General features: G+C 43.6%; 1 protein-coding gene across 1 annotated transcript; it reads right to left on the reverse strand.

The window, feature by feature from the left end:
- Nucleotides 1-1,359: 1,359 nt before the first annotated feature.
- Nucleotides 1,360-98,051, reverse strand: dlgap2a (discs, large homolog-associated protein 2a). The gene is made up of 14 exons (XM_080870195.1): nucleotides 98,022-98,051; nucleotides 97,894-97,926; nucleotides 54,289-55,433; nucleotides 43,385-43,599; nucleotides 34,718-34,786; nucleotides 33,523-33,682; nucleotides 32,668-32,884; nucleotides 25,864-25,923; nucleotides 18,240-18,625; nucleotides 9,602-9,690; nucleotides 9,006-9,445; nucleotides 8,838-8,929; nucleotides 5,545-5,697; nucleotides 1,360-5,433 (listed from the first exon to the last, which is right to left on the reverse strand). Exons 3-14 carry the CDS (start codon nucleotides 55,363-55,365, stop codon nucleotides 5,227-5,229), a joined length of 3,165 nt encoding a protein of 1,054 aa, XP_080726321.1. The 5' UTR covers nucleotides 55,366-55,433; nucleotides 97,894-97,926; nucleotides 98,022-98,051; the 3' UTR covers nucleotides 1,360-5,226.
- Nucleotides 98,052-144,179: the final 46,128 nt, after the last annotated feature.

The raw sequence follows: 144,179 nt of genomic DNA on the forward strand, positions 1-144,179 counted from the left end.
ATGTGGGTTGCTTTAAAGAATGGTGTTCAAGGGTAAGCTGAACACATGGGCACTGTCGACTCGCATCAAGAAGCACCTGTGTGATGTTGCGTTTTCTCTCCAAAGGCGTGCATGGGGTCAGGTTAATTGCTGGTTCTAAATTGGCTGTAGGTGTGACCGTGAGCTTGAAGGGTTGTCATCCTCTGCGCGCAAGCCCAGCGACAGACTGACAACCTTTCCACGGTGGACCCTGTGACAGCTGGGGTAGGCCTCGGCTCCCCCGTGACCCTGAATTGGATAAGATTGATTTATAGTAAGCTGACGCACGCTGATCGCTTTTGTTAGATGTGAAAAAACAAAAGCCAGTTCATTCAGTTATTCTTTTATATAAATGCCAGTTCTTTGGTGAACCTCCTGACACACTATGAACATCGGAAAGTAAGTGTACCAATTTCTTTGACTGATGATTCAGAGCTACACTTCATCTTTATTTCACTGCTATTTTCGTTAGCGGGCCACAGATCTAAAATGCATGAAATGTCAAGAGCAGTTTGATGAATTCGTTTAGCTCCCCTCCGGTGAGAGAAAATCCCTCCGCTGGAAGTACAGTTACTGTTAGGAAAGGCATCAGAAAGCTGTAATTCTGGCATACCCACTCCAGTGGATTAAATGCAGTGTAATGTATAATGTCTAAGTTTACGTGAATACTTTTGCTGTGATGATCACAACAGCAGCGAGTTACTGTTCAAAGTAAAAAGGACCACAAAGACAAACTTGTCTCAAACTTTTTCTCAAAAAATTTAATTGCAGAATTATTTACACTGAGTGAACTAAGCAATGATCAACGAGTCAAATAGGCAAAATCTCCCAACAGCTCTGAAAGAATGGAGGAAAATGCATATGGTATAATAATAATACAAAATAAATTAACGATAAGGTAACTTGCACTGAAAGAACGCGCCTTGAGAGATGCACGTGTGGCAGACTTAAATAAATACATAACAAATGTACATCAGTGTGACAGTGTCATAATTCTTAAAAACAAGAATAAATAAGCCTACATTCAAAATCAGTTTTTTTTTTTGCATGCCATCATATCAGCTTAGAAAGGAACCATAACAAAGTGAGAATAACAGCAAAACATGAGCAAGTGCAGAAAATAGTTGTTTCAATGAAGCATATATTTTATATTTATATATCTATATATATATTTCTTTACAAATAATGAATATTTGGCATTATATTCATCCTTCCTATAGATATGATATACAAGAGATGAAAATAGTTTTAGCTAAACAACTACCTTTTTTCATTTTGTCTAGTAATTATAGAGTTGTTTCACATTCCAACTTCTAGGAAGTGTTGTATCAGTGTGTTTCTTTCCATGGCACGATTACCAAAAAGTCCCCTTGAAATAGTTCACGTCATGGGTTCTAGAGTTTAAAGCGCAAATACAGTCGTACCAGAAGTGAGGCCACAGAATGTGTAGATACAAGCTCAAACCGCATGTTTGGAGATGGGTCGGCGACGGCAGTCATGGTTTGATTATGTAAAACTAATGTGCAGTAAGAACTTTACAGTTTGCTGGATAAGTCAAAGACATTGCACTTGCAGTTGGCCGCTGCCCTCCTGGCACTGAATACAGCATTGTTGAAATTTTGTACGCTCGGGGTTCACACGAGGTTTCAGCGGGCCACCTAAAGGAAAGCGCTGCAACTGCATCCTCAAAAGAAGACTCCCTTGGCGCTCACAGTATCGGATTCATGCTGCGCGTCATCCAGAAGGATTCAGCGCAGAATAAGCGCTACAGTCGGCTTCAAGGGAATACAAGATCGCTCTGTGAAAAAGAGTTCATGTGAGAATGCGTTTACACCTCAAAAGAAACGGTGTCATCGATGGAAAACGATTTTCACTGGGAGACAAAACCCAGCCGTCAGAGCAGCGAGGTTTGTCTGTGGGGGGATGAGGGAGGGATGATTTCTGCACAGTTCTTATCTCTAAATGCATCTGTAAATTTACTCACACTCGTCTCCTTATTGCCCTTTTCCATCTCCCCTGGTTCCTTCAAGGTCCGACTAGAAAAAAAGGCCTCCTGGCAAATTATGCGATGCGTCTTAAAGGTGCAAATGAAATGCTTGAAACTGAATCAGGTGGCGGTTATACTACGTTTTTCACGGCCCTGCTCGAGATACGTAAGGGAGAAACTCCTCAGTCGTTTCAGCCTCAGCCCAGCAGAAACATGTAGTGCTGATGCTTAAGTTCTACAGTGCAGGCCACAATTCAGCAATACATTTATCAACACAAGCTTTGAAGGGCCTTAGAGGCAGTTTGCTTGATCTCACCAAGGACCCAAAATCTTACATAAGCTGCTTTGCTTAGTCAAAGAGAGGCTAAAAATGACCCGGCGCAGCAGCGAGCGATCCTCACATGAACAGCCTTCCAGCTACAGAACAGCACACAGCACCAGCAGTTTGGGCCTCAGCGCCGAGCTCTCGTCTCCTCTAAGCCAGCATATGTCAACCCGAGTCTGTCTCTCTGCCGTCTGTCTGCCACTGTGGCAACAGCAGGGGAACGTCCCCGCTCTGCCAACTGCCTGGCATCGCACACCCAGACGCTTTCCAGATACCCACTGTCTCACTATTAAAGCTCCCTGCCTCTGCAATGAAAAACCCAACAGAATTCGAGCTCGCCGTGTTTTCTTGTTTCATTATTGAAACGCTGTCACTCCATCGCAGACTTTGGTTACCTGGTCATTCTGTAATGTGTTGTCTGAGGTTTGCTACAAGAAGTTTGGCAGATGAGGAATGTGTCATACATGGTAGCTTGAAAACAAGTGTGAATCCCACGTATGCTCGGAGTTTGTCTTCAAGGATGCGTATGGTTCAAAAAATACTGCGTTTACTCAAAAGTACAATTCGCAGGAGCAAAAAGTAAATCAAGGTATCTAAAATACAATTTATCAAACAGCTGATGGCACGGCGATGGCGTGTAGATCTGTGTGGGGGTGCGGCGGGCGATGGAGGTCAGGCCACAGCTGGGTAGTAATAGGAAAATGACGCGCAGACCTTAGATTGACTTAGAGTCAGCATTGTGCTACAAAAACAAGATCCACGCTCACACATCAGCAACAGACACACACACACACACACACTATTCAAATCCAGGGACTTTGTTTTTTTACTGCTATCATATGATTCATATCCCTGAACCCACCCATAATGAAGCCAGGCACTCGGGCACAATTAGTCATAAAAATAGATTTTTAAAGTGATGTACCGTTCAGTGGACAGCGCATTATTTCGACTTGATTATTTGTCTAGTACTGTACTGATTAAATAAAAAGCAGCACCATTTAGTGGGTTGATTATCCCAAAGGTTTTACTAATAGACTTCAGTCTTTAGGTCAATGATTTGACAGCGACATCAGCAACACAGTGGAGCGAACGTCGAAATCACCGGCACCAAAGTTTCATAATTAAGCAGCAGAATTTTAGCGTTTTGCTCAGAATGAATTTATGAGGAACACAATCACGGACCAGGATTGGATCAAACCAGCTATTCCTTCACTGATTACAATAGTTTTACTGGTGTGTATTGCGCCCGTACAGATTGACAGCAAACTATTTTGAGTCGTGGACCCCTGGAGGTCCCCGAACCACACTTTGAAAACCCCAGACCTCTGTAACAGTTGCATATATAGATGTAGGTGATCTTTAGCTTTTGTTTGTGTGGAATTTAGGATTGTGCAAATCTCCATTCACTACTTAAAATTGGCATCGGTGTGCACAGCCCGTTCTTTCTGTTCAGCAGGGCTCTTGCAGAGTTTTAGCTATTTGAGACTTGCTGCTTGCATCCCTCTGGAAAAGCCTTTGCCCCAATTTCATTTCATTATTCCCCATCTTTTCCTAAAGGGTGTCAGCCACAGGGAGACTTCAAACTACACTGAACTTTTCAAGAAATGGGAAAAATTACAAAGTACTTCATAGATTAAAGAAGCGCGTATGCAGATATTTTGTTTATGTTTTGACATTTTTCTCTCCATCACTCCTCATTAACTGTGGCTGAGGGTGCAACTTGAAAGGGCCTGACAGAAGCATGGTGGATGAAAAGACGGCCGTGCGGCGTAGAGTGTGTGCGCGATCAAAATGACTGCATGTGTGCAACAAATCCAGAGGAGTCAAGAGCAAAAGAAAGGGCGGAAAACAGTGGAGACGCAGTGGGGAAACACGATGAATATTCATCCCACTCACAATTCAAAAATACAACAGTACTATTGTGAACTGGGGTATGTACATTTCCCTTGGAAATACAGAGAACTGTAATAAGTGCATAAGTGCATTTGTCTACACATTTCAATCTAAGGAGTTACAGACACTTTCATACTGGTTTCTACTGCATTGACATGATGAACGTGTTGGCACAAGACTTGCATGTTTTCAGCTTCAAGTAAATGTCGATATCTGAAAGTTGGCAACGTGAGATATATAGGAAAGATGTTTGAAATGTGCGCGTTGATGAGCTGATGTCATTCTTCCACCAATCCAGCCCATGAAGAATGTTTGACTACAACCAGATTGGGTAGAAAGCTGCATTTTTCAACACTGACCAGTCCAGAGCTTATTTAGGGCTGCCTGAATAACCTTGGATGTGTAACCAGTGCCACATGCACACAGTTGAGGTATTTCAAGCATTGGCACTTTGCAAAGACTTGAACTTACAACAATTTAGTGATACTTAGCTTCTTATTCCCCAAAAGAAAAGAAATCATAAGGTAATTTTCAAATGATCAAAAAGTATCGAAGGGCTACTAACTTTAACCGTTTTTGAACAACTTGAAATAAATAAATCTCTCATTTACTCTTTTAGCTCAAAGGCCTGGTTGCTGGTAGGTTCTCAAAGCTGCACTTTTTAAATGGCACTTTGCAAATGCTGAAAAACTACAGATGTATCCATCCAGGACACTGGATGAGAGAGCTTGTAGGTCGGGTGTCATGAGAGTGAGCTAAGGAGAAACCCAAGCGACTCATGTCAGACATACATTTCTGCTAACACTCGCTCTGGATGCAGGAGTATAGCCTTGGCGCATCCTACAGTCCGCTGGGGTTTTGGCGATGGGCACTGAGGATGGCTATCAGATCAGACGACAGATGGATAAAGGAAGAGTAGAGAGATTAGCAGTCTAGAAAAAGGCTAGTTTTAAAGTTTTGTTTGAAATAGGGAGACACGTTAGCCCCTGACCCGATCCTCTCAAAGTCTAGTCTGAGCCTCTGGAATATAGATCTCGATGCTGTCCGCTCGCTCCGAGGCTGAGTTTTGCCGGAAAGAGGCCGCCCGCTTGGCTGCCATGAGCCGTCGGCGGGCTTCCTGCCGGTGCCGATCTGGGAGGTCCAGGGATTTCTCCCTCGTCATTGCACTCTTCTGTCGAATTGTCTTCTTTGGTACGGGAGCTGGTGCCTTTAGAAAGAAGAGAGAAAGATTAAAATGCAATTTTGCGATTTATTAGAAAATCCTTTTTGTTTGCTCCACATTTTTTTAAGAATCAGTCTGCAAGCAGTGAGTCCTCACCTTCTTCTCTGGGCTATCCACAGGCCTCCAGTTGTTGTTCTTGATCTGCTGCAGCTGGTCAAATTTTATGGTGACGTCATCGATGGAGAGCTGCAGCAGGTCCCAGAACCCAGCCAGGTCCTGAGAGGTGGGTCGCGGCATGGCACTGGGGTCCTACGCAGCACGGGCACAAGAGGAAAGATCAAATACTCTTAAGAGTGTTCAAATGGTGAGGTAGATACTATAATGTAACACCGCACATGTGGGCCACCCTGCTTACTGCACTTCAGCTCCAGTCCACTAGATGTCCTCGTCATATTCAAAACTAGTGATTGAAACGAGGGGCAACAGCTTGTGTTGGAGAGCGGTCCCGTCATTCGTTCATGAATGGGGCCTGAAATACTAAGCCGACTTTGTCGGTGCAGACCTATTCATCACTTGATATCTGAAATGAAAGGAACATCTGACTGAAAGGTGCCTCATTGTCTCAGTAACTGCTGCAGGTTAATGAGTCATGGGTTTGAGTTTACCGTGTGCTGGTCCCTCTTTCTTTCATTAAATTAGCTTCTTCCTTCTTCCAAGCTGAATATTCTTGCGAAGGCTTTTCATGATAAGGAAGCACAACCTGCGTACGCCTGAACAGAATTTCTGAGCTGATTTTATGTGTTGATCGCCACCAACGAGGACCCGGGTACACAGGTTTGTGCTCTAGGACAATAACGTCTAAAAAACATGATCATGAGAGGCTCTTAAACTGATGCAGGGAGAAAAAAGATTGATGGTCTTGAGGTAAATGTGTGCATATTATTAACCTTTGTTCATTACAAATTCTAATTTAATTGCAAATTTCTTTATTCCCAAATCCAACGCAGAAATGCGATTAGAAACAGGCTCTCTTAGGAGGCTTTGTTTGATTTCAGGGCTTGATGGTGTGGAGCACAACACTGTCACAGCTCAGGCTGCAGCACACCCTGCACTGTATTCAGGATTTTGTTTTTATTCATATATTTCCATCCATGTTTTACTTTATAACTTCAACTATTTCAGCTCCATGGTTTCATAAACTTTGCACCGACCAAACATCTGTGCTGTGACTCGACAACCAGAGATGGTCAAGCTCTAAAACATTATGACATTTGAAGCGTGCAGCAGAGTAGATGTAGTTTTTTATATGATGGGGGCTTGTTATTTAAGTTTTGAAGTTCCCAACTCATTTGGTTTCTTGTGCATTAAGTAATCAGATAATTATTTTTAGCCAAACAAACAGCAAGGAGTCGCTAAAAGGATCTCAAAAATATCATCTTTGGCCCCAAGTGTAGAAATTCATTAACCAATTAAAATGTTATTTCTTCAGCTCTTTCCTAAAGTTGTATCTGTTGCAACATCACACACAGATATTAAACTTACAGTATTGCTAATCATACTTTGCTTACTGTGACTCCATAGGGGTTACATTCGGCTTTGATATTTGTACAGTATTATGAGATTAGCATAATTCTCCTTCATAAAGCAAGCCATTTGAAAAAAACAAAAACCCTAAGATTTCAAACATGAGTGTCCACCATGTGAGGAATGCCAGAAACAGAATTCACTCCTGTTATCTCTAATTACTGAGAGATGGACTCAGAACTCCATCAGCTTTATTCTGACCTCTGTGCCTGTGATGTTCGCCAAACTCCAAAGTCTCAAGGCTTCAAATATTCAGAGCTGGCAGATTTGGAAGGAGTCGGTGAGTTTTAAGCTTCGGCTGTGCCTGTGTGTGCTTCAAATCCTGGAAATTCTCCCAGAGAAGCACTCTGTGCACACCGTTCGTTTTAATTCAGGCTTCCTAAATGTTGATTGAGACGTTAAAGAAAAGCAGGCTCCTAAAACAAGATGAGACATCCTTTTAAGTTTCTCATTTGTGGACATTTCACAAACCAAGGCGGTGTATGAAATATTGTTTCATATGGATTTATGGCATGGTCAAGGTTGCTGGTTTGTTGAGTAAACATTCATAACACCGTCTCCTTCAGGAGGAAATAGTACCTGGCCTCTACCTACCTACCTACCTACCTACCTACCTATCTAACTGTATGCCAGGTGTGAGGGAGACATCAACTCACAGAAGGTAAGACAGTTGCAGAGAAGCCAGCTGAATAGTAGGAATAAGATACAAACCATCAATGCATATGCCCTACCGGTCATCAGATAAACAGCTGGAATAATAAGATGCCCACAAGAGGAGGAGATGTCACAAATGTCAAGACATGAAACCCCTCATTCAGCATGGAGGTTTTCACCCAAAGTCCAACATCCAGACACTCCATGAGCTACAGAAAGTGGGAGGGCATGGATCACTGAGTGTCAGAGCCACAATACAGTATGAAACTTGGAGCACTCACAAGGGCTGCTCCATGAGAGCCTCAGGCAGCTAAAGACAGACGGTGATGCGGAACAGGAGGTGGAAGTGTATTGGATGACCAAGCCCCTGCATGGGATATATCTGCACCATCTACCTACATCTGTACCATCGACAGACAGGGGAAGCGGCTGACTAAAGAAATCCTACCAGTGGCTAGAAAAGGCCAGCTCAAAGGACAGCACAGAGGCTTGGATCACGTCAGCAAAGGAACGGGCCCCGAGATCCAGAACCATGGAGGCAGGAGCTACCACAGCCAATAGGACGCAAGTTACAGACTGTGCAAAGGTTCCCTGGAGACGATCCAGGACATAGCAGGATGCAAGCCATACACTTAGAGGCAAAACCAGTGGCTGTGATAGTGCTGAGGAACATCTGTGCCACACACACTGCTGGTGTCTCAGATCCATTTCAATAGGAGCCTGGTTCTACCATTACTTCCTCTGTTCCAGGATAAAGCTGCATCACACACACACACACGCATGTATTGTTTTATTTCAGAATGCTCAGGTCACATATAAATGCGCCGAATAGCTATTGATTCTCAATGTTGCACTTTTCCACAATCAATGACATTTTCAGGCAGTTGGATTCAGTTTGTTAGCACCAGCTAAAGTATTAAACGTGTATTGAAGGTTGAAGAACAAAGTGTGGAACTGTTTCTAATGACAAAAGTTCATTCTACAGCACGATCAATATTTTGAGTCTAACACCTTTGTGCCAGATGTAGCTGTGTCATTCTAATTTCTCTCTCTCTTACCTTCAAGCACAGATGTGGTAGGCTGGATCACATGCAGTGTGGATGGTCATGTTATTTGTGTGCTGCAGTTAATGTCACCTACATGTGAGTTATGATGTAAACAGCAGTTTTATTTGTTCTTTACCTACAGACTTTAATAAAATCACGTCTTACCAGGTTTTGCTGACACAGCCAGTAGAATTGCTGGAATTTCTGAGACATGAGCAGCTGAGCACTTCCCACTGCACTTCGGATTTTCCCTAGAACTGAATGACACGCAGCATATCAAACAGAGCACATGCAAACTGTTAATTCTGCTCAAAGGATCAGAGATTCACTCACTCTCCTCTGACAGGTCATTCTCTTCAGCTTCTGCCTCCATCTCCTTACACCAGCCCTCCATCCTCTTTGTTTCATTGTGGAGCAACTGCATGAACCAGCTCCCGTCCCTCCGCAGGGAAGGGGACGCCCTCCCCGACTCGCCCGGCGAAGCCGCGTTCTCCCGCGGGGAGGGGGGTTCTAGCTGCCAGGTTGTTTCGCTGGTGGTCTCCCGGGGACTGGGGGGTTCAGCAGGGGTACGATAATCCTCCCGGTAGCTGAAGAGCCCCTGGGTGCGCACGGTCCGCACTGCCCCGTACTGGGTAGGTGTGCTGGGCTCTGAGTGACGCTGGAATCCCCCACCAAACTGCAGGCCTTTGTCCTCCATGGTGGGAAAGCCCTCCAACTCCAGGTCGGCCTGCACAGCTGCAGTCACGCTGTTGGAGCGTTTGAACCTTCCCTGTCTGACGGGCGAAGAGATTAAAGGCACGGGTGAATGTACACATGCCAAAATGACGAATAATGGCACTGACAGTGGGGCTATTTTCTGCGATACCGAGATCAAACATCAAACCCTGATGTTTTGTAATGATGTGAAAATCCCAAAGCCATTATCTTACCCTTTCTTTTCATCCTCTACCTGGATCCCAACAGAATGGTACTCCCGTGAGCCTTTGCTTTCAGATTCAGAGTCCGTGGCTGCTTCCACCTAATGTGAAGAAAAGATACAAACAGTGCTTCTCATTATGTGAGCTGCAATTCCCCAGTGTTTCTGTGTTTATTGGGTTGGGACTGGACAGAGCAACTTAACGGTGCACAGCGTGTCAGAAAGTAAACATTGTATGATTTATGGAGGCTGCGAACGGAAAAAGACTGAGGTGGTTTTTAGGTTTGAGCAGAAATTAGGCTAAAGAATGAAGCACAGTGTGCTATAGGGTACATTCTACAACGTAAAATGTCCAATAAAGCATTTGTAGTTGCCCAAAAGGAAGCATTAGATTTAATAATGGCACCACACAGCGCCAGCTAAATGTTTGAGAACAACTCGTTCGATGCTTTGCTGTGCAACTATGCAATAAGCATAGCAGCTTCAAATTAGCCACCTTTGCACTCACGCTGCAAGAGCTCAACACAAACACCTCTGAGTTTAGGTCGGGTCAACGTGAAGGCGCTCCATTAGCATGTTTGCCGGACACCCTTACAGAATGTGGACGTGTGCTTCGGGTCATCTTCCTGTTGGAAAACAAATGATGGTCCCACCAACTGGAACCAGATGGGAAGCTGAGCCGCTGTGAATGTTGTGGCTGTTCTACATAAATGGCCAACAGTGTCACCAGCAACATTATCACACCTCCTCTGCCATGCTTCTCAGTGGGAAACACACTTCTCTCACCATCCGTTCATTCTCTCTGCATATCACAAAGATGTGGACCCAGAAATCTCAAATCTGGACTCGTGGGAGCAAAGCCCAGATTTCTGCTGGTCTGCTTCCTTGCCTTTCATGACCCGAGCAGTCTGCTTTGTGTTTGTGTTCCTCTGTGGGCTCAAATTGTGGTCATAAATATTTTGTACTTGTAAATAAGGATTTGTATGTGTAAAAAGAATTTGTGTGTGTAAAAGAGATTTGTGTGTGGACTTAGCCAAAAAATACGTGTGAAACTCTGGACTCAAGTTTCAAGTACGAATTTTGACCCTGTTTTTCTTCCTTTCATCTGATTGGCCAATGTCACGTGAATCACAAATGTAACTATCCAATCAGAGAACAGATGGGTTTGGCTGTTGGAGGGGTGCTTTTTTGAACTGCAGGTCCTTGAAGGGTAATACAGTTTGAAGCTGGAGGATCTCTATGTAAATATCCGATAGCAGCTAGGTCCCCTAACTTTCAGTAGCTGTTGAAAGGATAAAGTTGTGCTATATCAGTGGTTAGAAATACCATTATTACTTTAGGATTAGTTTAACACAAAGTCAGGCCTGACCCGGGACCATGGCTGTGAGTCACAGGCATGAAGGTCCTTTCACATCAGACGCAGCATGTGATGCTAATGCTAACTGCTAACTAAAAGCCAAGGATCCAGAATTTGTTGCGCTGGCTGCTGAGCTCTGTGGGTTTTTGCAGCAGCTCTACCTGTACTAGATGCTAGTCCCTGTATTAAGCAGGTAAACCTGTGACACAAAAATCACCAAACTCGGACGACCACAGACTGTTTTTCTTCGTGGTGATGAAGGAAAACGCTGGGCTGGCATGTAAAAGGGCATTTATTCCCTTCAAGAACCTGAAGCCCCATAAAGCACCCCTCCAATAGCCAAACCCATCTGTTCTCTGATTGGATAGTTAAATTTGAGATTGACATGACATTGGCCAATCATATGAAAGGAAGAAAAACAGGGTCAAAATTCATACTTGTCACTTGAAACCTGAGTCCAGAGTTTCACACGTATTTTTTGGCTAAGTCCACACACAAATCTCTTGACAATGACAATAAATAATAAATACTAAATACTAAATACTATATAAACACAAATTCTTTTTACACATACAAATCCTTATTTACAAGTACAAAATATTTATGACCACAATTTGAGCCCATACTCCTCTGTGCTTTCTTTCTCACATTTCAGTCATAAAAGCTTGAGTCATGCAGGCTCCTCCAAACAGTTTATGTGGAGGTGTGTTTGCTACTTGAACTCTGAGAGGCAATAATTTGGGCTCTACGTTGAGTGCCACTGACTGCAGAGTGCAGAGCTACTGCGACTCTAGGACTTCCAGCATGTATGCCAGGTGAGGCTGTTTCACAGCGCCTGGTGTTTTTTGGGTTTTTCTGCACTGCAGGAAACAGTAAAATGTTCAGGTTAATGGACTCTAATTTCTGAACTTACTGATGCAATGTCATTTCTCTGTTCTTGGCCTGTGTTTTCTGTAGAGTGGCCATTGTGCCTCAGGATAAAGGGATGACTGCAGATAGCAGGAAATACATTCGAGGCACAACCGTTAGCTGTAGGTGATGACCTCATGAAGGTCATGAAGATAATTTAAATAGTGTGAAAAGCCATCATATATGTGTATAAAGATAAGGTTTCTTTTGAAGCATTTTTAGTCAGTTATGGTAGACTGGATGCTGTGGAACCATCCACAGTGATAGAAATGAGGACATTAGTTTTTACTATGGAGGAGGAGGACAGAGCGGCGGATGATAATGGCTCCTGCGTGGCTACAGTCGGTGGAGCCACATTTAATGACACCTCTTCAGTGTTGACCATTTTGCTCTGCTGTTCTTCCTCCATCCGTTCTTCTTTTTCTCTTCTAATTTCTTTCTCTCACTTGTCTCTCTTTGTCTAGTTTCCACAATGTCTTGCTGACTGACTGTGGCTATCTTTTTTTTTAAAATACTGACTGAATCCTGCTTTGTCATTTTTGTTATGTCAGTCATTTTTCTCCGGTGCTCACTGAGCTCTTTTTCTCTGTGACAGTACAAGCGGTGCTCTGCAAATATGATTTCATTGGTACGGTTGGTATAATTGGTTGTATCTTCAGAGAGACAGACCTTGCATTAACATCTGCTTTGAGTGATCCAAACACAAGCTGACAGCTCTAAGTATACCAGTTCACAGCTGGCAATAAAATGCATCTTGAGTGACCACTTATGATTGGATACGACTTCCCCCGCTCCTCATGCAAATAAAAAAATAGATCGTTTTCTGTTTGCAAAAAGCAGATTACAGCACTCACATCTGCCCTGCATACACATACCTCAGTGCATGACCAGACGCAGCTGCTGTGGCTCCTACAGCGCCCGCTTCAGTCCCTCTCCATGCTTGTATGTTCATGTGAAGTGCGTTTGCTCAGACTTGGTCCCTGATTGATCACATCATCGAGTTATCTGTTCCAGCCTATCAAAACTGTAAACCCCAGTTTCTTGTTTACTGCTTTTCCTTTGTCTACCTGGGCTTTCTTAATAATAATAATGGATTGGATTTTATATAGCGCTTTTCAAGGCACCCAGAGCGCTTTACGATGCCACTATTCATTCACTCTCACATTCACACACTGGTGGAGGCGAGCTACAGTTGTAGCCACAGCTGCCCTGGGGTAGACTGACAAAAGCGAGGCTGCCATATTGCGCCATCGGCCCCTCTGGCCACACACCTTACATCACACCTTACATCACCCTCCTCCAATCAGATGCTTGTCTGCCTGCACGTCTCAGCCACTCCTTCACCCACAGCCCACTCAGCACAATCATACCATCTTCCATCTTCTCTCCAGCGGCGGTTATCTACCCCTGCCAGCCAACGCTTATCATCTTCTTCATTACCACTCATCTATCCCCCGTATAGGACTGTCTTCCTGACCTCATTTTTCCCAACACCGACCCTTACCTGAAGTCATCTCCTAGTGAAATATGGATCCACTGTGTCGACACATAAGCTACACAAACATCTGATCTATCCTTCTTTATTTTTATTTGTCCGGTAAAGACTACGGGAAATGAAAGCCCAATCACAGCTGTGATTACTGGAGAGCTGAGTAAGTGGTTCTTTAATGAGGCCCAGGGCACATGTTGACCATATTTTGGACCGGATGACTTTGGATGTGTTCTGAGCGATCAGCTCTCTATTCTGTCGGGTGTATTTATAACCTGAGCGGTGCAGCTTTGATAAGAGCTGAGCGGAGCCTTATGTTCCCTGAGAGAAAGAGAGAGTGCTGTTCGTCCTTTGGTCACCTGGGTTTCCTCGCAGGGTTGTTTAGAGTCAGCTAATCATGGGTTAAATATTTCAGGAACACATTTACAGCATGCACAGGTCAGAAAAATGACTCGTGGCTGTGCCCTGGTTTTTTTAGCTGGTTCTACTTTGCATTTACCCACAAACTTCCCTCATCATTTACTGGGTGATTTTAAAATTAAAAAATGTTGATCCAGTCTTTGACAATATACCAAAATGTGTTTTTATACTGTGATTTTTTTAAAGGTTAGACAAGCAGGACTTAATGTGAGCATTGCGTCCTCCTCAGGATGAACTCTAACAACTCATGATCCTAGTATGTGAATTTGAAATACCTGCATAGTAAATAATGTTTGTCTGATATCAAAGCACTGTGCTATAGTGCACATAGCTGTAAAAAAACGAGTGCATTTCTCTGCCAATGATATCATTCCAGCCCTCAGGTGTTTCAAAGAGCGCCCAAAATGTCTATAAGAGGCCTTTTAAGCATCTGACATTCATAAATCTCCGACTCAGTGTAGTATTATGACTGTGAGAGTGAACCAAATGCATTGGTTGAGAATATCGGGCAGTTCTGTTGTTTGGAAATGTCAGCCCTACCTTTGTTGTGGAGTGGTCAGTATTAAAGCTCAGGAGTGACATTTTTGGTGAGCTATTTTGTATTCTGTCAGGCTGTTTGGAAGAAGCTATTAGCAGGGAGGAAATGTGCACGGAGCAGCCTGCTGAGGTGACCTCCATTACTCGCTTCGTGTTAGAGGCAGAGCCCAGTCCACCTCATGATAGAGTTTCATGTCTGTGATGGATGAGAGCTGAAAGAAGGCAAAACATCCAGGATGCCGTGCAGTTTGCGTCCAGCAGGCTCTTTAGGCTGGACATACTTTGGCACGTGCATGCAGAAATACAAGGGCGTGCATACATCATCACAGGCACAGAATCAGCATAGGTGTGGAAACTGAAAGCTGCACGGAGCGACTCAGCCTTTCATCCACAACACTCAAACACCACCTGGTGACTTCCTGGAGCCAATGAGTGCGTTTAAGGTTAAAAGCTTTGACTCCTTTTTTCATACGACCTCATTAAGGCTCCAATTAAAACTCTTGCTGTGAATAAATCAATCAGACTTTTGGAATGTAAGCATGTCTGAGTTCTAAAGTGGGAAAAGTGCAGCCCAGATGGCTCTAAAGTGGTCCCAATGGGAGGACCGGAGGAAGTCAAGTCAACACCGAGTCCACAAAGCCAATAATTAACATTTAAAAAATGTGCAGAAATGTTAAAAGTTGACCTCCTGTAGGAGAGGCAGGCTGAGAGGGTGAAATCAATGCAAAGGAAGGATAATCCAGGTTAATTACAGGACTGGGTGAAGCACGTGGATGACGAAGAGGTCAGCTGAATATAATAAATGAGTATTTGCATACTGTAGTTCAAAGACTTCTGGACTATGACACATTATCCAAAGTCATAATTAAAAATATGCTTTGGTGAACTGACACTAAGCTCAATTTCTTAAATTTGTACAACAGCAATTTTGCTTTTCGAATAAAAAATCCCTTAATTGTAAAATAACAGACTCCCTGGTATTACAGCTTAGTGTATTCAATAATATTTGAGTCTTTCCAGGAAAGGTTTCTGAGAACTTGTTAGAAATTATGGCTCTTATAAAATAAAGCTTTAATTCTCCAACATGAAGGTCCAAAGTGATGGGATGAAACCTTCTGCATCGCTGCTAGGGATACTTAAAGAAACCTGTCTGTCTCAGGCTATATACGGTATATTTCTCATGCTATGATTTACTCACCACAGAGGACCCATTCAAATTGTTCTCATGCAGTACAGTCAGAGTATAGGCAGGTAAATATAATGTTGTTAAAGATGAATGTGAGAATGAAGCATATAAGTCTTCTCAGACTGTAATGTTTTCAACCTAAACATTTATGATTAGATGAACGAGAAATTCTTCTTTCTGCTTATTTTATATTTGAGTCCAGAAGCTTAAATTACCTGCACTGGTAATTTAACTGGACTTTCCACACATCACTGGAGGCAATTTCAATGTCAGTATAATTCTCTGTTACACACACACACACACACACACACACACACACACACACACACACACACACACACACACACACACACACACACACACACACACTCCTGCATTTTCACCTTCACTTTCATCAAACACACAGCACTAACAGTGGACTCGTTCTCCCAGAGGGTTTGATCGCCACCTCACTGGTGATGGATGGGTCAGATCGCTCACGCACATGTGCTGAATGTGTTGCTTTGCATTTTTCTGAAGTGTTGCAATGAGATTTGGATGTTTCACTTCTGTTTTCTTTAAATGAGCAGTTGGGTGGCCTGTTCATCTTTAGATGGCAGGCTTTGACCCTGGCTAACAGGAAACAGAAAGTGCCAGTACTGCAAATGTGTTGGAGATGAGGAGAGTAAGAATGTGAACAAGGATATCTGAACTTTGCTTGAGTAATTGGGTAAATCATTTCTGGAGCAAAGAGTGAGTAAACCAAGATGTTTACATGAGTCAGGGAAATGTAGCCTGGTTACTGTGAGACCTTCATTAACACTGAGCTCATTTCTCCTCCTAAAGCAACCATTTTTAATGCAAGGCTGGCATTTTACACACAAGATGGGAGCAGCTGAAAGCTGCTTTTAGCAATGCACTAATAACTGCAGATGGCTCAGATGTATATATATAACTGACAGACCCTGGCGTTTTTGCTCTGTCTGCTGTTTATAGTCTCCTGACATTATCACTATGCTTTTATCATTGCATCTGAAAGAATATATATAGAATATGTTAAAGGCTAAGAGCCAGTGCAGCCAATCAAAATCAACAGATAGATCAGAGTGGAATCGTGACTGGGTGGGAGGTCCGTTAAAGGATCACTGTGGGCTGAAGTGGAAGACCAGCACAGAGGCTGTGTACAGACAGGGGCTGAGCAGGCTCTACTCCCTAAGCAAGCTGAGATCCAGGAGATTTCCTGCCTCTCAGTTGTGGTGAGCACCGGGTACTTCACTGTGGTCTGCTGAGCATCAGAGCTGTGAATAAACTGATTAGGAAGGCTGACTTTATGACTGGAGAGGAGGTGGCTGAACAAACTGTTATCCTGACCATGCACCCTCTGGGCCGGTTACAGGACAGGCGGCAGAGCTCGTTCTCTCACAGATTCAGCTCGGCTACTACAACAGCTCTACAGTCACACACACATCTGTCTAACAGAGACTCGTCGGCTCTGCTACGTTTAACATTTTAACCCTGCACTCTTACAATACAAATGATATTTTTTACACACTGACACCACAAACAGGGTTGAGAGGTTGAGTTCAGTGACTTGATTTAGCCATTTAGCATGTGAGTCTGCGGGTTTTGACCCGTAGACCCAGATCAGTGCCGGCCTCCAGAAGCCGTTTGAGGAGCTCCAGCTTTTGTTGCTTCTGTCATGTGTTTTTGGGTTTGTTTGTTTTTACCAGTTTCAGTCTCTTATCATTAAAATCGCTAATTTTTGATGGCAGTAAGAAAACGTTGGAGGCAATTTAGACAGAACAGGGAAATTTGCCAAATGTTCTCCTGCAAATTCTCAAGTTTGGATGCGTGGAAGAATCTCCTGACTACCAAAGGATTACTGTTTGACTTCCCCGTAATAATATTTAACCCCAGCTCAAACCAGTTACCTCTTTTAATCTAATTTTGAAAGAAAACACTGCAGTTAGGATGCACTTAATTTCTTTATCAAAGAAAGATATTCAAACACAGGCAGAATGAAATCAAAAGGTTCAAATTTTATATATGAGCAGGTTTGAGTTTGCAAACAGTTTAGCAGGAACGACAGCCAGCAGAGTGGATATATGTACGTGCACATATTTGTGTGGAGGAAGAATAAACAGGAAAGATGCACTGATTAAGGTAGACAAGTACGTAATAATGAGATGAAAGCAGAAAACCAAAAACTCCCTACATGCAAACTTTAAAACTTTAATAGAACTGATATTCTGCTTTAAATGGCTACGAAGGCGGAGTGAACTGACTCCTCAATCTTTTAAGAGCATCAAAGCAGACACCTGCAAAGGAAGATCAGCGACAGCAGAACCTCGGCTACAGTCGGAGCACGAGTGAGACAAATCCAAAGTAAAATGACTCTGAAGCGGGAGGTGGAGGGAGAAAAAAGGCACAAAGGAAGCGAGAGGGAGAACAATTAGAAAGGGGACCGAGAGAGTCAGTGGGGTTAGACAGAAAGAGAGGCAGGTACAGTAAGAAGAGGAGTGAATGAACCGTGGAGTGAACTACCATTCACTAAAACCTGCTCCAGCATGAGTTGAATCTTAATTAACGGATTGCAGTAAGATGACTCACTCCTGCTATTTTTAGCCCCTGAAATGAGAACGCTGTTTCTCGGCTGAATGTATGTGTGGGAAACTATTCTTTGATGTTATATAACCACACACAGGTTTGAGCAGTGCGAGTTTTAGGACCAGTGAAATGGCATTTTAACCATGCACGCTCATTTGAAGACTGACCTGTATCCCTATAGATGATCGAGGTGTTTTCAAGTACTCCTCAGCCTTTGACACGAGGACGGCCTTATCGCAGGTGAGCACTGAGCTGTGAGAGTCTGTGGACGGGTGTCTTTTTCCAGCCATGACTCTGGCCGCCTCCATCGCTATAGTAACAGCTTTGGTGCTATCCAGGCTGTCGTTGGAATTGTAGAGGCCTCTGCCCGGGGTCAACCCCAAGCTGATGCCGTCGGACGCCCACATCCCACCATGAGGGTGCCTCCCCTCGTGGTGGGCGTCCTGGGTGGACTCGGTGCTACTCTGGGCCGTGATGGAGATGAGCGGTTTGGAGGTGGTGCGTGGCGGGACTGGAGGAGGGGTCTTCTTATAGCTAGGTGTGTAGGTGATGGCTAGAAAAGAGGCAAAAATGAACAAAGCCATTTTCAGAATATTAACATTTTAAATTTACATTAAATTCCCACTGTTCATACTATATGTTTATAGTATAGCAAAGATTTTATGATGCAAGGCAATGATGTAAAAAGATTTGATTTTATTTTGGGAAAAATATGTCAAGGTAACTATAAACTACAATGCACATGTTCATAATAGTGAAATAGTGACGGATGATTTTATTTGATTTTTTTTAATGTTATTCTAAGTTCAGTGTGGCCATAAGTCTGTTTTTAGTTTGGTCTGTTTTCTGTTCAGGTGTGTGTGTGCCTGTTTAGACATCATCGTGGGAACCAAAAATTGGAATGTTACTATACTTGTAGGACTTGTGAGGACGCACACATGATTGGGATTTTGGTGTCAGGGTTAAGGTTAGGTTCAGGCTAAGGGTTAGGCATTCATTTATGATGGTTAGGGTAAGCATCTAGGGAAAGCATTATGTCAATTAGATGTCCTCACTAAGATAGCAAAACCAGAATTTGTGTGTGTGTGTGTGTGTGTGTGTTTGTAATTCATAGAAATGATCCGTAAATAAAAGTTAATCATACATAAAATCCAGAAATAGAAAAAGAAACAAACTTGGATGTAATAGAAGCAGAAGGCCAGCATGATATTGATAAACACATGCAGATGGTTTGTATCTCACAGATTACTAAATGTGATTAAAAAAAATAAAAAATAAAAAATGTGCTTTTTTATACTACAGTGTATGCTTTTTCATACATAGTATACACAGTACCATAGGCAAAGTTGCCTCCATTTTTGTAATTTTTTTTAATCAATATTCAAGGACTCTATTTTTGGAGTGTATTTTACACATTAAAAGTGAACCTCTGTCCAAAAAATGCACTCAGTTTACTTCTCATTTACTGTAAGCATCATTTTCTCCCAGTAATTACGGTTAGGATATGTTTGTTTTTTTTATTCCAGTCCATTCTTCATTTGCTGCATTTAAATAACCTTTATCAGATTTGATGGTTTTGTTACATACTTTAAAAAAGTGTTTTGCTTTTCGTTTACAACTGTGGGGATTAAATTGTGTTAAAATGTACAAAACAGTGATGTCATGTTTTGAGACGAGGACCCAGGCACAGAGAGACTTGATGAATTTAAGAATCTTATGATTTAATAAAGAAATTTACAGACTTGCACAGAGATGGTAAAATTATGATGACTGATAACGGAGATGAAGACAACAGACGATGAGGACAGGGAGGAACAGGGGTTTAAATGCACCAAGGAGACACTCAGAGGGAACTCAGGACAACTGGAGACATTTAAGGATGCAGGGACTGACAGAGACGGGGAAGAAGTCTCATCGTGATGAATAAAGTTTATCTTGCCTGGCTGGGCAGCTGCTCAGCCCCCCAAAGCTCTGATCCTAGAATCGCCCCAGTGGGGCATTACATTTGGAAGAAGCTAGCTGCTAAAGAAACAGGTTGCGGGTGAATTAGAGGTGCAACAAATTGAACAAATGAAGCCTCACAGCTCTGCCCAGTAGCCTGAAGACAAGCAGAGAGAATAATGGCTTGTTGTCCACAGACCCATCCAGGGTGTACTACCCACCCGAAGCTGAGACTGAAAAATACTGGAAGAACATCCAGGAGAAAGAAGCGTCACTGGTGGATCTAAGAGCAGACGAGAGCAACCTCCCAGAACAAGAGCCAGTGAACGTCACAAAGACAGCCATCCAACCACAAGAATGAGCTGGACCAGTACCTGACATGATCCATGCCTGCTGACTGACGAAGCTCACAGCACTCCACGATCGCCTGGCAGCACAAATAAGGGTCACTGCTAACAGCAGGCTGGCTAACACAAGGCAGAACCATCCTGACCATAAAGGGTCACCATCGAACTACCTGCCTCTCCACTACGTGGAAGCTCCTCTCAGGTATTGTAGGAACTAAGCTGAGCAGGTACATGAGTCAACACATGAGCACAGGTCAGAAAGGCTGTATAACAGCAGAGGGCCACAGCACCAGCTCCTCAAATACCTCCAGAAGCAGTGCAATGTTAGGAAGCAGTGATCTGATACCCAGCTGGAGTAATAAACTCACCCAGTGCTGACAGGACTGCTGGGATTGGCTTCAGAAGAATTCAGGGACAACTGGGTTGTATTAAATTCAGTTAAACTGAATTGAATTCAGTTTTATTCATATGGCACCAAATCGCTACAACAGCCACCTCAGGGCACTTTATATTGTAAGGTAAAGACCCTACAATAACACCAGCCCTCATCACCACAGCCTCAGGTGTTCAGAGACTGGTTTTTACACATAAAGTAATAACACAGTAAAAAAAAAAAAGCCGTTGTGAAACGTGAGACTGATCTGACATGGATGAAAACCAGAGAAGTAATCAGGAGTACTCATGTGGAGGATTCTGCTAAAGGAAGGCTGACACGTCTCGTCTTCTTATTCTGCCCGTTTCACAACAGAAGGAAGGAGGATTACTTTCTTTCAAGTGCAAATGAGAATATGGACTTAATCCACAGAGAGATGGACTGGGGAATGGGTCACGAATGCCTTCTGGGCTTTGACATGTCTTTATTTTCAGAAAGCTCATCGTAGTTACAGGCCCGAGCATCTGAAGCACGAGCTGTGAGCCGGCCACCTCAGAGCCAAGAGCAGAAGGAAGATCGACGGCAGAGCGGAAGAACACCGAGTCACGCTGCGGGGCAAGTTATGGGTTATCGTTTTCCTCAACAAAGAGGCAAACTGAGCTGAACTCAGCGTTTCTTGTGTGCTTACATCACACAAAGCCACTTCTTTCAGTTCTAATGAGCTGCCCCGTCCACGCAGGCCCCCCAAACACTAATGTGTAGAATTAATAGCATTTCACAAGTACAGAGCAAACACAAACCTTTTTGTTTGCATTTATCTTAATAAAGAGAGAAATTTCTTGTAACCATCAAAGCCAGCGCTTCACCTGAAACCTACAACAACTTTTGGCCTCTTTCTCACCCCGACTGCAGCTGTGTATAAATAGCTACAGACGTCTGGTCTATGGAGAGTGTTCTGCTCCAGGGACTAAATGACTCACACTGACGGCCATTCACAGAATTAAGTCCTCGTGGATGAAGAGATGCGAACCCGAATAAAGACGGAAAATGGGAGAGAAGGAAAATGTAGAGGTAAGAGAGAAAGAGGGAGGGAGAGTAAATCATTGCAGATATAAAGAGGGATGAAAGAGGGTTTTGTGTGTGTGTGTCATAGAGAGCAAGGATAAATCAGGGAGTGCGGAGCGATCAAGGGAGGAAAGAGATGACCCATTGAAGGGGCATGATTCAGCAGGAGGACCAAAATAGAGCCATTATTAGCCAGCCAGTCGTGCAAAGGGGAGTCATAACTCTTGGTCCCATCTTGTCAGTGGCAGTATTACTCAGCATGTAGATGAAGTGAACACCAGAACATACGCACTGCTCGCTCACTCATTTCAGACAGAGTATTTAACACTATTATTATACATCATGTTCCAACGTATGAAGCTGTGGTGATGTAGTGCAAACTGCTCTCTGTGTACGTGAAGCCGAGTGATGTGATGCTCTGTGTTTAGAGGTTGGCGACGTGTCGGGGCGCACTTTGTGTTCTGTCTCCGAACTTTCTGTTTTTTATTCTTTGACTTCATCACGTTTTAAATGTTGTTTTGATTTGACTTTTATTATTACCTTTAACTCAGGGGTGTCAAACTTCAATTTGAACGTTTTTGTTAAAGATTAAATGACTGTTTTTATTCTAGTGGGGGAAAAACAAAAATGTGTGAATGTGTCACAGGGCAGAGGAATGAGCTACCAGAACCTTTTCTGTCTTTTTACACATTCAACATACACAGAAATGCGTTGTTGAAATCGCAGTTCTTTTAAAATATCTCAGGGATTGAATGTTCAGCTAAATGTCGTTACACTGACAGAAAGGGCAGTTTCAGCGATGGGCTGCATGTAGCTCACAGTATAAAGTGATTTTGACGTTCCTGTTTTAAATTACTGGTTCTTAGTGCTTTTTCTACTCGCCTTGAGCACTCAAAGCGCTTTTACAATATGCAATAAATTAGACGTGACTGTAGGGTCCTTTACAAACATCTGCATGTGATGAGCTGTGAGTGAAACCAGGAGGAAACCTCGTCCTTAGTCAAGAGAGCAGTTTCTGATGCTTCAAGAATGGGAACATGAGAGGCTTGAGAGGTGCAACAGACCCATTTTTAACACCGCGGTTGTTTTAAGAGAACATTTTGTGCAATTAGCAAAGCAGCAAGACTGCCAGCTGAAGCAGGACCATCAATCAGGAAACGCAGGGAACTGCCCCGTGCGGGGGCATCAAACCTGAAGGCCCGGGCTCACTGTGTGCTCTTTGTGTTTTTGTATGCAGTTTAATTAATTTAATTTAACCCTTTCAGGCATGAATTATGACAACCTCAATCAGGATCTTTCTCTTAAGTATTTTTATTCATCTTTAAAAATATGTATTTCTCAAAGAGTTTTTTACATGTCCACTTAGGTGGACAACATACATTTTGACAAACAAATCAATAATATAATATGTCTGTTGTGTTTATGTGCAAGTCTACCATCAACACTGACACAAATACAAGAAAACAACCTTTGAATCCACTGCAGTGACCACTATGTGTGAAAGGGTTAATTATTATTGTTAGCAGTGTTAATGTTAAGGACATTTTATTTTTGCTCTTAGGTTACATCAGTGGATCTGTAAAGAGAGCACACGTGGCTGAGGGGAAAATATGTGAGTGCCGAGGCAATCAGTAGTGCAGCGGTCCCTCGTTTATCACGGCGTTACGTTCTGAAACTAACCAGCGACAGGTGAAATCCACGAAGTAGCCAACTTTATTTTTTACAGTTATTATAGATGTTTACAGGCTGTAAAACCCGTCACTACACACTTTATACACTTTTCCCAGACAGGCACGAACATTTTCACACTTTTCTCTCTTGTTTAAACTCTCAAAGTTCAAACCTTCGTAGAAAAATAAGTCCAGGATTATAGAAGGAAACCAAAGGAGTGCAAAACGTTTCTTCAACATTGTTGTGTTTGTCGTGGAGAAAACTTACAAACCTACAGTACAGTCACACTTCTAGCATCGAAGATTTATTTGACAAACTGAACGCATTCTGTACTGTACAGAAGACACGCGGAGGAGACTGATTGACAATGGTCTACAGCCAATCAGGACGCGGATCAAAACAACAAAACAAAACAAAAAACATGGAAAATTGCACAAAAAAAGGCTGCGAAAGGTGAACCGCGTTATAGCGAGGGACCACTGTATCTGTGAGAGAACATCAGCTAAACATGTTCAGGTAGACCTGGCATCAAGTCTGGTATGGCTGTTTTTAGTGGGAACACAAAATCTTCCAAATGTTGCAACTAAACTAAGAAGGTTTAGTTGTGCTTAAATGTTGCATGCATGCATTAATTGGAACATGCATGGTGCAATAAATAAACTGTGACACAAACATGTAGAAACCTGGGAGGATGTAGTCCTCGAGCATACACGAGTACAAACGGACTATATTTGTTTGGGCCTAAATCTGCTGAACCTGTCCATCGCAGCGAGCAGACAAAGTGCAACGCAGAGTGCTCATTTCTAAAAAGTAATCGATGACAGAACCTTCAGAGGCGGCTAAATTTATTCAAAGTAAAAACCATTTTGTTTTCTCTACGCGCAGCAGCCAGGCTGATTAACGTGAGACACAAAGGCAGTGAGTCAACCACTCCATCTCTGTTAGGACCTCTCCATCTATCAGGCTGGCTGCATGCTAACATGGGCGTGGAGTTTGGAAGAGAGTTGAGTGACACGTTGTTAAGAGTCTTTCTCTCCGGCTGGATTTATAACTACGAAGGAAATGCAGCAGTTTGTTTTGCAGTAGGCTTTTAAGAATATGTAAATGATCTGAAGGGAGGCTGGAAGACGAAGAATGATGGTGGATTCCATTATTGGCACTATCACAAGCACTGCAGACAGAAACATTAAAGAAATGAATATAAGAATAACTCACTACAGATAAGAGAGAGCAGACAGGGTGAGTCATTACTCTGACGTACTCAACCACACCTGGAGGGTTTGTTAAAGTTTAAAAGCGTCCTGAGGAGCGTGATGGCTCATTGTGGACAAAAACATTGTTCCTGATAAATAAACCACACGAGTGGCTGCAGACAGTCATTTTATAACCCGTTCTTGATCTGTGGATCAGACGCTCTTCTGTACTTGATGGAAGCCACACTCTCGTGGTCGTATTTAATGGCTTCTGCAGTCAGAAACGGTGCCACCGCTCTGCATTAGCATCCAGAAGAAGAGCATCTGCAGGGCAACAGTTAGCTGCACGCCACTGTGTGTTCTTAGCCTCACGTGTCATGTGACACTTCATTAGGAAGATCGTTAAAACATACAGAACAACAGAGCTTTCAGAGGTGAGCGTGTCCATGTGTCTGTGTGACGTTTGAGAAACTGGTGCACTCATAAATATGCCAAGCAGCAGCAGCAGAGAAAGCACTCTCAACGATTAAGTCTGCCTCAATCAGAATATGCAGGTTTGTTTTAATGGGGCTGTAGTGAGGAAACTGTCCTCTAGTCAGAGCCATCCCAGTAAGCACCAGCCTGCTAGCCATAAGGGTCTGTATCAGCTAGATCAAACCCACTGACTCCCACTTGAGACTAAGGCTACAGAAGGTTTATCACCCATGTCCAGATCGCCCAGTTTAAGAGTCTGCTTTTTGCTAGGCTTGGCTCCAGACAAAATTAACCCCAGCCCATTACTCATGCTGCTAACAGCCAGCCAGTTTCCTGCCAGTTAATTTCCACTCAGTTTTCCAGTTCACCAGTGTAGAACCTCCAGAACCCAACAGTTCCCTGCCCGACCGTGTCCCCACGTCTTTGCGGTCCATTTTTCCATGGCTTTATTTGGCTCTTTGGTTTAACTTGTTCAAGTTGAATTAATTGACTTTGACAGGTAGCTACGGCTGTAGCCTCCTGTGGACCGAATGAAGTTTGTGATGCCATGAATGTGAGTTGGTGCAGATCCTCAACATTATTCTCAACAACAGAAACTATATATTTCTTTCTCCCTCTACTTTCTCTCCTTTTTTTAACAGTGTGCTGCAGGACAACTCGTGTTTCATTAAAACAATATGTCACTTTGAAACGGAGCAACAGAGAATGCCCCAGGTAGACAGTTTACCTGGGGTTTGTTGGGGTGTCCAATCAATGCTGCAGGTGGAGGGGAGGCAGAACTGGATCCCTGAAAACAAGGGAGCAATGGGATATTCAGAAGAGGGGGCGTATTTGCCCAAACACACAGTATAATGGATTAACAATACAAAAAGCCATACTTAGATTGGATCCAAGAACAAACTGCAGGATATGAGGATCATCTGGCACAGTGGGAGTTTGTGCTTTATGATCGCTCCTATTGCAGCAGGATGAGCGTCGTGATAGAGTACCATCATTATAATAGTGTAGAAGTGCCCGATTGTTCTCGTTAACACCAAGCAGTAAGCATCTTCTTTACTTCAACTCATTTTCTGATATTTGCTGGGTTATCAGTTATTTCCAGACTTTACTGAGGACACAGATCATGAGTGGGTCCACAGAACAACAATGATCATTTGTCTTTTATTTACGATGACAGCATGACCTCTACAGTTTATCACACTTTATCTTAAATCATAAAAAAATACTAATGCAAGAAAGTGAGGTTGTGATAACCCCGTCTAATGTAAAGTACCTGATGAAGTGAAAAATAATGATCGTATTTGTCACCGTTTGACTCGCTGTCAGAAAAGGTCTCAGCGCTTCCATCCAATTGAACCGACCTTCATCTTGATGAAATTTGAAAATGAAATGAGTCTACAGCAGGAAGCAGTCGAAGCCATTTTGTAAATTAAGATTGGGCAGATAACTTGAGGCCACTGGCTTTTTTTGGTTTGTAATAATATAACAGTAAATACCGTGTTGTGACACACTCAGGTCGGCCGGCGCGTTAGCCGAACACACCTGCATCATTCTGTCTGTTCCAGCAGGAAAAGCCTGGCTTTACGTGCAGTTGCACGCTGCATCCTACAGCACTTTATTTTTGGATTATATGCTACAAATAAAAATATTACCATTACAGTGCATAATAAATAGTGAGCTACTTCTAGTTACGATCTTTGCAAAGGTAAAGGAAGAGAGCCAGGAGAAGAAGAAAAGTGGAGCACTTTATGTCAGTAAAATGAATTCAACAGTAGAACCTAATTAACTTCCCTCCCCTTTGAAAACCTCTCACATTCATCTAATTTAGCAAACTTTAATAAAGTGCTGTGCGCACATTCGACTCAAAACAACAGACGAAAATCCTTTTCTGGCAGCTCACTGATGTTCTGCTGAAAGATCCTTTTTATTCCGTGCACTTTATCAGAGCGCAGACTTCAGTGGGCGACTCCACATAGAGCGCATTAATTGGACAGAGAGCGCAGATATATCTTCTGATTTTTGCCTGGCTGTTCGTTGCTGGTAACAGAATTCTGCGTCTTCGGTGGTACGTAGGCTCCTTTCATTGCACTGAATGTCGAAATGAAGCTATGAATAGAACCGAGTACCTACAGTGAAGCACTGCATATGAAACACAAGGAAATATGGAGGCCATCTGTCATGCACCATTACTACATTATTTTCATCAGTCAGTATCACACATGTGGAAATGCAGCACTACGGCGTGACACATACCTCTTTTCAGGAAGGAATACAATTCGGCATGTCATCACACTTATGTCCCAGTACATTCTCAGTCTTTGATTCCTGAGCGTTAGGATGATAACTTACAGTAAAAAATACATCATCACCTCTGAGCAAAGCCTGTTATTCCAGTGTCAGACAAATGTAATAATTTAGAGCGTCTCTGATGAATTCATCCGTACAGTCCAGAAAATGTGTGCATGTTTGATAGCAAACTGTATGTGTATGCAGGTAACGGTAGCTACATACTGTGACTCTACTGGTTTGCAATTTTAGTTGGGAATGATTGTAAATGTAGAATTATTTTCCAACAAAATGCAGCTGTATGCAAAAGTCTGCCCACACCTTATTTTACCTAATGATGATTGTTAATGAATCCAGACGGCTGAGACGTCAGTGATGTTAGCAGATGCAAACCTCTGCATGTGGCACATTTGATATTTTTTATTATTTTTAAGCCACTGAATTTAAAAAAGTTATTTTTTCTAACACCTGTGCACCGCTGAGGTTGCATTCACTGTAAAATATCAACAGAATAAACAATTTGCTCAAACTTTTGCAAACAGCTGTAACAGTAGAGGATCCCAGTTCCACTCAGCATTGTGCAAACATCATTTCTCATGTTCTTCTCTCTTTAAACCCGTCCATCCAACAGCTCACATAGTAAACAGTATCTCTTTATATAGTTATATGATAACTGCCAATATTTACTTCACCCCACTTTAGAGTGACAATGCAAGTAGAGCTCAAAATAGGTCAAAAAAAGGAAAGTTGCCATAATCATTGCAAAGACGGCTGTGACCTTGTACACTCTGGACTGTTTCTACAGTCTATTAGTGAGCTCTTAAAAGAGTCTCTTAAAATAAATGTGTACAGCATTTGTTATGCAGGATCATCCATTGATTTGAACCAGCACTCTGAGGATGAGGAGTCCTTTCCTGGGAGATGATTCACATCAGAGATGACAACTGCTTCAGAGAGCTTCGTACTGCTATCAGTGAATGTTTATGAAACATTATTGTTCAGTGCATTTATCACTGCAGGAGTTTATGACATTCTCGCACTGTGTTGCAGTCCATGAAATGCAGTTTTGCTGCTACCAATGCAGTCTTTTTCCATGGACGATGTAGAAGGAAGTTCTTGCTTGAATGCCAACAATCCCATGACATTTCGATGTGCACGTCGCTGTAAGTGCACTGGCAGCTACAAACCAAAAGCTATAAATATAATTTTCAGCTACATTTCGCCTGCTGAGAATGAGGTATGAGCTCACAGAGTGAGAGACACATATGTGATTTCTGCGCTGTTGTACTCGTATCTGCCACTCCACAGTTCTACACTCGCACTCCTGTACATCGAGTCTCGCCTGTGGCCCCTCTTCTGCCACCTGTACCACAAAAAGGCCTGCTCAGATGAAGCTGCTTCTGGACTGCCTGGGACATCCTCCTCCACAGGTCCCACAGTCATATGGGATACAGCCACACACTCCAGTATCTCTGCTGTAACATCATCTGACTCCATGGATAGCAGGTCCTCTGAGGTTATCTCTTGGAGATCTGGGCCTGATGATAGAACAGGTTCTGAGGCTGGACTTGTGGGTCCAAAGTCTAGTTCCAGTGATGTATCAGGAGATACCGAACTAGGAGGGGATATTGTGACAGTGACCTGTGGTAGGATGTCATGTAATCCCGAGGCTACGTCCTGAGACATGTGATACTCCGTAGCTGGGTCCAAACAGACAAACTCTGTTGATTCTGAAGGATCCAAAGGGCCCATTGCAGCAGGGTCAACAGATGGTAGAGGTGAACTTGAACTGTCTGACTGGTACATGGGTGGGTCTAAATCCTCTACATTTGATAAAGAGTCAACACTAATGTCAAAAGGCTCTGGTTCAGGATCCATAAACACTGAGTCCAGATCATCTTGATCCAGGGAAGTCAGCATGACCAAGTCAAAATGGACCAGATCAGCGTGATATATAGTGGTGGTGTCCAGTGGTTCTGGAAGAGGTGGCCAGTCTGAGTCTTGAGACTCTTGAGATTCAGGGTTTGGTGGAGTTTCTACAGAGCTGGAAGCAAAAGTTGAGACGGATGTTTTCTCCTCATCAGGGAGGTCGGAAGGATGATCGGGAAAGGTGATAATGGGATCTGGATCTGTGACACTGCCGGGTGGACTCGCAGGATCGTCCGAGTCAAGATACTCTGACACAACAATAGAAGGACATGTTATGCCGCTATCCAAATCAGACAGTGTAACAGGATCAAACTGAGGAGTTGGTGCATCACAGACTGAGGTTGAGCCTTGACTAATGGATACGGGCGATTCTGATGGTTGAAGTTCTTCTTGTGTTGGGTCTGAGGAATCTGTATTTTCCAGTGCTGAATATGTTGAGGACGCAGCAGTAGGATCTTGAGGGCCTGAATCTGGTTTGTCCACAGTGACAACATCTGGAGACTCTGAATCTGACATGATGTCATAATCCTGTTCATCTGGTGGTGACACTGTAACTACAGGGACTGGGTATGGCAGCTGTATCGTATCCTTGTGAATTTGCTTGGAGTCTGGGGGGTTTGTGTTATCTGTGAAAGATGGTTCAGATTGGGGTAGGGAATTATTACGTGGACCTACATCTGTTTGTTGTGGAGTGATTACCATTTTCTGTTCAGGTGTTGATGAACCCTGAGGACTCTCAGGGGCTGTTTCTAAAGAAAGTGGCGCTGTACCGTGGGTGGTGAGTGTTGGCTCATTAGTGGCCATGTCAGAGGAGCTTAGAACTGCACCGTCGACTGCAAGCTCCGATTCAGCTCTGGTGAGCACAGCAGTAACATCAAGTGTCTCTGGCTTGACTGCTCGAACAGAGACAGGAAGTATTGGATCCAAAGAAAGTGGTATGGCACTTTCTACGTACATTGACTGTGGAGAGGCAAGAATGCTCGGGTCCATCGAGAGCTGTTTTGGCAGGCCTCGGCGGGCCCCTTTCTTTTCGTCTTTTTCTTCTGGACAATTAACAGCTGCATCTGCAGTGCTCTGCCTGACCAAGACTTTGCTGCGGGCCTGGGTCCCCACCGATACCTTGGATATTTGGGGCTTTTTCTCTCTAGCCCCCCCAGCGCCTCTATCTGCAGTGGAGGTTCCAAATCTTCCTGCCCCGGGCCCGGGTCCAGGCCCCGATCCCGCTCCAGGCCATGCCCTTGTTCCTGTCCCTGTACTAGGTCCAGCTCCTGCACCCAAGCCTGCCCCAGCTCCAGCGGCCATGTTGCCTCCCTGGGGAGACCATGTGTTATAATGCTGCGTGAAAGTGTTGAAATTACTGTTGAAAGCACGAAGTTCTTTACAGAGGTCCCTCCTGAGTTCAGCTAGCTCTCGACGCATGGCCGAGACCTCTTCCTTCCACTGCATGCTGATAGCGGCAGCCAGTGTAGCCGACTCTTTGATACTGGCCTGGATGGCCTTTGGTGATGGCCGTTCTGGAGCACTAGCTCCAGTGGATCTGAAGAGGCTCGGAGAAACAGGTGGTCCAGACAAGGGTTTGGCTGTAGCCCCCGTGTTGTCTTGGTGGTAAAGCCTGTCTCTTCTGATGGGGCAGCCTAGATCATCATGAGTCAGAGGGACTGTGTCTGCCAAATCCTCATGTATTCTGTCCTGGTCAGGTAAACAAGAGTCTTCCTGCACATAATTTCTGTCTGGAAGACAAATGTAGATATATATATCTGTAATATGGCCAAAGGTGTGAGCAGCTGGAGAGAATGTGCTTTTTATTGTCACAATGCAGTAACATCAAGTCATGCACTGAATGCCATGAGTCAAAATAAGATAATAGCTGAAATGTACAGCAGTGATTATTGTGCCAATCTCCTCGTGTGACTCCCACAGATGTATAGCAACAATATGTCATATTAGCATTTAGACAGCACTCCCATTTTGACTCATTTATGCTGATGGTTTACACTGCCTTCTCATCCTTAATTTCTAGCATGCATTCTTCACATCTTTTCAATGCACAAAGCTGAAACTCCTAGCTCCTGGAACACATCATAGAGAATGGACAATTTCGTCTAATCAGCGAGGTGTGCGAACAGTCCTTGCGTGCTCTTCGGCTTCCGTTTGAGGTAAGGAAATGTGAACTTTGTGCAGTGAAAAGAGGCAAAGATGAGCAAATATTCCAAAGCTTTTCTCATCAATCAGGAAGTACAGTATGAACCCTATTGAAAATGTCAAGTCCAGTTTGACTGACTAAATCGAGTTGCCCCATTTCCAAAACTGGGGCAAAATGCATTGCACCAAACTCTTAAGAGATCTTTGAGTTTACTGAGAAAGCAGTGTAAGCAAACATTTATAGGTATGAAGAATTGATCATAAGCACATCTCCAGATGTCCACACCTCTAACTCTCCCTATTATAGCCCATATAGTTGGATCATGAATCTACTGCGGGAGGAGGTGGAATCCACTTGGACTTCTTGTCCGAGCCGTTTCTCTTCTGTTCTTCCCACATTCTTCATCTGTACAAGGACGTATCCTTTCCTCTGTGAATCCAGCAATCAGGGAATTGTTGAAACCAGCAACAGCTTACAATTTGTTATAATGAATGCTCAGTATCAGAAGTAAATGCATGTTTCAGCTGAGTAATTTGCACGTATGATACATATGACTAACTAGTGCGACAGTTCGGTTACCGCTGTAGTCAGCTGATCTGAGTGTAGACACAACTGTCTGCAGCTCTGTAATATCATCTCGTTGTGCGTAAACGTGAGCTTGAGACAAAATAACTTGTGTGAATTAAACAGTCTGTGAGTGAAAAGCTGCTTTTGCAGCACCGTGTAAACTCGCTTCAAGTAAAAACTTCATGTGGTGTTTCCAGCGAGACGATAAAGCTGCGTGCTCACTGTCACCATGTGGCACAACAAAGAAATATATGCAGTGGAAAAAGCAGCAGGTGTCCTTATTCTGACCTGATTTTTATTTCAGACACTTTCCATTTGTGATTTTCAATAGGGTTCATAGCTTTACTCTTTGATGCATCCAGTGGATGAGCAGATGAAGCACTGTATCCAAAGTACGAACAGCTCACAACTGGTCACTACAAATGCCTCAGTAAAAATGAACACATACAAGAATGATTCATGCAAATATTCTGAAACTGTTTGACAGTATGAGTTGGCACTAATAGTCTTTATGTATCCATAACCACACATCCTTGTTAAAATAAAACGTATTAGTGTCACATGTCCACTAATATATTGTGCAGATTTATGTTTAACCATGGTTACCTGTGGTGGACCTGATGGTGGAGGTGACGGTGGAGGCCATGGGGGGAATGCAGTCGTCATCTTGGGAGTAGCCAGCCTGGATGGCTCGTAGGTAGCTGTGGCTCCGGGTTCGGAAGCAGCCGGGCAGGTCCAAAGCGTCCATGGCCTGGGATTCCACCTCGCTGAACACAGACTCGCACACAGACTCAAACTGGCCATTAATTTCTGTTTCACTCACCTGAGAGAAACAAAGCCATAAATAAGCTCCATCGATCGAGGGTAGTGAGGATACATATTTTTATCGGTTGGCTGTAAACCTCCACTTTTTCTCACTTTAAAATCATAAAGAAGCAGAGTCTGTGAGAAGGTTCGTGGAGTCAAGGTCGTACACTGTCAGAGAGTTCGTGACACATTTGTTGTTGGATTTGATGTGAATGCCTTTAAAACAGCAGAAACTGTTTAACCGTTATCTCTCCACTCTCATTTGGCAATATCAGGAATCAAAGATAAACATCTTGTTCGACTGGGATTAGGAATTAGAGGAAGTTTAGTTGAAATGCTGGGACTCCAAGCAAATCAATATCTCTCTTTTACTAAGGAGATGAATATCTCAGCAAGCCCCACTGGAATCCTTTAATTTGTCCAGATAAACAATGTGCAGTAAAGTGTTGAGACTAAATTTATGTCAGAAAAATTATGCCTGGGCTTTGAAAACAATACTCAGTGCCGTGACAATGAAACTGGGAGAATCGGCCTCTTTAAGTGGGATTTTAAATGAAATGACTTTATTAAATTTTCCTGGAAATTAAAGCCAACCCCTCTGGCTCCCTCGGGGATCCAGGAAAATCTGTGCAAACCTAAAGGATGCGCACTCACCTGGCTCACTTGGCTAACACAGCTAGCCTGACTGAGGGTGCTGACAGCCCGCATATAGCTCTGATTCCTGGAGCGAAACTTGGGTGAGTTGTAGTTGGTGGAGGGATCCAGGGCAATGCTTGGGTGCATGTCCCTGGTGGCTTGCAAGTGGTAGCTCTGACTGAACAGAGAGAGAGACAAAGAAAAGCAGGACAGGAGTGGGACTACAGCCATAAAGCAAATCAATTAAATATAATCTGACTGATAAACAAGCATTTTGTGTAACACGATGAAGAATTACTAAGCACAGCTGGCTGAGCTTGAGAGGGAGGCTGGATGACACCGTGGCTCTTAGGCTGTCTCTTCCTGTTCCCCCCCGCTACATTCATTCGTGTCCTTAGAAAGGCACTTTGATTTTTGTCGTGCTGAAACATCCAATCAGTGCTTGGAAATGAGGGAAATGCAAATCAGGGGCTAGTTAGTGAGCAAGCACTTTGGAGAGCACCCCAGTGTCAGCCAGGTCAATTAAACGTGCTCCCCCAGCAGTGCAGGAGAGGTGCTCAGAAACCCACGGCTGGTTAGGAATCTGCCGAAGAGAAAATGACTCGGAAGAAATGTGCTTTAAGTAAAATAAAGAATACTATGTGAGCCGCTTTTGGAATAGCAAAGTGAGGTTGGGTTCCCTTCGCCAGATCTATTTCTAATGACAGGCCGGGATGAGTAAGCAGTTTCTGGGCTTTTTATAGAGATAAACGCTGGTGTTTGGCAGCATGAAAATGCCAGTGTGATTAAAAGTCTCCCAATCCATCTTGTGATGCTGTAGCAAGGCCCTGCGTATTTGCAAAGTAATATCAACTTTCTGAACACTCAAAGACATGCTGGGGTAGAAACACCCAGCGATTAAGTGTAAATGTTGTGGTACAAGCACCACATATCTTATTTTTAGCACTATATTTAAAAAAAAACTCTAAAAGCACGCTGATGTAAAGAACAGCAGGAAAAATCAAATCTGCATTGTGTGCATCATTGCCTTGTGCTTTGGCAGTATGAGCAGATTGCCCCAGGTGACCTTTCATTGACTGGTCTTGAGTGTTTGCTCTGTAAGGCGTCCATATTGAATATGTCAGCAGGGCGGCGAGCCAGCTGGCTCTGACATCTGACCGCTGCAACGTGGCAGCAACAGAGAGGCAAGGGGAGGAGCTGAACCTGTATTCACCTCAAGTCTGCAGCAAAATTGGTGATGTAGTTACGCATGTCACTGTTGATTTTATCCAGGCGGTAAGAGCTGTGGGTAGAGAAGAAAACAGAGTTACTGGGTCCCACAAGGAGCTGTTGGATGGATGTGACATCACGGAATGTTTGCTTGGGAATTCTCACCAAAGCGCCGCAAACATTAGGGTGACACCGTATGACCGTCATGGCGTTTGTGTGATGAGGAAAGTGGGTGGATGCTACAGTTAGAGTCAGCTGGCAGGTTGAGACAATGTAACACGTTCACACAACGAATGGCAACATGAGGAGTGCGGTACGAGTTGGTCCACAGTCGGTGAAGAAAAAAAAGGATCTGATGATGAATGCTGAACACCACAGCTACAGTGAAGCATCAATCACACTCTCTTTCTCTGTGTGGCTAATTACATTTGGTTAATTGAGCTAAATGAGGACAAAAACACTTTAAACTTTAAAGCTTTTAGCTGACAAGATCAGATAGAAGTGCACCGGCTGATGCTTGAAATGTGCATGACTTCGCCCATCGCTGCCTGTAGAGCTGTCTATTATCAGCAGCAGAGTGAAGGGAGGCTGTTTTGAGAATGCGTCGGCCCTTTATCAAATCATGCCACAGCAAATTTCCTCTAATGTTTCTGATTGGTACTAATGCACTTCCATTGTTGGCCAATATCACAACAGGGGATGATGGGAATCTCACACTTCCTGCTTTTTACGCTGCCAGTGAAAGTGCTGTTAGTGGTTAAACAACGTGCATTTTAAGCCGAAACCATTTCATCCTGGAGCAAAAATTCAAATAATCATTTGATTTAAGGGAACATTAAAAGAACGGGGACAAAAATTGGGAAACATGCTTGGGCGTAGGTGTGTTTGATAAAGAGCAACGCCCTGCAGAGATCTTTACTGCAAATGTTTTCTAGGGTTTTGTCAGTGTGGTGCAAGAAAGCAGCAATCCTGAAATACCTTAAAGAGGTGAGAATGTGAACAGCAGAAAATTGAGTTTAATGCACCTGCAATCGCCGAACCAAGACGACTCACAGCTGTCTGTGATAAGCTCTCGTATATGCTGTTTAAGCCATGAGCGCCAGCATCCAGGAGGCTGCGGTCGTTGAGAACGAGACGCTATGTCGTGGAAGATTAAAAACGCTCATTTTGCTACAGTGCTTTTGTTATACTAGAAATAGAGGCACAAAAGTGAAGAGACGAAGCTCTGGAAACAGAAAAGCAGCATATCTATGCATGACACGTCCCACGCAGCCACGAATCAATGAATTGGAATTCCGCTCTTACCTTGAGATCTGAGGGAGAAACGCTCAAACACAATGCCATCTAAATGAGTAATTACAGTATGTTGAATCAAGAATTATCGAAAGCTTTGCCAGTGTTAACTCTGATTAATTATAGCAGCCGGGAGCCAAACAAATGCGAGTTTTTTTTGGAAAGTGCCGTAAATGCGCGTGATTGATCAGCTTGTGCGATCAAAGTCAAAGTGTCGTTTAAAGACAGGGTGGCGGCGACAGATGTCAAGTGGAGATGCGCGTGTGCGTGTGCACGCGTGTCAGCGCACCCCGTTATCAGATGTGACATATGATTACTGATTGACTCATTATGCTAATGACTCATAGTGAAGTTTGCCACATGCCATTCAGTTCATCATCATTAATACTTTCTTTAAATATCTTTGGCAGGTCTGACCACGGCACAAACAGCCATTCATATTCATTTCATCGCAGCTGTCAGCTTTACAGGACGCGTGCGGCCCGGGCAGGCGTGGGGCGAGCGGATGATCATCTAAAACAATCACCTATCTTCACTTCTCGGCTCCACCCGCTCAGCGAAGCAGCGATGCATTCTTTACTGGTGAGGCGAACAAAGAGGCGACCCCGTCAAACACGAGAGCCCGGAAGAGTGAGGCGAGGTGACACGACTCGACAGGCTGTTCTCGCTTTAACGTGATTTGCTTCAGGGACCTGGTGCTGTCAAATTTGTGTTTGGCCAATCTGTACGCCCCCAGAGGGACATCGAATTGGTACGAGTGCAGAGGAAATCCAACCTGCGCCACTTCTGTCTTAGATCCAATCTAATTCCATCCCACGAGGCCGTTGAACCACAACAGCCTCAGAGCTCTCACATCTTTGACATCATTTACAAACATGGAGCGCAGCGCTACGGTGACACAAGCTGAAAGTGATCAGACTTTGAAGCACCTCTTGAGATATTAACGTGCTCAGACAATTAAGAAGTATCACTGGTTTAAAATATCACCTGGTGGCTTAATTATGCAACCAAATTAAGTCTTCTTCAGGTCTAATTTCTTTTCAAATTATTGACTTAAAGTGTTCAAGTGTAAAAAGCATCTTTGTCAGTGCTGCATGCAGAGTATAGGCCAGTCAGAAAAACACTTTGAGGGCTGATTTATAAACCTCGGCGCGCTCTTTCATATACAAATAATACACAAAACTTTCAGTCATGACAGTGTTTAGATTAAAGCTGCAGGTCGATCCGTGTCTCCAAGCTGACCTTCTCACATGTTCTTGTGCCTGAAAAAACTTCAAGAGGATAATAAAAATAATAATAATATATAATAATAGTTCAGGTCTTTAAATGTTTCAGGCATCTGGTACTACGGGGTCTTTTGATGTCTGATCTCTGTAGATTTGAAAGTCTATGAAAAGCACAGTTTAGAAGTTCGGGGACTGATCTGATTTACTGCTTTACTGCCACTTTATTAGGTACACCTTGCTAGTACCATGATGGACCCTTTTTCTTTAATTCTTCGTGCTTCAACAGGTTGCTGGAAACATTCCTCTGAGATTTTGGTCCATGTTGGCACGACAGCATCACACAGCTGCACTTCCATGGTGTGACTCTTCTGTACCACCACAACCCAAAGAAGCCAGTCTGAGATGATCTGAGCTTCGTGACTCGGTGCGCGATCCTGCTGAAAGCATGTATCAAAATATCCGCCACTACACCACCAGCAACCTCCACCAGTGAAACCAGGCAGGATGGAGCCATGCTTTCATGGTCTTTACAACAGATTCTGACCATGCCATATAAATGTTGTAGTAGAAATCAGAATTTCGGCATCTTTTCTCTCTCCATCGCTCTTCTCCTCTATTTTTCTTCTCCTTCTGTTAACTGTCTTCCTAACCTCTCTTTCTTTCTCTTCCCTGTCCCCCGGTCCTGTCCTTTCTGATTGTAACAACTCAAAATGAAAAAAATAAAATAAAACCTGAAAAATAAATTATAATAATAAAGGTCAAATAAGATAAGACAATCAAGTGGACCAGTATAGCAAATGCTGTAATGTCTACTTGGGGAAATAAATCTGCTGGGCATTTTTCTTGGCCTTCAGGCAATAATTCTGATCCACGTCCAAATCATATCTGACAGATATTAAAACTTAAATATGTAAAAACACATTTTTATCCAACAGTTTTATTTATTTACTTTCATCACGTTTATATTTATGGTTCTTATTTGTTTGAAAAACAAAGTGAACTCGTAAACAAACACTGTGATTGTATTGTTCTGTACTCAAACCGTAATTCAATCATTCACAGTGTAGGAATTAGTATGTTAATGTAATTGAAAAACCTATGGCCATAACCCGAGGTTAATGGCATCATCAAAAACTAATTGGGGTCACGAGTTATCAAGCCTGGTGTCCAATCAATGACACAGGCTTGCAGGAGTGGGTCAGAGCTACTGTAACACACTCGGGCAATTTCAGTGTGCTCTTCACAAGGATGTGAAGTGCGAGTTGGCTTGGAGGAGAGAGATCTCTGAAACGTTGGCTACAATCTTCTCACTGAGGGTTTCAGTATTAAACAAGCTGTATATAGAGACAGTTTAAGGCTGGGGCTACGCGCCCCACATGTTGGGATAGCTAACGATAATTATTTTCACTATAGACAGATTTAATAAAAACAACACACAGCATTACATTAGCATGCAAATACCACTGACTGCTGATATACATCAACTAAGAAGTGGAATATTCGTGTATTTGTGGCAGTTTTGCCGTTGTTTGCTCACACTAAGAGTAAACTGAATTTGTCACGTGTTTTAAAGGTTAATATCAGGGTTTAGTGGCGGCAGGCTGATGCAGCAGGACAATAAACCTTGAACTAAAATTCCATCTTTTGAAGCGGAGCGGTCGGAGCCCTAACCTTAACCTGACGTAGATGTTGTGGAATTACCTCAGGAGAGCCGTTCGCACAAGATTAAAGCGCACTGCTGATTGGAGCATTTTCTGTCTGGACAAAATGTTTCCGTTACCTCACACATCTTTGCCATTTCTCTACTGCAACTTCACTTCCAGTATAACGCATGTACACCTGCTCATATAACCAGGCTCTTTTAGTGCCGCGCTAAATCAATGCCAAGCTGTTGGATGCCACATTATGATGTTCTCAGAGCGCGCGATCAGTGGAGTATTAGTACTCTTCAGTAATGACACCTTTGGGGACGTTCCTGGCATTTAAATGAATGCACCGACCAACCTTCTCCCGCAGACTAAATGCCATCAATGGACTGGGAGTCAGGCCCCACAGCCTGATCCATGAGTGTCAATACTTTTCTTTCAGCGGAGCCCAGCAGACTCGGTCTAACCGCTGAGAGGGCTATTATTCAGAAGAGCCTTGGAGGACAATAACTGCAACTGATAGCCCTTCCTGCTGTTGCATCTTCATAAATCATTCACTGTTTATGTCTATTTAAAACGGACGGTGATGAAAGCTTTGCAAGGTGTGACAAAAGTTGCATATCTCACTGATTACACAGAAAGAGCTTCTGAGGTAGATGTTAACATGGCCAGACTCCTCATATCAGCATGATCCTCGCTGATCACCAACCATAATATTTCATTTGTCAGTATATATCCTCTGGATCACATATCTGGCTTATTATGTAGTCATGAAAGAGAAGTATTTAACAGTAGAAGCTGGTTTCTGGATATCTGCTGACCTACTTCCTGTTCTGTTATCCTGCAGAGAGACGTCGCAAACACTTTGCCAGAAAAGCTCGCAATTAATCCTTCTGCTGTGCGTGTGTGTCTGTGTTTTCGCGACGGTCGGGTTAATAGTGGCGAGGTGCATTAATGGATTCCGTGGGTGTTGCCCATGGACGTTTCCACGCTTCTGTGGAAAAAAAACAAAACCGTGTGATGGAAAAGCCTTTTAAAAACCTGCCTGAAGAGCGAGAGTAGAAGAGCGAGGGACTCATCGGTGTGTGTGGGTCGTGCATCTTACTGTGACTTTCTGACAGTGCATACCACAAACTACGGGGCTGTCACCGGCCACACTGCACACTGAGGTCAGACGCAAGGTCATCTTTGCATAATGCCTCCAATTTATGTCATTATTTGCTTTTAGGCTTGTGCAGACCCGAAGCTGAGCAGACAGACAGTGTGATTTATGCAGAAGTCTCAGCAGCCCTGTGATGAATTTTTCCTACCCGCTCGTCCCCAAGTGGAACACATGGCGCGAAGGAGAAGCTGAACAGGATATACTTACATTATGCAGCAGAGGCAACATCAACCCTGAGCCACAGGGGTCGTAGTTCTGCCCAAATTTCAAATAAATTTAGCAGAAAAGGTGTATTTTTTGTTAAGTATTACAGCTCTATAAACAGGCTCCTCCTATTCAGGGTTTATGTCTTTATTTAGCAGGGTGCTGGACAGTAGTGCTCATCCACCTCATGTTTAAGGTGCAGATAAAACTGAAGATGAAAAGGTGAATGGGGCCGGTGCAGAAGCCCCACCCACCAGTCACTGGTTAACATACCTGCCCCCCAAGCCCCAGGGTAGTTCAGTATTAATCCTGTTACCTGGGTAAGTTTGATCTAAAAATAAGTGTGGTCAAACAAGACCTCATTTTTCCTGCAGCATCACCTGCTCTGAGTGGCTTCTTCAGAGTTTAGTCCACCTTCCACATTATCCCCAATTTTGCCTCCAAGGTTCTTTCTGTCGTCACCTGAACTGAAGAGCACTCGAAGTGATTTTAGTTAACAGGAGAGAAAACAAGTGAATTAAAAGTTAGGTTTAGAAGTAAATCTAAAATGTTTTTACTCTTAAATCAAAGTCTTACTGGAAACACATCACAATCATCGGCGTAGATCACAGAACTACCGCAGAGTATTTGCCTTTGATCTCGTCTGCACATTTTGCCCCAAAGTCTTGATAAAAGGAAAGAAACCATCGAACTGTCTGAAAATGAGAAAGTAAAATCGGGCTTTCTGCGACTGAAGTTGAGGCTGCGGGTCTTTAATGGATCCCGCTGCACTCGACTCAAACCTTGGCTGATAAATGCACTCGATATATGAGAACAGAGGCAGATAAAAACACTGTGCTTTGGAAAAGCAGGTCTGGGATACCCTTTAAATTGTCACATTATTAAAATACACTTGTGAACCTCAGCTATAATTACAGTTTTCACATTCTGCAGAGAGAAAAGAAAGATGGCTCCGCTGAGCGAGATGCAAAAGTGAATCTACTTTCTTTTATTGCCACCTTTTAGAAATGACTGAAAACGGGAATCTGCCAAACACAATGTCTTCATTTAGTGTCTGGAGTACTGTTAAAACACAATTTCAAAACATAAAAGGCAGTATAGTAAAATATGCAAAAAAGGAAACACTGGATAGAATATACAATTTAGTAATAGAAAGGATGTCGTGTGGTGCCTCTCATGTTTATCCAGAGCTGTGTTCAGGTGAACACCTCGTGAAGGACGAGGTGAGGCAAACAAAAACCGACAAATACCTCGAGTCTGTTGGTAACACAACCTAAGACTAAACGTTTAAGGACACAAACAGCACTCTTTAGTACAGGTGTCCCCAACTCCAGGCCAGTTTTTAGATGTGTCCTTGATCCAACACAGCTGATTCAAATGACCTCCTCAACATGTCTTGAAGTTCTCCAGAGGCCTGGTAATGAACTCATCATTTGATTCAGGTGTGTTGACCCAGGGTGAGATCTAAAACCTGCAGGACACCGGCCCTCGAGGCCTGGAGTTGGGGACCCCTGCTTTAGTAACTCATTTTATTCTAATCTGATGGGTTTGTAAAAGCAATAATCAAAGTAACTCGTCTCGCGTCTCTCTGTAACGTAATTGTTTGAGTGAGTTTTTCGCGTGTCTTCAGCTCATCTTATCTTGTAATCCTCTTATGAGTGTTTTCCTCCACCGACAAGTTATCGAAACAAAAGCCCTCAATTTCCTCACCATTTAATAGGACACGTCCCAGAAGAGTGCGCCTAACATGTTCTCACAGCTGATATGAAAACCCATGAAGGAATTCTGATGACTACAAGGTTCAGCCATCAGGGGCTTGACACCGACGTGCTGGTGGGTCAAATATGGAATATTAAAACTGGTGCTCGGGGGATTGTGCACGAGAGAGGTAACAGTGAGGCAACAATTGCTCCTAAGAACACAGATCCATGTTCATGATCTGAAATTACATCAGATGTCAGGAAAATGAACTCATTTAAAGAGGTTTTATGAAGCAATAAAGGTTCCAGAAGCTGGAAAAACTACACTTTTATATGAATGTCAGCTACTTTCAATCAGTCATAAATACAAAAAAAAAAAAAAATTAAGTGTAATCATTGGGCAAACAGTGGTTTATCCAAGCTGCAAGGAGGCTGTTGTCTTATTTTTACTCTAATTTGACTGATGTATCTCCTAACCGGTCGCAGCAGATGGCCCCGCCCCTCCCTGAGCCTGGTTCTGCCGGAGGTTTCTTCCTGTTAAAAGGGAGTTTTTCCTTCCCACTGTCGCCAAAGTGCTTGCTCATATGATTGTTGGATTTTTTCTCTGTATGTGTTATTGTAGACTCTACCTTACAATATAAAGCACCTTGAGGTGACTGTCGTTGTGATTCCGCGCTGTGTAAATAAAATTGAACTGAACTGAATTGAACTAAAATATAAGGCACTCCTACTCTGACTTCACTTTTCAGACCTCTAACCCAAACCCCATCTGAAACATAAATGGGCACAAAACCGATAACCTCAGAAATAGTAACACCGTTTTGCATTTAAGTCACATTTTTATTTATGTTTGAATTTGAGTTTTCATTATTAGCAGACAGCTCACAAAGGTACGACTGTACCGGGGTTACAGTACGTAACCAATGGTTGTTGGTGACCTATAATGAATTAAAGTGAGAGGAAATAAAGGGATTTTTAGACTGTGGGTGAAAACAGCTGCGGCACGCAAAGGAAACAGACAGAAAGCATGCAAGTCTATTATAATCAACCCTCAAACTAAACTTGTGAAAGTTTAAATGATAATTATATGAGCTGTTCAAAGTTTTTATGTTTGGCAGCCACAGCGGTATGAACCTCCACAGTTGGATCCCAGAGAAATACTGGTGGACGTTGAGACATTGAACAGAGTGCGATCAATACTTAGAGTTTGACTGGTATCATCATGTTTTTCTTTCTTATTTGCAAACATAAGAAACCATGAGTAGAATATGTGATTGCATAAACATACATGTTTATATTCAGGACATCAGATAGATGTTTGCTTTGTGCAGCACTACAGGGACACTGACTCACTAAACACGACCCTGCAAGGAAAAACTAAAACCGAAAAAGAGCCAAACAACATTAATTACTAAAACTTGTAGCTAGCATGCGTCATACCTCTGGGAGTCCAGCAGATCCCTGGGTCTGATGATGGCCTTGACCAGGGCGTCTGGCCGCACTGACTTCTGAGGCGACATCTTGGGGCTGGAGTCTGACTCGCCGCTCTCCTCGTCCCCCATGGCTTTAACATAGCTGCTGCTCCGCATCCGACGGCAAGGTATCTCATCGTCCTTCCCACCTCCAGGATAACCCCCCCACTCATCCTGGGGCACCTTGTGGGTAGGGGGAATAACAAAGACACATAATAGTTGTTTTTGCTACTTGGGAGCAGAGCATTAATACGCTTTCATCTTTTAAAGCTTTTAAAACAGTGAGCGTTTGGAAGCATGTTTGAGCCGCTCCATGAATGTATTATTCATGATGTTTTTAGCTCCGCTTGTTCCTCACTAACTTCCCGGTTTCCTCCTTTAGCTGCTGATTGCTCTGTACTACAAAGCTGCTAACTTTGTTTTTTTACAGACTTTAAAATGCCCATAAATCTGAACCAAACCTCAGACCTGTCACTGCAGATGACCTCTTATGTATTTGTATTGACAGAACATATTTATTACTGCAACTTTAACAGCCTTTTCCTCTCAGTGTGGCTCTCTTCAGCATTACAGATGCCTGCTTTACAGAGTTCTGCTTTGCTTATTAGAAAAAGTGTATTCCTGATACTTGGTGTAGTAGCATTCATTATGTAAAATTACATTTAAAACACTGAATTCACTGTATTAAATATTTTAAACAATAACAGAGGACAGAGGTTTTTCTTAAATGACCAAGTCAAATATGCAAATCAAATGTTTATTACCATGAGACTAAAAACTGATTTGCAAAAACTAAACATTTCTTTCAGCAGTTTCACAACAACAATAATGAAACAGATAAAAACAAAACCGCGAGCACCCTGCAGCTCAGCATGTAGCACCGACAGAATTAATCTGTTAAATCTTGATTTTCACTCCTGCATATGCCGTCAGACTCATGAGCCATCGTCTGAAGAGTCTCTGAATCCATTCTGTACCAGTGAAAGTGTCACTCGCTGCAACACAACCCCCAGTCACACACCGCCCTACAGGCTGAGCGGAGGCATCTCCAGTGGTGAGGGAAAAAGTGTGTACTACTATAAGATAACAAGCGGTTGCTGGCAATAGCAACATGAAACTGGTTGCAAAGAGCTTTGTGGAAAACCTGCGGTTGCTTGTAGTTTGCACAGAAGATGCTGATTTGTCTCTAAATATTTTTACTTCTGCTCATCAAGTGTTTGCAGACAAGTGGGTGACCTCTGTACAAACATCAGGCAACCCTGTGATCCTCTATGGGACCAGCCAATCACTGCTGGACAGGGAAAGCATTTTTCCCTTGTTACTGGTAGTTGTGTGACAGGTCTGTGGGAGTGGGGCCTTAGCCGGGTGTACTTCTCAAGAACTTCCACACCGTTTTCCTGGTTTCATCAGGATTCTCATACTGAATTCTGTGGAGTGGATGCAGGGAAGATTAGTGGAGATTATAACCTCGCTCCTCCATATTTACCTGATCTCCATACGTACTCGCCCCCTCGTACACTCCGCTCTTCTTCAGCTTCTCTTCTGCTGTTCCACCTGCTCGCCTGACTACCACAGGAGCCTTTAGCTTCCACTGGATCTCCGGACTACAAACTCTCTCCCTACTTTTGAATCGCATCTTTAAAACCATCTATTCAGAATTGCATATCCTTCATCATGACTCTGTCTTCGTCTACTTTTACATTGTTTAGTTTTTGTACTTTCATGCTTGTTTTTATTTTTCATTTACCTTATGTTTTTATGTTGTTGTACTAACAACATAAAGACCTTGAGGGTCTTTAAAGGTGCCTGTGAATAAAATGTATTATTATTATTGTGTCAGTGAACAACAGATGATTGCACCTTTACTGGACACTGCAGAAACGTCCAAATGTTACTTCTGGTGTGTTGTTATAGCAAACCAAAAACAGGTTCCTGAGTATGCAGCTACCCAAACACAATCTGCCGTCTTCTTGTACTTTCTGCTGATTTTTGGAACAAAGTTTGGCGAGTATTGGTAAGAATATTCTCATCTTTCCTTCCGGCTGTGAACGAGCCATAGCGGTGAGATATTTTCACCAAGTTAACAATACAGAATAACAGAATCCTGACCCCGGTGTCTCACCTTTTTATGTAAATGTAGTTGTTTTAAAACCCTGAAGCCATAAAAGCAGCGCTATAATATTTCCGTCAATGAAGCAACATGCCGCTTGATAGACACTTGAACTGAACCCCGACCTCTGGCACAGTTTGTTCCACCCATTGAGCTATGCAGATCCTTTCTTGATTTCTCGATGAGTCAACACACATTAACGCCTTCACACAGCTGTGCGGTGTTTTAGTATTTCTGCAGTTTGGCCAGGTTACAAACTGCTCAAAACCTCGACTGAAAGTCGGCTGTGAATTTGACTGGGCTGCTGATCATAATTACCGCTGGAAGAAAAGCTCGAAACCAGAGGAGAAAAGGAGCTGCCTCTGCTCGCTCTGTCGTAAGCTATCGGAAGTGGAAGCCTGCCATCGAAATGAGCAGGGCACTGCATATGTTGCAATTTTCATCCACTTGTTAAACCAGGTAATTGAGTATCCACGTGAGAATCACCATTTCCCATTCAGAGCGAGAGCACTCATTGGCTGTCTTTATTGCATACGGAGCAAACAGTTCACACTGAACACACAACATCATGGAGGAAAATTAGTTTCTGAATCATCATCGTACCACAAAGGAAAAGCGACTCCATTATGGTACATGCCGTTACACAGCACACAGCAAAGCCATTAAAAGGCTCTAATAGGTTTCTGTATTGAAGACAGTGGTGCAGCTTATTAAAATGTGCTGGGCTAACTTCACCCACTGATATAATGAATCAGTGATGATTGTTACTCCCTCTCTCACTCGCTCTCTTTCCTGCACACATTTTTCTTTAAAAAAAACAACAGAACTGAGTTATTGTGTTGATAACAGCTGAGTCAGGACCTTAGCCTCACTTACAAACACACAGCTGCAAACACAAACCCCTCTTACTCCAGCTTTTCTATTTTGCTTTTTAGATTAACCTCGCTGCACTCTGTGATGTCACAAGCTTAGCTAGCCATGCTTTTACATGATACGACACCGTCAGTCATCATTCTGTGTGGAAGCTGGACTCACTTTCACATCTTTATGGAGATCTCGAGTTTTTATTTTGTTCAATCTGACCGCTGAGCAGTTTTCTTTGATTTCATAGTAACTCTGCCGCCCTGGTTTTAACATGTCCTCAAACTACAACTGAAACACATACACAAATACAAAGTTTGTGTTTTCCTCCAACAATCAGATGTTTCTGAAAATGAACTGGGTGGCAGCTGACTGACAGCGGCAAATGTCAGGAGGAGATGGGCTACATGCAAATGTCATCAATGCATCAGGTAGATGACTGTAATCACTCCCTGATACAAATGCCATCAGCAGGAAAAATAGCAAGTGAAATGTGAATTTTATTCAAACGGGTATTTGCTGCAAATAAAAGAGTTATCAGTTTTATATGGAAAAAATAGAAAAACATCAAGAATTCATCAAAGGCATTAAAGCTGATGTTATATTTATATTCTAGAACGTAAACGGCACTAATCCCGCAGCGTTAACGTGCGCACACTCACAACTGCTAAACTAGCGAGTGTCATCAGATCAAAACATCTTGAACAATCGAGCAATTATTTCCTCGATCATGCTCCACGCTTTGTTGCAAAAAGCTGAATACAAGCATAATGTCCTAACGACACGTCCGTGATGTGAGTCAGCTGTGCCAGGCTCTGGGGACGGAGATCTGGTGAATGTGGAGGCCATGTGAGTACAGTCACGGTCATGTTCCAGGAACCAGTTTGAGACGGTTTGAGCTTCGTGGGGTGGTACGCTACGCTGTGGTCATGAAAGGATGGACGTGGACGACACTCAGGTAGGCTGCTGTGTTTGAACGATGCATCTTGAACACCATTACATCGGCCTGAACCACCGATACCGCTATTACGTTGCTTACAACAGTTCTGACCCTACCATGTGAATGCTGCAGCAGAAATCGAGACTCAATCTTCTATTGTCCAGTTTTGTTGATCCCCTGTGAACTGCAGCCTCAGTTTCCTGTTTTTAGCCCCTCAGTGGTCTGCTTCATATCAGCACTTTTATTTCTGTGCTTAATTGCTTTCTGTCTTACATTCACGCTCTGATGGATGCATCGGAAAGCAGCTTGGGGTTAGTGTCTTGCCCAAGGATATTTGGCATAGAGACTGGAGCAGCTAGGGATTGAACAGACAACCGTCCAATCAGATGACCTGTTTTACCTCCTGAGCAACGGCCGCTCCCAGTGCTCACTGGATAACTTCTGTTTTTTGGACGATTCCCTGTAAACTCTGGGGATGTTTTGTGGGAAAGTCCAAGGAGATTAGCAGTTTCTGAAAGACTCACAGCGGTCTGACCGACACAAACAGCCACACCACATTCAAAGTCTCTTAAATTTCCTTTTGTCCCCATTCTGATGCTCACTTTGAACTTCAGTGTCTACAAGCCCAAAAGAGCTGCTGCCAGCTGACTCAGAACCAGGTTACCCAATAAAGTGGCATTTTGTGATGACATCACTGAGGAAGTTGTGTTAGGCTTGAGGTGTTTGGATGTGCTGCACAAAATGCCTCTCGAACACTAACATGTACTCGTGTGTGAAAGGAGTTACAGAAGCTTACTGTGATGCAAAACACACAGTTAACTGGGACATGTACACAGCCATATGGATACACTCTCAAACACACAGCGATACAAGTCATTCATCTCCCCTCCAAAGACAGACAGACACCATCTACCAAATGGAGTCGATGGGTTAATTAAGTCTTGGAGGGGTTTGATATTTTTAGACGTCTAATTAATGAACGGAATGCCAGAGGACAGGCACAAGCTGTGGTGAGATTTGTTTAATTTAAATTTGCTGATAAAGAGGATAGATTCCAGGGTGTCTCCCTGTGAAGATAAAAAACAGTGAGTGGTCAGTTTCTGATCGTACAAGTGCTTCGCTGCTCACCTTGACCTAAAGATCCCACTAAGAGAGGAATTCAGAGGTGAGCATCCAAAAATGTTCCACAGGGAAACTTTGATGAAGCTTCTGATGCAATGATGTGAATACGAGCCAAGATTTGTGGGAGCTCTGTGAAAATTCACAGTGGGAAATTTTACATTTTAGCTTTTCTCTTCACAATAACGGAACTTTAACTTGATTTAATCAACTGGATTCTGCTCAAAAAATAAGAGACGCGGTTCGGGGAAAAAATTTTTTCTCGTACTATAATGAGATTTTTATGACCACAACTCCTGGTACGTGCCCAAGCTGCTCCGACACTTCAGCAATGGCAGCAAACAACCTTGCCTCACCAGCATCTCGTAGCAGGATTAAGCAGACACTGGCACATTTGTGTGTCTACTTTTACTTTGTCTACTTTTACTTTCACAGCTTTGATCTGTGGCTCTGTCGGAGGCCAGAGAGAATGCAGTGTGTATATGTGTGTGTTTGTGTGTTTGTGTGCATGCCGGTAGTGGGGGTAGCCAGGCCCCGGCCAATGCTCCTGCAGTGCTGCAGTGCATTTCATTGATTAACTCTGCGGCTCTATCTATACACCCACTAAGAGACATAAGTCACTGGTATTAAGTAAAGAAATACGCTGGGGCAGACAGAGGGAGAGAGAGAAAGAGTGAGCAATGCACTGTGCAGAAATATGGAGAGATGGCTGATACCTATTGGTTGATGGGAGTTAGAGTGCTCTTAAAGGTGCAATCACTGGTAATCCCATCCACCAGCCTCCCACTACACACCAACGTGGACTCCTCATGTCTCGTGCTGCTTTTGCACAAACATGCAACATTCACAAATCTGCAGTCTCAGCTCATGTTGTTTGTTTGTTTACTGCCGCTTTACATTTTCAGACAAAGTCGTAAAAGTGTAAATAATCGTGCTCAGTAACAAAACGACAGCAGTCATGCCCCGGGAAGATGAAGAGAATAAATTTGTCATTTTGGCTGTAACAGAATCAATCTCATGAATACCAACAGCACTTCTCAGAGTGATTCAAACACTAAAGCTGCTGTATGAGCATCAGCAGAGCTCACAGGGGCAACGAATGATTCCAAGAGCTTAACAGGAGGGTTCTAATCTGCAGACGTGCTGGCAGCTCTATGAACCTGAACTGTGAGCTAAATGGTAACTTTATAAAAAAAAAAACGCTCACCGGGGCATTTACTCAACGGAGCGCGCTCCTGAACTTGAGATGGTTAACGAGCAACAGCTCAGTCGCTGTAGAATGGAATGGCTCAGTCGCTGTAGAATAAAAAGAAGATGTCAGTCTCCTTGCAGCTAGAACCAAATCTGTGATTGCTGAGGGGTTTTTATTTCTGCTGTTGGAGACTGATTGCAAGAAGTTGCAGCAACTGTTGTTTGCCTGCAGTCATTCTCAGCAGATTAGAAAAGGTCTGCAAATAATTACTGTTTATTCTGGTTATATTTCTATAAACAAGCTTGCTGAATGCCTGGGTCATTTTGCAGTTTTTGGGTTCTGCAGGATCAGGATTTGTGGAATAAAAGTAACTGATGTGATTTTCTGTGTAGATAAACGGCAACACAGTTGCAATTTTTGGAATCTTACTATAGTTACATTATCACAAACATATTGCAACAATTAAATTGTTAGATGGTAACCAACTGATCACAGACAGTCCCCGTCTTCAAAGCTAACAAGACTGCAAGTTTACATGGTTGCAATAATTGTGTAGCACTCTAGCATGAGCACATCTGCCACATCAACACTCTACTGATTTTTAACTGATATTCAGCAGCTCGTTCCACCTTTTAGCATGCTTTCATGAAGCTGCTGGCTTTCGGTTTAAGGTTTTGTGCTTTATGAATAAATCCACAAAGTTTGCAGCAATCATTTGAGTAAACGTTGAGATATTTCACAGTGAAGCAAAGCTGTGGACTGACATTAAAATCTCTGAAATCTTGAGGGCCGCAGCATCTTTGTGATGATAACTCGATGTAAATGAGACTGCCCAACATTTCTGCACTAAAAACAGAAGAAAGACATTCAACCAAGACTTTTTCAACTCTTCACCCTTGTTCTGTTGCTAAGAGGTGTCTCAAACAAACAAAAAACCTTTCAGATCAACAAAAGGAAGAACTTCTTACAGAAAGTACACACAAGGACAGATTTTCCTTTTGAGTATTTTGATGACAGATAAAAGAGACGGCATGAGGTTCTCTTCTGTTGTGAGGGGGAAACCTACCTACGCTTTTCATCCTTCACCTACCCCAGCATTACAAATACATATTCTTCTCTCCTTCTTATTCATCAGAACTCTGTGCAGTCTGTGATTTTGCTTCCACGTTTGTCCCCTGTGGTAACACCTGTGCTGAATGCTGAATGTACTCATGTGTTCATGTTCATGTAAAATGAACAATATTACTTTTTTATTACTGCACAACTGGTTTATCAGAGAATTCTTGCTTGCGACGAAACTTCTCCAAACAGACTGTTAGACACTGCATATGGAGTGCTGGGGTATTTTGCACCACATGGTAATAATACACTTAAACAGTGAAGAAGTCTTGGCAGGAAACGCCTGTAAGGCAGAAAATATGGCTATTAAACCTCCCAAGAATTAGGATGGCATCATAGCTGGCTATTATTATTGATTTAGCCTGGCTACTGGATCAGAAAAAGGCATTTTGCAGATTGCAGCTTAACAAGTGACTATTTAATGTTTATACCCTGAAACAATCACATTAAAATCAAAAGAAACTTGAGGTTTGACATAATAACACGACTGCAATAAGATGCACGCTGTCACAGTGATAATCCACATCATCGCCTCCGGCAAACAGAGACAGACAGTCGTCTGATCTTCGGGTTCCTGGGACGAGATCCCGCTACGTAAGGGTTCGTGGCCCGATTGCTATCTGGGAACTCCTTCATAAAAATGCTAGGAAACCCCCGAGTGTGTGTGGGTGTGCGTTACTACAGCTTTCCATCACAGTGCCAGTTTTGTTTCTGCTGCTTTGCACTTTGCTTTTGTATTTTAATCAGCAGCCTTTCTGCCTCTCAAGCCCCACCTTTGGCAAGCCAACATGGCAGTTAATTGGCTTATTAAATCCCACCGCAATGCCCTATCAGCAAAACTATCAAAGACTAATCCTTCCTTTGTACAACGCTACTGTACGAAGGAAGAGGAAGGAACTCTATTTGCTAGAAAAGCTCACTTACTCTGGGCTGAGAGTTGTCAGTAACGCAGAGTTATTGGGTGCAGTTTAATAGACGGTTTTACTTAGAAAGGCTCCAAACCAAAGTGATCTGGAAGTATCTGTGTAGCTGACATATTAAGAGCTGTTTGAATTCTCTAAATCGTTAGGAAAGGTTCTTCAGTTCTTCCTTTATGACCTCCTTTAGTGGAGGATACACTGAGGATACATCCTTCGTGAAAGGAAGGAGATAATTCCTGGCCATAATTCACAGCGATGCAGCATCCGACCATTCATGGAAAACAATAACAAAACCAACAAAGTGTTGCAAAATTAATTAAAAGTGTGTTTTGCAATGCCATAAGATGCTGATACATTTTGAACATGGATTACAGCGTCTGCTGCACACTGCAACGACGGACAAAGGCTGGCCCACACACCTACACGCGCATTACAGTAGATGGTTCAGTGGCTATTAGTGTGTACAGATCTCAGAACGGGCTAATTAGGGCTAATTTGAGAGATGACAGGAAGAGATGCTAATGCCAGGTCTGATTCCCCACCACTTATCATTTTAGAGAAAAATCTTCTATATGAACCCGTCTGTCTTCCCTAATGTCCAGTTCATCCTGCTTCCACGCACAAAGACTCGCACAGACCTGCCACGTGCACAAACATTAACATTTAACTTTATTACCTGCGGTAGGATTTATGGGATTGATTTGTTACAAAGTTGCAAAGTTAGATTACTTTAATAAGTCTATGATAAAAGTCTGTGTCTATAGTTCTACCAAACTTTCAAAGTTTCTCACTCTCTCCGTCATCACCCAAGGACGGCAACAAGGTGACTAGCACCTCATCAAACCATCTGGTGTGTGATAAACAGAAAAAAACACACTTTTTCACGAACACTGCCACTCACACACTGACAGGTTCGGCACACACACTCTCCCTGGATAGGCTTTATGCTGCTGCTGCAGAGCAGACAGTTGTGGGTAATCCCAATTCAGCAGCAGCAGGATCCGAGTACTTCTCAATGTGACCCCTCAGTGTGTGTAGAGTATCATTCCTGACTATTGGCTCCATCTCTCTGCCTGACTGCTCCTGTTGATGAGCAACAACAGCAGCCACGGGGAGCATTGCTTTGTTTCCTCTCTTCTGTTTCCTAAAGTATCTCAGCACATCCACAGAGCCATAAACCTCAGCCATATATACGCATCTCCAACTTTCTCTCTCCCTCTCCTTCAATACGTTGTCTCCGAGCGTTCCCTGAGAGCGCATTGATTTTCCTCTGGGGAGGGAAGATGTGTCAAGCCCTGTACGGATCGGATTGATAACGCCGGTCTAAATATAGCCCTGCGGCAGGATATTTTTAGAAGTGTTTATAGTGCTGTGACTCGGACACTACCTCAGCTGAAGACGGGAACAGGTGGGGGTGCCAGCACTGCAACTCTCTCTTTAAGAGATTACTTTCCTTATTGGATATGCAAAAAAACTGGAGTGGATGATGCACCGTCTGCCTGATTCTGTGCTGAAAAACTCATCGTAAAACTCTCAGATGATATCAGCTGAAGCTGATTTCAGTGACGTGTCAGCTTTTCATTTACAACATTAGGCAATCATACGACACGCTCTCTGCTTAGAGCAACGAGTCTCCAAGTCTGCTCTTTTTCTTTGCGCTGAACGATCGCTTTATTTTGGCTACAGGGAGTACTTACATGATGCAATCACATTTCACATTGTTATATTTGCAGCAGCACGGTTACATAATGTTGTTTTTCTGGCTTGAATTTGCAATTTGGGATTGAAAGTGTACTTTCTTATTCCATATACCCTGCAGCATGCTTATAAACCCATGAGAACCTTTTGTGAAAAGTGCTGACTCACTGAATTGATCCCTTCTGTGCTATAAGGTCTCCTGCAGAGCCGATCATGGGTCTGAGCTAAATGCTAAACTTTTCCAGACTGAATCCTCTGTGAAATCAGAGAAAACAACACAGTAAAAAAAATCCAGATTGATTTCTGGCCTTTTATTCTCATACTGCCAGCTCTTCCCCTCCAGCACAGATCATTTACAGAGTTAATTGATTTGTCCTGCTGTGCTAGTCCTTTCTATTGCCAGCCACATGCTGAGCCATAGGACAGGTTCACAATGTAATATCCAGGACAGTGACAAACAAAACACTGTCTTTCAGATCAGCTTTTAAAGCCAACTGAGACGAGCAGCTTTTCTTCTCCTGTGAGCGCAGGCTTGCTCGTCTTTTCTACAAAGCCTAAAGTTCTTGAAAACTCTATAAAACGACACTCAAAGCACTGCAGTGACAGAAAACGAATGCTATCATCGCTCCTTCTGTTGCATCAACATACAAATCAGAGCATTTCATTTAAAAATAAACTCTGTTTGGCGGCATGCAGGTTTGATTTTGTTTGGTCGAAATCTGATGGCCCCGCTTGTATCCCAGCCGGGATGTTGGGGAGTCATAATGGTGCAGTGCAGCTCAGTGCACCAGTGTAACTACAACTATACTACTGCGCTCACTGAAGATGCAGAATAATGCGATGATGTCAGGAGTTCTGAAAAATTACTCGTTTTTGTGTCCCTGTTCTTAAACCTGACCAAAGCCAAACTCACCTGTAGATAGTGGCAGGGCCTGAGGTTGGGCTTGAGATCCGTGGGCATCATTGGCTTTTCCAAGTTGAGTGAGGACTTCCTGTAGGCCTCCTTGGCCTGGCTAACTGTCAGCGTTGACCAGGAGCTTCTCTTCATGAACTTGCCCTCTGGCGCCATGGCTATGCTTTCGCAGGCTGAGCACTTCACGTCGTTGTTGCTTTTGGAGGTCTTTAGCGACAGATCTCCCACCATGTGGCCGTGCACAGACTCGGGGTAACAGTGGCTGATGTGGTCGACTGGATGCCGTGACATGACGCTCGGCGTTCTGTATGTGCTGTCGCTGTCAAGGTTGTCATCCGAACTCCACCAACCTCCCGAGCGCTGCTTGCTGCTGTCGGACTTGCGCTCTTTGCTCTTGCTGCGTTTGCTGTGTTTGTGGTGGCCTTGGTGGTGGTGATGGTGGTGGTGCGAGCTTTCCCTGTGTGAGTCACCTTTGGTGCCGTTCATCTTGGAGGAGCCCTCCAGGGAGTGTGACTTTGTGAAAAGCTTCTGTACTGAGTGGACTAAGTGGCGTATTCGCCCGGGGCTTTCGTTGCGCTGCTCTGTAGTCGTGGTCGTGGTGGAGGTGCGCTGGTACTGCAGCGTGTGGAAGCCGTCCCGGTGCAGTGGCATCTGTTTTTCAAATTGGTCCAGGAGGTTTGCTGGGATTCGGTTCATTTTGCCACTGCCGCCGTGCGAGGATGAGCCGCCGTTGTCTCGAGATTCCCTGCCACCCGAGGCGTTCCCGCCACTGTCCCGCGAAGCGCTGCCGTAGTGCATGCGGGGGAAAGTGCTACTGGAGATAGAGTGGTCAGTGGCCGACATGGACATCGGCATCACCATGCACTCAGAGTGGATGGAGCTCCGTGGGGAGCAGCGGTGATGACCGTCAAGGGGGCAGCTCTCAGTGGGGCTGAGGAGATAGGAAGGAGGCCGTGAGTCAACATGGTGGTGCAGGTGGTCCAGGGAATGGTCACAATCAGCCAGGCCGCAGGTGTGGGCAGAGGTGGGGGAGGTGAGCTGGAGGTGGGCAGGGCGGCCGCCGGAGAGACCCTTCATGTTCCTGGGTGGAGGGGAGTAGCTGTCCTCATCGAAGTACTGCGAGGGGGACCATGAATACTGTTGGTCTGAAAGCAATAAGCAGAGACAATTTCATCAGAATAAGGGTAAAAAAAGCAGCTTCCCAAAAAAGAAACGCATTTCACACTTAATGATGGGGGAGAAAAAAGCCAAATAACACACAAGTTGGTCGTTATCCAGCTTATTCTCACTCTCCAAACCCACTTTGGCTGCAGGGAGGAAAAAAACAAAAAGTCAAAAAGCAGCAGAGCTGAAATGTGGAGGAGAAATCCACAAATTGCTCTGATAAAATCTCAGCACTCTTAGTTTTCACCTTCTATTCCCGTCTGCGGTGGCATACCGCTGTAAAGATGGGACAAGAGAACAAGACAAAAGAAAGAGAAGGGCAGGCGACAGGTAGGATCCCGCATTGCCATTTATCCAAAGCAAAGTGAAATAATAGCCTATCACTCGCCGGCGCTGGTGTCATCCGTCAAAGCCCCGAGGAGTGTGCCGTGAGGCGTAAGGCCGGGAAGGAGACCTTGGAAGGTGATCTCCAGATGCACCCTCCCTCTCTGCTTCTGTTGGGCATTGTAGCCAAAGATTAAAAACCAATTCTGTGCAATCGGTCACCGAGGTCAAACGTCTCCGCGCTCTATTCCAATGTGTTTAACTTAATCAGAGGAAAGGTTTGCTTTTATGCCTCAGCACTGCATGTTCTAATTACAGGCTCCTTCCTTTAAACATGTCGGGACAATGTCGGTTAAAACTCAACTTTAGTGGAACGCTTTTTTACAAATAAAATTTTTTGGCCTGGTCCTCATTTCCACGTGTGCCAAAAAATGAATGCTTATCAAGTTATACAGGTAAAAATATATTTTTGAGCCTGTGAATTATGAGTTTGCTCTTTTTCATAATATATTGATAATTGCGACTGTCCTCCAAACCTCCTGGTTTTCAACGAGCAGCTGAACAGTGCAGTGTGATGTCATATTTCAAACTTATCTGCAGCCTGTCTTGTGAAATAGGAAACAAACAAATAAGCATATCTCAGTCCTCTTGCCAGCCATTGCTACGCCTCATAAAGCCCATGCACTTTCACTCCCGCTGTAACCCCATAAAATGAAGGAGAGTTTTTATGAGCTACTGTGGAACGGGAGAGAGTGAGGGAATGGGACAGTCTCATATCAGCGTATTAACAACTCTATAAATTCCCAAAACATTTCCATAAACTTAATTCTGATACCTTGATATGAATAAAGGACAGCTGGACCCTTAACCGTCATTAATGCCTCAGTCCACAGGACTAAATCTTCAGTGTGAGTGAGCAGAGCACCAGCAGATGTTGGAAGCTGATAGCTGCCTGTTGCACTGACTGAACGTTTGGAAAATGGTAAGCAGACTGTACTTAGTGTTACTGGCCTCTCAAAACATTGCACCTTGAAATTAAGACTAATAACCTGCAGAGCAATTAAATAGTTGTATAAGCTGCACCGTACAAATGATCTCTGTGTGGTACTTCCTGGCACTATACAGAAGCTGCTGTCTACACGAGGTAGAAATAATCCAGACATTTTTACCTTGCTGCCCACTCAGACCTCTCTGCATCACATTCACACACCAAATGATGCATCAAGGGAAATTTTGGCATTCAGTATCTTGCCCAAGGACACCTGACTTGAAGACTGAAGGAGTGCTGAAGCACAGACTTCCCTTGTGTAATATTAGTTTGTTTGATGGTTTTTTGGAGGTATTGTTATGGGAAAAAGACCGTTTCACAGGACTCTATGCAATACAGTGAAGTACTAAGTACACACTCTGATTGAATAGCTTGTAGAACAACCTGCGATAACTTGAAGGAATGAGTCCTTGTATGACTTTATCAGTCTCTAATGCTGTTGTGTGTTAATGTTGGCCCACTTCTCTTTACAACGTTGGCTCAGTTCGCTGAGGATTCATTTATGCACAGCGCTCTAAAGGTCCCACCCTGGTGTTTTAGTCAGGTTGAGGGCTAGACCTTGACTGGACCATTGCAGCAACTTGGTTCTTTCTTATTCACCCTGTTTGAGATTTGCTGCTGTGCTTGGGATCATTGTCCTGTTGATGACCCAGTTTGGTCCAAGCTTGAGCTGTGGGACAGATGGCCTCACCTGTGACAGCAGCTTATGTCCACTCAGTGACTGCCCAAACGATCATGGCTCCACGGTTGGTATGAGGTGTTTGGTTTCTGCACTTTGGCAGTCCTTCCATACTTGTTTAGTCGTTTTCTAATTGTGCTGTCGTGAATTTTAACATTTAACCTGCAAACTGAGGCCTGCAGAGTCTGAGATGGAGCTCTTGGGTTTTCCGTGGTCTGACCTTGGGGTGAATTTACTGGGATTTCCACTTCTGGGAAGATTGTGACATTGCATTAACACACAACAATCCTGCAAACTGCAAAAACCTTTTATAGAGGTGCTCAGACGGATGATGATCCATTAATCGAGTGCGTTTGATTTGCAGTGTCTGGGCGCTCCTTACTCTTTAATTCCTGTCCTGTAATTAGATTTTTACAGTAGATTCCTCTCTTTTTCACATGAACATATAGTGCTGGGAACGGATTTGTCACATTTTGATTGAAAGAATGAAAAGGCCATTTTGCATGTCCAAGATCACCGCATTTCTAAAGGCACATCTTATTATGTTGTATTTGTTCATTATCCTACAAACACCAAGGACTCTGCATTACTGTCACATTTTCATCCATCCTTGAAAGAAGCATTTAAACTCGGGCCTCGTGCCTTTCAGAAAAGAGAACGTGAAGAACAGATTTGTCAGAACAGGTGAAATCTCTAACGGCAAGGTCAGGCAGAAACAGCAACTTTTAACCAACATAACTTCATAATGTGTAACTGACTGCAACATTAAACTATGACTTTTATAATGCATTGCTCTTGTGAAATGTCTCCTCTCATAGAGACAGGGTCCTTTAACAGGGTTCAATGACTTCTGCGTTTCCGTTTTATAACCTGCCTCTGTATAAAACTGACTCAGATTCATCTTATCTACATGTTCCTTGTAACGTATTTTGTGAGCACATAGATCAGAAGCCCAGATGTGCTGCACTTACAATAAAATTATGAGAGTTTTGAACTCCAACATCTGCCAAAATCAGCCGAGGAGCGTTTATATGACTGATGCACACTGAGGTCAGCGAAGGCACCACGTTAGTGGATTTTCATGTGCTGACAGTGAAACATTTGAATATCCCTGCAAAAGCTTCACAATCATATAAACTTTACCTGCATCAGTTTTATCTGTGAAATTCCTTTTCAGGTCTTTTCTCCCGGTTAAGGGACTTTCCCTGGGAATATTGAGGATTTAGATTATTTTGTCAATAGTTTGATTGAGTCTCGTACTCGTAGATCAAAAACCTGAGCAAGATCACGAGAACGACTTACTCTGCTGGTAGTGGCTCGTAACTAAGGGTGGATGTTCCCTTTCATCTTTCAAATTGGATCAAATTTATTCCGTTCAAAATAATTTTTAATGAGGTCTAAGATCTCAACCCCTGAGGTGCAGCCGTGCTCTTCTGTTGCTGCCGTCCTCCATCTGTCGAGATGAAAACAAATTCTCGTTGTTTACCAGTCTTACGTGAGGATGTCTTCTTGGCAGCCTGATGTAAAATTAATCCAGGCTACTCTAAGCACGCCCGAGGGAAGAGGTTGCTTTTGTACGGCTGCACAGAACTACGCTGAAAAAGCTCATCAGACGCTTTACTGCTGAATGCATTTGAATGGGATAATTCAGGTGGACTTGCTTAGCTTGAGTCCAGATCATTCCCTGCTAGCATGTGAAACAGGAGGATGACGCTGCATTATTGATTGATGCGATGCTACGTTTCTATCTGAAGTTATGTCACTGTCTTACTCCAAGGCTTTTCTTTGACAGCTCACTATTCCTTGAGGTATCTCAGGGAGCTGCACTGAATAAATTACCTAACCGCAGAGTTATGGTACTTCCTGGGATTATACGACAGATGACAGACTCATCTGCCCTCAGTTTCTCTTTCTTCTTTTTCACCTTCTACCAGTGCTGATACCAAATTTATCATCCGCTACAAAAAAAGACAGGAAAAAATAGATTTGTGATCAGAAACATTTGAAAGTTGACTTAATTTTTAGCCAAAGCACCCTGAGCGAGGCAGACAGCTCTCTCAGTGAGTGCACATCCTTCTGGCAAGTACTTTGCAAACAGGGAGACAAGTATCTGTGACATCTGTGGACAGGGAGAGGGCTTGTTGTTTATACACTGATACCAGCACCTGCCATCACATTATTGGCTTCCTGGCAAGGGTGCCAACTGCTTAGAAGCACTGCTAGGATGGAAGCTGAATCCAGAAGTGCAGTGGAAATAGTGTTTGGGGTACAACCATCAAGCTACTGGGCTTTTAGTGTTGATGTGATGATAATAACGACACTGACTGTGCACATGAGAAAAATTAAGAAAAGCTGATATTTGAGAAAACAGAGACCTTTGCTGTTACTCCAGACATGCTAACTTATTAGAGATCAACTCAGAAAAAGGAAATGATCGTTCAACTTAACGCACACACCCTCCACAATCATCCAATATCTGTTTCACCCCTTGACATAATACACATGTCTATAATGCTGTCACAGGCTCCAGGGCTCAGCTGTGATAAACACACCTTCTACCTGACATTAGGTGTACACAGACAGGAAACAGATTCAGAGGAAGACGCTCATTTATTAAGGCCTTCTGTTCTGTGCTGCCACCCCGCCCGCGCGCACAGTGTGAGTAAAGGTCGTTTTGCTCCTCTTAACACATTAGCATTTAAATAGCATTATATCTGCCCTCAGTATCAGTGACAGCTTCCACTCTTCCACTGGCTCAGGCCCTAACTGGAGTTGAAAACAAAGTTAAAAGTTAATAAAGCGCTGCACTAGACTGAGAGATCAAAGGCATGCGACCTTCAGACTTGGAAGTGGTTAGCGTCGTGGCTAACCGCAGCGCTAAGCGGGACGGGATTTGGTTACGGGCGACTGTGAAGAAGAGTCCTGCTCGTGAAGCAACGTGCGAGGAATAGTTGCAGCATTTTGCATCAGTGGAAGAATCCGTCCTTTCTGAGATGTCAAAAAGCCTGAACTACTTTAGTTCTTTTAATGTGGTTAATTTGGTTGTTTACTGGTTTACCGCTGCAAGAGCAATGAAGACGATTTCCTTAAAGATGGATCGTTTTCCCTGAGAGATAGAGTTTTAAATGATGTAGAAAACAAGTTCAACTTTAACTTTTAAATCGCATACAAAAAAAAGAAACAATTTGTAGAATAACTTCAAAACAACTGCTAAGTTCATTTTAAACCTACATTATTTTTTTATTTTACGATGGGCTCACACCAGCTGTGACACCCATCGTCATGTTGACCCATCAGTACTCGGCACACATTTAATGATTCAGTAATTACTAAATGATTACCAGCTGCAGCAGCCCGGATGGTTTCCACCCTGCGAGTTGTGAGTACTCTGAAAAATCCTGCTACAGTAGGTGATTCCTTCCTTATGACACGCACACACAAAGATAGGCTCATGAGGTGAGTATACATAGTATTGTTTGAAATGGCCTTATCCAGCAGTATCCAATCCATCTGGCCAAAGTAAAGTCACACCCCTCATTTTCTGAGCAAAACTAATCAATAGAGCAGCTTCCTTATCCATCTCCCAAAGGTTAAATGCAGTCTCCGTAGAATTCTGGCCTTTTCTTCGAAAATCAAAGGAAAGGGAATTGCGTCCTCAACCCTCAGGGCAAATCAGCAATGACCTGAGCTATTCGATTTGAGAAGGAGCTAATGGACAAGGAGACAAAGTAGTAAGTCTGTCAGCTCTGTCAGCCTCGTTATATCTGCCACAGCAGCTCAGATCAAAATAAGGCTGCGACTTACATCTTTGGCAGACATCCTGCTCACTTGTCCATCAAAGCGACAGCACTGGACAATTCATGCGTAGGTCTCGAGTGTAGCATGTGAGCTAAATCTGTACCAGCAGCATTGTAGCTGCTAATGTAATACTCAGCTAAGTGAGCTTTTTCCATCTGACACAGCAATTGGGGACCAATCATTTGTCACTCGTATCTTTTCTCACTGACCATCTGTCTTTCTCCGGCCGTGACACTCGAAACAAACTGTTTCTTTCATGATCGCCGCTGTGACTGACACCTAACGCTGAGACACGAGATAAAAACAGAGCGTCGCAATCACAGCGCCGCGTGGGTCACATGCGGACATTATGTTTGCACGGCTGCTCAGATAGGAGATGCATTGGCTCTTAAATTGGCGTGAGAACGAAATGAAGTAAAATCGTCACGTGACTTCATCACTGATCGTCTGTTGATCTCAGTTCAGAGAAAAAAGAGCTACATTCATGCTGCTTTTATTATCACCGCTGACTAAACACTCCATTGCATAAAGACAGACATATATGATCACTTCCTGATATGTGTGCATGAAAAACTAAAGCTCTGGCACCAAACTTCTTTCACATCGGGGGCCACAAACAGCCCACTTTGACGTTAGTGTGTCAGACCAGTGAAACTCTGTCAGGGAAAATAAGTTTAACTCCACATTCGATCATGAGATATCTGCTGGATCTTCTGTGTTGGTGAGCTACAGTTTTGATTTTCTTTGTGTCTTTAGGTTCATTGAGTTTTGTGTTTGGCCTCTTTCTGTTTATGTCCTACTTTCCTAGTCCCTCTGAATGTTTATCTGTATTTCCAGTTCATGGTTTCTTGTTTGGTTAGTTCAGTCCCTTTTGTGTCCTAGTCTCTGTGTCTTTTACTCAGCGTCTCCTGTGGAAATCAGCCTTGTCTCCATGTTTGGTGACCTTTCTGTCTCCCTGGTCGTGTCCCTGGTTAGTTGTGGTCAAGTTCATTTGTCTTAGTCTTGGTCTACTTCGTGTTTTAATTTGATAGTTCCTTGTCTTGTGTGTGCTGCATTTAGTTTCGCTCCCCTTGTCTTGTTAGTTAGATTCTGTTCACCTGTGTCTTGTTTTCTGTATTCTCGCCTCCTAATTACCTCGGCCCTTTCTCAATTCTCAAGTACGCGAGTCCGTACTCGCATTCTCGGCAAGTACGTACTCGCCGAGAACGCGAGTACGGACTCGTGATTTGTACAATTGGAACACCAGCATACTTGATGATGTCACACACAGGTCCGGAGTTTTAACTGCCGTCCCCTCTTAATTTAACTGTGAGTAATATGTTATGAAGCTGAACTTTAATCACAGCCAAACCAATTTACTCAGGAACAAATAAAACACTGAAATAAACCAAACATTAACATTTAGAAGTGATCTAAGTGACTTATACATCATGTTTAACCTCAGTAGTGAAATCTCTATTAATAAAAATAGTGTACATGTACATACGTGTACATACCTTAATAAAAACAAGCAGGTGAGATGTTAGAACGCTTTTATTTTTATTGTAGTGGACACTCAATACAATAGACAGCTGCTGGGGTTTGGGGTTTGTTTAACCTGAGTAGCGAAAAGACCGCGGAGGGGTTGAAATGATGTGCCGGGAGTCCGCTGTTCTCATCGGCTCTAATAACCCTCGACCTCGCTGTCTGCTATGGAGCTGGTGGGTCACAGACGTCTCCGAAAACGTCGGAGCACGTTTGGAAATATGTGATATCTTGATAAATCAAGCAGATATTTGAAGTTTACACAGCTACATTCTCGCTTGAAAATAACTTAAAAGTTTATTTTGTGACCCAGAAAGAGTAATATTAAAAAGTTTTTAGCCCCGCTCGTCCGCCATTGCCGCGTTTGAGTTTTGGAGGAAATGGATTCTGGGATATTTAGCTGTACCAAGTCCACACAAGTCACCACCGATGCATGTTCGATAAAACGGGCGGAGCGAGAACACATCCGGGACTTTTCCGCGTTCTCGGCTTGATGCGTACTTCGAATTGGAACAGTACTTGGTCTCCGACTGATGACGTATCACGAGTACACGAGAACGCAAGTACACACAAGTACGCATATTGAGAAAGGCCCCTCGTGTGTATTTAAGTCCTCAGTTTCCCTGTGCTCTTTGTTGTGATGTCCCTCATAGGACATAGGATATAGTTTTCCTCCTTAACGATTTGGCATTTTGGTTTCCTCGTTTGTGACCTGCATTACTTTGTAGTTTATTTAAGTTTAGAAATACAGCTGCTTTTTAGTTTACCCACTTTGTTTCCGAGTCCTTTGAGCCCTACTCTTTCTGCCACACAGACAGCCTTGAAGAGTGTGTCTTGTTTTCTGTACACAATAAAGAAATCTGTCAGTTCACCTCTTTGAGCCTAAATTGTAAGAAATAAATACGTAAAATTACAGAAAAAGTTTCAGGCTGAACATTTTTGTTAATTCACAGAAAATGTTGTAAAAAACAGGAACTTTTCTGTCATTTAATTTTTTAACTATTACTTAATTTTATTGGTGTAGTATGAACAGCTGTAGGGAAGATCGTTACGTAGGATTCAGTTCAGTCTCATTTAAATAGCGCCAAATTACAAAAACAGTCACCTCAGGCCACAATCACACATTAAAAGTAAAAAATACACAATTTATGTGCTTACACACATTTTCCAAACTGTCCAGTGGGCAGGATTGAAGTGTTTGCTGGGCCAATTCTGGCCCCAGGCCTTATGTTTGACACCCCTGATGTAGAGAGAATCTGGCTAAATTCCTCAATCATAAAAATACCTGCAGGGTACATGGAGTTTTAGCTTGCCTACACCTGTGTGATTAACAATGATGCAGTTCTACAATAAAAATAATAGTATGTACTGAAATATCAAAATAATATAAAAGTTTCATAGGTCAGTGACTCTAACAGAATCATTTTTCAGTTATTGACTTATAATGTGAACTAAATGAGTGATAGCCAAGCTCAAAACCTGAAAATATGTTATTACAGCTACAGAACAGCTTATGAAAGATTAGCAAACATGAAAATACAATTTTTAAAAATGTCAGAGGTTAAAAAAAACCTCCCCAAAACTCGTAATTCACAAGTTTAGTTTTCCCAGGATATTAGCAACAAAGTGCTGGGAAGCAGCATGCAACATGCTCACAGCAGATGTAACAGTAGGTGTGTGTGTTTGGACTGTCACACTGTAGCCTCCAGTGGATTGTGTTGCACCGAGTTGCATGTGGTTGTGCTTACACACCTAGATGTGCTGCCTGGATGTGAGAAACGGCGGTGAGATAGAGCCCCCTACCTGCATCCCTCAACAGCAATCAAAGCCTACAGCCTACTATCTTTCTCCCAGCAGGGTGGAGGTTTTCCTGAGAGGATGAAGGAACAGATTATAGTGAGCAGAAGCTAGCGGAGGTTAGAAGGTATTGTCTTCTGAGCTTCTGTAAACAACATTAAGGATTAAGGAAAGACAGTTTGTGTTTGGCTATATGTTTCGGGAGAGTCTGGGGAGATAACGGGTGCAGAGACTGTAAAATGATACCGTCAGAGAGTGAACAGGAAGTATACCGGCAGCTATGCATATTCCCGTAAACCCCAGGAGGGCTCACACAAGTCTGAGGCACTAATCTCTTGAAAAATTATTAGGTTATTGGCAGGCTGTACCAACAGACGTAAAAGGACTATTTCTCTTCTGCGGCGGCGATTTGCACCTACGGTGTGGCGAGCTAAACGCAGCCTTAGTATTTAGCCGCTGAGAGATTATGGAGGCCAGATAAGGAGAAGCCGCTGAATGTCTGAATACTTATCGTGAGCCCGTTAATGATGAAGAGTGTTATCTGTGCTGTGCTCAGCGCTCCTTCGCGGCTCCCTTTCTCTCCGACAGTCAAAGTGGGGAGGGAGCGAGAGGTGACAGAAAGAAATTTAACAAAGTGTCAGGATCAGCGTTCTTTATTCCTCCGAGAACGACAATCCTCGAGGCTTTTGTGCTTCACCAGGTTCCTGCTTCCTCTTTGCTATTTGGATTTTAACGCAATTAATACTTTTGCCGGGAAAGTGAAGCGCACTTCGCTTTGTTCTCTGCTAATTTCATCCCGCGCAACATCACAGGCCAAATCGTCTTGCTGTCTTTGCATCATTTCTTATTCAAACAACAATCTCCTCAATCTAAATCTTTTCATTTACAGCAGCTACAGAAATGGACTTGGAGTGCAACAATGCCCCCACACAAATTCCTGCCAAGTGTGGTTGATTGCATGTGTTTGCATTTACATGGTGGAATCATAAATCCAGCGCAGCAATCCAGCTATGAATAAATCATGCTGAATGTGAATTTCTGCCACAGGAAAAGCCCTGCGTGTGAGAGAGAACCAGAGGCAGAGTAAGCCGCATCTTATGTAACAGCCGGTACTCCATTCCCAGGCAACTTGTTAGACGAGGCCTCAGAACTGCTGTTGCTGTAGCAACGCGCTCTGAAGTTCCCATCCTTTGCTGTCTTTGCAGCCACTGAGGAGTTTCGGGGAAAACAGAGATAATTTGATATCGTCGCACTGTTTATTTGCCGCGACGACACAGAATAAACAAACAAACACGTCAAAGGCAGCCTATTAAAAATCAGCAAGTGTATCAAATGTTTTTATTGCTCGAGTCAGCAGCAGATCGCTGACTGACGGGAAGGTCCGGACTAGCCTCCGAGTCAATCCCATCTCGGAAGCGATTTTTAAAACGCTACAGGTCTGCAAAGCCCGGCAGGCAACCGCGCTCCTGAGTCTGAAGAAGACAATTGAAATCCTTTCCCCTCTAATGTAATTTTCCTCGCTGCAGACCACAGCAGCCCGGGAGTGTGGAGGGTGGGAGCCTAACATAATGATTTTTTTGGAGATGGAAGAGATACCAGCAGTCCACTTCAGATCTTTGTCTCTCGCTCGCCTTTTATTCTCCAAAGTCAGCTGGAACATCAGAAGCACAAAGTCAGTCAGAGTGCTGAATGATTAGCTGTGATGTTAATCTGGACAAAATCAAATCAGAAAAATTAGGCGATAGGAGCAACGTTTACGGGCTGCTACTGATAGACTATTAAATTAATTACCCTTTGGATCAACTGTATGTCGGAGGAAAAGTTCAGATCGGCTACAAACACCTGTGGGTGGATTTGGATGGAGGAAGGTTGAATGTCGCTCAGAGGTGAAACCGGACACATCTGACAGTCAAACGTAATTAGTGTGAGAGCCTGATTCACAGCAGTGCTTCAAACAGCTCGCTCTGTTATCACTGATGTTACTATACAGCTTGTGTTGTTACAAGCCAGGATCTAGCCAGGAGTGGACGTCCCCAGCATCTCAGCACAACGTCAGACCCAACAGCTCCATCTCAGACTTTACAGGCGGCAGTTAGCATGGTAAATGTTAAAGTTCATGCCGGTACGACTGGAAAAAGAAACTGAACAAGCATGGATAGATTGGAAGGATTGCAGGAGAAAACATCTTCCACCTTAAGAGAACGAGGCAGAACGACTTAGCTGCATCTGAACAAGCCACAAGACTTCTGGAACAACCTGAGATCAAAGTGGTGACGTTTGTCCACAGAGCAGCACATTCTGAGGAAAAGGCTGAAAAAGAAAAGAGTCAAGGTGCTGCAATGACCAGAGTCCAGACTTTAACCTGATGCTGATGTGGGACCTTTAGAAAGCTGTGCATGTCACAGTTTTTCCACAATAATGTGACAGACTGAGAAAATCGTATAGAAAACGATTACTTCAGGTTACCGCCACTGAAGCTATTCAGTCATTGTGTTTTTCACAGGGCTCTGGGATTCCTGTGAAACCTTTCTTTGCATGACACAGTCCCGCAGAAAAAATAAATACTCAGAAGATGCTGTGCAGTTATTTGTCTATTTAGTCTGCATGAGTCTCTTTAGGTTTTAGACATGTTTGTTGAACAGTGCCTCAAGTTTGAAAGCAATTAATCATTAAAACCAACAGCTATTTAATCTCAAACACATTTCAGTCAAAGCCAAATAAGCCAAACGAGGATTGTTTTTCAATCGGCAGTAATTTATTTTTGGCAGAATAACTGTTCTGTGACCTTCTGAGCACAGAGGTGATGAGCACGAGCCAAAACCCCGACACTGTACAGAGCAGGCATCAGGGACAGCAGACTCTTTGCAGCCGTCTTTGGTGGGCTGCAAAGAGGCTTGCAGAGGCAGCACTAGCTGCAGGTAGACCTAAACTAATTATCAGCTGATTTGCCAGGATTGAGAGATGACCTTTACCTCGACCAAACTCAATGAAAGGATAAATAATGTGAAATAACCTGTGGGAAGGACACAGTTGATTTTGAACTATTTCTTTGTGCTGGCCTTGACTGATCTTGGCTGGCAGGTTTCATGAATGCCTCCTACAGTACAAACTAAAGCCCCAACAATCGACAGTAATGAGAAGGCCGGTCAATAACAGAGCAAGCTTGGTCCAAAAATGACCTTTGAGGGATGAAAATGATTACACTACAAAAGGTCAGACCACACTCAGATTTTGCATTTTGATAACCTGGACTTTCCATTTTGCTTCATAAAACATTTTATACGCTGTGCAGAAGTTCTGAGAACTTTCGGTTTTTATTAGTCACGTAGAGCCATCGGGGAGGCATCTGATTCATTCTGCAGCACGAGCCCAAACACAAAGCCAAAGTCATAAAGAACTGACTTCATCAACAAGAACAGGACAGATGGAGGCTCCCAGATAGCCCTGAACTCGAAAGCATGGAGCCAGGCTTTCTGGGATTACATGCAGTAACAGAAGATATTAAGAGTGCCTGAATCTACAGCACAGCTTTTAAGATGCTTGAAACGGCCAACCTGCTGTTTGCAAACAGTGCTGAAGTGTGCCTAATTTTAAAGGCAGACGATGCTTTTTATTGCCCTTTACATAGGGTTAATAGACAAATAAGCTTGTGAGCTGATGTTATCCGCTTTTACTGTGCACATCTCATAAAGCTGTAATACCCATCTGATTTAAATAAGCAGCGTAGATCAGATATGTAAACTCCCGCCGCCCTGATAGTCAACATCTGTGCAAAGTCACTCTTACGGGGCCTGGCTGGTTTTCATTTGCTTCCCCAGGCAGTCACTAAAACCACATGATTCTAGTAATAATTCAGTGGAGTGAGTGGGCTGATTGAGTTGATGCAATGGTGGAAGGAGACATGGAAAACACGGGTGCAATGCCTGACAACAGCCAGGCTGGATTGGATTTAAGGAAGGGGGGTGTCACCTGATGTTTCACATCTAGAAGACTGACAGAAACCCAGAAACAGTCACAAAGGATGAAATTCAGCAACAAGAAGAAGAAGAGTGATAGTGTCACACGTTGTTTTGAATGTAAAGATTTAAAAACACACAGACAGCAGGGTTCGCTGACTGGTGACAGGTCAACCATGGAGCCCATTTTCACTGGATCTCCCTTCTTTACTCTATTTTTATTTTCATCCCTAAGGGGTCTCTCTGTAGCCTCTTCCACCGAGTCTCATCAACAAGCCATTTTTGAAACTCTGTGAGGTGAGTAGAGATAATTCATCATGTCAGACTGGTTAGCACGCAAGTGTGTGTGGGAATCTGTGCGCTGTCAGAGCGGCAGGCATGTGAGGAAGGAAAGAAAGTGAAAGACAGGTGAGCGTGCAGTTACAGCAACCTAAACTTTTGTCATGAGCGCTCACGCTGTAGAATAAAAGGTGACTCACAGGTACAGTATCACTCTAGGTTCAGGATACACAGGCAATGCAAATACTCGTTCAGTGGGAGCACGTTTGCAGCTTTCTGGTAAAAATAAACCCCTAAATTTCGACTGCTTGCTAAATATTCACATGTATGAGCTGCTGATAAAGATGTTTGCCAGCACTTACATCACAGCTGGGAAGCTAGGCAACTCAAGGTTCTGCTCAAGTTCAACAAAGCTGACATAACTGCTTCAAAAGCAAACCCTTTAAGTGGAACCACTAACACAACAGACCTCCATCCACCCACCCCATCTAGACTCTCCAAGCTTTGAGCTGGGGTTGCTTAGAAACAAAGCTCATGCACATCACAGCCAGGACCAGTGTTAGCCTTAGCCCGGGGCCGTGGATGGGAGATGTGACAGTCACATCTGCCACCATAGCTGTGTCCTAATTCAGGAGTCTGAAGCTCAGTAGTCTGCAGTTCTGGAAAATACCACACAATACGAGGTTTAGTGGTGTTCTGTCGCGAGAAAATAAACCACGGCAATTTAAAAAGTCCCAGCAGCGCTTAACTAATTGCAACCTACTTTTAACTTCATCTTTCTTCTTTCTCGCATGCTGGATAGTGGAAACGGAACAATCCTCTGCATGCTTTATGAAAATATATTTTGTTGTTTTGTGTCAGTTAATTCAGGAAAACGTAGCTTTCACATGTAAGACCTGAAGATCTGGATTGAGACACAGTTACTGCCTCAAACACTTGGTGACCGTCACCATGAATCCAAAGAATTAATACTGACAAGGATTTTTGATGACGAGCGCCTTCAAACGTAAAGAATGAATCCCGATATCTCACAATGACTTGTTTATAATTCCACTCTGTAACATTTCCACATAAACATGTTTTGCATGTGTGCAAAGACAGCAGCCCTGCACTGTGAATACATTTCACAATAAAAGAACAAAATTTGAGGTGTTTTCTTTACTTGCATGGATATCGATGTTGCACGACACAGTCTGCCGCTGTCATGTTAGTAACGCAGGAAGCAAACCCTCACAGGGTAACGACTGCATCGCTGCATCATTGCGCCACTTCCCGATTGGCCTCTTACGTTCGTCCTTGAGGCTCGAGCTTTGAACAACTCCTACACGCTACGTGTAGGCCCCCTGAAAACGAATGAGCCCACAACAATTACTCTCCACCATCGTAAGACAAACAACAGCATTTCCGGAGCATGGCTGGTTCACCCTTGTTAGCTTTCCTTCTCTTTTTTTGCCTCCTGTTCTTTGTCGGAGAGATTACTCAAGTCTGAGACAACATGAATTACAAAGTGTTCAATATTTGCAGGAGTGATTCAGAATCAGCAAACTGTTGCACTCAGTGAAGTCTGCGCGGGAGTATGTGAGCCTACTATAGATGAGAACAAGTGCTCTGCTGTCTCTCCACATTCAGTGTTCAGAAAGGGCAGACGGGGGGTTAGGGGAATTATCACAAGACAAGGTGAGAAAAAGTGAAGCATGCAGCACGCATGCTTATGATGGATTAATGCTGTTTTGCACGAATTAATGAGGGACGTACGAAACATGCTGCGAATCTGTTACACTCAATGGTCAATTTAATACAATTTAATACCTAATTATGTTTCACTTGTCATACTTTAATGCCGCCTGAATGTGAACAATGAGAGGTGCGGATTTAATTGATGTGGGCAGCCTCATTCAGCGCCCCGTTAATGCCACGGGTTTTGTCAGTCTGATAAAGGCGATAGATAATAAGTCATTACCTTGTGTTATTGATGTTGTGTACTTTCAGAGAGTGCGGGGCATCACTCCCCGAGTCTTATTGCGCAAAACACGATTATCAACAGATGACGAGGGACGGGTAGATGAAACTGCTGCGGCCTCGCTGCATTTACATGCGGCGAGCTCCACAATGCTGCAGTAATGAACGTGTTCACGGGTTTTCCCATAAGGCCGAGGAGTTACATGGACTGGATTGATGGCGAAGATCAGCGTGTGCCGCTTTCTCGACTCTGCAGTTCATATCGTGACATTTTGAAGAAAAACCTATAGGGGTGATTTATCAGGTGGCGGGGAACATTGAACTCGGGGTGATTTAAAATTGCTGCAACTGTTTGGAAATTGGTACGCTGCTGTCACTGCGGGCTTGTGTCATCACATGGTGGACCTCATGGAGGGAGACGGACAGATACAGACACCCGAGACAAGTCTCGTTCAACCATCGGCGCGCTCGTTAAAAAGCGCTCAGCTGTCGGCTCGCGTTCAGCTGCTGCACGTCACACGCTTGGTGGGTTGTGATGAGATTTTAACACTTTTGGGGAAGCGTACTGCTGCAGGTGTCAGAGGAAACACCACAGGTTGCATTACCTGCGCGGGCGAACAGTGATGGATTGTTTGATTTGTAGAATGAGCATTAAGTGGGAGTGGGAGTCAGAGTGCTTGGTATTTTTCAGAATAGCTTAAATTAAGGATCTTGGTGGTCTTTGAAAACACTTGAGCTCAAAGGAGTGACCCCGCTGTGATAAAATGGGCGCAATAAAACACTGTTGTTGTTACTGGATCATTTTAAATTCACAGAAACAGGCTTAATTCCCTCATCACATGGTGACAACAGATGTGAGAGAGAAACAGAGTATGGGCACGAGCCGTGGATCCTTCTTGTCATGAAGGTTAACCCACAGTGGCCTGTACTGGCTGAGGGATGAATGTTTCCTGTGTTTCCACGTTGGACCCAGGCGCCGAGTTGTTTTAAACACCCTTCAGGGAAGTGGGGTCCATCGGGGTGAGGACACGGTACACACTATTAACACTCCCGCCCTTTCTTGGATTACTGCCATGTCAGACTGATGCCTGTCATCACGCGCGCCTGCCCAAAAAGGCCAGCTATTGCGTCCCGAGGTCAGCTTGCCATTAAAGTCTCTGTGATTAAACACAGCCAACAAACAGGTGTGCTGCTTTCACTTCGGTTCAGGAGCACAGGACGAATTTCCTGAACAAAGAAAGGAACAAAAGGAAGCAAATTTGAGGCTATCACACAGCTACGGTGACTCACATCGCTCACAGTCAGTCTTCAAAGCAACAATCCCCCGGCAGCTGCGAGAAGGACTTCTAAACTGTGTTATCAATAAATCATTTCTATATTCAGTTTTCTAAATAACACTCCTCCAAAGCTCGTGTGGGAGGAGAAAACGTTTGTGAGCGAATCAGCCTCGCTCACGGATGATTCAAACGGGGGGGGGGAGTCGCAGGAGTGCAATTCTGTCATAATTGTTGTTGAAAATAATGACGGTCCCTTCCAGCAGTTCAAGCTGTGAGCATTGTTCCTTCCTCCCTTATTTATACTCCCTGCTTGAAAACTAGGATGAGGGGGGAACAGGTTTATTTTTAGAAATGAAAAGTGTGTCTCTGGCTCCAGGAGTGCACCTCCGAGGCACGGAGACATGCCTGTCATGGACCGGAGTTAAAGATTTCTGTTTAAATGGACGACGAAATCCAAAATGAGGACCAACGTGCTAGAGAACATCAAATTAGAGACCGCGGTCACATATTGACCTGAATTGTTGTGTGAGGTGGTTTCCTCAGCATCGCTCAGTTTTCCCAGCCAAACTTTCCATCCCCTGAGCCCGTGTTTGTCATGTCGCTCGTAACTCCTGCAATGAATTCTGGGCCAGTGGGAAATCTGTCCGACTTGCTCAACTCATTTGGTGTTCACCTGAGCTGCACTGAAGTTAACAGCTAATAGAGCTACACATCGAGTGGTCACTGAAGTACTGCGTCCCCAGCTCCCGCGGAGTCGAAAACGTCCTTATTAAAAAAACACTGTCATTAGGGGAGACGAGACAAGCCAGATAGAGAGAGACGCCTTATTTCCTGCTTGCTGATATGCTTTCAAGAATCCAATGTCTTCCCCCAGCGCTACTGAGCCAGATATGTGGCTAAATGAAGAGGCTGCAGAGCATGATAATGAGATTTTGGTGCAGGCTCAGGAAATAGAGGGAAACAGCACAAAGTGAGAGGTGGAGTTTGGCAATGGGGGGAAAAAATAGGCCAAATGTTCTACTGTAGGATGTGCGCTGTATTCATTATCTCCCACGTCACGGTGATTCAGTGTCAGTGAAAGGCTTACCGTCTGTCAGAGGGCACAGAGCGCTGAGTCTCACTGTTACGTAAGGGATTCACGCTTCTCTCTGACCTTAAGCTGCTGGAGCTTATCAAGTGGTAAACAATGCAGCGCAGCAATAAACAGATGAGCGTCGGGTCTGCGGCTCCGCAACCGCGATGTCAAATGTCAGCGACGTCGGTTTGGGCTAAAACGGAAAGACGTGACTCACCCTCATCCCGCAACGTTATACCAAAATAAAACATTGGTACAAAGGAGACAACTGTTCAAGCAGGAAATGTTCAAGAGGGGAAACATTATGTGGAAACTCAGATGGGTGAAAATAGTCGCGCTCATGATTGACCCGTGCCGCTGGCTGACAGTAGCCATCAGTCTTTCGCTCCCGATCCTTTCCTCAGAGTACTTGCAGCCTATACATAGCAACAGGGTGCTTGTGATTCAGTAGCGGCCCAGTGCATCATCCGCTATCTCTGGCCCTGTCTGACGCTTGGCTGGCCAAGCGGTGCATCTGTGGAGGCTTCATGAATAAAAGTGTGGCAATAAACTTTGATTTCAATCAAAAACCCATGCAGACCTTAAATATGGTGAGTTTGCAGTGTGCAGTAATCACCAGCATCTCTAAGGTGCCATCATTTCAGAGAGCAGTGATTCATTTCTTTGCACTCGAGGCTCTTGAACAGAATAAAGAGGCAGAGACGGGGAAAGACATCCAGAGGCCAGAGTGAGGCCATGTTTGGACGTTTGGGAGGAAATGACAGCAACAGCGTGAAGCGAGCACACACTCAGGGGAGAAGAAGACGAAGGCAGGAGAGACAAAAATAGAAGAGAGGAAACGAGACGTGTTCGGTGCCATGTTTTTCTGGTTTTGGTAACACAGGCAGCGGTGAGATATTTAATCATAATTAGGATGTTCCAGTTTGCTATCTCGAGTTACAAAATGTGGACGATGAAGACAGCGAAGGAAAGAGAAGGAGCGAACGGGAGAGAGTTAGACAGCCTGCGAGCGATCATAATAATAATAATAAGGGCCCGGTGCCTCATTAAAGATCGTTTTCCCTCCTAAATCTAAATGTTAATGTTTGGTTAGAGCTGACACTGAATTTGACACAGCGCTCCACTTTAGAGTGTCTGGAATCAATGTTGTCACATGGATTCATAATACCTACGGTGTTATCCTAATAACAAACCGTGGGTAACACAGGAAGTCAAAGCTGTCCTCAACATGAAGAAGAAGGCTTTCAGGAGCAAAGTGAAGGAGGAGATGAAAGCAGCACAGCGGGAGGTGAAACGCTGCCTGAGGGAAGCAAAGGACACCTACAGGAGGAAGGTGGAGCAGAAGTTGGAGAGGAACAATATGAGGGAGGTCTGGAATGGTGTGAAAACCATCACAGGCCACAACACCAAGAAAAGCACAGTGGGGGGGACTGTGGAGAAGGCAAACGAACTCAACAACTTCTTCAACAGGTTTGACCAGCCCACAACCCCCCCCACCCTCACCCTCACCTTCACTACAGAGTCCTCTCCCCACTCTCCTGCCTCCCTCGCTTCCCCCCCTTCCTGACACCATGACACCCCCCTCCTCGAATCCCTCTCTCAGCAGCAAGACATCTCCCCCCCTCCCCTCCTCCCAAACATCTCCCAGTGTCACAGTGGATCAGGTCAGGAGGCAACTGAGGAAGCTTCGCCCCAGAAAGGCAGCAGGCCCAGACAAGGTGTGTCCTAGGATGCTAAAGGCATGTGCTGCTGAACTTGGGGAGCCGCTACAACGAGTCTTCAACCTCAGTCTGCGACTGGGGAGAGTGCCCGCCCTATGGAAGACATCCTGCATCGTCCCGGTCCCCAAAAAGAACCGGCCCAATGAGCTGAATGACTTCCGACCGGTGGCACTGACGTCACATCTTATGAAGACTCTAGAGCGGCTCTTCCTCAACTTCCTCCGACCACAGGTACAACATGCCCAGGACCCACTACAGTTTGCATACAAGGCGGGTGTCGGAGTGGAGGATGCCATCCTGTACCTCCTATACAGAGCCCACTCACACCTGGATGGGGGAAAAGGCACGGTCAGGATACTGTTTCTTGACTTTTCCAGTGCCTTTAATACCATCCGGCCCTGTATGCTTCAGGAAAAACTGAACAGGACGGAGGTGGACCCCTGCCTGGTGGCTTGGATCTCCGACTACCTCACCGACAGACCACAGTACGTCAGGCTGAAGGACATCACGTCTGACACTGTGGTCAGCAGCACAGGAGCACCACAGGGAACTGTGCTGTCCCCTCTTCTCTTCACCCTGTACACCTCTGACTTCTGCTACAACTCTGAATTATGCCATATTCAGAAGTTTGCAGATGACACGGCCATCATGGGGTGTATCTGGGATGATCAGGAAGAGGAGTACAGAAGTCTGGTGAGGAACTTTGTCGCATGGAGTCACACAAACCACCTGCAACTCAACACCTCAAAGACTAAGGAACTGGTTGTGGACTTCGGGAGGTCCAGAGAAGGTCCACTGCCGGTTCAGATAGAGGGGGAGGAGGTGGAGGTGGTCAACAAGTACAAGTACCTCGGGCTGTGGGTGGACAATAAACTGGACTGGTCATGCAACACAGAGCACCTGTATAAAAAAGCCCAAAGCCGACTGTACTTCCTCAGGAGGCTGAGGTCTTTTAACATCTGCAGGAAGCTCCTGAGGATGTTTTACCAGTCGGTGGTTGCTGGAGTACTTTTCTATGCTGTGGTGTGCTGGGGGAGCAGCACAGCAAAGAGGGACTCATCCAGGCTGGAGAAACTGATCAGGAAGGCTAGCTCTGTGGTCGGCATGAAGCTGGACACTCTGGTGACAGTGGCAGAGAAAAGGACATTAAAGAAACTGATGGACATTATGAACAATGCTGGGCATCCTCTGCACACGGCCATAAACAATCAGAAGAGTCTGTTCAGTGACAGGTTGCTTCTCCCCAAGACAAGAACTAACTGACTTAAAAACTCCTTTGTCCCACACGCCATCAAACTGTTTAACTCCTCTCTGGAGGGGAGAGGGAGGGGAAACAGGAGGACAAAGGAGGGGGGAACAACTAAGCTGTAGTACCTCTTCACCTCACTGTACAATACCTTGTGCAATACTTTTTGTAAATAGTCAACAGTGCAATAGACTCAATACTTGAAATGTGCAATTCACTTGTATTTTATTTTTTATTCCTATTTATTCTATTTATCCCCTTTGTATATTTTATTTATATTTGTCTCTGTATTTATATATGTGTGTGTGTGTGTGTGTATATATATATATATATATATAACAATTCTGTAACTGTAACTTCGGTCGTTGCTGTGCTTTTTGGAAGTCGAATTTCCCAGAGGAACCCACCCGAGGGATTAATAAAGTTCTATCTTATCTTATCTTATCTTATCTTACCTGAGTCGGTGTCAGCGTTCCTGTGGAGATCACAGACGGCACACGCTGAAATAAATAAGCACTTTGGAAGTAACGCAGAGAATTTCTGGTTATTTATTGATTACTGATTGCCTGCTTTAATAATCAACTGAAAAGTTATAGAGTTTGTGTGAAAGTGAAGCCTTAAAAGTCACTTCTTTAGAAAACAATTCACAGGCTGTCCTTCGTCCTGTTTGCCAGTTTCCAAGAGGTCAACTCTAATCGGGCCAAATGAGTCGTCCTGGGTTTTACTGGTATAGAAAAGTCACTGAAACATTGTGGATTAAGTCCATCCATCTTCTGCTTATCCAGGCCGGGTCACGGGGGCAGCAGCCCAGACCTCCCTCTCCCTCTCCCCAGCCACCTCCTCCAGCTTGTCCGGGGGAACACCAAGGCCATCAGAGAGATATAATCCCTCAGGTGTGTCCTGCGACTGTCCGAGGGCCTCCTCCCAGTGGGACATGCCCGGAACACCTCACCCAGGAGTAGCCCAGGGGGCATCCTCGTCAGATGCCCGAACCACCTCAACTGGCTCCTTTCGATGTGGAGGAGCAGCAGCTCTACTCTGAGCCCCTCCCCAATGGCCGAACTTCTCAGCCCAGCCACCCTTCGGAGGAAGCTCATTTCCGCTGCTTGTATCCACGATCTCGTTCTTTCGGTCACTACCCACAGCTCGTGGCCATAGGTGAGGGTAGGGACGTAGATCGACCGGTAAATTAAGATGTTTGCTTTTACACTCAGCTCCCTCTTCACCACGACAGAACAGTACAGCGTCTGCATCTCTGTGGATCCGTCTGTCGATCTCCCGCTCCTTTCTCCCATCACTCGTGAACAAGACCCCGAGATACTTGAACTCCTCCACTTGGGGCAAGAACTCATCCCCGACCCGGAGTGGGAACTCCACCCTTTCCGGCTGAGGACCATGGCCCCAGATTAGGAGGTACTGATCCTCATTCCTGGCGCTTCACACTCGGCTGCGAACCATTCCAAGGCGAGCTGGAGGCCACCACCCGATGAAGCCAACAGAACCACATCATCCACGAAAAGCAGAGATGAGATTCTGAGACTACCTAAGTGAAAGCCTTCCACCACTTGGTCACGCCTAGAAATCCTGTCCATAAAAATTCTGAACAGAATCGGTGACAAACGGCAGCCCTGGCGGAGCCCATCACCCACCGGGAACGAGTCCAACTTATTGCCGGCTATGCAAACGAAGCTCTTGCAACGCTTGTACAGGGATCGAATGGCCCCTAGCAACGGGCCAGACACCCCATACTCCTGCAGCACCTCCCACAGGACCTCCCGAGGCACACGGTCAATGCCTTCTCCAAGTCCACAAAACACATGCAGACTGGTTGGGCAAACAGGAAGTTTGAAAGTCATTCCTGAAATCATTTGGTCAGTGAATATTTAATAAGCTAAAAGAGGTGCTGAGGCTCTGTGTGGGTGTTAGCATGCCAAAATAAGAAGCTCAGTATGTGCCTCTGGCTGCACAGTCCATGGACTCCAATTCTGCCTCTGTGTCAAAGCCGATGGCATCTCACCCTCCTTTGGTGCCACTGCTGTGACGCACCAGGTTTGTCACTCCCCCCTTGTCTCATAAAAGACGCTTGTGTGTAATGTACTGTGTGAGCATCATTTTCCTTCTCGCAGGGTAATCATGTGAAGTGGGACATTTTAATCCAAGCCGGAGTCTTCTGAGACCGGGCCAAGCAAGTTTTAAGTGATTACAGAAACATAACCTAAAAAAAAATGGAAAAAAACCCCCCACAAAGCAAATCCAGCCCCGTCACCCTACACGTGTGCACCGTTACCTCCGTGCTGCGCTTTCCACGGACGCTCTGCAAGTATCTCAGCGATGCCAGCGGCATCAGGGCTGTCGTTCTTTCCTGCTGACTGACAACCAGACACATTTTAACATCTCTGTGCTAATAAAACTTGCAGCCACACAAATCCACGTGACAGCTCTCAAGTTTGAATGAGAAACGAGATAAGCGAGACTCCAATCACGGTGAGCGCTTTCTGCAAATCCAGCCGGCCTGGCAGACCAGTCGGCAAACGGCGCGGAGCGTTTAAACAATAACGAATAACGAGTCACCGCCACTTGAAACTGTCAAACCTTGTTAACGCCACTGTAAGCCTCACAGTGTGTGGATATTAGATGGATTGGATTGGTGCATTTGCTCAAAAACAAAGTATGCAGCATGCATGTATTAGTCCTCACAGCTGCCGATAGCCTTCCTTTTACAGCAAGCATGAAACGGGAGCCGGATGACGTGTGCGCCTGGATAAGTATTACAGCACCTCGTGGGAGCATTCCCTATAATGAGACTATTTGCATGCTGATGGTCAGGTGTTCTTGTTATCACCCCCAAAGTCCCATTAAACCACAGGACCTACAGCAGAGTTATAAACAGAAATGAATCCAACACTATCATTCTCAGTTTTAAACGCTGTACTCGGCCTTCGAAACATGATGTTTACGGGCGATAACGATACAAATATTTAAAAGTGTATTCATTGTGAGGATTTCACTGGGAAAGTATTTGCTAACAAGCTGTAGCCGTGTGTGTTTTTACATGAGTTATAAATGGGAGCATTCACAGAAAAACACATCACACGAGGCTTTCCCTTTTGAGGCGCTTCAAACTTTCCCCTGTGTTTCTGCTGCTCATCAGTCTTTTGCCTGGAGTGATGTCGAGCTTTCCCCTCGCTGTCCCATGAGTCTCTGAGCAAAACTACTCTGCGTGCAGACCCCTGCAGCTAGTACCTGGACATCTGCACACACGGGACACGTGCACACCTGCAGATGCTGGCACACACAGAACCTGAGTGTTGCGACAAATTGCTCTGATAGAAGAGTTCTTGCTAGCTCTCCCCGGTAACGCGTCTGTATCTTTACGTTCTCATTATTTCAGCCACTGATTTTGGCATTCATGGGGACTCAGACGGAGACAGATCGATGGCGGCAGTTTGAGAAAGCTGTTCCCTTCAATCTTCTTAACAGATACATCCCCACACATTCTCCATGCCTGCACTCAAGCTGAAGCTAGATTAGATGGCATGTAATATCTGAGGGAGCGCCAGTAATGTGACACAACTTTCTCCTTGAAGCCTTCTTCATTATGTTTGCCTGATGAGATTTTATATGTCACACACCCAGCTGCAAGGCTCTTTCTCTCTCGCCATTAAACATTTATTTCAAAATGTTGTGAATGTTAAGTGTAAAACTATCAAAGCTGCGGAGGACTGTGAATGTCTGCGTTTGGCTGTAACTCAAAAGGGGACGAGGGCTCGAGAAAGCAGAGAGAGCAACTTTGGTTACTTGCGATAAGCTCAAAGGATTGACTGCCTGCTGCACTTTTCCTCGGTGCCTGGCAAAGGAAGAAAAAAATTGCTTGCCGTTTAAATAGCACGTTTTGTAAATCCCTCTTCACTGGGCAGCTGCAGGCAATCTTCAGATGTTATATTTTTTCTTCCTCTCCCTGTTCCCTCCTTCTCCGTCTCCCTCAGATGCCTGTTAGTGACATAAAGCTGCTGCTTTGCCATCCTCTCAAACACTAAGCTGCTGAAACGTTGTGTCGCCGCCCGGGGCCGGGAACAGCGCTGCAATCTAATGCTGCCCTGTTGGCCGTCAGGCTGCTCGGCTTCCTGACTGTGTACAGTATGTATTTGCTGTAGGATTAAAGGGACGCCCTATTTAATTTTGGTAATTCCACTTATTGCAGGAAACCCAAACAAAACATGCATTAAGAGGCTCTGACCAGAAATCTGAGGTTGCAATGCAAACTCTGTTTGCCAGCAACCAAGCTGCTCTCAGCATCAAAAGAGTCCAACCTAACGAAACATCTGGAAGTAAGCTCTTTAAAAAATTAACATTAGCCTACTGCAGCTACCTTGTTTTAGTTGTGGTAGCTGCCTGGGTTCTGTGCCACTTCAGCATCTTTATGTACTACTGCTGTGTGATTTATTACTATTACTGAAGGCTGCATTACAACCTGCTAGCTGCAAATAATCATGTGCAGTTCTGAAAGCAGACAGAAAGAAAACATATTTCTATACGAGATCACTACAGAAAGTGATCTATCACCCTACTGTTACTCATTTTATATTCAAATTTAAAAATCTAGTTGGTGTTGCTTTCAGAACTGCACATGATTATATGATTAATGCTTTCCATCAAGTCTAACAGTCTGCAGTCTATGAACTAACCTCAGCTAACGTCAGCTAACAGTGTTAGCTCAGTGGCTTCAGTAATAGTAATAAATCACACAGCGATAGTGCATTCATGTAGCTTTAAAAAGCAATGACAATATATGAAGTACTCACATTAAGTAACTTAACGGAATACGTAACAAACTACATTTTGGGACATGTAATCTGTAATCTGTAGTGGAATACATTTTAAAAGTAACCTTTCCAACACTGCAGGTGGGAGGCAACGCGTCTCCAAATAATCGAGGACAGACCCGCACTGACTGAACTGTCTCCAAACAGCTGATTCATGAATGGAGACAGGCTGCTAACACGCTGCTATTAATCTGAGTCCGTCTGCACAAAATCCCTCTGCAGTGGAAGCCGTCCTGCAGTTTCTATATGTCATGTTGCAGCTAAATTGCCATCCGGCAGCAACTACGTCAGTGTTTCAGGAGGACTTTCAGTGAGGACTCTGGATGTTAATGTGAACGTCTGTGTATGTAGACAGCAACAGAGTTGTGATGTGTGATGATTTATCTCAGTTAATCTCTGCATTGTCACAAACTGCAAACTTGACCTCATTTAATCTCAAACTGATTCCATCATGTTGGCATTTTCTTGCTGTCTTGATGCTTCAAAGTCGCTTTGAAGATGACAGCTGACTGCGACTGGTCTCAGGCCAGGTTCCTGTCACCTCTGACCTAAATATGATATTTATTTATGACCATAATAAAGCAGCCCTAGTGCCTAGAACAACAGAAAAGCATGAAAATACAAATGACTGTCTTGGGTGGTTCCCAATGACAAGTCTGGCATAGACTACAGGAATATTCATATATGTACTAATTGAAATTAGGACTTTATATGGATCATACTGGAAATCTGAAGTTAGTAGCAGGGTTATGTATCCTGAAATTGGAAGATTAATGTTAACTTGGTAAAGTTAACAGCTGTTCTGTACAGAGTTTTCCGTGCAGTAGTGAGGAGATTAAGTCTAAGGAATGTGTTTGCTGAACAACGTACACTACTGACATGGTTGTCAGCACAGACATCTGGAGAACATTGCTAGTAAACCTTAAATTAATTAATTCAGTGATTACAATTTTGTGCAAAGACTAATTTTAGATAAAGGAGAAAGTCCAGGAGCAGAAGGTGCTCCTTATGAGGCTGCTGAGGCTCCGTGTTGTATGATGTGCAGCATCAGTACTCCCCTCACACCTACCAACAAGCTCCTTCTGTATTGGACACTGACCTTGGCCAGTGGTCTGGCACACCGCACGTCCTATTTATCTGGCTAACATACAATGTAAGTGGCTTTGTGAACATTAAAAGGCACATACGCTGCCCGCTTCAATACAGGACAGAGTTTGTGGGCACAGAAGGAGTACAGGAGCCTATCAGAGCACAATAATGTTACTGATAACGTAGAATGTGGCTTTGCTCTCCTGCAGGCTCATGGCTGAAATTGTCCAACACAAAATTACACTAAAAGACATTCGTAGCGTTGATACGATGCAGTTAAGAATAAGACCCGAGAGCCTGATAATGCTTATTGCATTGACTAATGTAGCATGTAAAAAACTGGCTACCCAGAATGAATAATACATGATTTATCCACCAAACCGAACCTCGGATTGTGCAGTATCAGTTTGCAAATTTCCCTCTTTGTCTCTTTTTAAATTTATACACTAATAAAACGGTTTAATGGTTTCTTATTTATTTAAAATAATGAGATCATAAATGTGCAATCCAACTTGAGGCAGCTCATGTGGGACTGTGGGCTGTTCAGTGTCAGGGTCCTGTGTTTCCATGCCCACCATGTGCTCAACAACCTAATTACTAGAATTGCTACCCTGTAAAAACATAATCAAAGACACAATTAGGCTTCACATCAAAACATGTAAAGAAAATAACAATTTATAAACAAAAAATCCCAGAGGCGAGCCAGCCCAGTCTCCCTTCTGCTTTTCATCTCTTTCTCTAACAGATGCGTGGCTTACCCTTCACCTCCCCCTGTCCTCCTCCTGTCTCAACCATTTTCTTTCATTGTCTCCCTCACTGTGAAGTTCAGGGTCTGTGTGAAGGTCCGGTTAATGATGAAATGCTCCCTTTCACATTTGCTGTCAGTGAGCAAACTGCCACGCATCACCAATGCATCAGCTGAAGGACGGGGCTCTAATTTTGACTTGAAAACAGCTGTGTCTGTGCTTCCTTTGTCCCTGCGCTCAATATGAGACTCTGTGTTAGACCTTGGTGTTAGGTTTTGTATTGTTGATTGTCATTTATGCTTAGAAATATCTACTTATATATGCTTAGAGTTTTATAATTAGTTTTAGATTGGTAGAGGTTCGATCCTTAATAGTCTGCAAACTTTGTGTGCATTCCACTCTGGGAGCATGGGAAGAGGTCGTACCTTGTCTTATTGTTTTATGGTAGGATAAACGTGGCTATATCTGTTTTAGGCTAAGTGCCTTTTGTTTAGATGAACTGTTGGACTTCCAGACCAGCAGGTTTAGGGAAGTCATTTATGGGGTCACACTTTGACCCCACACACACACACACACACACACACACACACACACACACACACACACACACACACACACACACACACACACACACACACACACACAGGCAAGGTACTTTTTGTTTGTATGTAGACGTCATATGTTAATGAACCTATGCATATTCATGTAACCTCAATAAAAGAGCAGTGTTACGGGGGAACGGACGAGAGCAACTGGTCAAGCGAAGGAACGTTGTTTGTCCGGTTCTCTCCCGTGCACGAGAAACATGAAGAACTTTGCCTACTTCGTGTCTTGCTTGCTGTGTAATTATATTGTCGTCAACGTTCCAGCGAATAGGTTCAAGCTACAAACCTATCATTAATTGGTCCTTCGAGAGCCGGAGCCCTGGAATCGACATTCACCGAGGGGAGAAGAGACACGCTGAAAGACTGAGTCAGCCAGGAAGTTCTTGTAGTAAAGTCCCGAGACGTGAGAATTCGTCATCGGGCCGGTGGATTAGCTGTCTGTTTTCTCTCCTTGATGAATGACGATCGGCGGGATCCGAGGCTATACTACACGCTAAGCAACACCGAGTAAGTTTAGAGTCCAACTCTATAACTGTACGTCTTCGCCGCTCAGTGGGACGTTGTCCGTGGCCGCTTAGTGGGGATAAAATTCGCCGTCTTAGTGGGGCGATGTACAAAGCCGCTCAGTGGGGTTTTTATGTACAGAAGCATTAAGTCGCAGAGTTGCGCAGTTCGAACTTTTTTGGTTCGCTGTCTTAGTGGGGCGAAATGTAGACCGCTTTGTGGGGTCCGATGCTTTGTGGGGAATTGAGAAGTTCCGCGGGGTCCAGATTGTGCTGGACAATAGGCCTATTTTGTGTTGTTGTTGTTGTTGTGTGAGTGGTGTTTGTGTGAGTGAGTGTGGAGTAGAACACGTGGTCTGTGACGCCAGCTGTTATTGTTATCATGGGTTCCTAAGCAACCAAGAGTGAGTCAGAGGGTGACAGACGTTTATGCTGGACTTTGCTCCTGGCAGCGCAAAGTATTTAAATAAAAGAGAGCGACGGCTCCTTAGCTGTGTGGGTTCACGCGAGCACGGTCGCGCGGGTTTCACGCAGACCTGAGCCGTGCAGTTAATCGCAGGCTTATAAATGGAAGAGATTCAAATGTTAGAAGTTTTCAGAAAACACACCAGCCTTGAAGAGCGTTTGGAGAAGGCCAGCTCACATCAGCAGCACTTAAGATATGCTCTGGTGAATGGCTTTCCCCCACCCCTTACTGACACAAAATGTTTATTCTTTAGCTTGCCCTGTTCGACAACAGCCTGTGCTCCAGACCATAGATTTAATTGAGGTGGATAGTTGTTAAAAGTAATCTGCATTAAGCTTAGGGTTGCTCAAATTCAGTACAATGACATATGAGATGAAGTAAAATAGGTAAATATTTTAACTAATGATGTGCATAGAGGCACTTGACCTGTTTGAAAGACTGTCGTCTTAATATGAGCCATTGTTGAGATATAGAGCACACCTGTGAAAACAACTAATATGCTGAACCCTGTATGAAACATCTAAAACTACATGATGGAGAAGCTGAATTGAATATGAAAGTGCAAGTCTTTGCCACTGTGGGCAAAGCACGCAACCACTGTGTGAGGTTGCGTTGCGGTCTCTTCTGAGCTGATGAGCAAGCTACACATTATCAGATCGAGAGCTGGCTAAGAACTCCTCAAAGAGAGGGAAACAGAACAATGATAACTGTGATAACTGGAGTGTGCAGCGTTTCCGTGAGCAGTTTTCCTGCATCTTGACTCATGTGTGTAGAGTGTTCATAGCATCAGCATTATGTTTTTGTTATTTGTTTTGTTGGGTTGAAAAAAAATAAACTTGTGATCATACTCATGGATCACCATGGCACATATCATCAGCCATATGATTTATTTATGCACATGAAAAAAGTGAGTGTGAATGTGTCTCACGTCACAGTGTTTTTGTGCGCTGTGTAAAAGTAATTGCCTCTGATTGTGAGAGCAGTGATTCTGCAGGTCACCAGCTATTGTAAAGAAAAAAAAAGAGGAAAAAGAGACAAAATTTACATTGTAGATGAAAAATAATTATAGGAAAAAGGGTTTGTGTTGATCAGCCAAGAACAACTACAATCTCATTTTCTGCTTTTAAGAAAGGACTGTTCACAAAAACAGAGAGAGAGAGATGTGTGTTGATTAAGCAGTGAGGATAATAATGAAAATGTTTTAGTTTGTCACTTTCAGGTGAAAAGCAGACCTGAATCAATTTTCCACATGCAGCGGTCGGAAGAAAGTTATAGGTTAACATCATTGGAAACATTCAGGCCAAGTTTCTGGCTGACTTATTTACAGCACCGTGTGTCTCTCAAACTCACAAGCGAGCTCTCACTCCTCCCTGAAGACAAGGAATGCAGCTCCAAAGAGCAATAGCATGGCAGATGAAGAGACAGCAGCAAAGTCCTGAGCAAAGAGACCCAGCAAGCAGCAGCAGTGTGGACAAACAGCATCAGAGAAGAAGAGCAAACCCATCATCCTGCCTGATTGGATGAATGGCACTGTGTTTCCAACAAGCAACTTCACTGTGCATGTGACAAGAACGTTTGAGGAGAACTGAGGAGACTGTAGGAGTTTGACATTTGCCACCTTTGGAGTAAAATGGCAAGAAGAGACAGTGGAACACGGGACAAAGCTGAAAGAGAACTGCCGGCTATTGGACTGTTGAAGTGGGAGAGGACACAGAGTGAGAGGACAACAGAGTGAGAGGACAACATATTTAATGTGGGAAATCAAAATTTGGGTTAGCAAACCTGGGGAAAAGAAAACTGACTGCTTAAGTTGGAAAACTGAGAAGGAGTCTGGATATATGCAAAAAGAAACATATACAAAATCACACACACAAGCAGAACATGCATTAACCATACTAACACTTCAAAACACAAGAGAGCTCATGAAGATTAGACAACATCTTAAGCATGTGAGTCTGTTTATTATCTTGTCCAAGTCACTTAGTGTGATGCAAAGACCAGTGGACTCATAGCACATTAGTTAAGAAATGATCAAATAATAGCAGAGAAGTGTGTAGGAAAGGCAGCTTTAAGAACATGTCCTGCTGGAGATGCAGCTCCACAGACATTGATTAAACCTGCCTAATAACACAAACACACATGTAATGAAAATCAGCTTGTTATCTCTCATCAGTGTTAAAATAGTGTAAATTTAACAGACACTTGTTATCAAATGCTGAATTTATCCAATGCTGACAATTGACTCTCTAGGTTGCAGGACAACAGTTTAACTTTCGTGGGAAAAAAGATTCTGGTTTGACCAACCAGTGATCAGACAATAAATTTAGTCGTTGATGTAGTAAATTGGGAGATGCTTTCTGCTTGATTGATGCAGCACAAGTAATTTACTGTATGAGGGAAATTCTATTTTTGTGATAACATTTTGAACATGCATTTCTGTTGTCCTGTCATCCTAGTGGGTTAATAGCTGATATGCAAATTAGTTGATCGTTCTTAGATTAATGAAAGGTGACTGAATTCTAGCACGAGTGAATGGAGTTTGTTAGAGTGGAGACTCTAAAACACTGAGTTTCCTGTTTTGATGTGCGAGTGAATCCTGTACCTAGATACACAACTCTGAATACGTCAGAACAAACTTCTTTTGTGAAGTGCATGACAACATGTCACATGTTTTATGATGAAGGGAAAAAGGAAAACTGAATAAAATGGGTGTGTGGCCTAAATGAGTGAAGAGCACAGACCTGGGGATTAAACTCATAGCTAATAAGACATTAGGCTTATGTTGTGTGTTGTGCAGCTGATGGTTGGTTTGGAGTTAATCTAGCTGATGATTTTTCTTTTGTTGTGAAGTTGAGCCTGCCAATTAGTATGATGGTATGATAAACCATGCTAATGGTATGATTTACCATCCTGAGATGAGGAGCTTGTGTCATGACCTAACAAGGCCTTTTTATTTTGATACTTTCACAGTGCACTGAAAGTTTTGTTCGATAATCTCTGTCGTTTGAGCAGATCTGCACGATTAGAACAGAAAGCGCTGTACGACACGTCGTCGAGAAAATTGTTACAAGTGAGCTTCTCCACATTAAAATGGGCTCAGGAGAAAGCCACCTATCTGAGACAATTAGAAAGTAAGTTCCTGTCCAAAAGGATTCAGCGAGGTAATCCGATCTAAAGTTCTTCTTTTTCTTTTTGACATGACGTCATTTTGCTGAGAGTGGAAACTAAATGTGACGATAGGTTCCACTATCAGCAAAGAAACAATGAATGTATGAATGAATGAGTGAAAGAGAAAAAAAACTGACTGGTAAAAGCTGACAAAAGCTGACAAGACTTTACTGATGTAACACGACTGTGCGAAGTTAACCCCCACCTGACAAAGGTGCAGATGAATCTATGTGTGTTTCCTTTGACAGCCGCAGAAAGATGGCGGCAACATTCGAGGTTGCATGACGATTTAACCTTTTAAGTGCCACTTTCTGTGTCTGTGCATCTACCAGGGGGTGTTATTAATGGCTCGAGAGTTGGCAGTTCGCCTTGTAATCGGAAGGTTGCCGGTTCGAGCCCCGGCTTGGACAGTCTCGGTCGTTGTGTCCTTGGGCAAGACACTTCACCCGTTGCTTACTGGTGGTGGTCAGAGGGCCCGGTGGCGCCAGTGTCCGGCAGCCTCGCCTCTGTCAGTGCGCCCCAGGGTGGCTGTGGCTACAATGTAGCTTGCCATCACCAGTGTGTGAATGTGTGTGTGAATGGGTGGATGACTGGATATGTAAAGTGCTTTGGGGTCCTTAGGGACTAGTAAAGCGCTATATAAATACAGGCCATTTACCATTTATTCACTACCTTGTGTTGCTCACAGAGGAAACTGTGAGAAAGTGTGTATACATCTGCGCAGCGCTAACATTTGCATTTTCTTTTCTACAGCATTACAGTTCTTAATGTGGTTTGATCATGTGATTTATAAGAGGACTAGTTAATGTTTTTTTTTTACTACAGGATTTTTGGGTTTATGTGTGAAGAAAACTGTGTTTACAGGTTATGAGTTGGTGATGCTGTTACACTGTGTTGTTGGGAAAATGTGAAGGTTACTTTGACAATGTGAATAACATGTGAGAAATTAGTGTCACTTCTTTCCACAGCTATGGATGGCTAACTTTATGGTGTTTTTATGGCACCTCTGGAACCTGTCGGCCTGCGTCTGACCACCGTCTGACCACGGTCAATGTGTGTTGCTAATGTTTGTTTTTCTAAGAGTGCATGTAGAAGATTCAGCAGAAGCGGACAAGTGACATGAGAAAACAAATAAGAGATGCAGTGTTTATGGAATAGTTGAATATGGGCTCATTAGCTCACCACTTTTGAGCCCATAGTGATTGATGAGTTGAGTGACTTTGCTTAAGAGAAGTCACCGATTACATTAATGTGGACTGAGTACATGGGATGATCCATGTCTGAGGCGAATTATGGAAATACAGTGGGGCAAAAAAGTATTTAGTCAGCCACCGATTGTGCAAGTTCCCCCACTTAAAATGATGACAGAGGTCAGTAATTTGCACCAGAGGTACACTTCAACTGTGAGAGACAGAATGTGAAAAAAAAAAATCCATGAATTCACATGGTAGGATTTGTAAAGAATTTATTCGTAAATCAGGGTGGAAAATAAGTATTTGGTCACCTCAAACATGGAAAATCTCTGGCTCTCACAGACCTGTAACGTCTTCTGTAAGAAGCTTTTCTGTCCCCCACTCGTTACCTGTATGAATGGCACCTGTTTGAACTCATCATCTGTATAAAAGACACCTGTCCACAGCCTCAAACAGTCAGACTCCAAACTCCGCCATGGCCAAGACCAAAGAGCTTTTGAAGGACACCAGGAAAAGTATTGTAGACCTGCACCAGACTGGGAAGAGTGAATCTACAATAGGCAAGCAGCTTGGTGTGAAAAAATCAACTGTGGGAGCAATCATCAGAAAATGGAAGACATACAAGACCACTGATAATCTCCCTCGATCTGGGGCTCCACGCAAGATCTCATCCCGTGGGGTCAAAATGATCATGAGAACGGTGAGCAAAGATCCCAGGACCACACGGGGGGACCTGGTGAATGACCTGCAGAGAGCTGGGACCAAAGTAACAAAGGTCACCATCAGTAACACACTACAACGGCAGGGAATCAAATCCCGCAGTGCCAGACGTGTTCCGCTGCTGAAGCCAGTGCATGTCCAGGCCCGTCTGAAGTTTGCCAGAGAGCATATGGATGATACAGCAGAGGATTGGGAGAATGTCATGTGGTCAGATGAAACCAAAGTAGAACTTTTTGGTATAAACTCAACTCGTCGTGTTTGGAGGAAGAAGAATACTGAGTTGCATCCCAAGAACACCATACCTACTGTGAAGCATGGGGGTGGAAACATCATGCTATGGGGCTGTTTTTCTGCCAAGGGGACAGGACAACTGATCCGTGTTAAGGACAGAATGAATGGGGCCATGTATCGTGAGATTTTGAGCCAAAACCTCCTTCCATCAGTGAGAACTTTGAAGATGAAACGAGGCTGGGTCTTCCAACATGACAATGATCCAAAACACACCGCCCGGGCAACAAAGGAGTGGCTCCGTAAGAAGCATTTGAAAGTCCTGGAGTGGCCTAGCCAGTCTCCAGACCTCAACCCCATAGAAAATCTGTGGCGGGAGTTGAAAGTCCGTGTTGCTCGGCGACAGCCCCAAAACATCACTGCTCTCGAGAAGATCTGCATGGAGGAATGGGCCAAAATACCAGCTACTGTGTGTGCAAACCTGGTAAAGACCTATAGTAAACATTTGACCTCTGTTATTGCCAACAAAGGTTATGTTACAAAGTATTGAGTTGTATTTTTGTTATTGACCAAATACTTATTTTCCACCCTGATTTACGAATAAATTCTTTACAAATCCTACCATGTGGATTCATGGATTTTTTTTTCACATTCTGTCTCTCACAGTTGAAGTGTACCTCTGGTGCAAATTACTGACCTCTGTCATCATTTTAGGTGGGGGAACTTGCACAATCGGTGGCTGACTAAATACTTTTTTGCCCCACTGTAATTGTACACAGCAAAATCTCCAGTGTTAAATTAACACTAGAGAGTGTCTATATGGGTCCACACCTCTGAGTGTTAAATACAACACTGTTGAGTGTTAAATTAACACTTTTGACAGTGTTATATGTTTAAAAGTAACCTAGTCAGTTTTGAAGGTTAACAATGGCTAACACTGAGCAGTGCTGATTTTCTAACACTGGAATATTTCTAACACTTTGAGTTATTTTCCAGTGTTAGAAAATCAGCACTGCTCAGTGTTAGCCATTGTTAATCTTCAAAACTGACTAGGTTACTTTTAAACATATAACACTGTCAAAAGTGTTAATTTAACACTCAACAGTGTTGTATTTAACACTCAGAGGTGTGGACCCATATAGACACTCTCTAGTGTTAATTTAACACTGGAGATTTTGCTGTGTAGTTTACTGATTTGAGAAAACCTGCACATGATATTTGTCTTGCTGATGCTGAATGCTTTATTACTCTTCTGATACAATTGTTTACAAGTGTGAAGTTTGATTTCACTTCCAGATTTTGCTTTCCAGGCCATGATGGTGTGTATGCAGGCTCCTGGCAGAGCCAGGTGTTAAGCAAACTTGATATGCAAAACACGCTAACATCTTTTATTGCAGGTTTACGGAGCTACTCTGGAGGAGACACCCTGATGTTGCCTGGGACAGGATTTAGCTAACCTTTTTCTTTAAGACAGGAATCCAGGGTTGATGAGTTGACTCATGGGAGTGTCCATGCGTCAAGAGGAGGGGTCCAGGATTAACATGAAACAATGTTTTTTATGATTGTTGCAGTGATTTGTGTGATTAACAGTTCATTTACAGGTATTAAACCTATGCAAGTGGTGCATCCATGTTCAGATGAGCCTTTGATGGCCTATAAGTGAAGTTCACTGAACTAAAGAATGTGGTTTGATGATTGTTGACATGCTCTCCAAATATAAGTTTTTCCTCCTAGCAAGGGAATACAGGTGCAGCAGTCAGAGTATTGCTGAAAGGGATCTCCTGAGAAATCTTAAGAGGCCCAGTGAGAAGCGAGAACCATTCCAGGCATAGCTGACAGCCCAGGCAGTGGTTGAGGTCAAAGGTTGAGCTGGTTGGAGCCCATCATGAGATCAGACTTTGGAGCCACAGCAAGGACCATGAAGCTGCGTTGGAATGAGAGCTGTGCCAAGGGGGATTTCCAGAGGCCAACAGAGGAGATTGTGGACAACAGACGGGCACCTGAAGGATGAGGGGAGCGTGCCAAGCTCCATCGACAACGCAGAGGGAGTCTAAGGATGGCATTATGATTCTGTGGAAAGCTCAGGAACCAGAAGCTATGGTGGTGATGACAGCAGTTTCATATGAACATCACCTAATGCTGTGCCACTGTACTGTGCATATGATGACACTCTGAAGGCTGCTGGGATCATAACAGCAGTAAGATAACTGGACCCAGCACCCTTTCCACAGAGGGGTTTTTCTGCAGAGCGTGGACAATGGAGGAGTCATAAGTACCCCCCTCACAGGACGAAGGCCTGAAGTGAGGTAATGGGGGTTGGTAGAGGCCATAAAACTAGAGTGCTGAAGAGGTCTGCAACTTTGGAGATAGCTGAGACCCGTGTTGACAAACAACAAAACCAACTGGTATGTTTGAATGTTTATTCTACATACATTTGGACTCTGGTCCTATGGACAATGATGGAAACAACTGGAAGAGACATTTATGACGCCCTGCAGAACTTAAACCACTCTGCAGAGAGACATGTGATTTGCACACCCGGAGGAAGCATCACCAAGCTGGAATGTTTTTGAAAATGTTACTTTCTTATTTTAACTATTAAATTAACAATTCATTTGTTTGCTCGTAGGATGCAGTTTGCCATTGGATGAGATCAATGAGGAATGGGATAACTGCTGATACATTTGTTAAACTGTGTGCTTTTACAGTAATTTAGGGTGATTTGACATATGCTGTGTATAAAAATGTTTGCATTGACACTGTCAGACATGAGGTATTCATAACTGGGAACTTTTCTAGCATAAAGGTCAAAAAGGGGGGAATGTTAGGTTTTGTATTGTTGATTGTCATTTATGCTTAGAAATATCTACTTATATATGCTTAGAGTTTTATAATTAGTTTTAGATTGGTAGAGGTTCGATCCTTAATAGTCTGCAAACTTTGTGTGCATTCCACTCTGGGAGCATGGGAAGAGGTCGTACCTTGTCTTATTGTTTTATGGTAGGATAAACGTGGCTATATCTGTTTTAGGCTAAGTGCCTTTTGTTTAGATGAACTGTTGGACTTCCAGACCAGCAGGTTTAGGGAAGTCATTTATGGGGTCACACTCTGACCCCACACACACACACACACACACACACACACACACACACACACACACACACACACACACACACACACACAAACACACAGGCAAGGTACTTTTTGTTTGTATGTAGGCGTCATATGTTAATGAACCTATGCATATTCATGTAACCTCAATAAAAGAGCAGTGTTACGGGGGAGCGGACGAGAGCAACTGGGGTCAAGCGAAGGAACGTTGTTTGTCCGGTTCTCTCCCGTGCACGAGAAACATGAAACGTGTGTACAGCGTCTCTTTATGTCTGTCTCCACGTTGGTTGAGTGTGGAGTAAGTGCATATGAGAGCATGAGGGTGGGAATGGATGTTTGTGTCTGTGTGTGCCTGTATGTCTGTGTCTATATGTCAGGTTGGGTGTCAGGCGCCACCTCTCTGGGGACATCTCAGGCCCTCCAAGGTTTGGAGGCCTATCTCCACCCACCACCACTTCCCCTGCCAGTGGCGGACTCCCTCAGGTGTCGGTGCGTTGGTGGTTCTTTGTGTCTGGGGGTGGGCGTCCGGGTACACACCGGCTCACTCCTTGGCGGCCGCTTATCGGGGCCTGGAGCCTGGGGCTCGCTCGGGCCACTTCGGAGGTGGGGTGCCCCCGGCCTCTCGGCCTGGGGCTCGGTCACTCAGGCACAGCGGGCTGCCGGCGGAGCTCACGGGCGCGTCACGGCAACTCCCCCTGGCTTCTGCTCCGCGGCTGCTGAGTGAGCCCTCATCTGGGACTCTCCTCAGCTCTTACTGGGACAGTGGCGCGGCTGCCCCTCTGTTGGTCTTCCTTGGTCTCTTGTGTTCTGGGGGCCTCTGGATGTCTGGAGTTTTGATCTCCTCCATACCTGCTTCATGCCCTGGAGGACGGGGCTGTGGCTCCCCACACTCCCTAGCAGATCGTTACATGGAGAAACCTTTGGAATACAAGCATGCTGATCCACACAGGTATGCACACAGGTGTACACACGGGTATTCACAGACGCGGACTACAGCTTTCTTGGCTGCTGCCTCAAAGCACATTGTGCGCTGTCTATCTTGCGTGCTGCACAATATCGTTTATTATTTAGTATCTACTGATATCTACTGCTAGCTAGTTTATTGTGATGGTGCCGTTTTTTTTATTATGTTGCTCTTTGTTGTTTGCTTTCTCTTCTGTGTTTTTTCTCCATACAGGTGACCCAGGTGTTTTTTTTTTGTTTTTTGTTTTTTTCTTTCTTCCCCCCCCTTCTCACCGTCTCTTCTCCCCTTTGGTTTTCTTTCTCTCCCTCTCTTTCTTTCATTCTTTCTCCCTGTCCTATCCCCCAGTCATGTCTGTCCCGTTTGTAGCAACTGAAAATAAAATAAATTCATAATTATAATAAAGGTCAATCAAATGGACCAATATGGCAAGGCCATGATGAGCCACTTGGTAAAATAAATCCGCTTGGCATCTTTCTTGGCCTTAAGACAACAATTCTGATGGCTAAAGATCCAAACGGGACACAAAAAAAAAAAAGACGTCATATGTTAATGAACCTATGCATATTCATGTAACCTCAATAAAAGAGCAGTGTTACGGGGGAGTGGACAAGAGCAACTGGGGTCAAGCGAAGGAACGGCGTTTGTCCGGTTCTCTCCCGTGCACGAGAAACATGAAGAACTTTGCCTACTTCGTGTCTTGCTTGCTGTGTAATTATATTGTCTTCAACGTTCCAGCGAATAGGTTCAAGCTACAAACTATCACTTGGCGAGATTAATTGAATTTCCATTAACACCAGTAAGTGCTTCTCTTCATTCTTTGAGAAAATGTCCTCCCTCTTGCTCTACGTCAGCTGTAGACACAGCTTAGTAAACGTCGTGTTTTCTCTGAGCTGCACCACAGAGCTCTCTTATTTGGGTGCTTGGAGCCACGTCTTGGAAATTTGTGGGCATCCTCTAATTTTCCCAGCAGCCAAAGAAAAAGCTCTATTTGGTGCATCTTTGATAAAAACTGGAGGAACAATACTTTGAGAGTTTGCACATTAAAAATGACCTAAACAAAGAAATATTCTGCATCAGTTTTTCTGCATGTTCACTGAGCAGCTGCGCTTGTTCTCGTGCCTGTTTCGCAGACTATAAAAAGAAATGTGTGGAACAGAGAGATGAAGAAAACTGCTGCAGGATTATTTTTACTGACCAATTACTTACTTTTTTCATGTAGTGTACAATAAACAAACTGAAATTAAGAGTTTATAACAAACATCTGACATGCTCTGCTACTGTACGGTTTCAGAGTGGGGCCAATCATTTTTATGTGTTGGTGTGAGCTACATATTTATGAGATAAGGAGTTAAGGGTTCCAGTGGGATCTGTAGACCCTGGCTCAGCATTCAGCTCAAACACAAGAGGACAAGATGTGAAAATGTGCATGTTTGCACTTCAATGTCTCTGTATCGCTCTTCCTCACATCACATGCCTGCTTTCTGCCCTTCTCGTGGGATTATCACCTGCAGGCGACGAAGCCTCGCCTGGCCTTGTAAATGCGCTAAATTCCTCTCTGACAATTCTCAGAGCAAACACACAAACACAGAGATAAGAGCTGCGTGTTTTAAGTAGGTTTAGAGTCTGGTGACTGGTATGAAACAAGACGAGTGCGCCAGGCAACAAACGGCAAAGACAGACATTGCTGTGCATTCAGGAATTTAAAGCAGCAAAATATATTTTTTATTTAGGAATTATAGAAATATGAAAGCAGTTGTTCACCAAGAATCACCACGTCACACTGCAGCTCACACTCCCTCCTCTCAGGACTGAAACACAACAGAAATCAGATTTTTACAATCTGGGATTATAAACCTCAGATGACTGATTTACATCAGTTCCTGTCCAGACCTTCACTTCTTGGATATTAAGTATCCGTTTTTCATTAGACATCTGTGGGAGTTTTGTTATTGTAAGCACATGAATTCTAAAGTTTCTTTTCTTGATATTTGCCACCAAAATCTAATCTAATCAAAAAACGAATTTGTGTCCAAGTGAAAATTTGTGCCACACCTATCAAGATGTCAGGCTGGCTGCAGACATGAAGCCTCTCGCTGCGGCCGCCACGTGCAGAGGTACGACAGCAACGAGCTAATGGACATGCTGATGCTATTAGCCGCTCAACACCCAAATGTTTCTGTACTGATAGGACTCATATGTGCTGTACGTCCAAAAACGCTGCTTTAAGTGTGTTCACACATGGTAATGTAAACAGAAATGAATTTGTGTTTTCATTTGACTTTAAATATTTCAGCTTCATCAAACACACTGTGGTTTCTCTCCTGATGCCACCGACAATCACAAATGCAGGAAAAAAGGAGAAGGCTCATGAGTTCAGCTTGATTCCAGCTATCAGCTCAACTCCTCCTCCTCCTGTTGGCTGTTAGGGGCGAATAATCCTGGTTTTCCGACTGTTTATCCAAAACTTTGCATTCCTTACATCTGATGTGTATGCATCATTACTGAACAGCTCTTAATGTGTTCTAAATGAAATCTACATATTAAAGAACTTTAACTAAAAAAATAAGTTCAAATGGGTCCAAAATGGGAAAAACCATAATAATAATGTAAGTAATCAAAGAATAAGATCAGGAATCAAAGTGACCATTAAAAGCCGTTTCTCAACCAACCACACGGATGCTCCAGGGCTGGTTTCCCCTCCGGAGGTTCAACAGACACCATCCTGTGCAACATGAAGCAACAGCATGGGTGCCTCTGGAGCTCTTCTGCCCAGATCCACACACACACACACACACACACACACACACACACACACACACACACACACACACACACACACACACACACACGTCGGGTATTCATATCTTGTGGGGACACCTAATTGACATAATGCTTTCCCTAACCCAACTGTAACCCTGACACTAACCACATTTTGAGTCACAGAAATGCCCTCAAACTTATGGGGACCAGGATTTTGGTCCCCACAAGTATAGTAAAATTCCAATTTTTGGTCCCCACAAAGATATGAATACACACTCACACACACAAACACACACACACTCCCTGTCCTTCCCTCAGGCCTCCCCTCCCGTCTTTGCTCGTCTCAGTGGGAAGGTCAGAAGAACACAGTTATCATGCTCGATTTGATTACGTCTTAATCCAATCAAGCAAAGCAGAGAGAGCAGCATTGATTTTTGAGACACAGAATAATGCTTATTGGGCTTAGAGGCACATGGCTGATTCCTGGACAAGGTTAAGTCCAGAGGGAAATATCATATCTGTCACCGAGCCCATCAGCGAGCATGCTCATTTCGAGGTTTACCCCTCTCACTGCGAGATGCAAAGCACTCTAAGCGCTTTCTATTCACCCATAATTTCCAGTCATTTTTGTTTAGAGAGACTGTTAGTTACAGCAATCTACCAGATAAGACACCAGAACAAAACACATGGAGCACAGCTGTGCAGAGACGGAGGGTCACCTCTCAGAAGTAAAGCATGCAAAAAGGAGGCGATGGTTTTGGACGGGAGTGGAAGGAGACATATGGGAATGATGCAGAATGAGGAGGTGGCAGGAGCTTGAAAAGACCTCTTAATCTAACAGCAGGCTCATGAACTAAGCAGATTCCAGGCATTGAAATACACCACGAGCATGTTGCACACACACAAGCTCACAAATATGTCTTTGCTCAACTATGTGCGCAACATTGGATGAGATGTGAAGCAGAAACAATCGTGGTTAGTCATCGCTCCGAACATGTGCCCTTCAGCCTTCATGCTGTCAATTAGAGTATGTGCAAAAACATGGCTGCCTCTGGAGTTACACTGTGCGTACACACCCCAGCCTACACATGTGATACTTTGAAATTTGCAGCGCTGCTGTCGAAATGCTGCACAGTAAATAAATAAAAACCAGGGAGCGCTTTCTCACTCTGTGCAGTGCATTTTTGTGTCTTTTATTATTTTTGACACGGAACCTAAAAAGCTGCTCCACACCATTGCTTTGCTGAGATGAAGACTGAAGAACAGGGTGTCTGCAGCAAAGCCTCGCCCCCGCTCCGCTTCCCACCCTCCCCTAATGGCAAACAACAAGCTGGGAGATGACGATGACACGAGCATTTCGGGGAATGGCGAAGCCCACTCACCTTCTGGTTCACCACACAGTGTGCACTGTGATTCTAAACAAGGACCAAAGAGAGATAACAGGAGATTATTAACAGAGGTAACACATATGCGAGCATATATGCTTGAGCATGTGTGTGTGGGGACAAACATTAGCATCACCAGGCATTAGGAAAAAATGGAGGTTGAGCATCCCTCTGCTCTCTGTCACAAACAAAATGAAACATTCAAAGTGAGCAAACAACAGAGAGCCACAAACATTTTTCGAGCTGCTGATGTCCTTGCAGGGCGGTACCCATGTGCAATACAATAGAAACCCAGCAACCATGCATAATACAACCGTGAGCCACACGCGGCCACATAAAAAGGGGAGAAAAAAGAAAGAGGATCATAATTCATCAGTGTCATGTGACAAAACTGCAAACACATACACAGCATTAAATGAAACCCTGAAACAACATGAAATCATGACGATTCATTGCTATAATTATTTGAAAGAAGAGGGTATAAGGGTTAATATGCACCATGCATTTCAGGCTAAACCTAAATGACACATGCAGGTCATGCAAACTAATCATCACCCAAACACACAGTACTACAAGTGCGTGAATCCCAAAACTCAGTTTAAGGGCGTTAAAGTTATCGATCAATCCTTCCTATGAGCCAGGAAAGTGTTGGCAGCTTCCAGGAGTGCAGCGGGATTATTTTAAATGGCCCAGATTAGCAAATATGTTGCTTTGCAGAGGCAGACAGTGGGCTTAACAAGCAGAATGATGATGAAAATGTTGTGTCCTCAGGCCCTGGATTCAAAACAGCTGTGCTGTGTCACTGCGTGTCTCTCTCTTTTCTCTAAAAGTGGCCATGCATGCTTTTTGTTTTTGAAATTTTATTTTGCTGAAGTGCTTTGTCATCTACTCTCCACTAATTAGGGGCTTAATTAGACGATCAGCAACCTTCCATGACTCGTCTTATTTTGTAGTAATCGGTGAGGCTGGTTCAAATCCTTACATACACACTCAAATTAAAATTGCCCCCAAATGCTCAAAGCACTAAAGCGCGACTGCCTTTCTGCCTCGTTGTTCCCACATGAGCTGTCTCACAGGTGAAGAGGCTTACACAGAGCAGTGCTCTCTTTAAAGGTTTTGTCACGGTTCTGGGTCTGTTGGACCCAGTATTTTGAGTTTATTATGTTTTGGTTTATTTCTGCTTCATGGATTGTTTTCTTCTCGTAGTGATGATGATGATTATTATTTCTTGTTTCTGTTTATCCGTGCTTAAGGATTTGTTCTCAGTTATATCTCACGTTTAGTTTAGTTCAGATTCCATGTGTCATTCTGTCTGTCTCTCAGTGTAAAGTCTGCATGCTTGTTTAGTAATTCATGTTTCCTGTTTTATTGTGAAAGTCTTTGTCTTATGTTAGTGTGTGCAGCTTAGCTCCCCCGTCTCGTTAGCCCTGATCTCTCCCAGCTGTGTCTCCCTCCTGTTGCCGATTCCCCCGTTACTACCCTGTGTATATAAGCCCTGTGTTTTCCCATGCTCAGTGTCGCGTCGTACCCTCAGAATTATGCCTGTGTGTGCTTGGGCTCAGTGTTCCATCCTCACTCCATGTTTGTTTTTCTGCCAGCAATAAAGCTGAGGTTTTTTGAGTTTCAATTCTGTGTTTGAGTCCTGCATTTGGATCCTCATCTCTGCCTGCCCGCACACAGAGCCCTGACAGGTTTGTTGTTGCTGTCAGTCTGGTTGTAACACAGTCACAAAACTGCCCATAGCTTCTTGTCTGAGCACCGTGGCGGCAATTGGCTGTGCTAAAATTTTATTTACTCTTTCACAACACCTTCCCTGTAAAGCCAGTATGTCTCTTCGTTTATGCATAAGTGTAGCTCAAAAAGCCAAACGCAGAGAGAACTCCAGCGTGCACAAGTCCCTGCGCTGTCAGTAGTGTTTGGGGTCTGTGGGGTTAAACCAGTCACAGTCAGTGCAGGGCTCCCAGCGAAGTGGCGGACAGCAGAAGCCCAGAGAGAATTTACTGGTTTAATTAGCCTTTTTTACTCCCCACTCCCTACAGTGTAATTCCACAGAGTCAAAGCAATTGGCTCTATTAGTTTGTCCTGCCTGTTTAAATTTAAAATGCTCTTGAATTTCCCTGTGTGGGGCCCGTATTGATCAAGGTCAGGCAGTTTTTACAGTATGGAACTGTTCTTGGGTAATTCTTATTTGCTTTCCAATTAGATGTGTGAAGTAGCTGCCAGCATAGCATCAAGAGAAATGATCATGGCTCTGCTTCTCAGGTACAAGAATAAGACTCAGAGCTACGTTGGGTTAAAACGTGGACGATGGCCGTGACACTCAGCTTACATCCTACGGGCCACGTGACGCCCGCCACAGGGTGCCGGCCGGCCTGCAGACCCATACGTTTGATGAATGAGCTTCCAACTACGTTCAATATGGAAAAAGCACATGAAGTGTAAAGTGTGCGTGTTAGTCCCCATAGGGAAATAGTTCCTCTGCATTTAACCCATTCACCCAGTGAAGCAGTGGGCAGCCGCCAGTGCAGCGCCCGGGGAGCAGTGTGTAGGGACGGTACCTTGCTCAGGGGTACCTCAGGGTAGCTGTTCAGTGGAGTCGAACCCCTGACCTTCATGGGCCACCACTCTACCTACTGAGCTATCCCTGCTATTGATTGGTGTTAAATCCAGTCACAGTAAAAATGCCAAAGGTGGTTCTACCCAATCGTGGCTTAGCTTTGGGTAAATTAATAATGTCTTTTTGTTTATCTGAGGCTTTATGTACCTAATTTTACATCGCGTTCCTTTCATTATGTCCTGACATGTAAAACTTCCTTTTTGCAAAAAGTCGGTGGTGTGAGAATATAAAAAGATAAATTATCGGACTTTGTGTCTTGTGCTCAATCATCCAGGTAAGTAAATCCCCAAAAGTTGATTCTGTTCATTTGGATGTTTTCAGTAACGAAACGTTTCGTCACTCATCCAAAGGGACTTCTTCTTCTTCTACGTGAAAAGGGAAAGACCATCTCTGAATCGAGGAGGGGGCCTAAGGGTACATCTTTCGCCATCTTACATGCTGTGCTTGCAGCCATTCCCCAACTCTCTGTGAATGCTACTCATGGCCATTGATCAGTGGTTGTTGATCAATAGTCATGAGAATTTGCATAATTAAGATTAAGGAACTGACCTCCCAGCCCTTTGTTCCTTCTGTGGTGCTGCTTTCAGTCATTATGCAAATGTACTGATTATAAGTTTGGGTAAACCTGCAGTCAGCTGAGACTGAAGAAAACACAACGTCCAGATGAACAGAATCAACTTTTGGGGATTTGGGACTTTTGCTATCGATTCATTTTATCCTTAAATATATTTAACTGACTCCCGAGTCGCATTCATTTTAAAACCTGAAGAACAAATCATCACTAAGCTCTAACTAACTTTGTGTCGGGCTGGGACAAAGGCCAGCATCCATCCAAATATAATACTGGGTGTGAAAAGTAACTGTGCATCGCGAAAACAATACAAAAAAACACACCAGCAAAAAGCATTCATCTTATGGCTCTGTGTGGAAGTGAAACCACAAACAAAGTGAGAGTTTTTCCACTGTATCACCAAAGATGCTGAGAAAAGGTTTTGTAGCCAAAGCCCAAACTGCACACTCAACCATGTGAGGAGGAAATAAAAGCTACAGAGGAAGATGACATAACTGCAGCACTTTACAGGCCATGATCGTCGTCACATTTCAAGAACAACTCCAAATGTAGCTAAATAACCAGCCATGTATCATCATCTATACCCGGAGACACGTGAGCGTATTTCAGTGCGCCAGTCTGGGCTTGAATGCAGACTCCTCGCTGCTCTGGAGTAAACCAACTCGCTGTTATTCACAGGGGTCTGCGGTGTCCCACGATATCGCCAAACACAACATACACGAAGAGCAAATCCTTAGCCTTGATCTGATAATGTATTCATCCATAATTAAACACTTCATTTCCATATCAGCGCAGCTTGCTCACACCTTCCCCGGTGGCTGATCTCTCTTTTCCCCTCACTCCCTGCCTTCTCTCCGTTTCTCCCAATCATGTGATGTGTGAGAGATACAGGTGCTAATTAGCTAGTTTTCTTTTTTAATACGAACGCTGTGTTTCTGAGAAAACACTCAGTTATATAAAGGAAGGTGAGATGGGGCATGAAAACTGTGCAGCACAGGTGTGAGGGTAAAGAAAAGCATATTGGAGTTGGCGTGTTTTATCAATGACTCGGGATTTACTGGAAGGAACAGCCTATAAGCTCTGCTTGTTTGCTCTGAGTTGGGCCGCGCACTGATTGTGAGACACAAGCCAAATAAAGGCTTGTTTATTGGGGGCAGAGTCAATCGGCTGTCAATAAAAGGGAAGATAGACCACGTCCCACGTGCTCAGCTTGTACTCTCATCTGTGTATTTGGTTACCACTTTCAGTTTACTTTTTCCTTGAATGGCACGAGCCATCTTCAGCCCCCTGCACACAGCAGCCTCCCCCCTGGAGCTGATCTAGCACTTCTCAGAGGAGAGCGTGAGACTGAAGGCCTCTCACTAAGCTCTGTCTGTGTCTGCAGGGGCTAATTACACTGGACTTCCACATGCTATGCTACTTAAATTATGCGATCTACATGAAAAAGGTTATAAGTAGGCATAGAGGAAGTGCTGATCATACTTTAATGGGTTGATACTTGTGTACACAGGCAATAATGTACCTCAATTTGCTCCTTTTGAATGTGCAGGAGCAGCAGCTCCACTTCGAGTCCCGCTCCTCCAGAGCTCAGCCACCCTTCATATGTGAGCTCTGATGGTTGCCAGGTTTGCTTCATTATGTCAAAGACATGAAACTGGCTGGTGATTTGAAAGTTTGTTTTTAGTGACATAGAAGCAAATAGAAGAAAAAAAAAATAGACGCAGTAAATGTCACTTTATAAGAACAGACAAGGAATCAGAACCTCAACATTGTGCAATAATGAGGAGCTCATTTTCAAGAACACTCTTAATTTTCCCTCCTTAGAAGGAAAACAGCAGGTGTCTGACATCAAACAGTTTGAAATCAGGCCTGCCGTCAGTGTTTGTGGATGAAGAATGCTGTCAGAGCGCTACGAGCAGCTTTACTGGTGTGCGACTTTCAAAACAAGGTGCGTCGGAACAAATGGCTAAAAAAGAAGCTTTAAAGCTTTGAGTCCTCTCCTGTGGCTGTGCTGTGAAGAAGCAGTGGATGGTTCAGTGTGGCAGACATGCAGGGATCCAAGCACGACCTTCAGTTATAGGCAAACGCTGTCATTCTGTGGCGAGTAAAAAACTGTCACATGTCAGGATGCATCGCTTGTCTTTTCGGCAGATCTCCGTGGGTACATGTGGTGCTATGAGGCCGCCGATGCTCGAGGCAAGCACATCTCCCTGCAATGAGAAATCCAAACCTCCGCTCCACCAATTTCTGATTTTTTCATGTTTATTTCTGTACAACGAATACAAGACTAATATCCGGTACATGGTCTCGCTGACAGTTATTCCTGTATGTATATGTTTATGAGTCACAATCACCTCCTCCTGTGGAAGTCTTCACAGGAGTCTCTAGATTGTTAGGTAACAGTGACTGGGGACCAGTGGAGTACAGCAGACCTCCACTGGGATAAGGAAGCCATTCTCCTTCCTCTGTCACACTCACGCTTTCATCGTGTCAATGGGTGGATAACTGACAGCGACATCATAAAAAATTCTCCCTGACTGTCACTGATTTGCAGCTTCTGTCCGTTTTTGTCTTGAGCCTGCAGCACATTTGGTGTAAATCTGAATCCAGTGTTGAATTTAGGCATTTTAAGCACAGTGAACACCTGCAGCAGAGACAAACAGGAAGTCAGGGACAGAGCGGAGGGTGATGACATGCAGCAAAGGCTTTAGAGTGAAGACTAATCAGAGTTAAAAGGGGACGGCAACCTCCTCGCATTTTGGGAAAATTGGTGTTTGCTTAATGATTGCAGTAATTTCTTTGATGATGGTGATGACCGATTGTAAAAAGTTGTTGTGGCCAAACTCTTCACCCAGAGGCTGAAGGTGCACTGTAATCACCACCAGACTGGCCAAAGAGCAAGTAATTGCTGTCTAAATGCTGCTTTGCAATAAGAAACTCGACTCAACAACGACTAAAAAAAAAACAAGGTAACAACATGTCAGTTGTACGTGTTTTGCAGTTAAATAACTGCCCTGCAGCAATTACATCACTATTTGTGGAAGAATACATTAATTTTTATTTCAAACATATGAGTGTGCTGAATGTAAAGAAGCAGTGTGACCTATTTAAAGTGAATTTCTGTGGATGTCAACAGCAAAAGATTTGCACTTTTGTCATTTCATCAGTTTCTGCCATTTGACCCCACTGACTGCCAACTGACAGCAGACTGACAGCAGACTGACAGCAGACTGACAGCAGACTGACAGCAGACTGACAGCAGACTGACAGCAGACTGACTGCAGACTGACTGCAGACTGACTGCAGACTGACAGCAGACTGACTGCCAACTGACAGCAGACTGACAGCAGACTGACTGCAGACTGACTGCCAACTGACAGCAGACTGACTGCAGACTGACTGCAGACTGACTGCAGACTGACTGCAGACTGATACTGTCTTCACACACCAAAGTCATTCTGAAGGTGGCAACTGCCTGCAAGTGGTTGCAGACCTGATCTCCGTCTTCCAAGCAACAATTTCAAAGGCAATGAGATTGCACGGTCATTGCACACGGTCGCAGTAATTTTAGTTGTGCTGCAGTCTTCAACCACATTTTTCCCTAATGCGACTACATAATTAACCATCAAACCATTGGGTTACTTCAGTTTTCAATACTTGCAAATGAGGTTCTGATTGACAAGCTCATATTAACAGGACATAAACATGTTTAACCTGACTGACCAAACGACCCGCCCCGAGGGTGTTAAGCTAAGGTTTAGTTGAAGTTTGCTGAGTGCATCAGATTTTATGTAAATGAGTGCGAGTCTGCAGGGCCTTTAATCTTTACATATATGCTGTGAGTGTACAGTTTGTAACATGGATGTGTATCCTGCATACGTATCATATGCAAGCATGCATGCTGTAGTGCAGTGAGTGTGTGGGTGGGTGGACACACCGTGTTGTCACAATGAGTGTTTGCACATTAGAAGCAACATTTCATTTTGCAGTTTGTTTCCCATGTTAGTCCCTGAGCCTCACACATAACAGCCTGACTGTGCCGATAAGATGCACACGCCAGACACACGGAGGTGGGAGGGTAGGAGGGATGGATTTGGTGCATGTAGGCAAGAGAAGGTTGGTTTGAAAAAACCGAAGCTAAAACCCATCGTTTTTCTATCAACCCCCCAGGGTCCCGGGTCAGATTTATACTTGGTTTCTCTGAAGTCTCAGGAGGCGAAGGCAGACGAAAGGAATAGGGAGATAAATATTTTAGGGAGCAGGAGAGGATTGAAGTATAAGGGTGAGACTTTATTTGAGTGATTTGCTGCCTCTAAACTGTGCTCAAGTGTGGATGATGGCAGGGAAAGAAAGGAAGACGCGTGTGAAAGAGAAGGACAAGTGAGGTAGGAAAGATGGAAAATGATGGAAGGCCAAAGAGAGCGAGCGAGCTGTGCAGACAGACGCAGACAGTGAGAGTCATGCAGAGAGGATATTGATGGCCTCCTTCACGCCCCAGCAGCCCTCTGTCTTACTAAAGCATCTATCAGGACGGCCGGGCCTCGTACATGGTCATATTGACACCTGCTGATGGAGGGGGGTGTAGCCATAAATGGCACATCACTTACTTAACTTTCCCTTCGCTTTGTCCTCTTTGCTCACTATGTCCTCCCAGCTCATTCATCATCACGTCCTTTAAACTCTTCTTAAATTTTGTTTAGCTCCAAACTGAAAATGTCTGCTCGTTGTGGAAAATGAGCAGACATTTGGTGTTTTTCAGCCAATTTGAGGGCGACGGAGACCTGATGGGTCATATCACCGAAATACCTGCAATCTCGAGTCCTTTCAGGCAGAATCAGTATAAATCACGGAGAACCAAATGTTATATCTGCACATCTGTGTATTACGACAGTCGTGAACCAAGAAAATGAAATGCTGGAGTCAATTAAGTTTTAATTTTACCCACAAAAATCTGCAGAAATTAAAAATAAATCTGAGAAACACTGCTGGGAATCTGCAGCCATCTTTCACTGCACCAACAGGGAAAGCTTAAAAAGCAGCAGAAGATAGAGATAAACTTTTGTGGATTTTACAGTAGCAGGCGGAGGAAAGGCAGAAAATGATTCTTTTTTCATTTTAACAAAGAATTAAAGTCAGTCTGTTTCGAAAGGAACACGGTCCACTCGTCAGAAATCCCCGCTGGGTAAAAGTGGACCAGCGGAGAGTTCTGGTGCCTTCACTTAACGAACAATTAAATCTGATCGGCGGGTGATGCACATCACTCTGGATTGAGTTCATTTTTGTGTGCTGGCATTGCTTCCAGCTGATGGCATGGACATGTGCAGCTCAGGTGCATCGTGTGAAATGCTTTTCAGAAATTTTTCAAAAAGCTCAAAAATATCAGGAAGCACACAAACTGGTTGCGTGCACTTTAATGACACCTAAAGGCGGGACAGGTAAGGACAGCTCACCAAGGTAACGTCATTGATTTTAATCAGATCTACATGCGTGGCTGAATTATATTTGTGGAAAATATTACAAAACTACTATTCAGAGGCTGCATGACAGTCTTGTAGGCAGTTTGTGCAGATTCCACTGGCTAGTTTGCAGAGAGAAGGCTGTGCTTTTCATGGTCAATGTTACATCACAGGTAGCTGACATCGATTTATACTCATGCAGATGATGGTGGTTAGACTCCCTGAATTCTAGCTTTTATATGGATGGCTGGAAATCAGCTCACAAAGCATCAGCTAATGTTTTAGCTTGGTTATTTGGCTGAATCCAAAATAGCAGGAAATATTAGAGTAACAGCACAGGTCAGCTGATCACAGCCTGCACACACACACCTTGGGGTTCCCCCACCTGCCAAATCTCTCGTTCACCCCCCACCTTTACATCCCATGTACGCAGCCTTTTATACATCTAGCTAACGGTTCTTGTATTTACAGATTAAACCAACAACAGAGGAAGTTCAGAGAATATTTGGCACTAAATATTTAACATGTGCATGTCCCACGGCCACGAGAGGCTTACTTCTGAGCGTGCTAGCACATCAGAATCAGGCGACTCAATGTAAATAACAAAAAAATGAACTTTCTGAAGTGATGTAAATAAAACTGAACTGATGCTGAACCTAAACAGCATCGCTGTTTGTTTTGTGTGTGATTTAGTGACTCATCATTTTAAAACCTCTCCGAATGTGAAAGACATTTTCCCACAGAGAAAGCTTTAAGAGCAAGTGGGAAGGATGGTGTGTGGAAAATCAGCCACTGATGTCTTATGACTGTTATTGTTATAAATCAATAAATGTAATCACTGTCATGCTCTGTTGCAGCTCATTGCCCCCAACGTGTGCGCAGCATTGTGCTCAGTATCAGCAGACGAAGAAGCAGAAAAGAGTCTGTCGAGCATGAAAGTAATCGGCCAGGTCAGTGATGGTGGTACTCAAGCTACTGTCTGTTACTCTTATTCCTTTAGACATTTTTGTTTTGTAGATTCAAAGCAAACAAGACACCAGAAAAGACAAAAATGGGAGACGGGGAGAGAGCTGGGGGAATACTGCGTACCGGTTATCTGCAGGCGTGTCTTTATTCGTCTCCGAAACTACAGAAAAATATTGCTGTGTTTGTTTTCCGTGGAGTTTTCCTTGTTTCAATAATTTTCAATTAGGAAACGAGACAGAGCTGAGCAAATCGTTCCGTTTGCATCCTGAAAATGAGTCTTGATTGAAGTCGGTAATTTGGTTCGAATTGGAAGCTCGTCTGCAAGCACAGGCAGAATCTGTCAGCTGTTAGAGAAAACTCAGACCCAACTCTAGACAAAAGGAACTCGTTAAAATGCAAGCTTTTTGCAGAACATACTCAGGCTGGGTGAACACAGATCTCAGGGGATACTGAGGATGTACAGTAGGTTGGCTGTGTGCCATTAATTTACCGACTAAAGTGTCTCCATTGGAGTTTGAGCGCATGCTAGCTGTCTGCGTGGCTTTTATTATACGTTCCAGGTCATCAACACGTTCACAGTGATGATGATTTAATCCTGATATTTAGTGTCGTAGTTTAGCACTGAACAGGACATACAGCAAGTGTGTTTTAGCAACTTAGACCAAAGTAATGGGCACACTTGAGAACAAGCAGTCCAAGCGTTATTTCACAGTAATGCCTCCAATATTTCTTGGCTCTTTCAAATGGAACCACAAATATTAACCACACAGCAGGATACAGTCATCCTGTGAGACGGAAAAGTTTCAACAGCTGGATTTTAGAGAAAAGAAACACGACTTTTTCTAAATTACCTAATTTGAAATGCAAACTAGCTTATTTGTAACGCATTAACCAAATTCTAAGATACTGTTGAATCCTCATGCATCGTCAGTCTGTCTTCACTTCACCATCTGCAACGTCACTCAGAGCTATGTCCAAAAAATGTTGCACAATCTGCAAATAAACAGCATCAAAGTTTGCCTCAGATCCTCGTCAGGCAGAAACGCTCAGCGCAGCCTCGCACGCTTTGGAGTGGAACCTGGCCATGTCCCCCTCAGCGACGCTGCTGGTGACTTTTCATCTTTAGCCTGCGGTGAAAACCTCGTGTGGAACGTGATTAATCGACAGTTTCTTGTAAACCTGCTGGAGTTTCATCAATCAGCATCATCTCTAAACCACAATAAGTCCAAGAACAAACACAGTTTGACATCATCATGAAAAATCAGCAAAGACCAATTAAATTTGATTTTTAATTTTAGGAACTTCAAAATAAATCAGTTGCACTTTAGCTACATTGTCACTTGGTGTTTCTCATACACCAAGATCTACCTGTCATGGTACCACATGGTATTTGACTATAACTATTTGGACACTGGTATTTTTCTCATGTTGCCTCTGTACAGCACTACAGCGGATATTTAAATCAAACAATCAGTATGTGAATGAAACGGAGCCTTTGAGCCACTCTAAGCCAGGTTTGATGCCAGCCATCCCAATGTGTTTTATGCTGTAAGGTATCAAACTCCAGCGATATGACGACCATCAGGACAAGTAAAGGTGAGTGTAATGACACAGCTGCGCTCTGTTTGGATTTAATGTCTCTACTGTCTGTAGAAACAAGCTTTTAATGTATCACGGCTACAATAATATAAAGTTACAGACAACTCGCTTGTGTTCCTCCACAAGAGAAAACCAGACATGCTGCATACTTTCTCATGTGTAAAGACTTGATAAAGAGGTGTGTGTGTGTGTGTGTGTGTGTGTGTGTGTGTGTGTGTGTGTATACGTGAATACATGACTGTGTGTCTGCCTTAGAACCAATGGCACAGTGTCACTGCGCTCATCAATCTACCCGCCTTCCCCAAGGATGATGTCACTGGCACCAAGCCTGGCTGGTGGCCCACTGGACTGAGGGGATCGACTCTCATTATCTCCAGTCCAGATTTATAAGGCTGCTGTGCTCATATTTTACAGAGAGGGACATGGAGGAAGCAGAGGGAGGGGATGAGGGAGCGAAGAAAGGATGAGGACAGAGAGATGGAGAGAGTGGGACTGACTATCGGCTATTTAAAGAAAATTCTTCTGGCAATCAGCACGATGAGCAGCATAAGAAATCAAAACCTGTGTGCATGTGTGCATCACTCCTTAGATGCCATATGCTGTCACTGCAAATAGGAAGAGGCTTCACTGGATGCTACTTGACAAAGCAGAGACATCCAAGATAAAGACAAGTTACTCGATTTCTGCTAATTTCCCTCTGTCTCACACACAACCAGCAGAGATCACCACCTGTGCAGATGAGTTATGAGTCGAGCTGTTTGGTAAACAAAAACACATATGTGCTGCTTAGCATACGTCCAAGTGCAGGAGAAAAAATGACAAAAAAAGAGCTGCAATCATAAAAAAATGAAAGGAAGAAAAGAGGGAGCCAAATTCTCTGCATCTTGGAGGGAGATCCGTAAATTGGCACGGCTGGGAAACACCTCTCCTCACCCTCTCCCTCTTCTATACTCCCTCCATTTCTCTCCGTGTGTCTCCATAATGTCACAACATTGTTTCATGTGATTGGGTGTCTGTATAATGATGACAGATTGGCACCTGGTGTCTTCACAGAGCAGATTTGAGCAGCTACACACCTGCTGTCTTTGGCTCAGACCGCTCTGCCAGGGAACGTTCACGTACAGATGTCATAGCGCACGTGTGTATTTATGTATGTGTGCGTGTGTGTGTGCTTTACGAGCGCTGCCCGGGGTATTGCATTATGCTTCATCTCCTGGAATGGACCTAATGGGCCGTGAGGAGAAAGCAGACGAAGCAAGCCCAGAGGCAGCGTACAATGTGTCTAACACCTGGTCAGCCATGTCACCGGGAGGCCATATCGGACTCGTTCCCCATCCTTCTGTCTCTTTGTTAACTAGTAAATGCATCTTGGGCCGTAGCCGGGGTAGCTTTGCTCACAGCTAATTATCCAAGCCAATCATATGCAGACAAGCAACGTGACTGGATTCAGCAGATGAGCTGACGGTCTAGTGGCAAGAATCAGAATAACGATGCATATTTTAATCTACCTATATTATCCTTAATGCAACTCAACCACTGACAGCTCTCTCACCAGAGATTGTGGGCTCTATATGAAAGACAGCACAATGGGAATCGGTGGGTTGTGGGTGCAATCTGTAGCTTCAGGTCTTACCCTGAGATCATACTCTGAGATCTTATGAGAAGTTATCAGCTACACTATCCGGTCGTTAAGTGATGACGTGACGAATCCTACTTCCGGCCTAAAGTAGTCTGCGTTTAATATGGCTTTTGTGTTGTTAACATGTTTAATGTTTTGTATTTTCTTCTATTTTATCTCAAAAAGCTCCTAAAACAGTCAGTGATCACTGTTGACCTCCCTCGGCTTTTATTACCGCTAATCATTTATTTAAGCTCAGTTTTTAAAACCTTAGGATGTAACTACAGCCCAGCCCATGCAGCAGTATATGAATGACTGACCTCGTATTGTGGATGGATTATCTCAGTTGTTCTCCTGGCTGAAGTTTGGTCCTTTTACAGCATCCTGCCATGCGATTACATTTGTTCCCGACCACCGAGAACACTCACGTTAACTTTTATCGAGTGGGAAAAAAGTTAGCTTGTTTATATTATGCTAACATAGCTGTGTCGCTAGCGGTCACACAGCACATCATTATATACCAGCTAGCCAAACTTCAGTAACCCTACAAACGTCACTGCTGTTTAGTTTTCTGTCTTCATTTATGTTGGAAGTGATAGCAGAGCTGTACGTTTTAATTTGTTTCTAAAACCCCGGAGTCAGGACATGCTATATTGTATTTAGATAGAAGCTAGGGAGCTAACTCCCTGCTAACTTCTAACTCTGTTAAATGTCATAAATTCTGTTTTCATGGATGCCTGGATGTTAAACTCAATTGTTACACCTGGTAGAGCAGAACGCTGATCATTTTATTAAAGATGAAAGACTTTAGACAGTGTTTCAACTCTCAGTAATGCCACAGTGATCATTTGATATATGGACCTGCAGCAGAGTTTAGGCCCAGACACGGCTAGTGACGTCAGACTTAACGACCGGATTAAGCTTGGGTAGCATGTACTGTGGCATGAGGTAACACCGTAAACATGAGAGGTCCAGGGCAGTGACTCCAATTAGAGTAAAACACGACTTTAAGGCTTCATAAAGTTTAAACCATAGACACTTTATTAGCTGTACAGTCGGATGTTTAACATGGGAGTCTGACTCACTGCTGGAATCAGCCTCTAGTGGCCGCTCAAAGAACTGCAGTTTGTGACACTTGTGGGCCGGCCTTATTTTTCAGCCCTGAAGGCTGCTGCTTGGTATCAGCTAACACGGCTCCCAGCAGCTGTCCTCGGGCTGATATGGGAAGCAGGCCACAGCAGCCTGATAAGCTTACTTCTTTCAAACTCCACACTCCCAGATTTTAACATTTTTATTCCATTTCTAACTCTCACTTCTTAGCCATAGCAGGCGATGACAGAGGTGACATCCTTTCGGGCTGTTTATAAATCATTGCCTTCTGGAGCCACAAAAGGTTTAATACAACTGCTTTTCCCCCCACACACTCGCCCCTCAAGATCTACAAATAGAGTTTGATGTGCAGGCTTCCTTTTAAGATCTGTTCATCTTTCTCTGTTTGGTTCATCTGACAACTTTAAGTTCAGCACTCATTCTGCGTTCAGCTCTTTTTTGCTTTTCCACCAACTCCTGAGTTAAATCTGTGCCAAATGCTGCACAGTGTTCACCGTTTTTGTCTCTTTGTTGTTTCGGCTCTTTGCAATCGGTTTTTAAAGATGTCTTTCCTTAATTGCTTGCTGCTGGAAACAACATTATTAAGAGCAGGGAGAGTGAATTAGGTTCTTAAGCTGTGGGCTACAAAACCAAACAGAGAAAATGGCAAAAAAAACACTCGATAGACCTGAAGGCAACTGTAGTGCACAAACTTCATCCACTCACAACTCAAAAATAATACCACCCAATAAGGAAACACATAAAAAGCTTTTCTTAATAATGCAAATCGCAAATTAATTCAGCGTGCACTTTTTTTTAGTTAATCTCAGCTGCAACAGCGCAGGCACCTCAAACGCCACATACAAATTTGCAAAAGATCGATATCAACTCGCCAACAGCCTCAGGCAGGTAGGGAAGAAGGGATAAGGAACTACATCTGACTCACAGATGCATAAATAAATCATGCTGGTCCAGAGAGAGGTGCTTGCTTTCAGCATACTCAGTGAATAAGGATGTACATCTACTCACTGACACCTGGGAATAAAGGTAAACACCATCACACTGTTCACTGGGCTTTTCCTATAGCATGCTGTTACCTCAGCTGACCTTATGTCTCCTGGAATTAGTGGAGAATGAATCTGCTTCACGGCAGAAAATACAACTACCGTCTTGTGATGTAATGTACTTAGTCAAGGTACACTTAACCACGTGTTCATATGCTGTGGCACTTTTTCTACCTCCAGTTTAGAACCTCCAGTTAAGCTAAAATGCATGTGTTTAGACTATAAGAGCTATCAGGAGTAGGGATGGGTACCGGTATCCGGTGCCATTATGGCACTGGATAGCAACATCCCCCAAGAACTCGAAGAGGAGAGTCCTGGCCCCTGCCAGTGTAGCAGAAATGATGACTGATGATGATGGCAGCAGTAGCAGCCGTTCTTCTCTGCGTGAGAAGCTTAATGTTGTTCGTGTGTAATTTACGTTGAGTAGGCTAACCACGTTATTACATTAATGCACGTAAGGTGAACTAGCAAACACAGTCGTAGTTACATGCGGCTGTCTTCTTGTTTGATGGCAGATGCTCCCTTCACCCTGGCCAAAAAGGCTAAAATGACCAAAGAAAAAGTGGAAAACAGCTGAACATGAGAGGTTTTTGGACAAAGTGTGTGTTCTCCATTCGTTAAGCACCGGTTCGAGCACTGTTTAAGCACCGGCACCTTTTCAAAAGTACCGGTTTGGCACCGGTATCGGATGAAACCTAAACGATACCCATCCCTACTCAGGAGTATGCAGGGAAAACCCAAACAGGCATGCAAACTCCACAGGTGGGCCTTGAACCAGGTGCTGGGCTTTGGACTCGAGGTTTTGTCAGTCGTGCTTTGTAATAGTTAGTTCTACTTCCTTTGTCTTGGCTTGATTAGTTTCAGCTGTGTTCCCCACGTTTCCACTAGCTCATTGCATTTTGTATTTACTGTCTCTCTTTGTCCTTTGCTGAGTTGTCCCACGTTTCTGTGTGTCCCCTAATGTTTCCCAGGGTCCTGCATAAAAACATGCTCTTCATGTTTACCTCTGTCCCCTGTAGGGCTGCTCGATTATGGCAAAAATGATAATCACGATTATTTTCACTGAAATTGAGATCTCGATTATTTGACGATATTTATTTAACCCTTTAAGAACTACCATAGAACCAAGTCCACCAGAGCTTTCTTTTACATGCTGTAGTGCCATTTTTGGGAGCATTTCAAGTTGCTATACATCAATACAACTGTTATAGCCCATATTTTAATAATATGTATGCATTAAGTCCATAGTAATTACATTAATTGCAAAAAAGTGCAATAAACTACAAAAAAATTGAAAATTGTTTTTGTTTTTTTTACATATATTTCTACTTGGGGAAATTTAAGAGGCTTATCCCTCAAAACATTAAATACAAAAAAATTATTTTGGAGATACAGCAATTCTTATATACTGCAGGAAAAACAAAAAACAATCCTATGATGCAAATTTGCAAAGAAAACAGCATGTGCATCAAAATAAACTATTTCCAGCAGTGCAATATGAGTTCTAAGCATCACAGAAACTATTCAGAAAAGTATAGAGTCAAATATGACTTATAAAAACACCAGTATAGGCTTTTAAGGCCTACAATTAAAAATTACTACGTCACTTCCAGTTTCAGACAGGAAATGGCGGACATGCGATAGTTCGCGTTGACGTCTTTTTCAATGTGGGAAGTGTTAGGAACAGCTGATGTGTCTATATGTCAGGTTGGGTGTCAGACGCCACCTCTCTGGGGACATCTCAGGCCCTCCAAGGTTTGGAGGCCTATCTCCCCCTGCCAGTGGCGGACTCCCTCAGGTGTCGGTGCGTCGGTGGTTCTTTGTGTCCGGGGATGGGCGTCCAGGTACACACCGGCTCACTCCTTGGCGGCCGCTTATCGGGGCCTGGAGCCTGGGGCTCGCTCGGGCCACTTCGGAGGTGGGGTGCCCCCGGCCTCTCGGCCTGGGGCTCGGTCACTCAGGCGCGGCTGGCTGCCGGCGGAGCTCACGGGCGCGTCACTGCAACTCCCCCTGGCTTCTGCTCCGCGGCTGCTGAGTGAGCCCTCATCTGGGACTCTCCTCAGCTCTTTCTGGGACAGTGGCGCGGCTGCCCCTCTGTTGGTCTTCCTTGGTCTCTTGTGTTCTGGGGGCCTCTGGATGTCTGGAGTTTTGATCTCCTCCATACCTGCTTCATGCCCTGGAGGACGGGGCTGTGGCCCCCCCCACACCCTCTAGCAGATCATTACATGAAGGAACCTTTAAAAAAAAAAAAAAAAACAAGCGCGTCCATGCTCACAGGTGTACACACGGGTGATCACACCCAAAAACTACACCCTTTTTGGCTCCTACCTCAAAGCACACTGTGTTCTGTTGATCTTATGTGCTGCACAATAATGTTTAATATTTAGTATTTACTGTCATATTCCCATATATCATTGTGATGTTGTTTATTCTATTACTCTTGTTCTCTTCTGCTTGTTTTCTTTTTTCTTTCTCAGCAGGTGATCCAGGTGATTGATATATGCATTTTTTTTCTTTTTTTTTTCTCTGCTCATTCTGTTGGTTTTTGTTTTTTGCCCTTCTCCCCCGTCCCTCTTCTCAGCTGTTTCTCTTTCCCTCTTTCTTTCTCCCCTTCTTTCCCCCAGTCAAGTCTGTCCCGTATTCAGTAAGTGAAAATAAAATAAACAATAAAAGGTGAATCAAATGGACCATTACGGCAAGGCTGGGATGGTCAATTTGGTAAAGTAAATCCGTTGGTCATTTTTCATTGCCTTTAGACAACAATTCTGATGGCAAAAGAGCCAAATGGGACAGGCAAAAAGGAAAAAAAAAAAAAAAAAAAAAGGACGTGTTAGGAACAGCTGATCGGATCGGCAAAGCGTGTTTCTGGAATATTATGTTTTGGTTCCTACAAGCGCTTTTTATGCAATTTTTGCAAAGCTTTATGTGGAAGGAAACCGTGACCGAGGACAAGCTGATGGCATAAGATGTAAGTACAACTCCTCCAGTTTCATATGTAAAACAAATTATTGCGCTCGGTTACGGTTCTACAGGGATTTAAAGGGTTAACAATAACAATGTATTGAATAATGACTTTAAAAAGTAATATAAAATAGTGTGCAAATACTGATAACAGTGCAAATGTTTGCAATATAAAAAATAAATGAAAAATGTAAACATCTATGTTTAGTGAACTTTGCAGTGTTGCTCTGTGGTGCAGCTATGACACCATAGCAAAGTTTACACACTGTGTCTACTTGATCCACGTCTGACTCCGCGAACCCATAATGTTTCCACACCACTGAAGTTTTTTTTACCTCTCTTTTCAACCAACGGCAGTCACTCTCCTCTCCAAATAACTTCTGCCTAGCTTTCTTAATTGTTGTGATGCGTGTTCGAAATGCAGAGAGGTGCGCTCGATTTGCCACACGGTGCAGCGCAAGAGTAAAGCACGAGGGAGGGGCTAATAATCGGCTCAGTCATTTTTAATGATCGTTGAAAGCCCAGATCGTAATCGTGATTAAAATTCGATTAATTGAGCAGCCCTAGTCCCCTGTGTTCTGCATTTAGCTCTGCAAACAACAACTTTCCACACCGCTGACTGTGACAGCAGGAACCTTCTTGCTGTGAGGTGACACTGCTACCCACTCCACCATCATGGAGGCTTATACACATCTGAGAAACAGTCAAACAGGGTTTACTCTTCTGTTGCACGGTAGCGCCCATTCCTCTTCCATCCAGCTGCCAGACCCCAGATCTCTCATTGCATAATAAATGCATAATAGAAGTGCAGCAGCTCAGTGAATGATTCGAGAAGCAGAAAGCAAGCTATAGCCAGCAGCAGTCAGGCAAGCTTTGTGATTAAATACCCAGTTTAACAGAGTGCCTGTTCAGAGATTTAAACATGTTTTCTGTAGCTGTAAAACATATGTGTGGTTAAGAAATGGTGTTCGGTCGTGTGTGTGTAATGATATGCTAATTACCTCTGCAAAGGAGGTTGATAGGTTTTCTAAATGTTTGTGCACTTGTTTGTTAGCTTTGTTTGCTTCTTGAGGAAAACTGTAGCAGTGATGGTCCAGTTAAATCTGGATCCAAGAGTTTGGGAAAAGTGTCTTGACCACAGGGCAGGGCAGCTCTGAATATTTTGTGTTTTCTCTTCGGAAAACAGTTTCAGACTGAGATAAGAAAAATGAGGTAGAATCTCAACCAGATCACCAACTAATCTGAATCCAGATGTCCAGTCGGATTCAGCCTTGGCGGAGGGAGACAGTATCCGCCGTGTGCATGTGTGGCAAAAAACTAAACAAATAAAACAAAAACGTTGCCCAGAAATTGAAGCATGAACCAAACTGTGGACATGGAGTCGTTACACCCGTGCAAGAAAGCTGACACTCGCTCATATGAATCCAGAAACACTGAAGAATAACCAGCACGTAGCAGACAAGCTTTTGTTTCTGGATTTGTTTAAAAAATGATGACATCAATGCTCTTTAATGCTAAAGGCCATCTAATGTGACAATTCATAAAGGAGGAACTCTTCACAGATACTCCTTGTCCGTCTGTAGCCTAGCAACTAACAGACCACAGCACATTTTTCTTTTTTTTTTTGCTCTGCAGTGTTGTACGTTACAGGGAAGGAAACGCTAGGACTCTCCTGGAATTAGAAGACAGATGAAATGACATGTGAGAAGAGAAAAATCATCACCAAAGAGTGCAAACAACTCAGGACAAAGGAGGATCAAAGGGGCTCGCAGTAACTAAAAGCAGCAAACAAGCCCCAAATCACTATTTTGGGTTTTTTTTTCACTTTATCGCACACATGTGCAAAAAGCCAGTCCACTGAGGAAGGATAAATGGTAAATGGCCTGTATTTGTATAGCGCTTTACTAGTCCCTAAGGACCCCAAAGCGCTTTACATATCCAGTCATCCACCCATTCACACACTGGTGATGGCAGCTACATTGTAGCCACAGCCACCCTGGGGCGCACTGACAGAGGCGAGGCTGCCGAACACTGGCGCCACCGGGCCCTCTGACCACCACCAGTAGGCAACGGGTGAAGTGTCTTGCCCAAGGACACAACGACCGAGACTGATAAACACTGAAACCTTAAGTCTCCCATGTTTGAAAAAGCCCGTTGCCATAGTAATGGGCAGGGATGAAGAGGTGGTGAGGTGTTTGTGGATTCTCCTTCCTGTATGCAAAGTGTTATCCCTCACACTCCGTCTTAGAGCATATGGATAAATATAAACCTGATCCACCGCCTGGCCGCTTCTATTCCAGACAGGAAGTTGCCCATGACGTGAGGAAGGACCTCCGCTGCCTGCTCGACCTGCGGCCCTCTCTAGGATCACTCGATTATACTTGAAGTCAGAGGCTGAGGCCTGGGGAAGGGTTACCTCTGACAGAGAGATGAATATTACATGGTGTGAGGTCACCCTCAATAGATATGCATATGACTCATGCAGTTGTAGCAGAATTGTATTTGCAAATGCGATAAATATCAATGGCCTCTTTTATGTGCTCGTTACGACTTCACAGCCTTGGCCATCTATCACAGTGTGTTATTTCATTCATAGTCTGATGGCAAAAGAACTGCAGGGATTAAATCATTGGCTTATTCATGCAGCCATTTATTTGGTTTAATCTCTTTGATTCGAACAGTATGAGCTCCTCGCGAGGAGCGGTGGGCAAGTGATAAATGTGGGAATAGCATGCTGATGCAGAGTCTGCTCTCGAAAAATGACCACTGTTCCATCACATGCTCCCTAAGCATTGATCGGTAGGCCTTGTGGATGGACGAGCAGTGGTGTGCAACCAGGCATGGATTCCCAGATGACTCCCCCCCCCACACCCATATTATAATATCAGCTGTAACACACTCTGAGTCATAGTGAATACACACACACATAACAACATATGTAATCATTTCCACCCACGAGGTAAAGTGGTGCGGTCATGCAGGCTGTTTATCACCTACAGGTGCACATAGCTCACATGACCTCCACACAGCTAATCTATTCAAGGCGTACATTTGAATAGTGACAGGCTATTGTTTCAGCTAGGCTCCTTAATTGGATGAGCGTGCTAAAAAATGACATCCGGGGTACATTAACCCTGACCTTGTGTTCAAAGTCCCTCGGTTAACAAGCTTTAACCAGTGGACTGACAGCACGGGAGTCCATCAGAACTGTCTTTAAGCAGCCATGACTAAGTGGTAACTGGCTGTGGGCGGGGCCAGCTCAGGTATTAGCAACACTTTGCATTTTCCACTTGAAAGAGGCAAAGAACTACTGACAGAATGGAGTGAATGAAGTACTAAAATAAAGCACAGAAATATTCATCAGTGAGCAGCTTTCCAAAGTGCGGCTGATGTGGAGTCCAGCCTGCACAGAAATGTCAGATAACTCCAGCGAGCCGCACGAGTATTAGCCGATGGTCAGCGTGGCATCACCGGCTCAGCACCTGCAGCTTTTGTAGGTGGACACGCCGGCAGCCGGGTGTGTTCACACGTTTCTGCTTTGTTTTAAACCCACTGCCATGTTTTAGCACGCGGCCACAGCGAGCCTGGAGAAAATCTAGTTTTTTTTATTCAAAATGAATTGTACCTGATTTTTGAGGACCAGGGGAGCACTTGTTGAATTTGAGTACATTTAAAGCTTTTAAACGGTGGCACTTGAAAGCATCTGAGCTCAGCAACAAAGTCAGCTGATCCCTCTCCTCGTGTTTGCAGTGGACCGGCAGAACTAATCTACTCAAATAACTTTAGTGATTTGATTTTTCTAGTTTCTTGACTAAGCTTGAGGCAAATTTCATGCGCAACATTTCTTATGAAGCAAAGAAATGCATGGAATTGCTGCTGTCTTTACGGTCTGTGACACTAAATGACACGATATTTTGGCCATACTGGTGTCTGCAACAAGCTTTCCCTCCATTTTTATAGATTTAATAACAACAAAAACAACTGACTCAACAAGCGGGATTTCAAAAAGATTTAAAAAGATGAACGTTTTGGCCATTTTCTGAAATAAATAACAATAACATACCTGGCTTATGTAATGTGATTTAAGACCCTTTAATAACACTTAGTAGCTCAGTCATCACTTTCAGCGGGAGAAAGAGATAAAAAATGTTGCGTTTCATCTCCATTAGTCAGTCGTCTGTTTGGAGACAGCAGAGAGAGATTGATGGCCTGGCGAGGATAAACAGCTGGAACTTATGGGAGCGGTCTCTCTATGTCAGAACAACCCTTGAATTCACAAGGATAAAAGTCAAGTCATGACTCGATGGGTTAAGGCCAAAGACATGGAGCGATACATCGAATTCACAAAGCGACCCGGTAACAGAGTATTAACTTGAGGACAAATCGGTAGAGCAATGATCATAACAAACACATGATGGCAATTTAAATGAATAAGAGGGGCGCTTGAGTGCAAAACCTTAATGTTTAGCATGTGAGATGCATGAATCTGCGTGAGATTAAAGCAAAGAGCTGCTCCGAGTCATAAAATATAGACCACGGCTGCAAAGAGACATGCAGTTTAAATCATGGTGACGGAGCGGTACCGAGTAACTCCTTCCTATCAAAGAACACTCGGGGGACAGGCGCCCTTTGCTTAGGCATCATTTGCATTTTTCCCCACAATGCCAGTGATTTATGCCCCTCAAATAAAAGCCATCATCCACTGGCGGTCTCTATCCCAGAGTGATTTAATTAATGGCAGGCACATCAACTCCCATATGTGGAACATGCCTGGGAGTTTGCTTGTCGATCAGCATCTGCCACCCAACAAAATATGATTCCAATCAATGCTGTAATGGTTTTGAGGCCGAGCATCTAATCAGCCTGGCAGGAGCCACAGTGGTGGCAGGAATGATGGAACATTTGGTGTTTGTTATAGTGTGTGTGTGTGAATTATTTCTGTTTCATAACAAGACGGCCTTTGCTGCTGCTGTAAAGCTCGACATCACACTGTAGGCCACAGTGCAGCAAGAGGTGGGAGATCAGGTGTGTGCTTCCGCCTGGAAAAGTAGAAAGTGCAGCTGAACCCGAGCTATTTGCTATTGCTCAAAATGTTGCCTGTCAAATCTGGGCCACTAGATTACCCACAATGCAAAGCAACCACAGAGAGGTCAAAACTTCACACTGAGTGCTCATAAGCTTCTTTTCTAACATAGCACAGACAGTTTTTTGGCCTCAGCCACCACTGCAATTATTAAATGTCATGCAGCTCCCTCTGAAGTCAAAAGGCTTTATGATCCTTAAGATGTGTAAACAGAACGACGTGTAAAGTCTTCAACATTTCCTGTTTTAATTAGTCCCCATGTCACCCTGCTATGCACCAGACGCTGCAGGACAACTTCAAGGATAAAGATTGAATGATATGATCGCCTAGACAGTTCCGAAACAATTCACCTTCCTGTCCCCGAGCAAAAGCCAGCCGCTCACCGATGTAAAAAAGTATGCTAGTGATGAGCTCGTAACCTCACGTACTCTCAAATGATTCAGGCTGGCACATCACAGCGAAGATCGATCTCGTCTCTGTTCTATTCATTAAGAAAATCAAGACGGATGCCCTGTGAGAGATCGACCTTTATAGGCTCTTGAAATCTTCATGTTAATGTGCAGCAGTGGACGTTATCCTTTGAATTCATTTGACACAACTTCTAAAACAATGTTGGCACATTAGAGATAAGATGAAACAGGCTCTTATTGCCAGCCTGAATCATATCCTAAATGCAAGCTTTCTAAAGCCCAGTGGGCACATTGAGACTTTGCTTCATATGCCTGCTAATAAAAAAAAAGGACCAGTGCCCATCTGTACAGTGCATCTGTTACACCACTCCAGGACAACTTGGTGTAAACAGCAGAACCGAGTTTATTTGGGTACTTCAGAACCGTGGCTTTCACATACAGAGCCCAAAAATACACTCTTCTTCTTTTCCTTTTTCGAACATAGTTTTTCTTTTTTCGTGACTGCCCCCTACTGGTGGAAAAACATGTAGCAGCCAAAAATCCAAACATATAGTTGAATAACACAAATACCAACAGATTTATGCAATGTTTTGGACATATTTTAGCTTTACACTTTACCAAGTGCTACATTCCTCCCCTGCTAAATAAATGTTGTCCCAACATTGAGGAAACATGACAATAAGAAACAAAAATAAACAACTATACTTCTCTTTTCCTTGTGACAACGTAGAGATGGCGTAAGTCGGAATAGGATTTAGCAGTGCTTTAAGATCACTTTCATGATGCACTATTGGACCTCAGGTGACAGAATCACATGTTACTCTCTTACCAGATAAGCATCGGCTTATAACAATGCTGAGTTGTTTCCAACAGTCCACATACAATTATTACCCTCTAAGACATTACTATCACTTTATCACGTGCTCCGGAGCTTATCAACTTAGATAGTAACCATTTAATCACAATTAACCTCATCAAACATAACGATCCAATGTCTTACGCTACCATCCCAAAAGTATCAAATACTTGTGTCACCATATTGGTAAGGCCTTGTAAGTCCCCATACATTTTTGAAAAGTAACATCATTTAAATTCAAAAAAACTCTTTCACAGTTCAATAATAACTAACTGGCACATAAGCTGCATAGTAAGGCATCTGTAGAGCTGCCCAAGGTACTCCAAACTGGTCATAGAATGGCGGTGCTGCTGCACTGGCATACAATGGGTTAACACTGTGACCAATTGCTCTTTGAACTGGTTGGCCAAACGCATCATAAGTCAATATTTTCCGTGGACATCTCTCCCTCTGAGATCTTCTCGGCTGCGGTTCCGACAGTTCTGGGTTCATTTCACTGGGCTGACCTGGCGAAGCAACAGTGTCTGATGATGCTGAGGTGTCATGTTCAGCGTTACCTTGTCCATTCACCATTTCTACTTGAAACTCTTCAGCATCCACTCTAAGCTCCGTGCTCTTTCGCTGAAGGTCCTGGTCCAGTTCAGTAGCAGGTGCAGACACCATTAAATCCCCTTGAGGCTGACAGTGGTGGTGCCTCACTCTCTGAGACCAATACTGTTCTTCATCATCTGAGCTCTCTATATGGTTCGATGCGTCTTGTAGGTCTCTTTGTTTTTGTGTCTGTGTAGCGTGGCTTCGTTCAGTTCTTGTTATTGTGGGAAGCGGTAATGCATTACAGGGCATTAACATGTTGCGGTGGAGGATACGGCCTCGCCCAGCACCACGCTCCGGCTTAACCTCATAAACAGGGCTGTTTTCCCCCTTTTGAGAGATCACTATGTGAACTTGATCCTCCCAATAGGAGCGTAACTTTCCCGGGCCTCCCCTCTCTGACATGTTCCTGACAAGTACCCTGTCCCCAGGTGAGAGTACAGCACTTTGTCTCTTCAGGTCATAATGTGATTTCCCTCTTGCCAGAGTCTTTTTAATGTTTCTGGATGCAATGTCATATGCTTCTTTCATTTGTTGTTGCCATTTGTGAGCATAATCCTCATATGATTTGCATTTGTTCGTCTCACTCAGTCCAAAAATTACATCAATAGGGAGACGTGGATGTCTACCAAAGAGTAAATAAAAGGGCGAGTACCCTGTCGAGTCACTAGTTGTGCAATTATAGGCATGCACAACTTTGTTTACATAGTCACTCCAGTTTCCTTTCTTTTCCTCATCCAGGGTCCGGAGCATTGACAGCAAGGTGCGATTAAACCTTTCCACTGGGTTCCCCTGTGGATGGTAGGGTGTGGTCTTTGAATTGGCTATTCCTGTGTACTTCTGCAGCTGTTTGAATAAATGGTTTTCAAATTCTCTGCCTTGATCGTGATGTAATTTACCAGGAAAACCAAATTTCAAGGAAAAGTCATTAAAAATTTTGTCTGCTGCTGTTTTGCCAGATTTGTTGCGTGTAGGGTAGGCTTGAGCAAACTTGGTGAAGTTGTCCTGTAACACTAAAATATACTCATACCCTCCCCTGCTCTTTTCGAGATGGACATAGTCTATTGAAACCATTTCAAAGGGTGCAGTAGCCGGCACGTGACACATGGGGGCCCTACACTGAACTGTAGGTTTTTTCTGAATATTACATTTGCACACCTGTGTGATGAAAAACTCAATATCTTTGTACATATTCGGCCAATAAAACCTACTCCTTGCCAAATTCATCACACGGTCCACCCCCAAGTGACCCATTTCGCAGTGAAGGTGTTTGTACACCAGTTCTTTGTGCGATTCCGGAATCACAATCTGAGTGTAAGTCACAGTCTTTCGTATCAGCAACCCGTCATCTGAGATAAACAGCTTTTTCCACTCGTGTAGTAGCTGTTTTCCTGTAGGGGTTTTGAGCGCTGATGTCTTGTCAAGACTCGCACCAGTACTCTTTAAGTTAAGAACATAAGCTATGGCAGGGTCCTGCTTTTGAGCTTGCAATAGCTCCTGCGTTGTGATCCTCACATCTGGCAGATTTTCTGTAAGTATTTTGTTTACTTCTGGATTGCATGTTATGGCTGATATCCTATCCAGTTGTTTGTCTTCCTGTGTTTCAATGGCATTCAGTACTGCGCTTAACACTTCAGGCGAACACAGCTCAGTACATTCTGACATGTATGAATCCATACTAGAAGGTGTTCTGGACAAAAAGTCTGCATCAACGTTACTTTTTCCGGGTCGGTATTTCAGTGTTATGTTAAAATCAGCCAGCTCGGAAACCCATCTGTGCCCTGTTGCATTCAGTTTAGCTGTGCCTAAAACATAGGTTAAAGGGTTGTTATCACTGTACACTGTCACTGAGGGAGCATAGAACAAATAGTCTCTAAAGCGCTCAGTCACAGCCCATTTTAGTGCCAAAAACTCAAGTTTCCCTGAGTGCCACCTGTAGTTCCTCTCAGCTTGTGTTAATGTTCTTGACCCATATCCAATGACTCTTAATTTACTGTCCTGCCTCTGATACAAAACTGCACCAAGGCCTTCTTCTGAAGCATCGATGTGCAGAATGAAGGGTTCCTCAAACTTAGGATAAGCCATCACAGGTGGATTAGTCAAAACATCCACCAAATAGTCTAGTGCTTTTTGGTGGCTGTCACTCCATATGATTTTTTGGGTGGGTGCAGCATGCCCCGCCTTGGCTGACCGCGCTGGTGTTTGGGTGTGGTCAACTGAGAGTAAATCATATAGGCACTTTGCATGTCTTGAAAAATCTTGTACATAGCTTCGGTAGTATCCTAAAAATCCTAAAAGCTTTCTCAGCTCTTTAATGTTTGTTGGTGGGTTGTCCTTCAAAGCTCGTACTGCTTGTACCTCTTTGTCATCCATTTTGTAGCCGTCTGCTGAAATGATTTTGCCCACATAGCGGACCTCATTTTTAAACAAGTCACATTTATCAGGTCTTAGTTTTACTCCCCAAGCCCGCTGACGTTTGAGAACTGATCTCAAATCTTCAATATGCTGTTCAAATGTTTGACTGTACACCAAAACATCATCTAAATATGGAGTGCATATTTTGTCCCTCAAGCCTTCCAAACTTTCCTCCATGCTCCGCTGGAAAGCTGCAGGTGCATTGGTGAGTCCAAATGGGATTCTATTCCATTCATACAGCCCCCAGGGTGTTGTGAAGGCGGTATATTTTTTTGAGTCTTCGCTGATTTCACCTTGATAGTACGCTTTGCCTTGGTCAAGCACACTAAACCACCTATTGCCGCCAAGTCCATCAAGGATTTCCTGTATTCGTGGAATAGGGTGTCTGTCTGGAATGGTCTTTTTATTGAGGCCCCTATAATCAACACACAGTCTCAGGCCTCCATCCCGCCTCCTCACACACACTATTGGAGAGGCATATGGTGAGGTTGATTTGTGAATAAAGTCTTTTTTTAACAAGTCCTGAATGTGACTTTTTACTTCATCATAGAGAGCACGTGGGACTGCATTATAGGATTTGGCTACAGGAATCTGATCAGTGAGTTTGATATCCATTTTTAAATTTTTTATGTAACCAACTTCCTCTTTGTGTTTAGCAAATGCGCCTGACTCCTCCCTTAACATTTCCAAGACAACTGCCTGTTGTTCTGTGTTAAGGTGGCCCAAATTGACAGGTGGTTCCCAAGGCTCTTCTGCTGAGCTAGGTGGGTTCTGATTGTCTTTTTCTACAATCGAGCCTATCTGAGCTTCTTTGAGATTTACAGGATAACTATGTGTTACCCTCTCTATGTTACCTAGAAGGGTTTTAGGTGGCAGCACAATGTCATGTTTGGTAGCATTAGTAACATAGATATTGACTTTGCGGGTACTGCCTGATATAGACAGCAACTGGCAGTTAGATTTCAGACCCTCATCTAAAGACAAGTTTTCATCTGGCTCAAAAAGCATTTCACTTTTTACCTTTAGGTCTGTTTTGATGGAACAACTAACGCCGTACATTTGTCCACTCGGTACGACAATAGCTTTGCGTCCTGATCTGATAGGATAAGTAACTATCTCGCTACTGGTGGTGTGGATAAGGTTCAACAGTGCTTCTGCTTTGCTTGATCCTACTCTTAGAGAGTTTCTGAGTAAAGACAAGCTTTCACTGGACTGAGTAGTGTCTTTTTTTATCAGTTCCTCAATAGCATTAAACCCTATTATTGGTTTTTGCATCACATCCTGACTTACTAGGATTGGAACCCGAACCTCATTCTGAGCTACAGCTTTTCCTCTCGAATCACAAAGGCTAAGGCTAACTTCTACCCAACCCTGGAAAGGGACTTCAGATCCATTTACAGCTCTCAAGTCTAAAAGTTCATCCTTACTTAGTAAATCGCTGATGGGGTGAACTTCTAAGTGAGGTAAATTGTCTGATTTCCAGCATGCACTCATTATTGAAACTTGGGCTCCCGTGTCCCACAGTGCCTGTGTTTTGCAGTTATTCATTCTACACCATACTAGACACTTTCTGCCCACGAGCTGTGCTACTTTTCTTTTTTTGGTACTTAAATTTAACACGTTTGGGGGTTGGTTCCTAATTTTAGGATTTCCTGAGTCAGTTGGTGATGCTAGGGATAAGCTTTGGGCCTTGGGAATGTTATCACATTGGGACATTGGTGGTAAAGCTGTGGCTTGTCCCGCAGTCACAGCCCCGCCCAGTTTTCCTGCTTCTGAGCTCCCCTTACTTTACATCCCTTTGCCCAGTGAGAGTCACTGCCACATTTGAAACAATGGTCACAGTCCCTGTTTTCTTGTTGACATGCAGAGCATCGCCTTTTTGGTCTCTGAGCTGCCTTTCTGTACGCCCTGACTTGTCTACCACCATCACCACTTCTATCTCGTTGGACAGTTTGCACTAGTGAAGCTACCTGTCCTGTGAGTTCCCTAATTGCTGAGTTACTTTCCTCAATTTTTGCAAATAAGGAGTTATCTTTGAGGGTTTTAGCCGGTTTTGTGTCAGGCTGGCTTGTGCGGGGATCAGTAAGCGCTACATTCTGCTCAACTACATTTAGTCCTGTTCTAAATGACCTGTGGGCTTTTGCCTTTAACGCTCTCTCGCTTTCATTGTACTGGGCTGTTTGCATTTTCATTAATAAGAGTTCATTGCTACAGTTTTCATCCTGCAAATATGCTCTCATTTCTGCTCTGACATTGTCATTTAGAAGACCCGTTCTAATGGACTGAAAACATTGACTTTGAACAAGTTCTTTGTTATACTTTAGGCTAGACTGGGTGCGCTCAGATGCGAAAAGGATTTTTTGACGCAAATCCAGCACTCTAATCAGGAACTCAAGTGGTGTTTCATTTGCCCCCTGTGTAGCTTTGGTTAATTGCTGGTACAGTACTGTTGCATCCGTTTCTGCATAATGGGCTTTTAGAACTTGTCTCAGGCTGGTCAATGTGAGATCTTCTTTCCCTTCCAAATAGCTCCTTAGTTTTAACCCAGGACTGATGGCACGTATGACAGCCTCCACAATCTCAGCTTCAGAGTAGCCCGTTTTTAAGCCGCTTTCCATCTGGTGCTCTAAGCTACTGAAACTCAGCGTGTCTTTAGCTGTAGACTCACCCACATGTCCACTTATCCTGAAGTCTTTTCTGAATCCACCTGATGAAACATTACAGCAGCTGTTGCCAATACAGTCTCTCCCCTTGCGCTGTGTTTCGCCGTCCAGCGACGTCCTCATGGCCACCTGCTGCTCCGCTGATGTCCCTTGAGCCGCCTGATGCTCTAACGATGTCATCGGCCCTGTCCGCTGCTCCGGAGGTGCCCGCGCCGCTGCCAGTTGCTCCTCGTGCACAGCCTCCACCGTCATCTCCGCTCTGTCTGAAGATGAAGACCGGACCACCGCTCCTGCGCCGACAGCCGCTGACCGCGCCTCCACCAGCAAAACCAGCACATCATTTAGCTCCAGAAGCACCGACATGCCTTCATCCTCTCGCTGTAAAAGCTCTTCTCGTTCACAAAACTGGCTAATAAGCTTAACGAGAGCTCTGCGAGATTTGCTTTGTATTTCTTTGCTGCCCTTTTCTGTAATATTACATAGTTCACATACTCTGAGCAGTTCTTCCAAAGAAAGTCCACATAACTTCTGCTCCAATTCCAACAAAAAATCTTCACGGTTCACAGACATGCTTGAAAGATAACTAAGACGAGTAAAACTCTCTCAGTGTATCCGACCGGAGAAAACACAGTTTCCGTGGCATTAGCTAGACTGTCGCAATCCGTTAGCATTAGCTCCTTTGCTCTGTCACGCTCCTTTACTGTGTTCCTCTGTGTGAAGTAGTCCCAAAAACTATCTCGGTGGAACCTCCAAAATGTTACACCACTCCAGGACAACTTGGTGTAAACAGCAGAACCGAGTTTATTTGGGTACTTCAGAACCGTGGCTTTCACATACAGAGCCCAAAAATACACTCTTCTTCTTTTCCTTTTTCGAACATAGTTTTTCTTTTTTCGTGACTGCCCCCTACTGGTGGAAAAACATGTAGCAGCCAAAAATCCAAACATATAGTTGAATAACACAAATACCAACAGATTTATGCAATGTTTTGGACATATTTTAGCTTTACACTTTACCAAGTGCTACACATCTGTTCCCTGAAATCACTCAGACAGTTCAGGACGCTGACACAGCTTCCCCATTGTCATTGACAGAGCTGGTTTACACTTTGGCAAGCAAATCGAGAGCTGTCTTTGTCTAACAACTCTTAGATGACACCAACAGTTGTCTCATTTATCCAGTGGATCTGGATCAAATGAGTTCATCATTTCTCGCAACATGCAACAGCCAGATTGGAGCTCAGGAGACAGAGCATCGTGAAACCCAAACACGGGTCAAATCCAGCGATTACACGGGGCCCGGGCTGTCTGATATCCTCAGCATCTTCAGGTCACTATATCTTTCTTCAACATTAAAATTGCAGAATTTGAATTTTATTTTTAAGTCCTTCTGACTGTACTGAAAACAAGTTCCTGCTTCAGTACGTCTGCTCTGCAGGTTCTGCTGCTGTGGCTCTGAGGTTTCCTGCTCTTTATAGATTTATCCAACTGCATTCTCACATGGCTGCTTTCCAGAATAAAGTGCCACGAGTGACAAGAGCAACATCAGCTTACAAAAACCCACCAAGCTGTACACTACACTGGACCTAACCTAACAGGTGGCACATAAAACTACGCTGGCATTATTCAGCTTTCAAACTTCTTACATTTTATATTAATAACCATTTTTTAAATTAGACTTTGATCTTACCACATACAGTATTAACAATAATAACACACTGTGACATAGAGCCAGGGCTCGATATCAGCAGTTAAGAGTGACATTTGTCCATCTCGGTTTGAATCTTTATATTTGAAGTGAACACTTATTTGTGACAAGTCGTTCCTTCTGGCTAATACCAGCCTGGAGAGGAGAGCCTTCCACGGCACAACAGGTGAAGACCTGATTGCAGTTTACTGGAACAATGATTAATGATCCGAGTTGTGCTTATCTATAGTCATGTCTGTAGGTGTTAATGCCAGACATGTGCTGCACAGCAGGTATCACAGCAGCACCACCTGGCCTAATGACCCTGCCTCTTACTAGTCAGCAGGTCTCTGGCTCCATCCTCTACAGGTAAGCTGTGAGCAGGAGGATGAGGGGGTGGGTCAGAGGGTTGAGGGGGTGGTGGTTGTCGATGTGTTTTGCTCAGCTCACGCCGACCTGGAAATGAAGGTGTTAGATCGCCACCGGATCGTCCCAGAGGTGTCACGTTCCTACAGAGCCCACGTGGAGAAGGCGTAAATGTGAAAACTGTTTGTGTTTTTTGTTGGACAATAAGATTTGATTTGTTCGGGTCATTGCCATCATTGCTCATCTGTATTGTCGAACGCATTGATGATTTATCTGCAGCTATTAATAGGAGCTTTGGGGGAGTGGGTGTAATTGCATTCTTGTGATGACTGACTGTGAAGGCCAGGAGCAGCTGAAATAGATGGCACTAAAGTGACTCATATATTCTGCACTGCTGTAGCTCGTGGCAGCACATTTGGTCACTTTCTCGGGACAATTATCAACAACCTTCTCTCTAATGTGAGGAAAACAAACGGTGACAGTGGGCAGTCTTGGTCAGGGTTTAGAAATGTGGCTTGTGGATGTTTTTCAACATCTCATTCATTGAAAAGGACTAAAAGACATGTTTTGAACACCCCGGGTGGGGTAAAATCATCCCGCCTGTTGATATGTGTGCTCCTGTTGGAAATGAGCTTTCTGCTGCATCTGCACCCATGCACACAATCCATTATGAGGAGCCACACCATCAGTCTACATGTATCTCATTTCTGCTCCAGTTATCTGCGTGTTTCACCAAATCACTTCTAGTCCAGAGGAAAAAGCTCTCCAAAGGGCTGGAAAGGACTTACTGGACCACTGACTGGAAATGAAAAGTTCAGCTACTGCAAGCGTTTGGCTTTTTACTTAAATCTTATTACTTATGAAAAGCTAATAATTACTACAATTACAAAGACTCCTGATTCGACACAAGTCCATTTTTCCTTTTTGTTTTTAGAAATTTGTAGAAAACGTGAAACATCAGCAGCCTCACAAAGACCTGGAGGCGCAAAGCATAATGCCTTAATGTAGCCATTACTGTAAAAAAAGTGCCCATTAAACACGTGTTAGGTCTGGAGAAAAAGAACGGGCTATTTTAGCTTCATTTTCTCAGGTAAGATGCTGAAAGTGAGCAAAGTCTCCAGTGCCCTCAGGATGTAGAATGCCTTCCTAAATATATTTATTATGTATTTAGCTATTATTACTGGGCTTCATTCTGGTTTAATACTCCTGAGACAGACCTGGGCATTTTCAGTGCCTCAGCCAAGTCATTTATCTACTCTTCCTGCCTTGGCATAGTCATCTCATCCATTAGGACTGTCCTGCCATTCCTCTAACCCAATTGTCCTTGCTACTCTTAGAATTTAGATTCAATTTTGCCTTTACTTTAAATATCTTACAGTTTTCTCTCTGGGCTCTCTTTCCACCCTCCATAGTGGATTTGACCTTTTCACAATGGAGAAGACTGGGTCTGAGGTATTTCACAGCCCTCTGTGATGCTGACCACTTTTCCAGCTTTGACACTTTATGGAAGAAATATGATCTGGCCTGTTCTAATCTCTTCAGGTACCTTCAGATCTGTCACTTTATGCTGAAATGGTCAGAGGTGTTATAAGCGAGAGAGAAACCTCTCGAAGAACCCTGAATAGCAAGTATATGAGCTGACTGTAGACTGCATGGTGTTGAGACTTTATTTTAGACCATTTTATTTTACTCATCATTGATTCTAAAACTTGTGAAAAGATCCGTATGTTCTAGATAATAACTAGAAAGAACTAGAAACTCTTTGGGAAATTGTCTAATGAGGTCATAGAATTAATATCTATTAAACTAGGAAACATAAACCAATCATATCGTTGTGCACTTTGTGTCAGTGAGCAACCTGCTGCTAATACTGCGTATGCCCTCTTTGGCCGTCAGAACCTAATTCTTCAAAGCACAGATTCAGCAAGGGGCTGGAAACATTCCTCAGAGATTTTGGTCCATGCTGACATGACAGCATCTCATGGTTGGTGCAGAGATTTCAGCTGCATTCATGATGAGAATCTCCCATTCCACCACATCTCAAAGGTGCCTCTAAGATCTGGTAACTGTGGAGGCTGTTTGAGTACAGTGAATTCCTGCTCGAAGCAGCCGTCAGAAGATGGTACACTGTGGTCATGAAGGGATAGGCATGATCAGCAACACTCAGGTGTGCTGTGTGTGCAGCTGGTACCAAGTGGCCCAAAATGTGCCAAGAAACTATCCCCCACCCACAGTACTAAACCACCAGCAGCCTGAACTGTTGGTACAAGGCAGAATGAATCCATGCTTTCACACTGTTTACACCAAATTCTAACCCTACCATCTCAATGTCAAGACTCATCAGACAAGGCAGTGATTTTCCAGGCTCCCGTTGTCACCTTCTGGTGAGCCTCTGTGATTTGTAGCCTCTGTTTCCTGTTCTTAGCTGACAGGAGCGACGGCCGATTTGGTTTCCTGTTGCTGCAGCCCATCATCCTCACGGTTTGACACGTTGTGCATTCAGAGATGCTCTTCTGCATACTTTGGTTATAACAAGTCATTACTGGGATTACTGTTGGTTTCCTATCAGATTCCAGTCTGGTCCATCTCCTCTGACCTCTGTGATCAGTCTATATGTCTAAGTCCACTGTTGATGCCACGTGATTAAGAAACAGTGAAACAGGCGTAACTAATGAATTACAATGTGATGCTAATACATCTGCAAACCTGCTGTATGCAGACTGCAAAGTGAACCGTCTAACTCTACATTAGGGCTGAACGATTATGGAAAATAATCTAATTGCGATTTTTTTTGCCCCAATATTGCGATTGCGATGCGATTATTTTTTAAGGTCTTTGTCTTCTGTATTATTAAACAAAGACAAGCAATACATCATATAGTATGGCCAATACTATATTACATTAATTTTAAACTGTTCTTTCCTGGAAGACAGACCTCTGTTATGATGACATGAGGTGATGCATGAATTGATGACTGACATTTTTATTTAACTTCTTCAATCACAACAGTATATTTGAACATACACAATAGTTTATTTTTAGCTTACAAACATCTGAGCATAAAGTGCTGACAAGGAACCCTGGTGTAAACATTAAAATGAAAGTCAGTACAATGTGCAGATTGCAGAAATATACATAAAAAAAAATCAGTGGCTTTACCACACTCAGTTTTTCGACATCTGTGAACTACTAGACAGTCATTCAATTAAAAAATAATATTAAATAAATAAAACGAATAAATAAAAAATACACACATCTTACTGATCTCTGCAGTCAGTAACATTACACATAAAGTGCAAACATAATAGCAATTGTATAAACACACACAAACACGCCTTTAAAATTTAAAGGCTGTGAAATTGGACCATCTCGCCTTCTGATCTGCGTCACCGCTGTCTCGGTGGAGTTTAATAAACTCAGCCGTCTGCTCCTTGCTATCTAAAATATAACAGGACACTGGAGTAAACTCTCGACCGTCTCACACTTCTGTTTAATCAGTTTTCTGTTTGACGTTTAGTCAGCTGTGTGAAAACCAAGGAGGAACCCACCCGGGGGATTAATAAAGTTTTATTTAATCTAATAATCTAATAACTTTAATCTCAGCCAAACCGATTTACTCACGAACAAACAAAACACTGAAAAAAGCCAAACAATAACATTTTTAGGTTGTCTAAGTGACTTATATATTACGTTTAACCCGAGCAGCGAAAGTCCGCGGTGATCTGAACATGATGTGCCGGGAGTTGTGCCGTTCTCGGCCGCATCAGTAACCCTCGAGCTCCCGGCTAGCTATCGAGCTGGTGGGTAGAAGACGTCTCTGAAAACGTCGAAGCACTTTTGCAAATATGCGATATCTTGATAAACTGAGCAGATATTTGATGTTTACACAGCTACTTTCTCGCCTGAAAATATGTTAAAAGTTTATTTTGTGACCCAGAAAGATTAGTAAGAGTAATTTTAAAACTTAGTAGCGGCCGCCATTGTTGGAAACTGGAGTTTGGCTGGGCCGCGCTATGAATTCTGGGATATGGTAGGCCACGAAGGACACACCCGACCCATCCTTCAAATTCGGGGAAAAGGAGGACGCATTTGTCGGCTGCATTCGGAGGAGTCTACGAATTTGGACAGCCCTCGGCGCGTCGCTGTGACGTAATCGGTCTACAAATGCGGCCTCAGGAGGATGCAGCCCATGAATTTGGACATGTCCAGAGTATAATCGCAGCCTTTGCGGTTAGAAAATTGCACTTGATCATGTCGCGATATTATCGCAAATGCGATATATCGTTCAGCCCTACTCTACATCCCCTTTTGCGTGGTCATGACAACATCACACAAACATAAATCAACTTTATTATTTGTTGGAATTTCAAACAGTTGATTTGCACATATTACATCCACCTAATTAGTCAGTTTATCACGTAGCTTAGTGATGTGGCAGCAGCAACCGTTTGCTCATTAACAAACAGGCTAGATCACAATGTGGCACTTCATACAGCCCTTAGCTGGTCTCACATGCACCATCTGTGTGTTAATGTAAGGTTTCTGAAGGCATGGACAGAGAGCGACACGAGCAGGGCTTCTGAGGGAACATTGGATTACCTTTGAAGAGATCTGGATGGTCGGTTTGTGCGATTTGATGTCTGTTGTATCAAAACTGCACACTTGCATTAAGTCCTTTCTTGGCCAAAAGTCAAAGGGAGACTTTCAGAAAGGATTTACAGGAGTAAATAATTTCCCAGGAAAAAAACAAAACCAAAAAAGCTTTGCTTATGCTGCTGAAAAACTCACTGAGTAAACAAGAGGAAGAGATACTCAGGACACAGAGGAAGAATATGTGCAGAGCTTTGTGGACGTGGGCAGATAAGAGAAAACATGTACAAAGTAAATGAGGAATAGAAAAAGTCTTCTGGATAGAGGACAAGCAGAAAAGGTACAACTACCAGTCTCCTGGGGACAGTCTAGCTCCAGAGGGTCAGTGTTCATAAACTATTTGGATGATGACCGCTTTCAGTGTTCATTAAAGTCAATGTTGGCATACTGTAAGCTCCTTACTTTGCCCCTGAATGTCGCTGCGTTCAAAGATAGACACGCTTGCATCTTTGGGGTTCTTTGCCTTATGATTAGTTATCAATCTAAGCTAGTTAAGCAAATGCATGATGAAAGATGCTGGATTTGGTTTGGTTTAGCTATCAGTACGGTTAGTGTAAAAATGCTCTCTGCATTACAGCGTTCACAGCTGGAAATATAAAACGTTCCACGTTTCAGTCAGTGGACTTTAACCTGGAAGACACCCCTGACCAGGCTCTTTGTTATCTCGGCAGATGACAACACTCACACTTCCTTTGCTGCTCTCTGTCTCTTTAATTCTCAAATCCTAGCTATGATGACTTCATTTTCTCCATGAGTGTGCAGTCTCACCTTTGACCCACAGAATCTCCCCTGGCTGCCTGTCTATAGGGAGCACAATGGGTCCTCAAATCAGAGTTCATACTGAAATGGTTGCCAGAGCTTAGTGTCTCAATTCAACGCACAGAAAAAGACTGATAGCAATAAAAGAGCAGCAGCTTCAAAGGCACAGTAGTCCATCATGAAGGCTGCTATAAATTTAAAAGCCAATTTCAGTTCTTATGCACGACCAATTTTGACCGTTGGCCTTACCAAATGAGGAAGATCAAAGCATAAAAATACACTCAATGCTTGTACAGTAATTGTACAATGTTATGAGACAGCAGGAAATGGCGTGTCACAAATCTAGAGGATCATCATTTAGCCTGGAGAAATAGTTTGCTGCTTTATAAGAAAGCCCTCCGCAAAGCCAGAACATCTTACTATTCATCACTGATTGAAGAAAATAAGAACAACCCCAGGTTTCTCTTCAGCACTGTAGCCAGGCTGACAAAAAGTCAGAGCTCTTTTGAGCCAACCATCCCTTTAACGTTAACTAGTAATGACTTCATGAACTTCTTCACAAATAAAATTTTTATCATTAGAGAAAAAATTACCAATAATCATCCCACAGATGTAATATTATCTGCAGCTACTCTTAGTACCATCGATGTTAAGTTAGACTCTTTTTCTCCAATTGATCTTTCTGAGTTAACTTCAATAATTACTTCCTCCAAACCATCAACGTGTCTTTTAGACCCCATTCCTACAAAACTGCTCAAAGAAGTTCTGCCATTAATTAATTCTTCAATCTTAAATATGATCAACCTATCTCTAATAATCAGCTATGTACCACAGGCCTTCAAGCTAGCTGTAGTTAAACCTTTACTCAAAAAGCCATCTCTAGACCCAGCTGTCTTAGCTAATTATAGGCCAATCTCCAACCTTCCTTTCATATCAAAAATCCTTGAAAGAGTAGTTGTCAAACACCTAACAGATCATCTGCAGAGGAATGGTTTATTTGAAGAGTTTCAGTCAGGTTTCAGAGCTCATCACAGCACAGAAACAGCTTTAGTGAAGGTTACAAATGATCTTCTTATGGCCTCTGACAGTGGACTCATCTCTGTGCTTGTCCTGCTAGACCTTAGCGCAGCGTTCGATACTGTTGACCATAATATCCTATTAGAGCGATTAGAACATGCTGTAGGTATTACAGGTACTGCACTGCAGTGGTTTGTATCATATCTATCTAATAGACTCCAATTTGTGCATGTAAATGGAGAGTCCTCTTCACACACTGAGGTTAATTATGGAGTTCCACAGGGTTCAGTGCTAGGACCAATTCTGTTTACATTATACATGCTTCCCTTAGGCAGCATCATTAGAAGACATAGCATACATTTTCACTGCTATGCAGATGACACCCAGCTCTATCTATCCATGAAGCCAGATAACACACACCAATTAGTTAAACTGCAGGAATGTCTTAAAGACATAAAGACCTGGATGGCTGCTAACTTTCTGCTTCTTAATTCAGATCAAACTGAGGTTATTGTACTCGGCCCTGAAAAGCCTAGGAATATGGTATCTAACCAGATTCTTACCCTGGATGGCATTACCTTGGCCTCCAGTAATGCTGTGAGGAACCTTGGAGTCATTTTTGACCAGGACATGTCCTTCAACGCACATATTAAACAAATATGTAAGACTGCTTTCTTCCATTTGCGCAACATCTCTAAAATTAGAAATATCCTGTCTCAGAGTGACGCTGAAAAACTAGTTCATGCATTTATTACTTCCAGGCTGGACTACTGCAATTCATTATTATCAGGATGTCCTAAAAACTCGCTGAAAAGCCTTCAGTTAATCCAAAATGCTGCAGCAAGAGTCCTGACAGGGACTAGAAAGAGAGAGCATATTTCTCCTGTTTTGGCTTCCCTTCATTGGCTTCCTGTTAAATCCAGAATTCAAAATCCTGCTCCTCACATACAAGGTCTTAAATAATCAGGCCCCATCTTATCTTAATGACCTTGTAGTACCATATCACCCTATTAGAGCACTTTGCTCTCGCTCTGTAGGCCTACTTGTTGTTCCTAGAGTATTTAAAAGTAGAATGGGAGGGAGAGCCTTCAGTTTTCAGGCCCCTCTTCTGTGGAACCAGCTTCCAGTTTGGATTCGGGAGACAGACACTATCTCTACTTTTAAGATTAGGCTTAAAACTTTCCTTTTTGCTAAAGCATATAGTTAGGGCTGGACCAGGTGATCCTGAATCCTCCCTTAGTTATGCTGCAATAGACGTAGGCTGCCGGGGGATTCCCATGATGCATTGAGTTTTTCCTTTCCAGTCACCTTTCTCACTCACTATGTATTAATAGACCTCTCTGCATTGAATCATATCTGTTATTAACCTCTGTCTCTCTTCCACAGCATGTCTTTATCCTGTCTTCCTTCTCTCACCCCAACCGGTCGCAGCAGATGGCCCCGCCCCTCCCTGAGCCTGGTTCTGCCGGAGGTTTCTTCCTGTTAAAAGGGAGTTTTTCCTTCCTACTGTCGCCAAAGTGCTTGCTCATAGGGGGTCATATGATTGTTGGGTTTTTCTCTGTATCTATGAAGCGCCTTGAGGCGACTTTTGTTGTGATTTGGCGCTATCTAAATAAAATTGAATTGAATTGAATTGAATAGTCTGCACCAACTGCATCCCCTTTAAGATGCATTAAAATAAAGGGGAAGGGGTCACATCATGAAGAGCAACAAACACAGACAAATACAGATGGGAAGACACTGCTATATACACACAAGAGGGCAATTAAGGAAAGTAGAGACAACTGGGTAATGAAACGCAGGTGACAACAATCAAAGTCAACATGAGAGAAAGTAAAACTACAAATGACTACCAAAATAAAAAAGGTGATAAGCAGTAACTAAATAGGGAAATCCAGATAAAAGACTGAACTAAACAACAGGGGAACTGACAAAGAGAAAAAATAAACTCCAAAACAAAAGAAAATAAGGATTAAAGATTAAATACACTACTGAAAGTTAACAATATGCAAACTAAGAAGCAAACTAAAAGTCCATAAACTCGCAATAATAGATTAAAGACCCAGGATCATGAAATCCAGTCTAGAAGTTATAAAATGAAGTAATATTTTTGGCATCACTCTGGGACAAAATGTTTCTGATTTTAGAGATATTGTGCAGATGTACGATAGCATTCGTGCATATTTGAAGGACATATCGTGGTGAAAAATGACTCCGAGATTCCTCACAGCGTTCCTGGAATCCAAGGTAACACCATCCAGAATAAGTGTTTGGTTAGATGCCATGTTATTAAGATGTTTAGGGCTGTGTAGTTTTATCTGAATTTAGAAGCAGAAAATTAGATGTAATCCAAGTCTTTATGTATTTAAGACATGCCTACACTTTAACTAATTGATTTGTGGCATCTGGCTTCATTGGATCATCTGCATGAAAATATATGCAGCGCTTTCTAATAATACTGTCTAAGGGAACATTGTGTAACGTGAAAAGTACTGGACCCAGCACAGAGCCCTGTGGAACTCCATCACCAAGTCTATCATATATACACAATTCAAACCATTCCAGCATATTTCCTTTAATAGCACCAGCGTACTCTATTTAATATATTAAAATTTTATGATCAGCAGTATCCAATTCTGCACTGAGGTGTAGCAGGACAAGCACAGAGATGAGTCCACTGTCAGAGGCCATAAGAAGACCATTTGTAACGTTCACTAAAGCTGTTTCTGTGCTGTGATGAGCTCTGAAACCTGACTGAAACTCTTCAAATAAGCCATTCCTCTGCAGATGATCTGTTAGCTGTTTGACAACTACTCTTTCAAGGATTTTTGATATGAAAGGAAGGTTGGAGATTGGCCTATAATAAACTAAGACAGCTGGGTCAAGTAAGTCTTTTTAAGTAGCAGTTTAATTAGAATCCCCTGAAAGCCTGTGGTATGTATCCTTTTAATAGAGAGAAACTGATCATATATAAAATCCTAGTATTAATTCTCCAAAAGTTGATTCTGTTCATCTGGACGTAGCGTTTTGTGGGAGAAACGTTTCGTCACTCATCCAAGTGGCTTCTTCAGTCTCAGCTGACTGCAGGTTTCCCCAATCTTATAAACAGTATACAGTATAAATATTGTAGTTCAGAAAGGCGTAAAGGACAGGAGGACTGTAAATAAATATTATAGGTTATTAAAAATGTTGTAGTTAACATTATGTCTTACAATAGTCCTTTGAGGGCTTCTGAGTATTTCACAGATCAAATGAAGATCATCTCAATTAGAACAACAACATACCTTCACCAGCTTACATGTTATCAGGTTTAAGGTGTGTTTTTGTGAATTATAGCAGGGACTCCATCCCCTCTCATTACCTGGTTTATTTTTAAAAGGAGCTGTGTACTGATATACTGGAAGTGCGTCAGTCCAACACAAACACAATAACAGGTATTTCTAAAGTTTTTGGCAGAAAGCCTAATCATTTCCAGTTTTTGCTGCTGCAATCTTCTGGAACAAGTACTGTGCCATCAAGGGACCCTGTCGTCCTGCACTTATAGACTACAGAGAGAAAACCAGCTCGTCTATTTTCATATGCATCTACCAAAGCGCCACAGCTTTGGTCTCCATCTCTACATTATATCACATGGTGGAATCACACACTACACTGCTGATCTTGTGACAAATCAAAATACAATAAACAAATGTACATATAAAAAATTAAGGGAAATGTCTTCAGTTTTAGTAAGTTGGGTATATTTTTATTTCTACACAACCAGCAGAACTAATGTGACTAATGTGTATTATTATTTTCTCTTCAGAACTTAAATCTGCTGCTAATCAATACCACCCACGTTTATTACAACAATAATGAAAGTAGCTGAACTAATGCTAAAACTAATAAAAGGAAAGGGAAATTAAACCATTAAAATTAACTCTTGGCTGCTCCCTTTATTTCCCAAAGGGTTACCACAGCAGATGGATGAACACGTATAATTTGGCACAGATTTTACGCCGGATGTTGTTCTTCTCACAACCCTCCTATTTGTCTGTGCTTGTGTCCCCCGAGGCTGGGTTTTTATGACAGACCTTTCATGTGCTGGCAAATGTGTTAACCACTACACCATCGAGCCACTGAGTCCAAACTGAAAAGGCAAAAACAAAAACACTAAACTAAATCTACTGCAGGGCCAACGCGGAGGTCAGCCAGCCACTCACAATCTCACACCCTATTATGGCCGATTTAAAATGACCAGACAACCCAACATGCATGTCTTTGGATTGTGGGAGGTAGCTGGAGTGTCCAGAGAAAACCTATGCAGGCACGGGGAGTGCACGCAAACCCCACACTTGAAGACCTCACCCAAGCTCATAGATTCAAACCCAAGACCTTCCAGTGTTAACCACCACAGCACCGTGCCACATTTACAGTGCTTTCATGAAATGTGTCCAACAGTGTCATCTGCTGACCAAAAGCAACAATGCATGCAAGACAATGCAACACAGAAGATTTCACTGTGCACATATTAAAAATATTAGGCTGAAAGTCTCTTCAGACATCATGCAAACCTGGTAAGCCAGATTTGTCCTGCAGAAACATAATATTTTAACACATCGCATCTGATTAACACATCTCTCTTCAGTCATTCTCACTTCAGACTTGTAGCAGAAGAAGAAATCAGGCTGATCTGTCTTTCAGTAATGAACGTCAGGAAACAGCTGCAGCTTGCGAAAAAAAAAAAATTGGTCCTCTCCAATAATTATTTGCATTAAGGGAAATAGTCTTATGGGACTAGTTTAAGCCTATGAAGAGAAGTCATTTCCTACGCACGAGTAACTGAATGAGCCCTTTTTATGCTGCGCTGTGTCATACATCAATATGTAGCCATTCCTCTCATAAAACAAGTCGTTACACTTTTCAGGAATCTGAAAACCACTGGAGTCATTATCAGCTTCTCGTCCGCGACAAAATTGGAAGCGAGTTTGCATTTGGCATCATACCATGTGAACCGGCTTGAAGTAACGCAGTGAGAAGCTCCCGTGAGGGGGCTGCAGGGATCAAACTGAAGGCAAAATAAGATGCACTGTTGCGGCATCCCTCCACCCACACAGTCACCGTGCTCACTCGCACGCGTGTACTCCAGTCATGGCTGCTGGGGGGCGTACGTGCACAGCTACTGTGTGTCTGATCAGCACGTATATGCCAGTGCACGTGCGTGGGTGCGTTTCCAGTGCACTCCATCATTCATTTCTCTCCTTGTCACTCTTTCGCCCCTTTTTTTGTGTTAATTTTCTCAATCCCTCCCACCTTGTTTTGATCTCTTTCTTCTTTTCTCTCCCACTCGCTCTCAGTCACAAAAACATGCACGTGCACCCATCTATCCACCCACGCACGCGGTTGGCACGGGCGAGTCCCCGAGAACCAGCACGGTTTGGCATGGGGTTATGCAAAGAAATACAAAAATCGTTGCGGCACCACTGCCTAATGGTGTCTCCATGGCAACTAAGGGAGCAAGGCCCTGCGTTGCGGTGTCAAACAAACACGGCAATTTAAACTTTAGTGAAGAAACGAGCTGGATGATGGTCTTGCATCATTACTGTATTTGACACACTTTAGGTGGCGGATATTTCACACTCATGAGTGCATGATGTTTAGCATGGAGAAAGCAGCCTGTGCAGCACACAGTAATACACACTGACTGTGTAGAATTCAGTACAACTCTAACAGACAGCCTGTTATATATGGGCTCAAAATGTGGTCATAAATATTTTGTACTTGTAAATCAGGATTTGTGTGTGTAAAAAAGATTTGTGCATGCGTAAAAAAGATTTGTGTGTGTAAAAAAGATTTGTGCATGCGTAAAAAAGATTTGTGCCTGCGTAAAAAAGATTTGTGCATGCATAAAAAAGATTTGTGCGTGCGTAAAAAAGATTTGTGTGTGTGTAAAAAAGATTTGTGTGTGGACTTAGCCAAAAAAACCCTGCAAGTTAAAACTACGAATTTTGACCCTATTTTTCTTCCTTTCATCTGATTGGTCAATGTCGTGTCAATCACAAATGTAACATTCCAATCAGAGAATAGATGGGTTTGGCTGTCGGAGGGGCGCTTTTTTTGAACTGCAGGGGTCCGTTCTTCGTACCTCGCTTACTACATCCAAGATCAAATCATCGCGCTAACTTTGAGCTCGCTATCCCGGTTCTCCGAACACACCTGTTGTTGACGATTAGTATAGCTGGATGAAGTAATGTGAGATCACCGGGTGGCTTAACAGGGGCTACGCATCGATAGTAGAAACATTGATCGGCAACCCTCTGATTGGTCGGCGAAAATGTCGAAGGAGCGCGCTCTGTATTTTTCGGCAGCAGAGCAAGAACTCTTGATTGAGGGATTTCAGGAGTTTCAGAGTTTAATTAAAACGCAAGGGAACACTGCAAAGGCTGCAAAAGCAAGGAGAGAGGGCTGGCAGAAAGTTGCTGACAAATTAAACTCGTAAGTAATTTAATAATAATAATAATAATAATAATGGATTGGATTTATATAGCGCTTTTCAAGGCACCCAAAGCGCTTTACAATGCCACTATTCATTCACTCTCACATTCACATACTGGTGGAGGCAAACTACGGTTGTAGCCACAGCTGCCCTGGGGCAGACTGACAGAAGCCAGGCTGCCATATCGCGCCATCGGCCCCTCTGGCCATCACCAGTAGGCGGTAGGGTAAATTTATTATATTATATTACATTATATCCTCTTTCACATTAGAGCCACAACAGGACCCACTAGAACATGGGAACAAGTAAAAGTGAAATATAAGAATATTCTACAGACTGGTAATATTTATCACTTATATTGCTTTTAGTCTCTTGAAAAGAGACCCTGAAATAATCTGTTTGTTTGTTTGTTTATAACAGCAACCAAGAAAAGGGCAGAGCAAAAAAAGACAGGTGGTGGTCCTGCACCCCCTCGTCAACAAGTTGGTTAAGTAAATTATACCCGCACAGGAAAATCGATATCTCTCTATGAGCACACTGTCGCGCTGAGCTAAAAGATCCTGTCTATCCCGCAATATACGCGGAATTCTGAAAACTCTCCTTATCAATCTTGCACCTTCCGCAATGGGCTGCTCGCGTATACGGACAGGACATGGCTGCGACAGGCTTCCCAAATCCACCTTCGCTTTTATAGCCGTGGTCTCTCATCCTGATTACATGCAGTAATTTACTATTACTACTCTAAAATATGAATTACATCTGAAATAATCAAATACATGAAATAGAATGATTAATAGTACATTTCCCTTTTTTTAGGAAATGACCTGTATGTATCTGTATGAAATCAATAAAAGAATCAAGTACTGCATTATCTTTAGTTACATTGATAATATTTATTTATGGTAAAACAGTGGTAAAATATCGCTGTTGCTTTCGTATAAATGAAGCGGACATACCTGAGTGGCCGCGATCTAATCCTGTTTACATAAAGTAAGCCTGCTCCCGAGCAGGTTTACGCTTACGGCTCTGTTGCTATGACAGCAAGTCCCGGATGAGTTTCGGGGAACCGAACGATCCAAGATCACGCGAAATCGTCAACAATCTAATCCAGCTAACTTACTTAGCGAGGTACGAAAAACGGACCCCAGGGGCCTGTTCTTCGCACCTCGCTAAGTAAGTTAGCTGGATTTGATTGTTGACGATTTCGCGTGATCTTGGATCGTTCGGTTCCCCGAAACTCATCCGGGACTTGCTGTCATAGCAACAGAGCCGTAAGCGTAAACCTGCTCGGGAGCAGGTTTACTTTATGTAAACAGGATTAGATCGCGGCCACGCAGGTATGTCCGCTTCATTTATACGAAAGCAACAGCG

The sequence above is a fragment of the Rhamphochromis sp. 'chilingali' genome (assembly GCF_963969265.1).
Source record: "Rhamphochromis sp. 'chilingali' genome assembly, chromosome: 21".
In the NCBI taxonomy this organism is placed as follows: domain Eukaryota; kingdom Metazoa; phylum Chordata; class Actinopteri; order Cichliformes; family Cichlidae; genus Rhamphochromis; species Rhamphochromis sp. 'chilingali'.

Bases quoted from the DNA above. Each gene is read 5' to 3' on its own strand.
- dlgap2a (XM_080870195.1), bottom strand. From the start codon at position 55,365: ATGAAGGGTCTCTCCGGCGGCCGCCCTGCCCACCTCCAGCTCACCTCC. The intron at 34,787-43,384 runs GTATGACGCATG...CTCTACCCACAG, and splicing joins GATCTGCTGGACTCCCAGAG to CTCTTACCGCCTGGATAAAA. The intron at 5,698-8,837 runs GTAAGACGTGAT...CGTGCTGCGTAG, and splicing joins GGCTGTGTCAGCAAAACCTG to GACCCCAGTGCCATGCCGCG.